This window comes from Carassius auratus, chromosome 24, assembly GCF_003368295.1.
Source record: "Carassius auratus strain Wakin chromosome 24, ASM336829v1, whole genome shotgun sequence".
NCBI lineage: Eukaryota > Metazoa > Chordata > Actinopteri > Cypriniformes > Cyprinidae > Carassius > Carassius auratus.
In genome coordinates this window covers 18154816-18298994 of record NC_039266.1, presented here as the reverse complement: position 1 = coordinate 18298994, position 144179 = coordinate 18154816, and the positions used below count along the sequence as shown (strand labels likewise).

Sequence of the window (144179 nt, the reverse complement as noted above, 5' to 3'; positions counted from 1 at the left end):
TTGGATATCACTCTTCGTCAAAGCTTCTGAGAAGTAGCTAGGTTCTCGCTTTACGTCGGAACGGCAAGTCTGAGAGCGATCAGTTCAAGAATTAGCCATGACAGACCATTTCTGCTCTCGAGGAGAGGGGAAGTGATGAGGGCACCCCCATTTTCTCCCTCCTTGAAAAGGTGGCAATGGGACTCAAACACAATGTTCTGGCCCATGCTGAATCTAAAATGCCTTCTTAAACTTGACTAATGTTTGTGTTTTATAGCTTGCCAGATTGATGAAGGGTTTCATGATGTGACTCAAAATAAGGTCTGATCTGCACTGTGCCTGCTGTTACCCAAACACAGCGACCGCAGGGCAATCAGCAACTCCCCGTTTACATTTAAAAATGCGCAGAGAGGATTAGCAAGCAATGCTAATTGTTTTCCACGTCTCTGCTGAGTAATACTCTGTGGTTTAAGACAGCACATCTTAACAGAGAACTGACTAATTCCTCTTGTCCTGGCAGGATTAAACTGTGCAAATGAAACTTCAAATCAGCCCGGTCTGGCCTTGTAAATTACTTGCGATCAAAGCACTTAAAGAGAGAGATGTGTCCCGACACTGTTTCAGTAAAGGTTTTTATCGCTCCTCATTGACCTCAGCTTCAGTCCGCGAGGATAAAAGCTGAACATGATATAAGCTTTTATGTGACTTATTGATTTTACAGCTTTTTACCATTTAATTATTTGGATACAAAATTCCAGTCGGCATACAACAGGAGCCATGAAAATCATGCTTGAGCGAGATCCACCAGAGGAGGAGATTCATAATACCTCATTTACTTCCGTTCAGCCTAGCTAGAGAAGACAGCCCAGCACATCTGGTGATGACAGTCGCAATGAGAGTAAATTATTATCAACAGTGCCGTAGTGTACGACTGATGGCTGGTTTTGTTTTTTAATTAGTATACATAAGTAAGGGGCTAACAGATGTCAGTGTGTTTGCCTGCCGTTGTTTGGCGTCCTTGAATCTAACGGTTCATTCCTGGGCTGAAACTATAACAGCTGTACCCTTCCTCCCCCACCTGCCATCCTCAGACAGGCAAACTTTCTTATAGAAAGAACATACACTCAGAGAGGAAGCTGATTGCAGCCGTGTTCCGTCCTGTAGAAGGTGTTTGCCTTTCTTGTTGTGTAGCATGAATGATCTTGAAGTGTAATTAAGCGTGTCCTCAGTCCTCGTTCCACTGCCGTACGGATGCTCTAATTAGTGCTATCTGAAGGGCCAGGTGGCCATCTTGTCTTCTCCCAGAAGAGGAAAGTTATTTTGTACCGTTTTTGTTATCTAATTATTCATTTTAACATCTCCACCCTGGCTGCATATGCTCCACAACCCCCACGGTTTCCTTTTCCATCTTGACTCTCGTAGTGTCAGCTCCGAAAGCATATTACGTTCGCTCCCTCTATCTGATTTTTCCTCTTTCTTTGTTTTGTGTTATGTTCTCCTTATTCCCCCATGAGACCTGGTTTGTTTACTCTGCCTTTTCCACATCTTTCTCTGTGCTGCCGCAACGGTAATCTCTCTTTCAAATATTTGTTTCTTCCATCACAGGATTTTCTGCCATGCGTCGCATTCCCAGAATCTTAACTGTGACTCATCGCAGGCACTTTTTCATACTTGCCATCTCCCGTGCAAATCTATTCACTCTGCCCTTTAAGACGTTCAGATGGAGGCACCGATACTGTAGCAGAGGTTGGACAACAAGTTCCACTGGTGTGGATTGTTACATTTCTGTTTTGAGGCACATGGTTGCTTGTGCATGTCACGGCTCACATCCGGATGGAAAATGGATGATGGATGGCCAGGAGATGTAAGCGGCAAGGGAAAGTAATTACAAACTTTGCCTAGGGTAGAAATTTTGTAGATAAGCGTTACCGGAATGTCCAGGTGGACAGAAAAAGCAAACAGATGAGACTCTGTGAAGGTCAGGATGTTGCGCTACCAGAACAACAATAATGAGGCCACGAGCAATTCAGCTAGCTCTGTTTCCAACATGAAACATGAAATAAAGCATCACAGAAGGTTTTGTCCTTTCGCTGGCGAAGAAAGTGGGCGGTTAAGGGACAGATTGGCTTTCAAATTGGAAAAAAGGAAAGTCGTCACAATTTTCGTGCGGTCCAGCGGGAATCCCTCAAGCTGGATGACTTGGCAGGCGAGTGAGTGTGTTATGTAGGGCAGGACAGATCTGGTATCTTGCCCAGGTTGGGTTAATTACGTCCCGTCAACCTCTGGGAGGAAGCCTGAAAAATTAACTGTCAGTATAACATGTGTTTAGGTGTGTGTGGGTGGATTTGTCCCCCAAGAGACTGTCTATTCTTTTGAATTGCTTGATTATGAAAAAAGGGTCTTATTAATTTATGGAAAGGTGGATTCGCACAAAATCAAGGAAGAATTTGTTTAAATAGAAGAAACATATAATAAGTACAGTATATACAGGCATATTTATAATATATATGCAATCTGAAAAAATTAGTCAAAGTTGTGACTTTCAGGCATTGTTGCGCGCCTGCATGCACAACCGAACATGCAAAATAAGGAACGTTTCCAGGGTGTGTATTCATTTAGCACACACACTCCTGCCCATCAATGGTTGATCCTGGAGACTCAAATAGCCCCAGAGTGCAAATGGTAAAAATCAATGGAGTATGCAATAAACATAAGCAGCCTAATGTGTTTCTGCATCAGGCTTCACAATTTGATTCCTGCTCCCCGACATAATGGAGAGTTCCAGCAGGTGAGGGGGGTTGAAAACCACTGTGATTGAAAGGTAATCTAATAATGTGACACATGATAGTTTGCGTCCGTCTCAGGCGGACGACTGTCCAACTCAAAAGAGGAGAGATGAATAAATAAATACATTAAAAAAAGAGTTTGAATTGCACTTACATGAATCGTGAGGATGAATGCGCAACATGACTAAAAGCCTGACTGTATTTAAAGCAAAGACAGCGGACTGTGTGCTATGAGAGGTGCTGTGTTACACTGTTGATGCTGTTTAGTGTGTATCCAGACGTCTGTATGTGTTTCTGTGGTGTCAGATGCAGCATCAACATGAGCAATTTTTCCACCGTGACTTGCAAGTAAAAACAAATAAAAATAACTAAATGCATAGACTTACACTGAAAGAGGGAGCCAAGTGTCATCGAAGTAAATAAATAAATAAATCTCCCAGAATTTTTTCCAAAGGTACGGAAAGTGTGAAATGGAATTAAAGCTCCCATGTGCCATATTTTGCATTTAAGATTCAAGTCAGAGAAGTGTGCAGGATTTTTCACTTAGCTTCTTAAATGATAATCGAGCAGGATTTCTTCAAGGAGAGAAATGGCGGATCTAAATATCAAGTCATGATGTCAGAGTTTATATTTCCCTGTGCAGGTTGACCTCTCCACTTTCCTCTCCCTCTTGCTATATTTCTGACTCAGTCTTCACACGTGTTCAACGGAGGTGACTGAAGATTTATTTTCTTAGCCATTTCTCAGCCCTCCTTCCAAACGTCATAAATTTGGCTCTTAACTGTCCCTGTGAAGCAGAGATCAGGGAAGGAAATTAGATGGCACACACTAGATCTATGGCACATGGCAGGGGCGTGAGTTCTCTTTCTGCATCCAGGACATTGTCTCCAAGAGTTCTCCTCCATTCACTGTTTTCCAAATGGTCCTCTTGATTGAGAAACATAGCACCTCCCCCTTTTATTTATTTTTAATTTAAGATGATAGAACACTACAAGTTCTTCCTTTTAAAAAAAAAATGCAAAGATGTGCTCTGTTATAAATTATTTCACGCACAAAAAAAAAACTAAATTACATTGTATGTGCATTTCAGATGTTTTTATTAATATTTATTTGTATATAAATAATATTATAATAGATAGAATTATTATTATTTTGTTTATTATTATTGCTTTTTATTAAATTGATTAAAATTGGAAATTGTTGTGTCCCTAATATTAATTGCTGGTGCTAATATAATCTTTTTTTCTCTCATCTCTCTTCCAGGTGTGCCAAATAGTGTTGGTCCAGTTAGTAAGTAAACAAACTTATAGACCTATATCAACAGGAAGTGCAAGATGAACAGCTTTGCTTCTCACTTCACCTCAGGTCCACTTCTGGTTAAACATTTATTTCTGATTTTCCTTATATCTATCGGATATAAACAGTGCAACCTAATCTGATTGGTTTGGAAGTTAATTAGAATAGGGTTAAGTTAAACTATTTCAAGAAAACAGAAGTTTTCTGTAGTAAAGTTTATGGATGGACTAATTCAGATCCTGACTTTGCATGCATTACATGTATTATAAATGCTACAGGGGCTGTAAAACCGTTCAGGATCTCGTCCGATCATTTTAATAGGAGAAATACAGGTCTGTGTGGTATTATCTGGTCCGGCCAGGGGCCTCATATGCCATCAGACAGATAGAGTTACAGACGCAGGGAGGCTGAATGTGAAAACTGGAGCCACAGAGGTATTGAACAAGTCAGAATGCATGTAGAGCCCTGAAAATTTCCACACGCTTCACTTCTCCTGGGTCCAGGACAAATATACACATTTCCTCTTTGGATAGATTGGTATAATATATCACAGTTGTATGGAATAGCATTACACAAATCAAATATTCAATAATGAACACTGGAATTATTACAAGAGTAAATGGAGTCTGATCTATACATAAATTACAGTTTGATGTTACCAGTGACCATATGAAATTGTTGAACACAGAAAAAAAAATCTTGCACTAAAAGTTCTTGCACTTTTAATCAGAAATGTATGTCAAACCAAGTGGACACTTCTTCTCCTCTCCTCAAGTGTGTTTTGTATTTGCCCGTATAGCATGGCCTGTGCTGTGCCATTTTTGCATGGGCTCACTCCATTATTTCTTATTCAAGCGCCATGCCATGAACATTCACTCCCTGTCCTCATGATGAATTAACACACCTCCATCCAGAAAGACACAAAGAGGTGACACTCTCGCAATGCAACCAGGGTCCCAAAAACAGCTTGATGTTACTTTAGCACCAAAACCGTCCTCTGACCATCACTATAACAATTATAAACAGCATTCTCTCTACCTTCACAAAACTATAGAGAGCGCTTGTAAAGAGTGTCCTTGAGGACGGAGATGTTATTCCCGAGACTGAAAAAGAAAACACTGCAGTTTCCTCAGAGTTGCTTGAGGGTAATTGAATTCTTTATTGACTTTTTCCAATTCTATTTCAAGTTTATTAAGCCTGCCAAAATTGCCTAATGCAGGCATTAGAGCAAAATTAATATTTTAAGATGAGATTTTGAAAGTACAGGATTGCATTTCATTACTGGGATGGCATTGATTAAAATCTGTCACTTTTCATTTATCCAATTTTTATCCAAATTTTCACTAACAAAAACATTAATGAAGAGCAGATGTGATGAGCATCGCTCCTAATCGCTTGCTAATACGGAACACATTTTATATCAATAATAAAGGTCTCAGCATGGTCCCATGGGTATCACGACGGAGGCTTCTGTGTGTACGAGTGTCATGGAATGTGATAAGAGAGGACAGCTGGATTAGTCCATCACTCAGAGGTCAGATCTGTTCCAAACTGATAGTGACTCCAACGGTTGTCCATTGCTGTTTGCTCACTCTTTGTGTCTCGCTGGATTCAAAAATTAAGAGAGAACTTCCGTTAAAAAGGGTTGCGGAAAAAAGTGTTTCTCCAAATATTGGATTAGTTTGATGGAGCCAAATGTGCATTTATGTTTTTTTTAGTTTACAAATGAAAGCTAAAGGCTAAGAATGGTTTGAAATAGTTGTAATTGTTTTTAATGAGACTGAGTAACAAACAAAGCAAATTTATTGCGAGATGATGCTGACAAATCAAGTACTAATCTAAAGAACGAGAAGCACTTTATGATGTTGACACACCCTGAACTCACATTATCTTATTAATCTTAAAGAAATTATTTGCTTTTCATCTTTAATTTCTTTCATAAAATATTACTGGAGCTTGAACTGAAAACTCATAGTGAAGTTCACGGAATTCCCCAAATCACATGAAAAAAAGAGTCCTATCTCCCAATGTGATTGGGAATAGAGGCCATTTCATAATGGGTCTTCAAGATGGGTTTCCTCTGTCAGTAACCTGCAAGTGCATGCTCTCCGAGTCCCCAGGTGAAAAAAGAAAAGCAGAGAAAAATAATTCGTAGATGTGTCCTCGCTGGAATTCCTGCACCCTGTCCTCGTTTCATGTGCCCACACACTGCGGTCAACCATGAAGCAGCACATAAGGGACCTAACCATGTTTGTGTTGGATGGATGGTTTGGTTTGGTCCTCTCACGTTAGTGCTGCCTCTGAGATTGACACGAGACCAGCTCCATTCCCAGCCCTAATATTTCCTCCTCTAAGGAAATTAATTGTATGTAATTATGAGGATTTTCTCATCAAATCGTCATTTCAATTGTTAGCTATTTTTATCATACAGAACCACACTTCAAATTAATCAATTCGATAACTTGAACAAGCATCGCAAGCAACCATGAATACACATGCGCACAATCCAGTCTTACACCCGAAAGACTGATACAATTTCCCTTCATCACTGTCAGCCATCATTCCGATGTACAGTATTTATATAGAGTAAGCCACAAAACACAGCTCAATTACATACAATCTCTAGAGATGATCTGTGATTGGTCTATTGGTTGCTTGTTCTCATCGAGCCTATTAGCTCTACTTTATGAATGACCCATCTGGAGATGTTTGTAGCTGTTTATGTGTACATGAGTCCAAACTGGACCCGTCCTAGTGCATCTGACATCCGACTGCCAGTGCATTCAATTAACACCTGATTTCTCCTGTATGCATGCAGTTCGGCAGAACATTTCATCCCTAGGTGTCGCTAACCGAAATCAAGGTAGGGTACATTTTTGACTTGGATACAATTTCCTTTGATCTGCCTCACAGAACAATTTTTAGCCTGATGTAAGAGTGAAACAGATTCAGCAGAAGTTTGCTGACAGCTAGTCTTTTTGTATATTTGTCATACTGAATCATTCCAGATGGACAAACATCTTCTTTTTGCCTTTTCTCTTTTACGTACCAGTTTTTTCGATATGTATAAAAGCTGTGAGATTTTTGAGCAATCAGCATTTCTAAGAAACAAGCCGAACAGCCATAAAGACACAAATAAAGACATGATAGCGTTATGCCCTCCATTTTAATTAGACATGGCGCTTTCTCTTGGGCCGTCTCAGTATTTCCTAACCCCACTGGGGAGTTTTCATGGCTGTTTTAGGTAGACTGATTCAAGGTAATCCATTGCCAGATGTCCAAAAAGAAGCATCACGCAAACAACGGCCCTGAGTAAACAGCGTTTTTGATTGAATTGGCGGTTGGAGGTTAGTAAAGGGCATAATTCTCATTGCCCCTCGTTTGTTTTGTGACTGCACGATGAGCTGATAACTTTGGGATTGTTCTGAGCCCTGTTGTTCTGCTGCTGTGTCAGACTGGCAGCGGGATGTGGGGATCTAAGCCTTACGCACTCTCACACAAGAAGCCTGGGAAGCTCAACTACACTAATGCCAGCTGAGCAGTTTCTGCCAGCGATGCAGGCTTTCTCTTTTCTAAAGCCATCAAAAAACTTCCAAACCACAGCAGCTGCAGAGAATGAATTGTGCGCTGTGCAAATTTTTGTTCTTTTTGTATCTTTTTTATCATTTATAGCAGAGTAACACAGGATAAGTCTAAATTCTCGTTTTATTGTCAATTACGTGCTTTTGGTACAGACAGATTGTAATGTTTATATCATCATTCGGGTTTTTGTTGATGCAATATGTTTTATTTGATTTATTTTGTCTTTATTTTGTCTTTATTTTGTCTAGTAGCTCCTCAAGTTGCTTTGGCAACTGTTCCTTCTGTACAAGTTTCAAACAGTAAGAGAGGTAGGAGGACTTGATTCATATACTCTCACTATTCTGTGTCAGTGTATGTTGTCCGAATTACCCCCTTCACCATGCCCTGAATGAATCCAGAGTGAGTCCTGTACCTCCTGTACTTGCAGAACACCTACCCCTGACCCTACTATTCCCACTTTGCATATTATCAAGGAAAAATAAGTAGATTTTAGTGCAATTGTTTATTTTGTTTTAGCTCCATCCTGAATCATCATGGAATCTCTGTACCGAATGCTTCAGAGACCCACGTCTTTGCATATTGGGGAGATTTTTACTTTATGAATCTGTAGGGAAGTGTTCAAATCATGTTGACTGTCAGATTAATGGGTTATATACAGTCAGTGTTGCTGATCCGAGTGTGGATGAGAACACTGAATCTGATATAATTCCGCAGTGGCTCACAGACGAGAAGCCCGTCAGTTTTTTGTTAAAGTGGGCCCTCTAAAACATTTTCCAGAAAGAATGATTGACACATCCAGGCAGCTTTAGAGATCGCTTTACAGGAGATATGTCTGTCTCAACTCCTCCAGTCGGGGGACAGGGGAAAAGGCTGCAGAGGAGGCCTGACCTCAATCCAGATCTCGATAATGAGAAGCCCTCCATTTCTCCCGAAAGCCTTAGAAATCATCTCAGGAAGGAGGGACGTGGAGGCTTTATGAGCGTAACTCATATTTGTCAGACCCATTGGGTTGAAGGTGCTGGCTAGTTGGTTGACCAAGCAACCCTGGCAGGTCAGAGTAATGCCATCAGTTTGTTATGCTATGCCAAGAGCAGCATTTGAGCATCGAGATTTAACTTCACTTTGAAAGTAGGACACACTCCTTGCGGGTCCTGGATAAACGTTGTTTGGTTTCTTTGGAGGCTATGGGGAAATAGATAGGAAGTTATTTCTGATTTGCTTGTGCTATTTCTCATTTTGGAGCTGACAGAATCAATACTGAAAAAAATGCTTTGTCTTTCATTTTTATGGCAGTAGTTCTGTGGAGAGGATACAGTTTGTGTACCCGTTTTCGACCTGAGAGGCTTTGTTATTTCGGGGGAATAGAAAATAGAAGCCATTGTTTTATTCCCGTGTTTGAAAGTTCCAGCTCCTTCACTACACCCTTCCATCATTTCTGTGAGACAACTCTCCATGAGCAATAGAATATGAATACAGCAGATGTAAATTTCAAATCGCACATGCACTCGCATCCTGCCGAGGTTGAAAATTACATCTGCTCGTGTTTGATTTCCATGTAACATTCCTGCTCTTATTTTCCTCTCCATCGCTGTGGTTTGCTCAAGGCCAACTCTCTAATAACAACACCGCTTCTCCATTCATCTTTAGGTGATCTTACATCTAACACTGCTTCTGCTGGTTCAAACCATCCAAACCTTGCATGCCATGGTGCCCCTCATTTGCAGCGCCGCCGCGACTCGCACACACTTACCCTAAACACAGCCACATCTCTTTCCCCTTTTTGCAAGACTGCGAATGTTTCAGTCACTCCAATCGCTGCAGTTACATCGAGGTGCTAAACACCGTCATTTGCGTGAGCTGTAAGCACAACACTAGAGGGCAGCACTGCCAGCTGTGCAAGCTTGGATACTACCGCAATGCCTCAGCAGAGCTGGACGATGAGAATGTTTGCATAGGTCAGTCCTCCAGCACTCCCATCCACCAACACGGCTTATCGCACATCACACTCCCCCCAAATCCACCATCTGGCCTTCTGTTTCTATTGCTCCATCATCCTCCCATCTCCTCACTCCCTTCTTTGTGTCTGTCCATCACTCTGTCGTCACCCGAGTCTCTTCACGCATGCTTGTGTGCGTCAGCAAAGTCACTTTGATCCACATCCCTCCAGTCTTTGACTACAAAACCAGCATGACGTGATGATCCACAGCAAATTAGATACTGTAGGGGAAAAATAGGGGTATTTCTTCATGTTTGTTACAAGGCCAATGAAATAAAAAGAAAAAGTTAGAGCGAGAACAAAAAAAAAACAAAGGCCAGACAGGTGTCATTGTGAGACAGAAGTGATGTCTGCCATCACACTTCCCCAGTGAGGTGTCTGGGAGGGCTCACACCCACAGAAAAAGGTGCTGCGTGTTGCATATGTCACTGTCGGAAAGAAGAAGCAAGAGAAAGAAGAGAGCGAGAGAGGTGTCTCGGAGCAGGTCACGACTGTGTGACTTACACACACATCTTTAGGTGTTACAGGTCACAGACTCTGACCTCCACTTCAACTGAGCAACCACAGAACTGTCAAAATATGTGAAAAGTGCATCTTGGGAGAGGTTTATGTTAGTGTTTTAGCAATGCATTAATAATTAATAAGCATTAATGTCTTTACTTAGAAATGAAACACGTATCTGCTCTGTAGCAAAACCTTGAGGCTATGTTCACACTTGTAAAAGGTTCTGTTGTGCTAGGCATCTGAAAACACTGATGAATTTATAAAGAAAAGAAGTAGGAGAGTTTTAAAAGGAATTATTTGTTTCATCAAAAACGAAATAAAAATAAAAAGAGAAATGTTTCAGATCATGATCAGAAATGCCATTGCACACATCAAAGTTGCATGGTTACACGTCCAAGTTCTCTTCTGAGAAAGCACAAGAGAATTAATCAGATTCTCTTTTGAATTGATAATATTAAAACTGTTGCATATTTAATACCCCTCAGTAGCTCAACATCTGCTCAAATTGTGTCATCTTTGTAAATATCTAAGTAATGCAGGTCTTGAATGGCACTTCAGCACCATAAGCAGACCTCAGTTAATTGGCCAGATGTCTTTGGGTGATCCATGACCTGGAGAGTTACTGACATTGGCAAAAACTTATAGTCAACGTGAAATCAAAATTGACTGTGTATTTGGGTAAAATAAAGTCACTTTTTTTTTCTTTTTTTTTTAGGTTGGTATCTTTGGTCAGAAATACGCCATTATCTCTTTCCCCGCCAGCATTTTTGAAAAAAGTTGCCAGCCACCGCTAGCGATTTTGATGATTTTTACTCAAATTTGATGGCCTCCAGTATATTTTTTTTAATATGCATGAATATTTGAATATGCCATACACCAAAATAGATAAGAGACTTATAAAAAAAAAAAAAAAACATTTGAATATAAATAGGTTTCATAAAAATTTATAGTTTTGAGCAAAAAGCTAAGAAAATCACATTTTTTATTCAAAAACTATATCTGTATAATATTCAGTATGATTATCAAAGCATTAATCCAGGAAATCACTTCCATCAACACCTCCGAAGCTACCACAGATATATACCTTTTCCAGGATCAACATTTTACTCTGTAACATTATGAAGTTTTTATTTATTTCCTGTATATTGCTGATGATTATTTTAAATATCTGTTGACATAAGAGATCACTAATTTCTCTGTCCCGTTCACGTGTGTTTTGGAGGTTTTGTACTCGTTCAGAAGATGTGTAATAGCGCCCCAGAGTGTATAACAGTGAAAACACAAAAAGCCGTAAAAACGAGATAACTTGTCAATGGCGGGGAAAAAGTTTAAATTAATGCAGACTTTTTATGTAGACTTCAAGGACATTTTCTGTAGTATCAAAGGATTTAATTATGATTATCAGTGTTATCAGTATTTAAGTTGAATGCACTTATGGGCAGCAAGTGAACTAGCTAATCAGGAAACCATGTGACTGCCTTTGTTTCTCTTTTGTATGTTCCCTTCCTTCATGCCACTCATTTTTGATGCTAAACTACATATAGAAATATGTTTTCAGAAAATTATTCAGAACACACATTGCAGTCACTCAGTAATGGTCTACGCTTTTGCATTATGGGACTTCCAAGGTGTTGAACATTCACAAAACATTTGTTTTCCTTACTTAACCAAATGCCATCGTTGCCATTTTCCACCTTCACTCACCTTCCCCAGCTGATGCTTCTCATTTTATTCCTTTGAAATGGTAGATGTGAGGTAAATATTCAGATATGGGGTTATAAATCTGTCCTTTGTAGACTAGCAATGTGCATGAAGGAGGCAGCAGAGGCCCATTTTGAGCGAAAATGCTTTTTGTGTTGAAAACAGAGGGACTTATTCATGAGCTGATCTGAGGCTGAAGACCGCAGACCCCATCTCTCCACTGTGTGTATGTGTGTGTCTTGTTTCTACAGACTGTAATTGTAATCCCTTTGGCTCAGACACTGATCGCTGTAATGGCACAGGATATTGTAAATGTAAGGAGGGAGCAACAGGGGCTAAGTGCCATGAGTGTCTGCCAGGATATTTGTGGGACAATGGCTGCAAATGTAAGTAGAACCTCCACCCAACCTGCAGCTTCAGTCCCCTGCTCTCGTTTGCCTCTGTCCCCCTGTCCCCCTCTACCCCTCCCTCCCTTCTTCTTTCCCTCTTTCTATTTTCTCTGTTTGTTGCTTCTTTTTGGCTTATCCGAGAATGAGCAGCTTGGTTTGCTTACAGCACTTGGACTGACTTCCATCCGAGGCTCAGTCACACCTGTTATGCTGCCTTGTTAGTGGTTTAACTGCAGAATTCATTTTGAGAGAATTATTCGAATCATTTATTAGCATTGTTTTTATTAATAGTATTATTGTAGAATTTTTCTCAAGCACAGAGATAAACCATGCAAACAATCCCCGGGCACAATCCCATGCACGTGCATTTGCGCAGATGAACACAGGCAGCTGAGTTAATATTTGGAGTGAGCAGAACATTTGACGCCTGCATTGTTTTCTCTGGCTGTGTGCTGTTATGGCCACACTGTGATGGCTGGTTCTTCTCTCTTGGCTCCAAGCTCTGTGGTTGAAACGATCTGTAGGTCAAGCATTGATTTGTATTCTTCAATAGGCTTCCAGCATCAAAGGTCAACATTTACCAAAGCCTCAGATATCACAAAGGGACTTTGGCTGTAATAATGTGAGACGGACAGTCCTGTAAATTTGTGCATATTGAGTTCTGTGTAGCTTTAGACCCAACACTACAAGGCTGGTTTTGTTTAGAAGCAGAATTTCACAACATCACACGTCATAAGATTAAAGTAAACCAGAGCGTTTGGTACAAATAGTGACATGTGACAAATGCACTCCCATTACTGTCTGTTCTGGGAAACATATTGGAGAGAAATAAAGAGACATGACTCTTTATACACATCCATCATTCACCAGCATGAGGATGCATTACCATGTGTCTGTTTCAGCCAATGGTATGCACTAAGGTAAAGCACCATAACCATTTTAATTTGATGTTGTCATCAGCAAAGACACTTTTCGTTAGACGTCCTAAACAAGAGATTTAAAATTGTTGCATTTGTCTCATTCAAAGTCCCAAAGGCCATAATGTGTGTGATAAATGCAATCTAAGGCTCATTTTCCTGACTCCGTCCATCTGTATGCAGATTTTCGGTATGCAATTAAAGTTAAACTCTTTCTTCAAATAAGCCTTTTCTTCCCAGCGCACCATGCAATCTACTGCTATTCTCGCTAAATATTATCCCTCTTATCAAAAGCAAACCCAATAAATCGCTCAATTTATTCTCTTATTACCGTTTATTTACATGCAAGCAAATTGCAAATGCAGAACTGGAGGTTTAGCATGTTTTTCCTGCTTGTTACTGCACATGCTTTAAACATACAGAGCTTCTGTTGCTCTCTTAAAATAGGTGCTTATATTTATTAGATGTCCATGGGCTCTAGAGAGCATGGCGTAGGCTATAGAGGTTAAACTGTTTGTAGGACCAACAACAGAGTAAATAGTTTCCATGCCCCTCTCTATTGGAAGGTAAAGGTGTTTGTTAGCACCCATAACAACTATAAATCACTGACGCGGCTCTTCTTGCCTCAGCACCTTTTCCTGGTCATCAGGGGATATCAAACTGAGGAGACAGAAAGAGTTGAACTCACAGGGTAAAGCAAAAAGACCCAAACTCTTGAGAGATACATTACCTGCAAAACTGTGCCTCTTTTAAGTCTTTCTTCAGATGAAGCACAAGAACACTCTTGCCAAAGGCCACAGTTGTGGAAAAGGCAATCGATCAATTTGCTCTCTTTCCCTCAAAGAGGAGGTGTTCTGAAACTCTTTCTACAGACACAATCCACTCATTACCTTACTTCTTTTTGTGCAATCTCCTTTTCATGAACAGTTTGGTAAAAGGCAACATTGATGTCTCAATTGCAAAAAGTCAATATGTCGTACACTTGTGAAGAATCAATTCATTTATAATAGGAAACATCTACAGTAGTTTAAACATGCTTTGGGCAGTTTGGGAGTTTAAAAATCTCCTATCCAGAACACTGAATCAATAAAGAATCTCTATTTTTTGATTCATCATTTCTTTATTGTTTCTTAAAGGGCAGACAAGACAGGTTAAAATGTGCTCAGGTCATGACTGCACCAAAACAGGAAAACAGGCACTGTTAAAATAAAAATAAAATAAATTGTAAATACAGCAAAGATTATTAGAGTACATTTTACAAGGAAATACTGTTTCAATGTTTATACAAAATTTTTGCATGATATGACATTTCTTTGGAATTCTTTGAAATTTACTAGCAATTTCTGAGGGAATGTAGTTTTTTTTTTTTTTTTTTTTTTTTTTTTTTAGATTATATAAACTAATCTAATCTAGATTCTCTAATCTACATCAAATTTAGACACATATATCTTAATGAGGGAAACTATAATTATTTGTTTTTTAACGCACATATGTTTCTTTACATTTTGACTCTGATTTAAGAAGTCTTACAAGATCGGACAGAAAAGACTGAAACAAGTGAAGTGTTACATTAGGTAGAACCCCCTATTTTGGCTTAATGTAAAAACTAATTTAATACATTTTAATTTACTGTAAATTATTATTATTATTATTTATACAAAATTGTGTCAGTCTGTTCCAAACATTAAGAAATGTATGATTTGCCTACAAAAACTAATGAGACTGATCGTAATTGAACCCAATCAATCTTTATGCGTGTTAATCGCCGATAATTCAAATAGCTTGTTCATCTTGCAGGTACAATTTCTGGGTCTTGTTTTGTGGTACGAGTGTGGGTTTTCACTAGGGAACGATTGATCTGCATCGTAAAAAGACTCGGCAGTGATGAAAAGAGGGAATTATGGACACAAACGGGCTCATTTTTCCCTGACTCAACCATAAAGCCTGTATCCACACAGAAGATGGAGAGAGAGAAGCTGGAGACCATGTAGTTTTGCCAGCTCCCTAATCAGCCTGTTATGACTGGGAGAGTTACACCTCTTCTCTCTATCCTCCAGCTCTTCCTGTCTGCTCAGTCCAGCCCAAAATAGCTCAGTAACAGCCATTAAACAGATGCTGCGATGCACAAGACCTCTCAGAACCATTCCTCGCAAACTGATAGAGGTCAGCGCTTGCCGCTTGTGTGTTATGATTATTTTCCAATCAGCAGGATTACAGTGCTTTGATGAAGACGCGAGAGGCATGGCTTGTTCATCCGTTTTTATTTGTCTCTGTTGGTTTTGCTAGTTTACGCTGGAATTTGTTTGCCTGAAGCTTGCTCGACAGCTTACGTCCGAGGTCTGGCATTGGTGTCCCTGTTGTTAAATGCACCTGATACACCTGAGGGCAATGCAAGTCATTGTCTGGGATTTGGAGAATGGTTTGGGTTAATGGCAGGCCTCTTGAGAGACATTTTCTTTATTTCGAGGTGGCCGTTGAGCAGGGATGCTTTTTGGATCATTTTTAATAAAATCTCAGGAGTTCAATTTTCTGTAAGAAAAAAGAAGTATATTAATGTTTTTCACTTATGAATTTCTATTAATAATGATATTAAGTTTTCTACTTGTGATTCATTTCAATCAATACTTTGCCTGCACTTTGTATTGACTATTTTTGTCTATTTTCAGCAATAGATGAATATATGATATCTCAGGATAGAGCTCTATGTAATCATAGAAGTGTTCATACTTGTTTGGGTTTAGCCTATATATGTGTGTGGGGGGGTTTTTGTCTTCTGCTTACCCTTTTCCTCTGAATGCCACAGCCCGAGTGTGTGACAACGAACTTCTGCGTTGCCAAAACGGTGGCGTGTGTGTGAACAACGTCCGTTGTCAGTGTCCTCCAGCGTACACCGGCCTGCTGTGCGAGAAACCACGGTGCGAGAACGAGCCGGGCGGCTGCGGAGGGTCGGACTCGGGCCAGGCTTCCCTCCGTCCCCCTGGGCTGATCCTGCTTTCGCTGCTGTCCGTCCTGGGTCCCGTTTTCCTGGGGGAGATCTGCTGGATCCTTTGAGAGGCAGATCTCCGACTTGTCCAGCTTCTTCTGTATAAGCAGCGCACCAGACCCACCGACACTCGGCCGGCCATGTGGAATGTGCCCAAATATCAAAGCAAAATTTCTGAGGATGACAGACAAAATACAATAACTAATACATCAATAAAAATAGTATTTATAAAAAATTTATTCAATATAAAAATCTAAAATTAAAAAAAAAAAAAACATCAAGGTGTTATTTATAGAATTTACCTGAGCATATGCTTCATGAAGCAAAATAAGAGGAAGTAGTGATGTGAACTAAGCCATAATAGATACTCCCCTAACAGAACGAGAGAGCGACAGGGATTGGAGCGGACAAGACTCATCCCTTTCCTCCCTTTATCACCAAGGCAACGGGAGCTGCGTTCAGCCAGAGGCATGTACAAGTCAAGCCAGCTGCCGCCCTTCACCTGAGCCATTCTGGGTATCATGTTGGCTGTAGACTGCTTTTGGCTATTGTGACACGGAGCGATGGAAAACTGTCCGGATTGTGTCCGAACTGGCAATTGCGAGAAAAAAAAAAAATATGTGAAGAAAGACTCAAGAAAAGAAAAGAAACACGCATTCTTTGCTGTCAGTGCATTGTGGATATAAGGAAATCTATTCAGACTGTCACATTTGATCCGCTTTCAAATTGAGCTCGTCCCGCCGACACGTCCCACTCCACCTTCAAAAATAAACTTTAGAGTGTCCTTTGTGTCAAAAGCCCCGTCCTTCCTCCACTCTGTGCTTTTGTGAATGTTATTCTGTAACCCTTGATATTTTTTTTTTTTAGTACAGTATATATAATTTTTGGGTTTTCCTTTCAGTCTGTGTGATGTTAGTCACACTCATGTGGCACACCCCCTTATCCTCCAAAAAATATGACTGAACAACCCATGACTTCGAAATGTGACGGACTGTTTGCTGAGGCCACGGTCAAAGATGTATGTTTTCACCCAAACAGATGAAATGCTTAGACAGTCATCAGTGTATTTAATTTTTGTATTAATACAGAAGTTATTTTCTTGACAGAGTACAGATAATGTAGAACATATACTTTTTTGTATTATTGCTGAAATGTGTTTAAGGGCAACATTTAAGTGCGTTCAATCAAGGTGCATAATTAAATATCTGATTAAGTTGGTCTGGAATTTATTTTATTTCATTTACACTTTTCTTTTTCTCCTTAAGTTGGATTGTGAAGTTTTCCTAAAGTATATTGGCAACGTGCTGGCATCAAAGAATATCAGTTTACATACAGTATATATACAGTACTGACGTGTAAAAAAAAAGAAAATCACACCAAAGGACATTCTAAATGTTTTCTTGTTGCTTTAACACTGAGAAATTTAAGTGAATAAAAGTTTAAAAGGACTTTATGTAGCCGTGTTGTACTGTTTTATGTGTCTTTTATTGCATTATGAAGAATCTAAATTGTCCCTGCGATGAAAGCGTGATAAAAAATCACATATGTCTTTTTATATAACACATGCATATAAATTGCATACTTTGCAGAAGAGTGGAAAATGCTTTAAGCCTCAGAATTTTCTAAACACCATTTATCTCAAATTCAATACAGTAATGATTTGTTTCAGTGAAACGCATTATCGGATGGGCAGAATTAAATATTAACAGCTATTGATGTCTGTTTGAGAGCCTGTTTTATGGAGTTGCTCTTGCCTGTGAGTAAACTGCCCATCTATCGCATGGGTTTGTTTTAAGCAGAAAGTTTTACAGCCTTTTTCACCATTATAAAGTGTGTGACATTACAGGCCTTGCTAAATGATTAATTTTGAAGGAGATGCTCCACAAACATTTGTCTTTATCTGCAGTGGCTCTTAGTAACTGGGCACTAATGAATGAATCTTGTGTCTGTGTGTGTTTCGATGTGTTTGTGTGTCTGCTTTGAAAACAAAAGAAAGGTTGATGAAGTATTATTGCACTTTCATGTTAGTTATAAACCAGTCCCCATCATATTTCATTCTGGAAATTCAACATAAGCAACCAAAAAATGAGACTTTGTCAGCTGTTTCTTTACATTAGAATGGCACTTTGAGAAATGGATGACAGTAATACTTACCAAAATTGCAATTGTTTTGAAAGAATCACTTGTTAAACTTTTAGTAAAAACTGAAGGGATGTGGCCCGACCCAATATTTTACATCTTTATGGCAGAGCCATTATTGGCAATCCCTGCAGCAGTCTTTGTGTTATCACGTTACACTGATAAATTACACAACATGCTGTGAACTATTATTTCCTACAACTCTATGATGAACAGTAATAATTTTCAAAATTGCAGTTCAGTTACAATACCATGGGTGTGTGTGTGTTTATATATATATATATATATATATACCCTAACTCTAACCCTAACCCTCACAGGAAACTTTGAAACTGTGCATTTTTACTTTCTCAAAAAAACCTCATTCTGTATGATTTATAAGCGTTTTGAAAAATGGGGACATGGGTTATGTCCTCATAAGTCACCCTCTCCTTGTAATACCTGTGTCATACACGTCATCATACAGAGTTGTGTCCTGATATGTCACAAAAACAAGAGCACACACACACACACACACACACACACACACATATATATATATATATATATATATATATATATATATATATAAACATTTAGTTAACCATACACCCTAAAAAAGATCAACTAGTCCAGAGATGCTCTTATAGTTATTCAATGGCTAAGAAGAGTTCACCATCTGTACATTTGTGTAATGTTGGTTCAGAAATGCAACGTTCTCTTTATCAAGGCCAACATGTGCAACACTGACAAAGAGAATAAACGATTCAGTGCATGTATATACTCATCAGATCCACTGTGTATTCAACAAATTCTGTGTACCAAGCCAGCAAACATTCTCAGCCAAATTCACCTACATCATTCCAGTTGTTCACTCCTATTTAAAGGAGGAATGATACTGTAGATTTTTTTTTTTTTAAAGATCAAGTGAGTTTCTTTAAATATTATTATTTCTGCATATTTGATTACATTTATTTCCATTATTCTTAAAGCGATATGTCAAACTTTTTCTTGCATCCGGAGTTAATCTGCCCTTGAACAAGGCAGCCTATTGATTTTTAAATCGGCTTTTCCATTTGTTAAGAAGTTTAGCTTCAGTAAACATGATGCTTTTTTACTTCAGGCACATTCAACTTTTTCATTGATAACAGGAATGAAAAACTGAGGATTCATTTAACGTTGACCGTTTCAGGGTTTTGATTTATGGTTTCCTATTCAGGGTAAGACTAACAATGCTATACACATTTATCAGCTTATATCACAATAACACACATGGAATATGTTTCTGGAATGACCCATTTGATATGACAATGTCACAAAAACACAGAGGAAAAGTGAACTAAGGTTACCCGAAGAACTGCTAAACTCAGATGACCGACTGGCTTCGGTAAGATCATTATCCACTATTCAGCATCTCGCTTTTCTTTTCCCAGAACAAAAGCCCAACTTTGGCTCGGCATCTAAGTCCTTCTCTTGGAGGAGTAATGGTGATATTGTTCCCTCTACTGCTAATGGGGATATCTCTAAAAAAAGAAAAACACAGGCTTTCTAAAGGGAGACCACGCTGCATTTTGTATTTGGCTGCAAGAAGACATTCATTTGTCAGATTTGATGGAATGGAGAAGCTCAGCTCATTGTGTGAAGAGCAAAACATGGTGGATGGGTTCATGTTTGCACGCTAACGGTAGAATACATGAATGAAGTATAGCACTAGAGAAGGTGTGAGCACTGGAGAATCCTGAAGGTCATACCATTGTGGAAATGTAAAAGGTCTTCAAGATTGTTTGGCATGAATTCATTTCAATAACAAGAAAAAGTCATACGAATGTAGGTAAAACCACCAGCACAAAGAATAATATGAAAGAACATTTGAATAGAACATTTATGGATGTTCAATAATCCCTACAGACCACAAGCTTGTATTGAATATGAATAACCAAAACTTCATTACTCTTAACCTTCAATGTTTTTAAACATATAGGTGAGAAAAAAAATTAAAGCATATCTGAATTCATTTAAAGTCTATAACATCAATCAAGTGCTCGCAATAAGAAATCTTTCTAGTGGCAATATACATGTCGAAAAGCTATTCAACTATATGAGATGATCAAAACACAGTGAACACTCTAATACACTAAACACTAATACCCTGAACACTAAAATATTACGGTAATTTAATACTTGAGTTTGTTCACTGCAGTAAATGGGTGTCATCAGATGAGAGTCCAAACAGCAGATAAAAACACCACAATACATCACAATACAACATGTTTGTAATAAACAAATCCATCAAGACATTTAACTTCAAACCATTGCTTCATTCTCAACTGAATCAGGAAAGAAATATGCACAGCTTCAGCACCATTAAAAATGAAAATAGTTTAAAAGTTGTAAATGTTAATGGTGGATTTGTTTCTTAAAAAAAAGACAGCTTTACAATTAATAAGATGTTTATTGATGGACTGGAGTGATGTGGATTACTTGTGGATTTTTGTAATGTTTTTAACAGCCTTTTGGACTCTTATTCTGACGGCACCCATTCACTGCAGAGAGGATCCACTGGTGAGCAAGTGATATCATGCTGAATTTCTTAATCTGTTCTGATGAAGAAAAAATGACCTACACTATAGCCTAAGGGTGAGTAAATTACAGCAAATTAGTTTTGTCGTAACCATTTTTTAACACTTTAGTCTACGATAATGACAACTGCGCAAGACAACACCACTTGTTTTAATACAACAAAATATGTAATATAAGAGACATTATACTAGTGCCGATAAAGTAGTTACTCAGATGAGTGGACTGATATACAGTGTTGAAATGGAAAAAGGTACACTAAGTAACTTTATTATTTCCATGATTTCATGCATATTTAAATAGTGTTTTCATTAGAGAAGAATTGTGGGCCAAACTGTTTCTACACTTGATCAGCTAAAATAGCCCAGATTACTCCAGCACAACTTCATTAAGCCACCTAGCCTCATGTGACAGATGCATACAAGTAAAAATAAAAATATTTCCTGGCATGGACGAGTCCCCGGGGCAGAGGCAGGTGTATGACTGAAGATTATTCTTGCCATTTTCCAAGTTAGTTTTACACACCTCTCCAGAATACAAAACTCTGAGATCCAAATATACAAGAAGTATATTGCTGTGTATCGCTCTCTCTCTCTCTCAGTGTCTCAGAGGTACACACACACACTGACACCTTAGCAGCACTGCAAGCATATTTTCTCCGGCAGAGGGGAAATAGACTTCTTTTGCAGTATAGCCAAGATAAACTAAAGATGTAATGCATTATTTAGACCCACGGCATGCCCTTTCCAGTGGTAGATAAGCAAGAAGTGTGAACACCAGACATTGTGGATGTAATTTCAATGGATGGATGTGCACACACACACACACACACACACACATTGGAAGCCATGTTTAAAGAAAGAGGTTTACAAAAACACTGGCTCTGTTGTATGTTATGTGGGTCATTTCTGTCATGTAGTGCCTTATGAAATTTAACTTTAAAATCTGAAATCGCTTGTAATTGTAAGTATTTCTAAATATCTTGCTTTTTATGATGATAAAAGATAAGTGTGCTCTAGTCAGGCTCAATCATAAATCTAAATTAAATTCATTAAATCCATTGCTAATATGTGTATATAGTGTAATGTCTTAGGGCATTAAAAAAGTCTAAAAGGCTTTGGATGAATCTATGATGAATCAGCATTTCAAAAGTTTACAAATATTTTAATATGATTAATAGAAAACCTCTAAAACCAAATGAATCCTCTAAAATATATATTTTTTATTTGATTAATTTAATTTTAATTCCTAAAATATTTAATATTTTGGGTTAATGGGATATGTCTTTGGGCCAGTGTTAATTTAAAATACTTTATATATTATTAGAATGTATTTGTAATACATTTATTATTATTATTAATATTATTATTATTATTATTATTATTATTATTATTATCTTTCATTAACTATTGACTATCATATTCAATTTATTTATTTTATTAACCCCTTTTTTTAATTGTTTTATTTTTATGTAAAGATAACAGCAGTGTATGGGGACATAACATTTTACTGCAGAATGACCCTTTAAATATCCATGCATCAAACATTCATAATTACAATATAAATTTTGTCTTTCAGCTTTGCTGAAAAAATAAATAAATAAACATAAATGTATATATATATATATATATATATATATATATATATATATATATATATATATATATTAGGGGTGTAACGGTTCACAAAATTCACGGTTCGGTTCGATACGATACACTGATGTCACGGTTCGGTTCGGTTCGGTTCGATACGTTTTAAGGCGGTCGCACACCGGACGAGACGCGCCGCGTCGCGTCGCGCCACATGTAGGACAACTCGAGGTATCGCACACTGGACGCGCACATTCTGCGTGAGCTCAATTTCGCAGCAAGATGGGAGAGTTTTAACTTCATCTATTATTATTATTTTAAATATATGATTTTAATTGATAAAAGCTGAGTTTTGAACGTTAATTAATGAAAAGAATCTGTGTTATTATAATAAGTCTGTTATTGTTTTGTTGTATCTGTTGTCTAGGCAACTGTGCTGCTGAAAACGTAACCAAACACTTTGTAATGTTTTATTTGAATGAAACAAGTGTGCTGTACTTTAATTTCAGTTTCAGTTTATAGCATCTGGGTTTTTTAATATAAAACTATGCGGATGGCGCTCTGTGGCGCGGCAGAAATTTGAACAGCGTTCTGAGTCGTAGCTGGGCGCCGCGGACAGACGCCGAATGGCGCCGCCGGTGTGTGTACTCACATAGAGAATAATGTGTTCGAATTTAAAGACGTGGCGCGACGCGACGCGACGCGACGCGGCGCTGCGCTTCTCGTCCGGTGTGCGACCCCCTTAAGATACAGCAAAATGTAAAAACATCTCAACTTTTCAGAATGCCGCAAGCGCACCGCGGGTCATGTGACAAGAACCAACCAATCAGCTTCATCCTTTCCCGTAACAACGTTGAGAGCTCAGCCAAGATGAAGGAACAGCTGATCATAGTTGTATATGGATTGCAATTTTGAAATAAATTCAGTAGCAGAGCTACTGCAAGCGATTTTTAGAGCTGCAAATCCATTTATCCTTCGCTGAAATTTCCGCGTCTCATGGAGAGAGCACGTCATTGTTGCTTAGCAAAGACAGACGCCTCATGAGCGCTTCTGCCCGAGCGCTTTGGAAAGGAGGAGAAAGACGCGCTTAGCGTTTTCCATGCGTTTTTAGGCGCGATATGTGAACGGCCCCTAAGGCGCTCGCTCACTCAGCACGCGCTGAAGGCTCGTTGCAAAATGTCTAATGCATTTAACAGACCAGAAATATAAGATCCTAAAATAACCAACAGGTCTGGTGTTTGGGTTGGATTCCCTGTAAGCTATAGTGTCTAAATGCTGCAGGGATAGTTTGCTGCGTGCATTTTTCTCCTTTTTTTCGTCTTTTCCCAGATAGTACTGACGCATATATCCCAGATATTCCCGCTGTTTTTTTTTTTTTTTTTTTTTTGTAATCCCGCTGGTGTACCCTGTCATGTTGCAGATGCGACATACCGTTGTTTTTTTATCCACCACTCTCTTGCCATCACCATTATAGCTTAAAGGGAATCCAAAGTGCACCCAAACACCAGACCTGTTGGTTATTGGAGGATCTTCTCATTTCTAGTCTGTTAAACGCATTGGCTATTTTGCAACGAGCCTTCAGCGCGTACTGAGTGAGCGAGCGCCTGCTGAGTAGCCTAACATAAACATATAAGATGGTGTTTTTTTCTTCTTCGGGAGTGTCAGGGGCATTGCCTGTTACGTTGTTTGGGTTATTGGGCTACCTTGTTGAACGCATATCATTATATTTCTTTCTCTCTCTTTTTTTTTTTTTTCAAATATAATTAATTACTCCAACGAACCGTTCGGTATACATAATGCGTACCGCGTACCGAACCGAAAGCGTCGTACCGAACGGTTCAATACGAATACGCGTATCGTTACACCCCTAATATATATATATATATAAAGAACAAGAGTATGAATCTCTTTTAAATGGTACATTATTGTGGATTTCAGTGCTTTTATCATCTCTATGTTACTATAAATTAGTCAGACAGTCTCTGACCATGCTCAAGGCCAAAGCAATCCTACACAACTAAAGAACGTGCTTCTATAGAAAAGAAGCATGGGTTGTTTGAGTCCATAAGAACCATTATTTTGTCCGAACTCTATGACCCACCCACAGCATGTAGACAACTACCTAGAAATTTGGGTTTTGTACATGCAAGCACCACTGATAATTTTATTTATAAATATCTTTATTCTTTTATCTTTTTATTTATTTTTAAAATTACTTTTATAATTATGGTTAAATATGACTTTCAGCAGGTTTATGTGGGACAGAGCAGTCCTTTTCATAAAGCTGATTGTCTTAAGAGCAGTTAATCAAAAAGTAAAGGTCCTGTGTTGCACAAGCACAAAATCCCCTTGGTTAATCAGAGCCCCATCCGAGATCAGAGCCTCTCATCCTTCCACCTGTCCATCTCTGATCTTCTAAGACGTCCCACGACAGGGATCCACTCAGCTAATGAACATCTCACCACCGTCCCTGTAAAGCTTCCCTCTTCTCCGGTAGATTTGACCAAAGTTGGATCTTTACAAAGTGAAAAATGACATTCCAGGTCGAGGACATCAAGGATGGTCAAGGTAATGAATGACCACCAGATGTCCGTTATTAGGCTAATGCAGTCCTCCCTGCTTCTCTCAGGGGGAATGGCAGCTCTCACTAGAGGAGCACACGCAGAGATACGACTAAAACTAAATGAGCTGCTGCTGCAGGCCTGTGAAAACCACCAGTCCAAATTTTATTACATATACTATCACATTATTATCAGTTTTATTTTAAAACGATTTATATTGATATGTTAATTTAGCTTTTATTTGTAAATTTGTTGTTTTATTTTTAGTCATTTTATTTTTTAATTATATATATATATATATATATATATATATATATATATATATATATATATATATATATATATATATATATATATATATATATTTTTTTTTTTTTTTTTTTTTTTTTTTTTTATTAATTTGCTGATTTGTTGCTCAAAAAACATTTCTTATTAGTATCAACGTTGAAAACCGTTTTGCTGCTCAATAGTTTTGTGGAAACTCTCTTTTTTTTTTTTGGGAGTCTTAGCAGGTCTGAACACATATTGAGACATTGATGAGATCACTTCTGAGTTAGCAAAAGTCTCAATTTGCTTTCCATTTAATCACTTCTGTCTGTGATAGCACCAATGCCAGATTTGCCAGCAGAACTGGCAAGAAACTTGTATTTGCTATCAGAAACTGGCTTCAGCCTTCAGAACAAGTTGAAAAGATACAGATCTTACCTTTAGTCACGTTTGGCAACGTGAGGTTTTTGGCTAATACACCAGCTCTTGGCACTAAATACGAGCCATGGGGAATACAAACAGTGTAATTTCATGTGCTTCTCGTCCGCCTGCCAACACTCCCGACTGTGCAGTTGTTCTCGATGGATTTTGCATTATGCACACAGACTGATATTCAAAAGTGACAAGAAAAAAGGGAAGTGGGTTTAGTGTTTTATTCTGGGAACAACATATGGTGCAACCCGGGACATTATTATAAAAGCACGTTTTTCTCACAAATGTTGCTACTCAATGCAACCAAAAAAAAATCCAAAGGTCACAGAATCTGAGCTGCAGACTTTAGCATAATCTCGTGAATATTCAATTTCAAATTTTAAAGTCTACCACCACCATGCCTAGACATTTTGAGAGGACAGCATGAACCCAGCTGTGTTCTTGTGTGTGTTGTGAAATGAAAAGAATATTTGAGGAAAAATTAACCCCAAAATCATTATTCATTATTTTCCTTACCTCATTTCTGTGTCATTCCTTTCTTTTCTGCAACACAAAAGATTATTTTTTGAGGAACATTCGCGCTCTGCTTTTCAGTATAATAAAAGTGAATGAGAACTGAAGCTGTCAAGCTACAAAAAATGACAAAAGCACCATAAAACATGATCTTTTGAATAATAAACACAATTAAAGACTCACAGGAGCTCATACAGCAAAATAAAATGCAACCAGTTCTTTAGAATTGTATTGTTTTGTAACTCAGTTTAAAAACGTTTATAAACCTTACTCAATACAATAAAACCTTAAAATGAACTAAATTTAACTAAAAGTGCTCCTCATATGCAACACCCTTCATAAACAAAAGCAAGGGAACATATTTTTTCCTGGATGTAAACCAGTCGAACGTGAGGTTTTATTTTGAATCAAGTATTTCATTAAAAACCTCCAAATGTAAGCCTGCTTACCCGAGGCCGCGATGACTTCACAGGTCTCCAGAAGTGATTGGTTGGTTTTTTATTGTCAATGTCTTGCAGCAGTGTTATGAAAAACTCTCTCTGTGGAGTTGAAGAGAATAGCTGATGCCATCATATTTCTGGATGACAAATGAAAGTGGAATACACCTGGAGGCATTCGGGAAGTGCGCGAGGGATTTGACACAGCCAGAGCGTCTGGTTCTTCAGGAACCAAATAGAAACGAGCATCTTTCCCTTCTCGTAATCGTCCTGAAAGTATAGAACTTGATCGAAATGCCTAGGAACGACAACCTCAGGGTTAAAAGCAGTATTATCACTACTTATAGATGTTTAGCTAATGATTAAAGATGGGGGATCAACATAGAACCGTTGTGTTTTGAATCATAAAACAGCCTATTTTAATTTCAAAATGTGAGGCATTTCTGGTTGAAAATGTATTAAACAAGAAAAAAAAATGACAATTCATCCTGACTTTAGAAATGCCTGTAAATGTTATTACCAGTCAATACTAGGTTTTGTATCCGATTTCCAGGACTCTGCAGAGCAACACATGTCAGGATCCGGTAGCAGAACAGACTGAAAGCATCTCTTTTCTCACATGCCGATACGTGAAAACTAGACATTGTAAAAGGCAGGGTGAGAGATGGCACATCCCTCCACTGAGAGCTTCAGCAGATCACTGGCAAGATTCTGCTCGCTGCAGACAGCAGTTTCCTTTTAAAAAAAACGCGGAGATGGTCTTATCTTATCGGGTTCAAGTGCCAGATAGACGCGAGACTCTGTCGGTGTGTGATACACAGAGATCTGCTTTTGATGGAGTCTGATGAATTCTATCATGCTGGAAGTCCACGTTGGTGTTGCTCAGCTCAGAGGATGCAGTATTAAATGTGTCCCGGGGACCTCGGGGTTTATTACAGTCCAATGCAGTTATATTTGTTCTCAGGTCATGCTGAAATACAGTAAATCTTGAGACAGACTGCAGAGCGTCACACCTGTAAAGCCTGGCAATGGAACAGTTTAATGATCCCTAGGTCTTCTGTTTTTTTTTTAAATTTTTATTATTATTACCATATATGATACAGGAAAAATTCAGGAAAATACAGAGCTCATACTTAAGGAGAAGCAAGCTCTTCAGTTTTATTTAGAGGCCCAAACTAAGCAAAAATAGTTGCTGATTTTAAAAAAATGTATGCAAGTTCATGGAACTTTAACTTTAGCCCATTCTCCATAAATAAAATAAAATAAAATAATGACATTTTTTTATTTTAATTTTTTTTTAGAGTTTGTATTTTTTACTGATGAATAACAATTAATAAAACCGACTAAACTTTTTTTTTTTTTTTTTTTTTTTAGTAGGCCTACAGTATATTGTTTTGTTATTGTCTATTTATTAGCGGGGATATATGAAAATATGAAATGTCACTTATTCGAGTTCACAATAAATATCATACCATTTCTTCATATTCATCCAAACAAGTGTGACTGCTTCATTCATATACTTATTCCCAAAAAGTTTGAACATAAGAAAGTTGTGAATGTTGCAGTGAGTTCAAAGAGCACACACCATACCATATAAGGAAAAAAGGCGGAGAATAAACAACCACGAACAACCTCATTGGTTCTCACAGCTTTTGTTGATGCAGTGCTGAACTCAAATAAAAAAAGCATACAATGATAATGTCCTAACCACTCTATGAGAAAATAATTATCATAAAATAACAAAATATGAGCTCTGTGATCTTTTGTAGCGGTAGTGATAGTAGCACACTTATAAACAACACAAATAAAACTGATTATTGGAGTGTATTTTACAAGAAAATAATATTTAAGTCTTTATTCTCCAAGATTCTGTTTATTGTGCATCTTTGTAATTACTTGTGAAACTGTCTTGCCATTTCTGATTGAAAATTGCTTCAAAGGAAATCCTATACCTCATATTTTTCCAGCTATGGTGGTAAACGTATGTAATTAAGAAGTTATTGTATTTTTCTGAAGTGGCTCACAGGAAGGAAGAAAGCATTCAGATCAGTGACGTTGCTGTTAATGCATCAGGGAACTGTATGCGTGTGTGTGGATGTGGGGTGCAGGGCTTGATATTTACACATCGGCTATGCCTTTTCCTCTGACGGCTCCCAGATGGCCACTGCTGCAAACGCTGCCCAACATGGATCTTTACCGAGACGTCTACCAGCCACTGTGGGCAAAAAGCAAATACTATGAGCTTTTACCGGCGCTCCATTATTAAAAACAATATTCTCTGCAGATCGTTGTATAATAATCAAAATACCAAGAAGGGCAAAGGTACGACTCACTCGATATGAGAAAAACACAAAAACAGGAGTGTTTCGTTAAATGTCATAGATGGTTTCATCTCGATGGAGGTGGGTATAGAAAAGCAGTTTGTTTTGTGGATAGATGTCACTTTTGATGTGGTTTAACTTGTCTTGATCTAGTTCTAGGCTTTCACAGATGAGTCTGGTTTCTGTACATTTATACCAGCAAATGAGTGTTTACCTCAGGAGCCGAGAGCGGGGGAAAAGGGGCTCGTTCATGACTATTCTGTAAATCAATCCTCATCTGCAGCTTTCTTCTGCAGGTGGGACATTGCTTTGAGGCGATAGATTGAGTCTCAGCAGACACCTCGAGTGCCTCATCACCAGCAGAATGACCCCATAGTCTTCTTCAGATCGTGTTCTCCTCATAAGCTCAAACAGATGGGGACTGCCACTGTTTTAATCTCTGTTTTACACGTACACTCTTCTAGACGCTCACTCACGTACACTCTATAAATGTTGACAGCAACTTAGTTCTCTTTTTAGCCGCATACATGAAAGTCTGCCAACCTTGAGGACTGATGCATATGAAATACAGAGGTCTCAGGAAACTTTGCATTGTGCATTAAAGATTTAGTGATTTGATGATGCACTACCTAAAACTAGAAACTCAGGTTTAATTCAACACATTTAACTGTTAATTGAAATAAGACAAAATAAAATAAAATTTAAATTTAAGATATATATATAAAAAAAAATGAGAACTTGATGCAGGAACTAACTTAAAAAATGACAAACATACATAAATAAATCTGAAAAAAAAAAAAATAAGCATGTTAATGAAATAAATAATAACATGAAATTAAATATATATATATATATATATATATATATATATTTAATAAAAAAAAAAAAATATATATATATATATATATATATAATGAAAACCAAAATCCATGTTAATTAAAAATATTAAACTAGGATAGTTTATAAGCAATACACTAAGACCAGAAAATCAATTTATTGTTTAATAAAACTATTACTATTAATAATGTTTTTTATTTATTGATTTATTTATTCATTGATTTATTATTTTTTGCTGAATTAATAAAATAAAAAAGTATATTACATAAAACCTAAACTAAAATAAAAGTTTATGTTCCCATTGCACATAATAAAAAAAGTTATAATAAATAACTTAAAGTTAAATAAATAACAATTTAAACAAATTGACTGAAATGAAAAGTAAATTAAACCTAAATAGTAAGATTTAAAAACAACTCAACAAATATTTTTTTTTTACATTTAAATGAACAAATGTAAAAAAAAAAGAAAAGAAAAATTAAACTAAAATTTCGCAAAACTAATTAACCAGCCCTGACACCAACCATTTGTACGGTATCTCACTCCAAATTGTTCTACACAAAAGACTGCGAGACAAGTTTCCAAAAGAAGCAATATACATTTTATTGTAACTTCTGTACATATATACAGTTGAAGTGCGATACAGCTGCTAGGTGGCGCTGCAGGACACTCGGATTGCACTGCTACAGGTTAGGCCACTGCGGCCAGGCTTGTCTTTGGCTTAAGTGGACAACAGATCATTACCCATGAGCCCTCAGAGTACCGGCTTACTGTTACTCAAGGTCGCTTTCGTACAGTAAATATGGCTTTTTGCTAATTTAATAGCCCCAGAAATTGTTGCAAAATGCCACAAATGCAATTATTACACACACACACACAAAAAAAAAAATACTAAAACGACAGTAATGTTTAAGCATGAGACTTTTAGAGACTCTCAACACTGCAAACATTTGTTGACTTAATTGTATGCCCCTCAGTAGGACACCCTCAGCATTACACACAAAGGTTTGAAAGACATCTCGATAAAGAGTGGAGAATATGGTTATGAAGGTATGAGTGGAGAAAACATTGTGAGAGACGAAATCGAGGCAGAAACCCTTCGAGGTTAGAGATCGCTGGGTGATTAGTGGCCCACAACTCTGTGTTGAAACAGACTCTGCCTTATATAAATATATAACGATGTGTGGAAGCCTGTTAAATCCGTCCTGTCAGGCTTCATCTCTGGGGAGAGAGGAGTGGGAACAGATTACCGGTGAGAAAGCTTAGAAAACCAATTCTACCGCTCGCAGTTGGAGTGTAGGGAACTGTGCACCCAGGAGAAGACCATAATCTGCCTCGGGCACGGATTTCGCCCCAGATTTCAGTGCCAGACCAAAAATCCTCTTGAAAAAAAAAAAAAGGCAATGCTAAAGCTGACCTTTAACCTTTATAAATAAAGGGAGGGAGAGGTAGAGCCGATTTCTGACTGTGCCGTAAACAGCTGGTAAATGTGATTTTCCTAACGAGAAGTTAATCTATCTGAATCCTCTGTGACATAACAGAGCTTCCTCTCGGAGAGGAAAGAACTGATACGGCATCACAGGAAAATACTGAATCTTTAAATATCACCGGGCCTTATGCTGCCTTTAAATTGTGTCAGGATGATCGTATTTATGAGTTGAGAGTACATCAAAGTTCTTAGGTGGGAAACTTTGAGCACAGAACTGCTGATTGATAATTAATGGAACATGGTGAAAGCTACCGTAGTATTGTATTGAGCATGTTGAACGCTGACTGATTTTGTATGCATTTTAAGATAAAACTAAAACAATGAAATAATAATAATTTTAATCAGGTTTTCAAAAAAACAAAAAAGTACACACACACACAGACACAGACATTAGCAGTCATTAATTGGAGGTTTAAAAATTCATAAATACAAATGTTCCTGGATTTGAAGGCAGCATTATGATAACTGGGAAAATGCAATGATAAAAAAGGAAGCATAAGCTCGCTCATAAGATGAAGATGAGAATGAAGAGAGAGAAGCACCTGGTAATGATGCTGCCACTTAGTGGTGTTCCACTGTTCTACATTGAGACAGAGTTCACACAATGAGACGACTGATCAATACCTTATTCACATTATAAATTCATTTTAACACAGATAAAAACCTATAAATCAATAAATATTAAACTTTTTACTCTACATATAGTTTCTCATTTTTCAGAAAAAAAAAAATAAAATCTTGAATCCTGAAGATTTTGCAATACATTATAGCTCTTTGGGAAGACGAAAAAGTAAAACAATAAAAAAGATCCATCTTTATGTTCAATCGAAGCATAACGTGAAGAAAGAACAGCCAGTTATACATGGAGACGCTTTACATTGGACTGCTTTGTAGGCACATAGGAGTGTATTTCTGTTCTCTACTGGCTTGGAGCTTTTCAGTCATTTGTTGGTATTCCTTTGAATGTCTTTCCCTGTCAAAGTCTCTTCTTGGATCACAAATAAATAAATATTCCTTTGTGAGTGCACTTTAATCTAACCATTTGAGACAAACCAGCGCTTTGACTGTTTCCTGATCCTAGAGTCTGTCACCTCAACAGTGTAAACACGCTGCAAACTTCATTTCATCACAGTTTAGAGCCAGTTCAGATTGCACACAGATCTACATGTAGCTGCAGACAGGGCTAGTGCGCTACAGCACTGAAACATCTTGAAGAATGAGTCCCAAAGGGGAAAGAAGCAGGGTGTGAAAACAGCCAATATCCCATCCAACAGCACAGGGCAATACCATATTTTGATGCAATGAAGAAATGACTTACAAACTCATGGCCAAAAATTTGGTCGGTGAGCTAATCGACTTATATCTGAAACTTTGTGTCAATTTCCCTGAATTTAATTAAATTTTGAATGGAAATAAGCATTTAATTTCAGTTGTCAATTTCATAATTTAATAAAAATAATAATTTAATTATATATATATATATATATATATATATATATATATATATATATATATATATATATATATATCCCAAGGTTTCTGATCCCCTGGGGATTTCAAACAGAATTATCTGGCTCATTGTTTTGCAATGTGTCAATTCTTCTTGCAAATGTGTATAAATCCCCTCATTTGTTGATTGAGAAGGCACTGTCTGCGCTATCTCGCAGGATTCCTTCTGGATGGGGTGGCACAATGCTTTCGGGGCCGTGGGCCCCTGCTGAAAAAGCTGTTTACAGGCCTGTCACCGCGATCCCTTTTGTTTCCTGTCAACGTCTCGCTGCGATCTCCCCGGACGATGCGGTAGCGTGCAAATCAGATAAACAGGGCATGACAATCCCACTATGTATCTCTGGAGATAAGCGTGCAACACACAAAACAACCGGTCCTTCCTTTAAAGTGGAAATCTGAAAATAAGAGAGATTTCATCGGATAGCATCAGGGAAGAGACTGCAATCAATTACCGCAGCATACATGGCAGGGAGCTATGATCTTAATCGGAGATGAGTAGCTGGGTGGGATTGTGGGTGGGTGTGTGAGAACACCTCCGGGGCAGTGCAGACACAGGGAGGGGCGTCATCAATAATAGTGCAGGTAAGGAGGACTCAGGCAAGGTCAGGACAAATATGTTTCCCCATGAGCAGACAAACTGCCACACGCACACAGAAATAGCTCGCGGCGTAACCTCAGTCCGATTCTGGCATTCCGTCTCAGGCCCAGATTCATCCGCGACGCTCCATCCAGGCACCCGGAAGGGTCTTTTAAAATGCGGTCTGGGGTTGTGTTGGATAATCTGCTCCCTGAGAGACAGTCGTTCATCTATCAAACCCCATGCACGTCCTCCAGGATAGACAAACAAGACACAGAGAGAGCGGCCGATCGCTTGCCCTTTTTCTGACTCAGTCTGTCTGCTTTTTTCCCCTCTGTTTCCTATCTCTCGTGCGCAATCGCTGAGCCGTTCATTCCTCGCCTTCTTCTACGTACGTGGAGGGGAACCAGCCCACCTGTGGATGAGACAGAACAGAAGGAATGAGTGATTAGAGGAGAAGGTTGCGGGGGGTATTACAGGGGATTTGCGTCACTTCATTGCCTGGATAACCTTGAGGATGCGCCTGCTGCAAGAGGATGGGAGGAGGGTCGGCACTGGATTGTTTAAGCGTTTCCAGTGGCTGCACACTGGCCTGAGCAATAATATCCAGCAGGACAGTATGACAGAGCTGTTTTTCTTTGATTGGCCAAATCAAGGAGGGAGAGAGAGGAAGATGGAGCGAAGGAAACTATGTTATAGATTCTTGTCCTGTTCCTGCTATGGTCTATGTCAGCCTAAATAGGTGTCATGCTAAATTTCTCACTTAAAATGAAAAACTCACAATGATATATATATATAAAGATATAGACACACACACACATACACATATATACACATATATATATATATATATATATATATATATATATATATATATATATATATATATATATATATATATATATATATATATATATATATATATATATATGTATGTATGTATGTATGTATGTATATGAAGTATGAGTTTATTTGCAAAAGGAGATAACATTTTAAAAATCATGTTTTTTGTTATGTTATCATGTTTTTATAATGTTTAATTTTGTTGTTTACTGATTTGAATGAGAATTGGAATACACAATGAAAAAATTTGATTTTTGAAAATTGTTAAAAAGGGAGTTATCGGTTTCTGCAAACTAACTCTAAATATAATATATATATTAAATAATATTACTTGCTAAAAACAATATTATTAATAATACAGAGAAATTGTTTAAGTCATATCAACAATATATATATATATATATATATATATATATATATATATATATATATATATATATATATATATATATATATATATATATATATATTATTATTTTTTTTTTTTTTAATTGTTAGATACAATTTTAACTGCTTTTATTGTATTATTATTTACTTTTGAAATATTATTAAAATATTATTAAAATGTAATATATATATATATATATCATTATTTATATATAAATGCACCTAAAAATATTCCAAGACTATCATTGGTCATTTTGCCAAATCAGCTAAATCTATATTAGTAGCTGGATTAGTAACAATAGCATATTATAAAATATAAAGTCAGCATAATTAGCTAAACAATGTAGAATACTGTACAACAAACCAAACATATATTAAATCAACTAATGGGTCCATTCTTATTGTTGAGCCCTGCATTTGATATTCAAAATACTATATATGTGAAGCTGGAATTTGAACCTATTAGATTTTACTTTAGGTTGGACCGTCCATCACCAGGCAACAAAAATAGAAACCAAGCATCCATCAAAACATAATTTCAAACACCACTCTTGACAATCACAGCTGGTTAGGACAAAACGCAGATTAACAAGGGAGAGATGTGATTTATTGGTTGACGTTTTATCGTGTCACACCTCGCTCACGCACACGGAGGCATCACATGAATACAAAAGCCACAAAAGGCAGTTCTGTCCATTTCTGAAGGAGGCAGGGGAACCGTTCAAAGCACTGATCCCAAAATCTATTACTGGCATCCATAAAACAGCCCTGAACGTTTTATTCACTAAATTACACTTACAGCCTCCCTGATGAAACCATTATAAGACGGCTCAAGAGGCTCAAAAAAACATTTGACAGTCCGATGCGCTTTGAGTACAAATAAGATTTTGGGCTCAGTATGAAATAATGCAGCTTAATTTCATAGCGATGCCACATTCTCTGTGCGCTTTCAGTTTTCTGTCATTCTTAGCAGGACGTCTGTCTTCTCAAATCAGAGAAGAGAAGCATGATATGAACAGACAGTACTTTTTACATTTATTTACAGTAAGCAGCTGTTCTGTGACTGTGCACTGAAAGCACTTTCTATTTTAAAATAGACATTATACATTATATTGTATTTACATATTTAAAAACATTTAAATATACCTTCATTAAATATTAAATCTGTTGAATTAATATTGTAAAGCTAATTATATTTAGCAATTCACAAGATGTACCGAAATGTGAAATATTGTATCCCTGACCTTCTGTTTCCAATGTGACAAATGAATTGGAAGTAAAACATTTATCATTTTAACCATTAAAAACAATTGTGGGTGGTAAGATTTTTGATATTTTTTTCAAAGTAGTCTCTTATGCTTTAATCGTTTATTTGATATTTGTTCAAACATAAGTAAGAATTGTAATATTGTAAATATTATTACAGTTGAAATGTTCTTTTTTATATATCTTTTATAATGTAATTTATTCCTGTGATACAACGCAGAATTTTCTGCAAAATTACTCCAGTCTTCAGTCACATGATTATTGAGGAATCATTCTAATATGCTGATTGCTGCTCAAGTAACATTTCTTATTATTATTCATGTTGAAAAGAGTTGTGCTGCTTAGTATTTTTGAGGAAACTGGATAGATGATAACTAGCTTGAGCACATTAACAAATAGAAAGTTTCAAAGAACAGCTTTTATTTGCTATAAAAAATATTTTGTGACATTATAAAATGTCTTTACTGTCAATTTTAGTCAATTTAATGCATCCATGCTGAATAAAAGCATTAATTTCTTAAAAAAAAAAAAAAAAATCTGTAGTGTATTACCTAACAAATAAGGAGTACCGTATTTTCCGGACTATAAGTTGCACTTTTTTTCATAGTTTAGCTGGTCCTGCGACTTATTCATCAAAATTAATTTGACATGAACCAAGAGAAATGAACCGAAAGAAATTAACTAAAAAAATAAAATTATATTTTTAATTAGAAATTAAAAAACATTACCGTCTACAGCCACCAGAGGGCGCTGAAAACAGAGCGCCCTCTCGCAGCTGTAAACAGTAATGTTTTCTCTTGGTGCTTGGTTCTAAATAAATCCGACTTGTAGTCCGGTGCGACTTGTATATGTTTTTTCCTCGTCATGACGTATTTTTGGACTGATGCGACTTATACTCAGGTGTGACTTATAGTCCGAAAAATACAGTATTTTATTTTTAGATTTTATTTTTTTATTTTTTTTATTTACTTTAAAATGCAAAAAGCTTTGGCAACACTTTAGTATAGGGTCCAATTCTCACTAACAAATAGTTGCTTATTAGCATGCCTATTATTAACATAATACCAGTATATAAGTGCTTATAAAGTACATATAATGCATGACATCCATAATCCTACCCAATACCCTAAACTTAACAACTACCTTATAAACTAATAAAAAGCAGCAAATTAGGAGTTAATTGAGACAAAAGTCATAGTTAATGGTTAGTTAATAGTGAGAATTGGACCTTAAAAAAAAACGTGACCAAAGCTTTTTTTTTTCAGTGACGATGTTATACGACACGATCAACTAAAAATGCCATAACATAACACATCTATGATTGTTTAATATGCGTCACATACTATTTATGCAGTGTATAATATGCAGTATGCAGTAAGCTAGTATGCATCCTATTAGAAACACACTCACCCGTCCACTGACTTCACCCTTCCACCAGCCTTTGGCTCCAGTTTTGCTGTAGATCTTCACCACATCACCCTCCTGCAGAGACAGTTCCCGCATGTCCCGAGAGCAGAAGTCGTAGCGGGCGATCGCCACACCCATCACCTTAGGAGCGAACACTGTAGAGACAAGAAAAAAAGAGTGAAGCAAACATCACAGGACATAAAAAGGAAGATGAGAATCGGACGAAATTAACCAGACAAACAAAGAGAGGATGGATGCAGTGGAGTCAGGCTGCACTGTCTCCCTAAGGACTCTTGTAATCACCGCACTCCTTCATGTGTTTGCCTGCCTTAGCACATCCACTCTAAATAAATGATTCTCGTGAATCTGGGACGGGTCCAATCACAGCTGAAGTGGCTGTTTTGATTATGTCTTGAGATGTGTCAACAGCATAATCTGCTGGGTTAATTACATTTCAGACGACTTTTCCCTCAAAAACACATCATGTTCCTTCTAGCAGCTCACTGACGTTTTGTTGGACCCGTTTGACGGGTTTCTTTCTAAATGCGGTGGGCTGAGGGAAATACGTGGTGGCGGATTCAAATGAGCCTTTGTTTTATCGGACTTCAGAGGCTCTGAGGACTTTGTGAACGGCAGCCAGAGAAGCTAGGCCTCCCGCCAGACGTGTGTTGATGAGATCCGCCTCGGTGCCAGGACGCTTTCTCTTCAGCTGTTTTAAAATGAGCAAGACTTGTACAGACAGAGAACTGACTGCCAGTTAGCTTCCGTCATGCTCAAAGTGAGAAGTTTGTAAAGGAGAGAGAGAGATGTCACAAAGTTAGCCAGACTTCTTCCTTTTCATCACGGCTCCCCTCACAAAAAAACGCCCGTAATGACGGATCTAATAAGCTAACTGCCTGAAATGAGATAATGATGAGTCCTACTGTCATTCAGTCAGTATCGTGTGGCTGACAAAGGACATATGCGTTAGAGAAGATGATAGCGGCTGTGAGATGATCTATAAACAGACACGCACAATGAGATGGGAGGCGGGGTTAAATGCAGGGGGTGGTGTATATACATGGCAGCCTCAGATCTCCTGCGACCTTGACAAAACGACACCAATGGACAAAGAAAACGTGTACCTGTACCTGACCAGAATGGGGCGGTAGAGGGGGGGACAAAGCTGTAGCCGGCGGGAGTTAGAAAAGACAGCCCGCAGAGCAACGGGGCTGAGGTGGGCGGAGGCATGGGCGTGGTGGGGCGAGGTGGAGTGAGGTAAGGGTGGGGGCAAGGGGTAAAGAGAAGAAAAGCAAAAGAAAAAGCATGTTTAAGTCAAATGCCACATTTGCAAGCAAACAGAGCATATTGTAAACAAATGCTAACTTCTTGCACCAGCACTTGCCCTTGCCTTGTTTAGACTGTCAGTCCAAATCAGATCGTACTTGTTTTTTTTGTTTTTTATTTGAGCGTAAAGATGCATGATTAATTGTTAAAAGATGGCAATCTTGATTCGAACTACCACACAATATTATTCCAAAATACAAACATTCAAAGAAGTACTTGAAGGAAGGTGTATAGTTTATAGATTAAAAAAAATTTTCAATCAACAGTTGATGCTTTAAATAAAGATTATATTGATACGCTATTGCACCAGTAGGTGGACTGTTAAAAAATGCATTTGTCATTAAATCATTCGTCCAGTAATGACACAAGTGAAGTGTTTATGTCTGAGTCATTGAATCTTTCATCCAATCATGTTTTTTAATAATGCATTCAAATGAATTACCGTATTTTCCGCACTATAAGGCGCACCGGATTATAAGGCGCATAGAATAGAAGATACTGCAGTCAAATGTTTGACTGGGTTTGCGTAATGCATCCACTAGATGGAGCTGTGCTGAAGTGAAAGTCAACATTTTGACAGGCGCACTGTAATTTTTTTTTGAAAATTAAAGGCTTTTATGTGTGCCTTATAGTGCAGAAAACACGGTATATATTACCGACAACAGAACAAAATAACTTACTAATAATTTACTAGAGGGTTTGGCAAAATGTTAATTGCTGCAGTCTGTTTAAAAAAAAAAAAAAAAAAACAGACTGCAGCAATTAACATTTTGCCAAACCTTCTAGTAAATTATTAGTAAGTTATTTTGTTCTGTTGTCTATTCAGAATCATGGGAGAATCAAGATTTATCTACTGTAAATAAAAAATAACATGAAACCTCTTTGAATATTGAGACTGATGGCCAGAGCGGAGAATAAAGCAGCACCAAATCTGTTCTAAACACTTGCAATACACAATGTGGGCATTCAATTATTTAAATCAGATCCCAATTGGAAACAGAAATAATCAGATTTTAAATGACAGTGTGAACATCTTCAACATTTGTGCCGTTGTCTAATAAGGCACTGCAGTTTAGCGAGGTGGCTGCATACTATCATGCTGTAAGACAATATCTGTATTGCTATGATGCTGTTGTTGTTGTTTTTTGGTGTGGGCACTGGGCATACCAACACAACGTAATTTTCCTAGAAACCATTGCAGACGTTTCAGAAAACGAAAGAGCACCACAAATCAGTTGCGATACACAATGTAGATATTTCATTATTTTGATCAGATTCCGATCAGATACTGAAATATACAGATCTGGAAAGACGTTGTGAACACAGCCTAAGAGATTCCCACCAGTAGAACACAAATGTCAGCTCTGGAATATGTCTATTCATATCCCGTTCCGCAGAGAACTATCGGTAAGGTTGGTGTTTACTAAAACTCCAGGAGCGTCTGTGCTCGACTGTGGCAGTGAAGCGAGTTCCCCTTGCCATCTGATGCTCCATCTGACCGGCTCGGCCCAGAGCGTCATGGACCTCCAGTGTGTCAGGAACACAATATGTTTGGAGGCAGTGTAACTCAGTATAACTAACAACACGTCAATGAACATTGAACAATATGATAATTAGGAGTGTATATGGAGCGTCAGGCTTAACTCATGTTTTAGCATGTGTTCCTGGCCTACTTTTTAAAAGGTTCCACATTTTTGGAGCATAATGACTAAAAAATAGCACCTCTAGAGCAATTTTAATTTAATAAAAATAGCGCAAAAATAATAATAATTTCATAGGTGGAGCTTCCTTAAACAATGACTGTTGTTTTTTCTTTGAAATAATGTGGACTATGGAACATCCAAAGTAAGATATAAAAACATATTAAGAATTTTAATTGGGTCAATTTTAAATTCATGATTGATTTTCCTATTCCTGTAATTTTCCTCTTGACTCGTCTGTTTGTTCTCTAGCAAGCGGTTCAACTCTGACTGGGTTCAGAAGCATCTCATGTCTTTCTTAAACACCTGTTCAAAGTTTTGAAGGGACAACCCAAGCTGAGGCTAACCGAGCTCATGAATTTATGCAGGAGCACATGCTGTGTGTCTCCAAAAGGCCTCGTCTCTGACCACTACCCAACCTGTGATGTCCGAGCCGCTAACGCGCACTTGAGATTCCACCCACGTCACTCCGGGAGAACCAAACACCCATCCGCCCACTACCCTGCAAACTCTGCCAGACTCAAACCTCCTGTCTACAGCACATCGTTATCCATAACGTAAATATTCAAGGTTATGGATTTGCCGTCCAAGCCGCGTGCCTCGCTTCACATTCGATGGAATATAAGTAGAAACGCATCAGAGCTGACAGCATCTCCAGCGCTGGCTGGATATAAATAAAAATGAGGAAGGAAGGGGCAACCATCAAGCAATTTGTTCTCCCTTCACCTGCGAATTAAACCCACGGTTATTTCTGTGTCCAACAGGAACATTTGAGGTCACACTGTACAGACTGCTTCCGTTCTGCAATGCTGATTTTTTTCTCTTGCTATACGCTGCCTACGCAGGTTCAAGTTTACACTTAAGAGTAGATGCCCCTGATGCTCTGTATGTGGTGTTCCCCGTCTGCTAGCATGGTTTAAAGGTCTCGTGCAGAGGTTTACATGAAAGACTTGTGTGCCTCTGGCAGTCTTCTCAAAAACAATTCCATGGAATTTGCATTTATTGGCATATAAGCAGACACTGAGATGTAAAAAGAAATTAACAGAAGCTGTGCTGCATGGAAATGGACCTTGGAGAAACAAGGAGAAAAAACAGCAGCAATGCATAATGGGAGATCCATTCATTGGTTAGAGTTGCTTTGTTAAAGCAGTGAAGTGTTTGAGTGACGTCCCCCCAGCTTCTCAATCTGCCAACATTTCCCAATTGCGACGGGACCCTCGCTGTGACATATGGAGCTACAATAAAATCTCATCTAAGCACTGATTGTAATGCGCCATAAACTCTCAGATCAGGCTGTAAGCACAGCTCAGTAGTTCAGGGTTTTACTAATAGCCCATGTTTTTTAACCAGGTTTTTAACTCTTTCCCATAACTGGAGAACAACAGAGGTTTCTAAGGAGCTTTTTATTATCACAAAGCCATGAACAGACAGAAGATGTCTTAAACTTCTTTGGACAGAATCCACTGACGTGAATGTTTAGCTAACGGTGCAAGCATATAAATACAGTTTTTAACTCAAAAATGAGTCCTACAGACTTTTCATTTATGCTTATGTATATAAACAATGTATAATTCACTAAAATAAATTCACCTCTTCAAATCTCATCACATGGGGAAGGCAATTATTTCAAATAAAAATTAAGAAAATAATCAAAAAGTATGGGGTAGGGTTAGGGTTGGTGTAGAGAGGGCTTATACTGTCCCAATATGGTAGCATCCATTTAATTATTTGAATTAAATTTGTAATTTACACTCAATACCTTATTTTTACATACTGTTTTATAATGTACTACAATACTGAGGTGCATATAATTGCCTCTATTTGCGATAAGAAGCATAAATAGCAAAAAGTACCGCTATTTTAGTGTAAATAGAATCGTGCTATTTGCACTTAAATAGCATTACTAAAAGAATAATGCAATTTGCACTTAGTGTAAATATTGCTTATTGCAACAGCCACTACCATATTATAGATAGATAGATAGATAGATAGATAGATAGATAGATAGATAGATAGATAGATAGATAGATAGATAGATAGATAGATAGATAGATAGATAGATAGATAGATAGATAGATAGATAGATAGATAGATGGCATAAATAGGGCATAGAAATCTCATTTGTTATGACCTCAAGATTGAGAAACTCTGCTATTTCCTTGTGACATTTATGTTACAACACGTATTTGCATTCTGACATCTCTGAAACATAAAATGTGAAATCAAAGCAGGAATCAAGCATACTTAGAAGTATTTGTGCTCATACTAGTTCATGTTCAATTCATGAATTGTACCTTCTGGTTAGGAAAAACACTAAGAGAAATCATATTGCTAAACATCAAGACACCTGAGAACACGAGTGAAGATCTTGTCTCAAATCCGCATCAAAGAGCTCAAAGACTTTCAGTGAAGAAACACTGCTACCATAGCAACTGCCCTGGTGACCATAGCTACTGTCCATCACAACAATATCACGTGTTTTGAACTATTGAACACAAAATCAAGAACATCATAAATCACTGTTTATACTCGAACTGAGATTAAACAAACACCCTGAGGCTTTTGTGATAAATATAACCAGCGCATGTTTTGTTATTTCGGAGTTGTTCGTGTGAATCTGCAACTAGCAATCTCTGTTTTTGTGAGCAGGGTACGTACTGTTGGCTCCATTCTCCGGCTCTCGGTAGGCGAACTGCAGCGTGGTATCAAGTGTCCTGAATCCTTCCCGCAGAGAGTTATGTTTGTAATACTCGATCAGCTCCTGCATTAAACAAACCCATACGCTCAACATTTTGTCAGTTCGCATAAAAGGGTAAATATCTACAGCCATTAAAAGGGAAAATAAAAAATAAATATATGAACGGATTCAATATGACTCCAGCATTCGCAATCCAATAATGTTATTTAACTGGCATTTGCGAGATCGAATCTAAAAGCGCTTTCAAAAAGAAGCTGACAAAAGACATTTGATTTTTCTGCAGAATAGAGACATTAAGCAGCGTGGTTTCCTAATGCCCTTTAGAAGGCAAACAGATGACAAAACAAAAGGCATCATAGAAATGATACAAAGAGATTCCAAACCTAATAAGCCGGTATAATGCAAACATTTATCTTTATTGCGCTGACCTTAAAAACATATGAGCGTAACATTTACTTTTCACTCTATATGATAAAGACGTTTTAATAATATTCTGGCACAAAACATTAGCACTTACTAAAATGCTTCTGAACTTCCTGTTTTCTGCAATGTGGAAGAGTCCGTCCTTTGTTAAGATCTTGATGTGTTTCACGTCGTTGTTGTACCTGTGGGCCATGAATAAATGATGAGAGTAATTTTCTGGTGATCATTGCGATCGATGCAGCCTATCCCCTATGGGGAGCTGCCATAGTAATGCATGGGGCAAAGAGCTATTCATGCAGGGAGAAGGGGTCGATAGCGAGGGGTGGGGCGTCTCCATTAGTCCTTGGATTAAAAGTTACGAGCTCACATTTTTTAGAGAGAAAGAGCACAGGACCATCTAAAATCACTGGGGGAAAAAAATGCAATCTCACGTAGCAGCTTTTTACTTTAGGCCTTGCGCTTGAACACACACCCCATAGAGTTGTTCTACTGTCGTCTGGCTTTTGTTGTTGTTGTTAATTATTAATATTGTCGCGGGCGGAATATTGCTCTTATGAAACTTTTTCTCAAATCACCCATACTACTTTTTACTAATTATTTGTTGTTTCTAATTACATGGTGACATAACCAAGTATGCAGTTCTAACTCACTTGATGCTGATGGCATATTCGTTAAACTCTCGGCTTCTGTGACGGACCAGGTACGTGCTGCTCGTCCTGTTGAGCAGTGCTTCCTCTGCCTGCAGCCTCTCCATCGGGCCTGCAAACCTGAACGAAAGGTCAGAGGTCAGAGGTCAGAGGTCAGAAGTGAAGACGTGATGGGCAATATATGAGGTTAATAGCTAACGCAATTATAGTGCTGACCTGAGGTTGCACCCAAAATGTCACATGTATTCACATTAAAAGAGAATGGGTATTTTTCACATAAGAGCAATATATATATATATATATATATATATATATATATATATATATATATATATATATATATATATATTTTTTTTTTTTTTTTTTTTTTTTTTTTTATGGGGTAAGTGTGAAAATACAGTTTACAAATTTTATGGTAGTAGAAATCCTTTATGGATTTAATTTATATTAATATTATTTGTGTTATGAATTTAATTTATATTAAAATTTATAGCAAGACATTTGTATATTTGGTGAGATTCTCAGTTTTATTGAATTATAATTATATACTGTATTTAATTACATATATAACATACAGAAATGCAATGTATTTATATTATAATGAAGTATTAGATTAATATTAGAAAAAATAAATAAATAAATAAAAAAAAGGTAGATGGCAATAGTATTCTGGTAGTGAGAATAAAGATCATACCAAGGCTGAGAAGAGTAGTCAACAGGTTTGGGCACCTAAAAAATAAAAAGGGGATAAATAAAGAGGTGAGAAATGGGATTAAATAAAGAAAGTAGAGCACACATATGTGCGCTTTTGTTCTTGAAATTTCACTCAACCTGATTTTCATTCAGTATTTTTAACTCACATCTCGACAATGCAGCTCATATTAGCGCTAAAATCTGCCCCAGTTACTGTATCTTTTTACAACCACAACTTTCTCATAAAGATAACCTTGCATATTTTTTTTCTTAAAATGACTTGAACATAATTATGATTGTAAATCTTCTTGCAGATAATAGCAGGGCATGTGGACAGAATGTGATAACACGCTATTCACCACATAGACCAGTGTTGCAGTAAATAAACACACAATCACCCACAATACATCTGTCATTCAAACACAGCCCTGAAGTCGTGCTTGCATTCCTAAACCATTTGAAAACAACATGCACACAAGGACATGTCTACCTTGCCTTGATCATATTTGTTTTGTTTGGCAGAGAATAGAGAATCGTTTTAGCATTATAATATAATCTTGTATTTGTACTCACACATGGGCATGGCTTCACTGCGTCGCTTGGAAAGAAGCCAACCTCCTTAGTTGCCAGGACTCTACCCTGAAACCATGGCAGATAATTACATTACGTTCAGCTGGGCAACTCCTCCTCAATAATTCAGTAACAATTAGTACTTAACACGACACGCAACAAATTTACAGCCGAGAGTTCATCAGAGCTGAAAAAGTCTTAGGAGAATACACCAGGAATACCAGAAGAATGAGGAAACAATATGATGCATCCAGCAGTCAGTTTTTAATGATTTATTATTTAGTTTAAAAAATAAAAAGATGAAGAGAATCCTAATTTGAATACTATCCATTCTAAATAGTATATAAATAGTATTGTTTTGGATGTTTGTTTTTCTTTGTTTTGTTTTTTTAATTGCATTTGTAAGGAACGTTATGCTGTCGCTGAATAATTGTATCAAAAATGAACATTTGCTGAAAATTTACTCCGACTTTAGATGTAGATGAATTTGTTTCTTCATTAGAACAGCATTTTATCATTTGTTCAAAAAATTTATCCTGCAGTGAATGGGTGCCGTCAGAGTGAGAGTCTGAACAGCTGATAAAAACATCACAATAATCCACATGACTCCAGTACATAAATTAACATCTTGCTTACAGATTATTGTGTTGTTTTTATCAGCAGTTTAAACTCTCATTCTGATGGCACCCATTCACTGCAGAGGACCCACTTTGATGTGATGTAATGCTACATTTCTCCAAATCTGCTCTGATGAAGAAACAAATTCATCTACAACTTAAATTATTCCATTAGATAATTGAAATGTAAGGTGATAGATTTAGAAGGTAGATGTTAACCTGCAAAAAGCATGTCAAAATTCAATTTATTAAATCGATAGTACATTGAAAATCAGATACACTTAATGCAATCTGCATGTTTATCTAATTGACAAATAATTTATATACAGCTACTTCTAAAAATAAAATGATCGTCCCGTCACCGATAAAACAACAATTGATGGTTCTCCAGCCCATGGTGCCAGTAAATTTCAGATCTTTCTCCTCCTCCTCAGACGTTCTTTCAGGGAGACGTAGAAAGTGCATTTCTCTCTCATCTACCTTTTCCTTAAACAAATTTGATTTGTAAGTGGATCCTTAAGCAAACCCTCCCACCCCCAACCCCAATGCATTTAGTGCATTGACATTTTATGAGCACCACACGATGCCGCCCCACTATTGGTTGTTGCTCAGATAAGGGCCTAATAATGATTAAACTCATAACCCTGTTAGATCAAACAGATGGCAACCAAAGGCCTAAATGAAATTACATTGAGTGATTGCGTTTGTCTAGGCACCAGAGCGGTAATAATTGTCTCCGGGTTACCAGGGCTCTGATCGTCCTTTGCTCCGTCCAGAGCTGCCGCGGGACGCCAGATATTATGAGGTCTCAGGTGACACGAGCGGGTGTAATTTTGCATGAGTTCAAATTGAATAAATCCATTTCCGGGTGCATGGGACAGCTGGGCGTTCAGAGCCTGCAGCGGACGGCGGTCTTAGAATGAGGCAGAACGAGATTAACATGTTAAAACAGGGATGTGGAGAAGCGTCCTGGACAGCTGGACTCGTATGATGGAGAGGGATGTAGGGGCATTCGAGTGTGTGCCAGGCTCTGCCAATTCTCTTGGTCTCTGGACAATCATTGGCTGCTTTCCTCATTTCCTTGGCGCGTAAATAACCAGAGCAAGAGGAGTGGGCATTAAGATGGACTGCATTGGCTTTTGTGTCCCATCCCAGAAGGACATTTGATTGCTCAAAAGTTGCACTTTTCATAGTTCAAGAAAGATAATCCCTCAATTGTTTCAACTTTGTCTCAGGTGTGCCTCCTTAAGAGTATTAAATGTTGACTCATACAAATGAGACAGAGATGAAACTATTTGTAGAATTTGATAGGACGTGCTCAATTAATTTATTTTGTTCTTGTAAATCTGTGCAATAGTTTGTGACACTGGAGACTTGTCTTATATATATATATATATATATATATATATATATATATATATATATATATATATATATATATATATATATATATATATATATATATATATATATAGGTTAATTTACCAGGAAGAGAAGAACTGTAAACTAAATGCATATCTGCTAAAGGTTAAGGAGCACAATAGGACAAAAAGACACTTACGTATATGTTGTGGTTTACAGGAAAAAGATTAGCATTGTTCTCCAAGAAAGAGTTAATCATTACTCTGAATCTACTTCTGTGATTTTCTTTAGTGTGGCTCATGCCAGAGAACTGCATGTGCACCAACACCTCCGATCAAATGACAATGTGACAAATGAAATCTGTCATCAAGCGCGTGTCTGCTCTCTGGGCGTTGTGCTGGTCCGTGTTGTTTTTGTATGGCTATGAAACCTAGCTCACATGAGCTTTCTTGTGTTGACAAAGGGTTGGATTAGTTAGCATTTCACAGCGAGTCACGCTTAGCAAAGCATAACAACACAGCCGCTCGGCCTTTGCCACAAACACGAGAGGCAATCAATTAGCAGCTGAATGCATGCTAGCGTTATTCCTGCAGGGCTGTATGAATCGAAATGTTTATGAGGAGCGAGTTTAAGATGTAAAACTCTCTCACCTTCCACCAACTGCTACGGATGTTTGCCTCCATCACCTCGATGACATCACCAACCTGGATGTTGAGAGGTGGGCCACAGAGGGGGCTTGGAACCCCATAGTAATTACGGATGACCGTCATCTTAGGGAGACCTAAAAAAGGTAAAAAGGTTAAAATAGTGTGTGTGTGTGTGTGTGTGTATTTGTGTGTTCAACTATATCGCCAACAAGCATGCTGAACTTTGACAGAGTGTCATTACTGCATGTTTTGACACTCTGCCACATAAAGAACAGGTTTATGTACTGTACGTGACGCTGTGATCATAAATCACAGGTGACAGCAGAATCACGTCAATCCATCATAAAAATGTCAGCAAGCTCATGTTTTGTCTCGAAAGTTCATGCAGTCATGCATGCAGGGCATTCATGCAGACATACTGCTCCACAACCTCCTGAACCTAGCATTCAAATCACTGCTGGCCTTGTTTGCACCATTACTTGATCATTTTAATGAATGAAATTTAATTGTTTAATATATATAAACAATTAAATAGATTAAGCTTATATCTAGCATATAAAGTTAATTAAATATAAAACAAAAATATTTGTGTTTATAAAATAATCAAAATGTATGCTATCAAATAGCATATAAAGTAAGTTTACTCAAATAAAACAAAAGAATAAACTAGAATTAAAAGTTAGTGAACTAACTTTGATGTTGGCTTGGCCATCTTGGCCATGGAGCAAAAGAGCCAAAGTACTTGTGTGCCCAACATTGAGTTGCCCCGATGCAAAATTAATACACATAATAATGCCATAAAAAAATACACCTGCAACAGTCTTTTTCCATGCTCCCTTGCTGTTTTCTTTTTTTAATAAAAAGCCTGGGCTATGATAACAGCTATGACAGGGTTGTCTAGCTGGATGTGAAATAAGTCATGCCTATTTTTCTCGTGTATGTATTTCACAGTCCTGCCACCGTCGCGTTGTGGGCAACGACACACAAGATTACTGAAACAATGCATTTTAAATCAAGGAGATCATAAGGGGTCCAAGCACAATGGTTTGTATAGATGATGCAGTTACACACTGTTTAAAATTGTTTAATTTGTACTGTATGTTCATTCTATTTATTTATTTGTGCTATTTACATAATGTTTACTTTTTTTAAGTTTGTTTTTGTTAATGTAAAATAGCACTGCATAGTCTTCACTGTAAGATAAAATACACAATCAAACCAAAATGTATTCAGACACCTTCAACATTTCTCACATAATCACAGTTTATTTGCTGTAGTTTAGAAAGTGGTAATAATATATGACAATAACTCAGAACAAATTCATCTTGATAATTTCGGATAACTTTGATAAAAAGATATGTAATGGAATCAACCAAAACTTCAGACTGTCAGTATGACAATATTTACACAACTATCAATACTTTGTTGAACAGTTACCAAGCAAGAAATGCTTCATTTGGTTCAGTCTGTGGTGTGAAAAGGTTGCATTAACAATTAAAGAAAGAAACACTTAAGCAAAACATGGGCAGGTCCTTAATTATTATTTTTTTAAATAAATTTCACTGGTAGCCTACTGTATGAAGAATTAGTGGGTATAATATTTCACAGATCACTATTTTGCCATACTCACTTACATAAATGAACTAGTGGCCTGCACCCACTAGTAAAACAATTCTATCTGATTTTTGGATTGACTTTGGATAAATTCTTGTACTACAAGGTAATTAGTCAAGAGCAGTGAGTGATTTACTTTCATTTTCATACATTAAAGACTCTGACAGCAGAGCTAGTAAATTAGGCGCGGTCCCTTTAAGAGACAAACGCATCCATTATGATGATACACATCCGATTTTTTTTTTTGCAAATCTTTACTTTCACTTAAGACATAACCACATATTTATTCGAACACACTTTCCAACACGGGTATTTCGACATATTTTGTATGTATTTGTTGTCGGTACAAAAGCAAGAAGACTTTGAGACGCGTCTCTGCTTGCTCCCTGAACACCAGAACACCGCGCTGCTGAATTGAGCTCTTTTGCTTTTCGCTCTTTTTTCTGTTTATTTAAACTGCGATTTGAATTTGTTCGTTCAGGTCCAGGAGGAAGTGAACGTCCTGAACGGCAGCTCTGTTCAGTGTTGCTGTCCCTGTCCGCGATACGCGCGGCTCTCTCTCGTGCACACGCGCCATCAGCTGCTCAGTTGTTTCCCGCAGCGCGGGGCTGAAGCGCGAGCTCACTGTGACGTTCCGCCTGATGATTCAGTTAGAAACCAGCTAAGACCAGCGTGACAGTGGGCAAAACTACTTTAAAAACCATTTAATATATTATTCAAATTGTTTTGTGCCGTTTCGCTGCAGTGTTTTAATGTGAAAGGCTGTAAATGTGTACTTCAAGTGTTCAGAGAAATACATGGCGAGCTCGCTGTGATGTTCAGCCTGATGATTCAGTTAGAAACCAGCTAAGACCAGCGTGACAGTGGCCAACACTACTTTAAAACCATTTAATATATTATTCTAATTGTTTTGTGCCGTTTCGCTGCAGTGTTTTAATGTGAAAGGCTGTAAATTCTCTGTGGACTTCAAGTGTTCAGAGAAATACATTGCCAGCTCGCGAGCAGTTGGCTGCCGCGAATATATAATGTTATTACTTTAAACAGTTCAGAAACATCTGAATTTAGCTCTTGGTGTGTTCTAACGTGTGGATTGCGTGTAATCGCGTTTTTAAAAGGTCTTAAATAAGAATGAATTCGCTAGGTCTCGGCTCCGTGTAGACAGCCTGGGCTGAGCAGCAGTATTTTTAACCAGTTTAAAAGTGAAACGAAACCCGACTCCGCCCCTAAATGTCATTGCAACTGTAGGGGCGCAATTTTTTTATTTTTTTTTTACATTTAAAAATTAATAAAAAAAAAACTTTAAGTCTGATCACTCTGAAAAGATATAGCACACACCACCCCTCTATCCCGCAGGTGTCTGCCGAGTTTGGGGCTTGTGGCTTTAAAGCCCTAGGAGGAGTAGCGTTCAGAATTTTTTTCTCAGAAGAATAATAATAACTAGAATTAAAAGTTAGTGAACTAACTTTGATGTTGGCTTGGCCATCTTGGCCATGGAGCAAAAGAGCCAAAGTACTTGTGTGCCCAACATTGAGTTGCCCCGCTGCAAAATTAATACAAATAATAATGCCATAAAAAAAATACACCTGCAACAGTCTTTTTCCATGCTCCCTTGCTGTTTTCTTTTTTTAATAAAAAGCCTGGGCTATGATAACAGCTATGACAGGGTTGTCTAGCTGGATGTGAAATAAGTCATGCCTATTTTTCTCGTGTATGTATTTCACAGTCCTGCCACCGTCACGTTGTGGGCAACGACACACAAGATAACTGAAACAATGCATTTTAAATCAAGGAGATCATAAGGGGTCCAAGCACAATGGTTTGTATAGATGATGCAGTTACACACTGTTTAAAATTGCTTAATTTGTACTGTATGTTCATTCTATTTATTTATTTGTGCTATTTACATAATGTTTACATTTTTTTAAGTTTGTTTATGTTAATTTAAAATAGCACTGCATAGTCTTCACTGTAAGATAAAATACACAATCAAACCAAAATGTATTCAGACACCTTCAACATTTCTCACATAATCACAGTTTATTTGCTGTAGTTTAGAAACTGGTAATAAAATATGACAATAACTCAGAACAAATTCATATTGATAATTTCGGATAACTTTGATAAAAAGATATGTAATGGAATCAACCAAAACTTCAGACAGCTGTCAGTATGACAATATTTACACAACTATCAATACTTTGTTGAACAGTTACCAAGCAAGAAATGCTTAATTTGGTTCAGTCTGTGGTGTGAAAAGGTTGCATTAACAATTAAAGAAAGAAACACTTAAGCAAAACATGGGCAGGTCCTTAATTATTATTTTTTTAATCAATTTCACTGGTAGCCTACAGTATTAAGAATTTGTGGGTATAATATTTCACAGATCACTATTTTGCCATACTCACTTACATAAATGAACTAGTGGCCTGCACCCACTAGTAAAACAATTCTATCTGATTTTTGGATTGACTTTGGATAAATTCTTGTACTACAAGGTAAATCAGTCAAGAGCAGTGAGTGATTTACTTTCATTTTCATACATTAAAGACTCTGACAGCAGAGCTAGTAAATTAGGCGCGGTCCCTTTAAGAGACAAACGCATCCATTATGATCATACACATCCGATTTTTTTTTGCAACTCTTTACTTTCACTTAAGACATAACCACATACTTATTCGAACACACTTTCCAACACGGGTATTTCGACATATTTTGTATGTATTTGTTGTCGGTACAAAAGCAAGAAGACTTTGAGACGCGTCTCTGCTTGCCCTGAACAACACCGCGCTGCTGAATTGAGCTCTTTCGCTTTTCGCTCTTTTTTCTGTTTATTTAAACTGCGATTTGAATTTGTTCGTTCAGGTCCAGGAGGAAGTGAACGTCCTGAACGAGAGCTCGGTTCAGTGTTGACGCGCGGCTCTCTCTCGTGCACACGCGCCATCAGCTGCTCAGTCCAGTTTCCCGCAGTGCGGGGCTGAAGCGCGAGTTTACTGTGACGTTCCGCCTGATGATTCAGTTAGAAACCAGCTAAGACCAGCGTGACAGTGGACAAAACTACTTTAAAACCATTTAATATATTATTCAAATTGTTTTGTGCCGTTTCGCTGCAGTGTTTTAATGTGAAAGGCTGTAAATGTGTACTTCAAGTGTTCAGAGGAATACGTCGCGAGCTCGCTGTGATGTTCAGCCTGATGATTCAGTTAGAAACCAGCTAAGACCAGCGTGACAGTGGACAAAACGACTTTAAAACCATTTAATATATTATTCTAATTGTTTTGTGCCGTTTCGCTGCAGTGTTTTAATGTGAAAGGCTGTAAATGTGTACTTCAAGTGTTCAGAGGAATACGTCGCGAGCTCGCTGTGATGTTCAGCCTGATGATTCAGTTAGAAACCAGCTAAGACCAGCGTGACAGTGGCCAAAACTACTTTAAAACCATTTAATATATTATTCTAATTGTTTTGTGCCGTTTCGCTGCAGTGTTTTAATGTGAAAGGCTGTAAATTCTCTGTGGACTTCAAGTGTTCAGAGAAATACATTGCCAGCTCGCGAGCAGTTGGCTGCCGCGAATATATCATGTTATTACTTTAAACAGTTCAGAAACATCTCAATTTAGCTCTTGGTGTGTTCTAACGTGTGGATTGCGTGCAATAGTGTTTTTAAAATGTCTTAAATAGGAATGAATTCGCTTGTTGTCGGCTCCGTGTAGACAGCCTGAGCTGAGCAGCAGTGATTCTTCTCTCGTCTGAATGCGCCCCTCCCCTAAATGTCATTGCAACTGTAGGGGCGCAATTTTTCTCAGACAATGTAAGTCTATGGGTAATGAATTTTGACATTTAAAAATTAATAAAAAAAAAACTTTAAGTCTGATCAGTCTGAAAAGATATAGCACACACCACCGCTCTATCCCACAGGTGTCTGCCGAGTTTGGGGCTTGTGGCTTTAAAGCCCTAGGAGGAGTAGCGTTCAGAATTTCTGTCAGAAAAATAATAATAAGAAAAAGAAGAAGTTTAAATAGCATTACAGTATGTTGGCTTGTTGCCAAGCCAACATAACTAGAATTAAAAGTTAGTGAACTAACTTTGATGTTGGCTTGGCCATCTTGGCCATGGGGCAAAAGAGCCACAGTACTTGTGTGCCCAACATTCTTGAGTTGCCCGGCTGCAAAAAAATAAAAATAATAATACCATAAAAAAATACACCTGCAACAGTCTTTTTCCATGGTCCCTTGCTGTTTTCTTTTTTTAATAAAAAGCCTAGGCTATGATAACAGCTACGACAGGGTTGTCTAGCAGAATGCGAAATAAGTCATGCAAAAACCATAATCTCCTAAATACCATTCAATGTAATCTTATTTTAATAGTACTGACAACATATTTTAAGTTATCACACATTACTGAAAAATTAAAGAAGGGACACTATATATAGAATACTTTGGCGAGTCAAGAGCTAAACAAAAAGTCCTGTTTCATTACAAAATACTGTAACTTTTATAAACTTTATACTATCACCACAAAATTTTAATTAATATTTATTATAAAATAAATATTTCATGAAACTTAAATATATTATTTCTATAGGCTATACTAAACAGAAAAGAAAAAAGACTAAATAATAAGGCTGAATAAGCTGATCTATAGCATGTTAAATGGTGGTTGCCTGTCTATGAATGGTACACCCCTCTAAGCTCACAGAAGTGGTTTGACCCAAGTCCTCAGCAGCCAATGACATTGACCTCTTCAAACTGATTTTTAACGTGTACTTCAAGTGTATTTCACGTGTATTTCAACGTGAAATACACGTTAAATACCCGCTGATTTTTCACGTGTAAACAACACGTATTTAACCGTTAAACAATATTGGATATAATATCGGAGTAATATAGTATTTTAAGAAGCTATTTAAAAAATATATAAATGACTTTACCATGTTGAGCAGCGCCGATAAATAAATAATATTAAATACGTGTTGTCTACGCATTAAATACACGTATTTAACGTGTTGTTGACGCGTTAAAATTCACGTGTATTTGACCCTGTTGGCCTTCCATACACATTAAACGTGAAAAAAGGACATCGCGTTGTTTTGATATGGATTACTTTATCACAGAATATATGTTTTCGGCGGCACTTGTTTAGTTTAAAAGTAGACATGTCAAGTTTTCTATAGATATATCTCTCATGTCTCTTCGTTGAGTATTCATGGAGTTACAGTTCATTTTAATGACGTGTTTGTAAATGAAGATCAGCGCAGACCAAGGCTGCACTTTGTTTGTTATCTTTATTTTATAAGTGCACAAAGTTTTGTTTTTATTATGTTTGTATCCAAAAAAAAGTAGACCCTTTACAGATTCGATTGATGTATTGCTCTTATCTGTATGATTAAAACTGAAAGTGTAATTTAAGTAAATTTCGGGGTTATCAGGAGAAAATGACTCAAAACGTGTATATGCGTTAATTGACTCCAGAGTTAAAAGGCTGTCGTGACTTTTTTTCCTTCCAGTATTCATAAGCTGTATCACTCTGTCAAATTACATTTCATTTTGCACACATAAACAGTTCAAAAACACCTGAATTCTGCTCTTGTTGTGTTCTAATGGGTGGATTAGTGAAATTCGCTGTGATATTATTTTTGGAAGCGCTCATTTCTCTCTTGTCTTTCTCTCTGTTCTTTGGCCAGAGACATAATTTATAAATGAGATCTGACCCGGTAATAATAACATATGTTGGTTTAGCTTGTCAGTGTGAATGAAATGTGTAGCCTATTTATTTGTCCGATCTCGCCCCGAAACGCGGCTGTCATGTGGACTTCAAGTGTTCAGAGAAATCGCGAGCTCGCGGACATTTGGCTGCCGCGAATATATCATGTTATTACTTTAAACAGTTCAGAAACATCTGAATTTAGCTCTTGGTGTGCTCTAACGTGTGGATTGCGTGCAATCGCCGTTTTAAAAGGTTTTAAATAAGAATAAATTCGCTCGTTGTGAGCTCCGTAAGAGACAATGCCTCCAGCAGCTGACCAGCCGTGATTCTGCTCTCGTCTGACTGGTCTCTGCCCAGAAATAAATTATTAATGAGCCCTGACCCCTGTAAATAATCAGATATTTTGGTTTAGCTTGTCAGTTTGAGGGAAATTGTATTATTTACTTGTATTTTTAACCAATGTAAAAGTGAAAGTAAACAAAACTCCGGGTATTGCAACCAGTAGGGGCGCGATTTTTCTCAGACAATGGAAGTCTATGGGTAATGACTTTTTACATTTAAAAATTAATAAAAAAAAAACTTTAAGTCTGATCAGTCTGAAAAGATATAGCAACCAGCACCGCTCTATCCCGCAGGTGTCTGCCGAGTTTGGGGCTCGTGGCTTTAAAGCCCTAGGAGGAGTAGCGTACAGAATTTCTGTCAGAAAAATAATAATAAGAAAAAAAAGAAGAAGTTTAAATAGCATAACAGTATGTTGGCTTGTTGCCAAGCCAACATAAAAAGAGGAAAAAGAAGAAGTTTAAATAGCATAACAGTATGTTGGCTTGTTGCCATAAAAAAATACACCTGCAACAGTCTTTTTCCATGCTCCCTTGCTGTTTTCTTTTTTAAATAAAAAGCCTGGGCTATGATAACAGCTATGACAGGGTTGTCTAGCTGGATGTGAAATAAGTCATGCCTATTTTTCTCGTGTATGTATTTCACAGTCCTGCCACCGTCACGTTGTGGGCAACGACACACAAGATAACTGAAACAATGCATTTTAAATCAAGGAGATCATAAGGGGTCCAAGCACAATGGTTTGTATAGATGATGCAGTTACACACTGTTTAAAATTGTTTAATTTGTACTGTATGTTCATTCTATTTATTTATTTGTGCTATTTACATAATGTTTAAATTTTTTTAAGTTTGTTTATGTTAATTTAAAATAGCACTGGATAGTCTTCACTGTAAGATAAAATACACAATCAAACCAAAATGTATTCAGACACCTTCAACATTTCTCACATAATCACAGTTTATTTGCTGTAGTTTAGAAACTGGTAATAATATATGACAATAACTCAGAACAAATTCATATTGATAATTTCGGATAACTTTGATAAAAAGATATGTAATGGAATCAACCAAAACTTCAGACACCTGTCAGTATGACAATATTTACACAACTATCAATACTTTGTTGAACAGTTACCAAGCAAGAAATGCTTAATTTGGTTCAGTCTGTGGTGTGAAAAGGTTGCATTAACAATTAAAGAAAGAAACACTTAAGCAAAACATGGGCAGGTCCTTAATTATTATTTTTTTAATCAATTTCACTGGTAGCCTACAGTATTAAGAATTTGTGGGTATAATATTTCACAGATCACTATTTTGCCATACTCACTTACATAAATGAACTAGTGGCCTGCACCCACTAGTAAAACAATTCTATCTGATTTTTGGATTGACTTTGGATAAATTCTTGTACTACAAGGTAAATCAGTCAAGAGCAGTGAGTGATTTACTTTCATTTTCATACATTAAAGACTCTGACAGCAGAGCTAGTAAATTAGGCGCGGTCCCTTTAAGAGACAAACGCATCCATTATGATGATACACATCCGATTTTTTTTTGCAACTCTTTACTTTCACTTAAGACATAACCACATACTTATTCGAACACACTTTCCAACACGGGTATTTCGACATATTTTGTATGTATTTGTTGTCGGTACAAAAGCAAGAAGACTTTGAGACGCGTCTCTGCTTGCCCTGAACAACACCGCGCTGCTGAATTGAGCTCTTTCGCTTTTCGCTCTTTTTTCTGTTTATTTAAACTGCGATTTGAATTTGTTCGTTCAGGTCCAGGAGGAAGTGAACGTCCTGAACGAGAGCTCGGTTCAGTGTTGACGCGCGGCTCTCTCTCGTGCACACGCGCCATCAGCTGCTCAGTCCAGTTTCCCGCAGTGCGGGGCTGAACCGCGAGTTTACTGTGACGTTCCGCCTGATGATTCAGTTAGAAACCAGCTAAGACCAGCGTGACAGTGGCCAAAACTACTTTAAAACCATTTAATATATTATTCAAATTGTTTTGTGCCGTTTCGCTGCAGTGTTTTAATGTGAAAGGCTGTAAATGTGTACTTCAAGTGTTCAGAGGAATACGTCGCGAGCTCGCTGTGATGTTCAGCCTGATGATTCAGTTAGAAACCAGCTAAGACCAGCGTGACAGTGGCCAAAACTACTTTATAACCATTTAATATATTATTCTAATTGTTTTGTGCCGTTTCGCAGTGTTTTAATGTGAAAGGCTGTAAATTCTCTGTGGACTTCAAGTGTTCAGAGAAATACATTGCCAGCTCGCGAGCAGTTGGCTGCCGCGAATATATCATGTTATTACTTTAAACAGTTCAGAAACATCTCAATTTAGCTCTTGGTGTGTTCTAACGTGTGGATTGCGTGCAATAGCGTTTTTAAAATGTCTTAAATAGGAATTAATTCGCTTGTTGTCGGCTCCGTGTAGACAGCCTGAGCTGAGCAGCAGTGATTCTTCTCTCGTCTGACTGCTCCCCTCCCCTAAATGTCATTGCAACTGTAGGGGCGCAATTTTTCTCAGACAATGTAAGTCTATGGGTAATGAATTTTGACATTTAAAAATTAATAAAAAAAAAAACTTTAAGTCTGATCTGTCTGAAAAGATATAGCACACACCACCGCTCTATCCCGCAGGTGTCTGCCGAGTTTGGGGCTTGTGGCTTTAAAGCCCTAGGAGGAGTAGCGTTCAGAATTTCTGTCAGAAAAATAATAATAAGAAAAAGAAGAAGAAGAAGTTTAAATAGCATAACAGTATGTTGGCTTGTTGCCAAGCCAACATAATAAAAATAAAAATAAGTTTAAATAGCATAACAGTATGTTGGCTTGTTGCCAAGCCAACATAATTATAAATTGAAGCTAAATAGAAAAATAATAAACTAAGAAATAACAAAAGCACACAATAGAATTACTCAAATTTAAACTAAAATTAAATATTAAATAGGAATATTAAATATATTAAAATAACATTTGAAAATAAGTTACAAGCTATGTAAGAAATAGGTTCAAGCTGTACTACAAGTACTACAATTTGTAAAGTTAAACTGAAAGAAATATAAATTCAAGCTAAATAAATATATTAAACAAGCAAAATATAATAAAAAGCAGCACAGAATTACTAATAACTTTAACTAAAATTCTAAATAAGAATTAAAATAATTAAAATTAGAGCTAATTCAAATTATTAATAAAAAGTCAATAATATTAACAGGTATGCAGCATCAAACTTGCATTCAAAACCCTTGCTTTTGCTATTTAGTGTCTACGTCTTTGTGAATCATATACTAAAAACAAAATAAATTCAAGTTAAGGTAATACAATTATTTAATTAAAACTGAAAAATAAACACAAGTTGAAAGTAACCAGATTTTTTTTTTAAATAAAATAAAAAAAATAAAAAACTGAATATATATATATATATATATATATATATATATACAGTATAAAAGCACATTCAAAAAATGTATAAAATCTGTAATGTTAGAAGGCAGGCAGTTGCATCCTGCTAAAAACTATAGCTGGCCTTGTTATATAAGTCCTTGATCATTTTAGCAAATTAATACTAAACCAAAATCTAAAATAACCCATGCCTCCGCGGACACAATTCATTCTTAGCAAATTCCCCCCAGAGTTTTTAAAAAGACCAGCTGACCACAAACATCAGCTGTTCAGTCTGGCGATTACCCTAATTAGTATGAAGACCATTTTTTATTCATTCAAGTAACTGGATGCGCAGGTCTCGCGCTTCGGGCAGAACTGTGTGGAGCGGACAGTTGTTCAGACGCTCCAGTGAGCTATGAATGAGTGTGTTTGTGTGCGCGGGGCTGCTTTGCTGAAGGGTCAATCGTGATGGTCTCAGCTGGTTGCTGCAGCTCTATATATTCTGCCGTTCTGATGATGAGAGGCGAGTGTAGACTCTCTTAACGCAACCAGCTGTGGCTGAAGCCTTCCAGCCCAGCAGATCACCCAGGCCCTGGGCCTTCGAGCACAGCTGGCTGTCTTTGAAGACGCTTTATAAACAGTGTGAGCGTGTGCTTCTCTGTAGGGAGGCGTCTCACTGGCATGCCATGCTAAGACCCTTTGTGCACAAGGGCAAAGAGTCAGCACCAATAAACACTAAAATGCACTTTTGCAACAAAACAGCTCATGAAAAGGTCATAAAAGTGCTAAAAGAAAAACAAAACAGCAGGTTTTGAAGTTTACAATACAAAAGAGCTCACTCCTCTCCTCGAAAAACAGCACTATTTCTGGTATCATTCATGCATAAATATAAAGCTATTGCAGATGAAATAAAAATAAAAAATCAGCTGAATGAACAAGCACTGTTTTGCAGTAAGGCTGTTTTTTGATGAAGACAAATCTAGCGGCTCTGAACAGGCAGGATGGATTCCCATGACAGCAAACACTACACAGAGGCCTTCTCTCACCATAACTTTAATGAATCTACCGACCCCAATATTGTGTGGGATCAGGAGGCCCCTCGTGGCTCCATGTGCACAGGGTGACTTAACTGAGCCATAATGAACTCAGGAGTGGGCGTATTGTGATGGGAGGCGGTTGCAATTTAGCTTGATTCACACATTCATTTATTTCAAATATTCATGATGCTATTAATAACAAGGGCGAGGGAGGCGTGAGCGTGACGCTCCATCGACACACAGACGTGCCGTCACTGAACCTGTATCCCAGGTAGACCTCATGGGTATCGATCAACTCATCAATGGCATTGTGAAAACATAATTACAGATCATGTGGCACTCTTTACAGATGGGTGGAACGACTAGTGCTGAACGCTATCACTGATGGAGACTGAGCATTTAGTGGAGCTGCAAATACAATGATTCTCAGCAGAGTTGACTTTTTAAAAGGAATAATATGAAATGTACTGTTTGCAAGACAAATTAATATTAATATATAGGGATATACATATAACATACCAAAAGAAAGAAAGAAAGAAAATTATATATATATATATATATATATATATATATATATATATATATATATATATATATATATATATATATATTATTATTATTATTATTATTATTATTATTATTATTATTATTATTAATAGAATTATATATTTTTTCTGAATTTTTGATAAAATAAATGCAGCCTTGATAAAACTTATTTAAAAAAAAAATCTTACTGATCCCAAATTTTTGAACAGCAGTGTATATATATTAAATTGTCATTACTTAAGAAAAAAAAGTTAGTAGTGCTTGTTTTTTTTTTCAGGAAAAGGTGAACTACCTTCCAACAAACCAAATAAATAAATAAATAATATTTAATACTAAATATGAGAATTAAGTCCTAAACATGAGACAATAATTTATTTATTTTTTAATTTAATTTATTTTTATTGAGATTCGACTGGGAGGAGAGAGGGGAGTGGGATCTGCAAAGGACCTCGAGAAAGGAATCAGACTCTGATCACCATGAGCACAGCTGCACTATAAGCGCCGACAAGACTGAACTTTTTAAAAACTGCCTGTACTAATAGTTTAAACTTAGGGTCAGGAAAGCTTTCCACAGCTTAAGACAGCCACATAATACAATTAGACTGCGTGAACATACACTGGAAGAAGTGGGTTAAGTCATTGGCACCGATGGGTTGTGGGAATTCTAGACTGGATTGTCTGATATGGTCCTATCTTTGCAGGCAAAGCTAAACAACAGAGCTACATGGGTTAAATGTTTTCCCGCTCATATCTGATTTACATCTGAATCCAAGTCCTAGTAACATGCATGAGCTTGCCTTCACAGCAAACAACACCACTACGGCTCAATGACTCCAGACTAAAAATACGCAATCTAGCTCAGATCAGAGAAGTATGTAATGTACAACACTATGCATGTGTTTTGTAACCATGAAACTCTACAGCCAAGGAAATGACGAACTTAAACATTTCAAAATCATCCTTTTCTGATCCACTGACAAAAACAACCGCAAGCTGGTTTGTAACAATGTGAGTGAATAAATAATGACAGAATTGTCATGTTTGGGTGAGCTGGCCCTTTAAGAATGCAAAATGTGACTAACTGTGTCTCTGTGATTTACCTGTGTCTCCTCCACGACAGGGTGTTTTTCCAACCTGTAATCAAAATAAATAAATCCCATGATTCATACTGTTGCCAAACACAGACATTGTAATGCATTAATAATTTGATGATTAAGTAAAACTTTGCGCAAACACGCAATTAGTCTCATCATTAATTTTTGACAAGTAAACACTGTTTGTCACACCACTGTGCAAAAACACGTTCATCCTTTAGCATACGAACAAAGATGAAGAATTTCCTCCATGCAATTTACCATCAGTGTTGAACTACACTCCGGGCAAATTACATGTCAATATCCTTATTACATGCTATATAAATTACAATGGGTTTGTTATTGCAAAATGATGACCGTGCAATTAATAAAACTGGTGTGCAATTAAATAAATGCACAACCCATAACATATATATCACTCTAAACTGCAATGAACTCTGGGCTAGAAACAATCTCATAATGTTTCCCCATAACCAGACAATCAAACTTTAATAAAGTAATATTTCTTCAGTAACAATTCCACGATTGAAGCCACAGCAACTTTGAAATGCATTATAAAAGAGAATTTTCTATTTTAAATGGTAATCAATAGGAGTAAATGAGACCCTGAAGGGGCAGATCTAGATTCACAGATTCGCTGGAAAAGAAACAAAACCTCACCTGGGATCCGAAAGAGCTGGAATCTGCAAGCATGTTGAAGACAGGCATAGTTAGAGTCAATCTACACTGTCAGACGAACACACTGTACAGACACTGGCATTAGAGTGTGGGGAACACGTTGTGCTGTGAACTTTTTTCGATTTGTTTTGCTGTGCTGCAGGTACTTTACAGCCATGTGAGCTAAATTGACATGAGGGGCCGGACTAGATGAAGTTATGTACCAGGAGCCAGTCTCATTGGCTCCCGAGGGGAGAGGCCGGACCTGTGCTTGGAGCGTACACTGTGAACTTTGTCCTGTTGCACTAGTGTACATAGACACAGGCGTGCACATATACACACAGAGTGGAACCTTCAGTACAAAACAACAAAGAGACCTGATTTGACAAGCACACACCCTAGCTTTTCACACTTCCTTCATTTGCAGTTTCTTGAAACTACCAGTGAAAACATCCTCATTTGTATTTAAGTTTTATTACTGTGTTCTCAAGAATCCTAGGGATTTTATAGGGTGTTATTGGAGTACAGTATGTTGGCATATCCACACATTTCCTAAAACTATTTGGGAAAGGGAACTTAATATTCAAGTAGCAGATCAAGATTGGATATAGTTTAAAAAAAAAAAAAACGCAAAGAGTCTGAGTATATGTAATAAAGTAAGAGCTATTCAGCTCCAGATTCTTCACAGGGCTCATGTTTTCCCTTCCTAGTGCAGTAGATTTACGGCTGATTTAACTCATTTTTGTCCCTAATGTAAGAGCGAAATATGAAGACTTACTCATTGTCTGTGATTCTGTAACAAGATACAGAGGTTTTGGTGGAGGGTTTCTGAAGAACTGAAAACATTTTGGGGTGTTTCTTTGGTTCTAGATCCAGTGTCTTATTTACTTGGAATCTTTCCTGTAGGTCTGGATAAGTGCAAAATACAGGCTTTTTCAGTGCTAAAAAAATGTATACTTTTACAATGGATCTCAGATAAAGCTCCTTCTGTTAGGACGTGGTATCGAACTATTCTTGAATATGTGTCATGTGTCAACCTTTTTTGACAAATGTTGATCTTGACATTGCTTCCATCCTGACAAGTGGATCTATGGGTGTCATGATTTATACTATTAGTTGTGCTATAATCTTTACTCATTGTCAGCAGTTCAATATTCTTTTATTTTCCCTGACTTTGTTTGTTTTTTTGTTAACCTGTTGTTGTCATTATGTGAAAACTAATAAAAACATTTTTTTAAAAAAATCCAATAGATTTATTATTGTTCAGTGAAAAAAATAAACTGTATATATACATATATATCTACCAAATATATTTGACTTTCGAACTTTGGAACGAGGAAATTCTACGGCATCCCTGACTAATGCCTAGAACAATAAGAGCTGGCACTGTTGGCAGGCACGCACACACATGCATACATCATGGGTTCAGAAAGCCAACCAAGCCTGTTTTTCTGTTTGTCATCACACATCACGCTTATCTATGTGGCCTAGGTTGTTATTAGGAATCTCTGCATGTTGACAGCTTTTATTGCCCTGTCTGTTACACTACAGTGTAGGTCAATCATTAGTTTGCAGCAGGGTAAGACATCATATAATGCTGAAACATGAGCCAGAGGCTCCAGCGCAGCTCTGTAAATAAATGCTTCATAATGTGTATGCACAGATATTGCTAGATAGCTTTTGCTGTGTTGAATGCGAGGCTCACCGACACTGCTGACACAAACTTCCACCCTACCAAGACACTCCTTATGGGCACCAGCACCACATTTAGAGCAGCGGTAGCCTTGATAGAAGACACCTCTGAGAACAAAAGGAACAAAAAAATAGAATAAAACAATAGATAAAATATAGATAGTGCCTACCTGTAGATATACTCAGACAGACAGACAGAGAGACAGAGAGACAGACAGATAGATAGATAGATAGACAGATAGATAGATAGATAGATAGATAGATAGATAGATAGATAGATAGATAGATAGATAGATAGATAGATAGATAGATAGATAGATAGATAGATAGATAGATAGATAGATAGACAGATAGATAGATAGATAGGCATAATGCCTTTACAGTGAGCTCACCTCAGCAGCATTTTACACGAGCTGCAGGATGTGGTTGTCTCAAAGGTGTGCATGCGGAACTCATGGGAATTACTTTTCCCGCTCTCTGGACAGATGTTCGATCTGTTGAGAGAGAAAGAGAGAGGAAGTGGGTGTTAAAAACAAGTCTGAAGACCATTTTGCATAACCGTAACACACAAACACAGGACTGCTCATTTCCATCTGTCGTCTGCTCCCACCACCCAATCAGCTGTGATTTTCTCTTAAGACACATAAGGGTAACTAGACATTAGCATTTTCTGGAAAAAAAATGGCAGACGACCCTGTACCACAGTACCACAAATCTAGGATGCTACTTATGAATCCCTGAATATACAGCACATATTATAAACATTTGCATTTTATATTCTACATAATGATTTATAGTTTATGTAATAATGTAGTTCTTGATCTTGTAATAAAATGATTTATAAACTGTTACTAAAGACAAGTCTGTTTTAAATAGACTCAATGATCACGTGACGCTGAAGACTAGAATAATGGCTGCTGAAAAACATCACAGAAATAAATTACATTTGAAAATAATTCAAAATAAAAAGCCATAGTGATGCTGCTTTAGTGTGCACTACTAATTACAGCATGAGCAGAAGTCATGATGTCGTCTATAGCACTATTACTTTTTTATAGTCCAAGACCCTCCAACCCCTTTCTGTGTCTCTCTCTTGATTAATCTCGAATAACCCTTGAGTGGCGAGTGCCCTCATAATAAAGGCATTAACAAATGATAGACAGATAAGAGAGCTGTGTGTGTGTGCTGATGTCATGTCATTAACACTCAGAGCGTGTAACAGCACTGATATCCAATCAGCTTTCAGCTGCAGACTGATCTGATGACACATGACAGAGAGAAAGAGAGCACTGACTCACCACTGTTCTCCAGAATTAATGAGCCCTTCAGATAAATCTGCTAAAAACATGTTATCTAATTAATCAGAGACCTGTCTCCTGTCTTTAGTGCATTGCACTTTTTTCTTCCTCCAGTCTTATTCTGAGTATTTATTTTTTTTGTGGATGTGCCCTTTTTGGCTATGCATGACATCTGAAATTTGGTATATTACTTGTCTGATGGTTTATTGCGTTTTTCATCTGAATTTCACTGATTGTTGCTGTCATCAGTCAGGAATTATAAGTATCTTTTCTCACTTTTCTTCTCATAGCTACGCTGTGGGATCACTTATTGCCTTAGTATTTCATAATACAAAGATTTACTTGAATCTGACTCTCCTAAGAATAGTAAATGGAATAAAATTAACGTGAGGGAAGATAAAAAGCCTCTGGATGTGTATAAATTAAAAGAGAAATAACACAGAAGACAGGATTTTTTTTTAAACACTTTTTTTTGATGTACAATGTAGAAATAATATATTCGAATGTGCAATATCAGAAACTACCCAAGTTTAAATATCAAAACATATTCATTATTTTCATTGTAAGTGGAAATCTTAGTTCTTCAACAAAATCAGCTTGTTTAAAACTCACCCTCAAGTTGTTCCAAATCCATACAACTTTAGTCACTCTTTTTCACACCGTTACAACTAATAAAGCTTAAAAAATTAAAGCACCATCAAATTAACATAACAGTGATGTGCGATATGCTACAGTATATTCCTATAGTCTTCTGAAGTCATATGATAGCTTGAAGTGGGGAACAAGCAAAAATCTAAAACTATTTTCAATTGGGATACACTGACTCTCCTGACTTATGTCCAATTTGTAACCAAACCTTTTTATTCTGAGTCCATTCTTTTTTTATGACTCAGTCGATACATTTTACAAACTGAATGATGCATTCAGAAAGTTCAACTTAATGACTCAATGATCCAGTCCCAGTGATTCTTGAGTTCTTAAGGCAAAGATTATCAATGGATAACATCTTGTTTTGACTGAAAATGGCATCTGTTTGTCACACAAAGCAATCATATAGTTTTATGAGACTTGAAATATAGTGCACGAGTCGTATGGGCCACTTTTATTGTAATACTTTTCCAGTGAAATATTTTCGGTCCCTGTTCATTTTATCTGCAAGAGGAAACTCAGTCATTCTTTATTTGTGTTCTACTGAAGGAAGAAAGTCATGCAGGTAACTCATAATTCATAACTAAATTTAGTGTGCTATTCCTATAAAGATCAAAGAGAGAGTCAAAAATGGTCATATAACACTAAATTACTATTTAGTTTTGGTGCAAGAAACATAATAAGTGGAATTTAGACATTCCTAAATACCTGCTGGAAAAGCACAGAGCATATCCTCTTTAAAACAACCAAACTAACTAAGACTTGTGTTATTCTAGTCTATCTGCAAAACTGAACCAACCACTCTGATGGAATGAAAACCCTTTGGGTCACATCATGTTTTATAAGGGACACCACTGCAAAAATGTGTGGCTCAGCAAGTCTTTCCTCATTACTGTGTTTGTTCTGTAGTAAAAATAAACGCTAATTATGTTTAGGCTTGAATCAGGGCCAAGGACATACCATCATAGCTAAATCACGCGTTTGTGTCTATTGTCAAGACAGATAACAAACCTAAAAATGAAGACAGTACAGACCTGTGTAGACCTTCAGAGACAACAAAACACTCACAATGCCATGCCAAACTGCTCCAGCCATTTCTTCTTCACCTCCTTGGTTTTAAAAAAGAACTCGAAGCCGCTCTGACCCTGATTGTGTGTGAGGTAGAATCCGTGGCACCACTGGAAGAAAGAGAGAAAGCAGGAACATCCGTGTTATAAATGCAGAACACACACACATGCACGGATAAAGCAAAGACAAACACCGTTTTAAAGTCGTTTGATTCGAAATATCAAAGACACTCTAACAAAGCCCCAGACCACACAACGGTGCAAGGGGGACACTGTTGTTTATGCAAGACTGACGAAATGCTATTATCAAATCTTGGAGGGTCATCCTGTTATCGTCTGTTAGCACTGTGTTGACGTTTACATCATGTTGCAACTGATGGAGATATTGACTGCACTGAACAAAAGGATCAGATTTCATCATTTGCGAGATATGATAGTGTGGACAGTCAGATAAAAAAGAAAAAAAAAAGGCATAGAGAATGCAAGGCAACATGCAGTCTGTCTGAAATTATTAAATTAATTAACAGTAAGGGATCTGGTTGGAAATTTTTTGATTTTATGGCCTGCCGTTAACATGCACTACCATAAAAATCTAGGCTCCTTCTTTCTTATTTCTGAAAGAAAGTTTAAATCAGTGCAATACTGACTTTGCAACTTGCAATAGCGAATTTACATAATGCAATTCTGAGGGAAAAAGTCAGAATTGTACGTTTATATCTAGTTATGTTGGTTTACAAATCGAAATTTGGAGATTATATCGCAATTCTGAGAAGAAGAAAAAAGTTTGAATTGCAAGATGCAAACTCTCAATTGCAAGATTTTTTTTTTTTTTTTTGTTGAATTGTGAGATAAAAAGTCGCAATTAACATTTACCTGCAGTTTTTAATTTTTTCACTCATTATTATTATTATTATTAGCCAAGACTCTGACAAACAAAAACACTTTCCCTCAACAAATTTTGAGGCATCTTCATTCACAAAAGAACCCTAGAGGAACCCTAATAATAATAGTGATGTTAACATTGCATGTGTTTACCAGTATAATTTCTCTATCTTGCACACACCCTCTCTGTCTTGAACATGTAATATTTACAGCATTATCTAACGAATAATCATCCTGGCACAGCAGCACGTAATGTAATATAACAAACGACATCATGTTTTCTAATTTAGCCGTGTCTGGTGTCGGCTGCGTTCGTTAGCAGTCGCTAGACGGTTTTTAATAGGAAACACCATCTGTGCGAAGGAAAGCTGCTCTTCTGCAGTAACTGATTATGGCACGACAGCATAACAGAACATTTGCTGCCCTCGGCTTCGGTGCAGCGAACTTTGGTGGCAATTAGGAGACTGTCTGCACACCTTGCGGTTTTCTCTCTCTGAGGTTGGGTTGTTGGTGATCTTGAAGGAGTGGAGGTCAATCACCTCCTTCATCTCGTAGTTATCTCCTCGCCGTTTGCATACGATCACGGCGGCGTCGAACAGAAAGATGTGCCTGCAGCAGAAGAACGGCGTAGATCAAACGACAAGAAGAAAACACAAGAGGAGCACTTGAGGGTGACACCTTCATAACCCTTAGGCCTTAGTAAAGACCTGCGGAGTTTCAGGCTGAGCAGTATTCCACACTTTAATCATCTCACCTGTCTTGTTTGGCTCGTTTGTCGACTGAAGCTACTCGCACTTCGCTGTCACCTTTCGGTCTCCCGTAGATACGTAGAGACTGATTCTGCAGAACATAAAAATTGGTGCACATTTAATGCAGGCATGCTTGTATGCTACTAGGGGTCAATGCTCTTAAGTTAGACTCAAGTTCCACAAAACTGTCCAAAGGTTCATACTGTCTCAACTTAACTACTTTGAGCAGTGTTGGGGGAAAACTAACTAAAAGTAGGCATGCAAATCAGTGCACTGTGCAGTAGTCTGACACTATCTTGGGTGTTTTTTTCAAATAGTTCAGTTTTTCCAGGAACATACTGTACAGTAGCATTTTTTTTTTTAGCAAGTGTAGCATGAAACACATTCTTTTAACAAAACAAGCTGAGTTTGCACTGTGAAGAGAATTCATTTTAGTAAACTAAAATGGTTAATGATTCACTAATTTATTTGAATGATCTTAATGTTTTGATTGCAGTGAAATAGCTATTTAGTTAAATACTCACGTTTTAACAAATTCCTTTTTTGTATAGTTTTATAGGATGTTTAAAATAATTGAAATTGTATATACAGTAGCACAGTATATAGTTTCTATATGTAGTTTATAACATTTACTTTCAATGTATGTTTTTATATGTAATTAGATTTATATATATATATGATGTTTTATAATGTATTTATGAACAATTAATCATTTATAATTAATAATAAAATTAGATTTTTATAGGTAAATATAAAGCTTATATATTCTATAATGTATATGTGTAATGTTTTATAATGTGTGTGTGTTCAAGGTTCTTAAAATCAATCCTTGATTAAGCAGAATCCAGATCTTTATTTATTTAGTAATGTATTTATTTTAATGTATTATTCGTTTTATTTGTATTTATTTTTTTTTGTTAAGGGACAAATGAAACAATTAATGGCATAAAACATGATTTTGCTCACGAGGTTTTCTATAGATTTCTGGTACTGGTCGATGTCTCGGAGAGTCTCGATGTCTCTCTTCACCTCGTTGACATACTGAGCCAGATCCTATAAAGATGGAAACACAAACACAACACTAAACATTCAACACCCTGAGACTTTGACCTCACGACACACAAGAAAGTCTTTCTAGTCTTTCTAGCTGTGTGCTAAAAATAACAATACTTCCTCTCTAGCTTCCTTATTGACAATCTCGGCCCATGTGATGTTTTCAAGGGACTCATTCCCTTCTAAAAATGCCAAATAAGATTTAGCGTCTGAAAAGCGAGGCTTATTTGACAAATCTGATTCTGAACACTCTGCCCGCCGTTCCCGTGAGTGGAGTTTAGCGACTCATTCATCATCACGTATCTAGAATAATCAGAGAGTGGGGGGCTGGATCGCCCACCGTGAGGATCTTTAAAGGGGAGCACTTGAGGAGGTTAACCGCGTTAGCCCGATACCCCAATCAATGCTAAGTGGCTAATTTATCCAAATGAAATCATCACAGCCCTCGGTGCAATCTGCACAATCTTCTCAGCTTGATTTGCCTCAATTAGCAAACGGTTACCTGTCAAGATGCATTCGGCACCATCTTGATCATGTCTGAGTCAAGAGGGCCACATTGATTTTCAACGAAAGCTCTTCTTATGAAAAAGTTGATGCATGCGCACCCCAAAAAAACTAAAAGAGAAATTTGACACTGTTGTAATTTCAACTTGAACTTGATGTGTTGCTGTAGCTCAATTGGTAGAGGACTGCGATATCAAGCGCAAGGTTGTGGGTTCGATTCCCTGGGAACACATGATGTGTAAAAATTGATAGCCTGAATGCACTGTAAGTCGCTTTGGATAAAAGTGTCTGCTAAATGCGTTAATTTAAATTTAACTTGCGCAATGTGTTATTTTATGCGCTCACACTGGCCAAGACGTCTGCCCAGGAGTCCCTGCAACAGACAGCTTATGAAAAGGACGTTCAAATGCTCAACTCACCTTCATGGCATCCAGCGCTTGCCGTAAATTACTTTTGTCTGTGGCATCATGGGTGTGTTTCACCAGTTCCTGTCGGGAAGAAAGCGGGATATGAGTTTCTACGGGCCGCGTCTCAGTGTCTTATTATCACCAGATGATGATGAACGCAGCAGACAGTCAGATGTACAGGAGCGAAGCTGTGCCGGAGGACATCTGTCACTCTCGCACGCTCTCATAACTCCTACTCATCACCGTGCAGATTGTTTACCAACAAAATAGAGAGCACATTTAGATAGCGGAAATGCAACGTCATGCTCTAGTGTTTTAATTAAGTTCACACAACTATTAGCACTTTATTATTCAATTCTATTATTTATTTATTTCTCAATGAATTCATTTTTTTTTTTTCATTTGATTAGAAAAGAAAAACAGCTCAATTATTGCCCTGAGATTTTTTTATTTTTTATGCTTGCATATTTTCTACCTACACACCTATTATAAATAAAATTGCAATTTCACTTGACAGAAAAATATAATGAAGTCAAATAAATTAATAAATATACTAACCAAGGAATTGGACCCAGGAGGAATTGTTTTTATGGGATTTCCAATATTTAATATTAGCTGAGGAGGATGGTGCATTAATAAAGTGTTGATTTTTACTTGATTTCACATGTGTATTCATCAACCCTGCTCTGAAAACAAGAGGTGGCTCTGATAGAATTCAAAGAGTAAGCCAAGAATAATATAATAAACAAGGTGATTATGTGGCAACTGTATTACAATACACTGAAAATAAAAACATACACAGTATCGCATGTATTCTATCTTACTTTCTCTTTTGGGCACACACACACACACACACACACCCAAGCTGAAATAATATCCCAACCTGCATCGCAGGTTCAAGAATTGAAATGAGAAGCAAAAGGTATTTGTGGGGTTGAAATTGCCTTCCTGCTCCGGGATGAAGTAAACAAGACATCTGGGCCAGTCTGTAGGATAAGGGAGGGTGCTATGAATGTCCTTTACTGGGTCTGATAAATGGCTTCCTTTTGGCCTAAGAGATATATTGCCATCCAGCACAAGCCAAATCCCCTGCGTCAGTCAAGCTGAACCTGCGCATTATTATCAGCAGAAAGACGGACATCACCTTATTTTTCATTCTCACTTCCTTCTGCCCTCACACAGCGAGAGAGAGAGATAGAGAGAGACAGAAAGGAGGTATGACACGAACACAGAGATTACCGCAGAAATAAAATGCAGCCAATCTCTTATCCAAACGTTTGCAGAAGTCCAGGAGAATATTGTCCGGATGTGATTTCACAGGCCTGCATCACAGTATTGTACAATAATGTCACTTTGCACATTTTAATGTCTAATAACTAACCAACTGTACAAATTCTGCTCAAAATTCGTCACTCGATGTAAAAAATATTACCACTTTAAACTGATATTTATCGGCTAAGAACATTTTCCTTAAAGGCATATTTTTGTTATTTCTGTAAGTTTTACAATTATTACTTTTACAACCCCTTCTTTGTACGGTTACAGTAAAAATATAATTTTCTAAATATGGACATACTGTACACTATCATACTGCACTCTTCAGTGTCACATGATACATGGCTATTTTTGTAACCTATAACTAAAACTTTTACTATTAATAACACTGTTGTTGAAAATTGAACTATTCAAAAATATTCAAAACGTGATGCCTGAAATAAGGTTAAGGCACAAAATAAATAGACTTAATAAAAATAACTTCAACCTATACATTAGTATAAAAAAAATCCTATTTTAAAATATAAAAAAATATATATATTATAAATAATATTACAGTAACACTAAATCCTTCAGAAATCATTCGAATAGGCCGGTTTGGTGCTCAGGAATCATGTCGTATTATTATCAAAGTTGAAACTATTTTTAATTTTTCAGAAACTTCTGAAGAATAGAAAGTTCAAAGAAAAGCATATATTTGAAATAGCAATCTAAAGGTTTAATAAAAGTATTGGTTTCTTGCACCCCATAAATAATAAATAAATACATATTTATCTAGTACAAAGACTAGATAAGATTTACAAATATTTAATTTAATTAATTTCATTTCATTATATAAATACTAGCATCCCTTATATTAGATTATTAATGAATTTTGATTATGACTCATTATGTAAAGCTGGCTTACTCTTTTTCTCACTGGCCAAGGCTTCCTCCAGCAGAGCAAAGAGCAGAGAAAGACAGTCTGTCACACGCTAGCCTGCTCTCCAGAGGGGCAGCAGACAGACAGACGCTCTATCTGCAGCGCCTGCCTCTCACACACACACACACACATTCCCTAAACCCACAGCTGGCCAGATGGGCAGGGAGGTGAACTGAGCTGTGGACAGCCTTGCAGGCATGCTAAGTAGACACATACACACACACACACACACAGAGAAAACACCTTCGCTGTTCTGTCCGCTGAGAGCCGAAAGGTTCCTGCAACAGCAGGAGGATCGCGGTGGCTTCGGTTCACACACGCTATGCACATCTCATCTCCTTCTCTCTGCTTTTCTATTTCTCTCTCATCTTCGTTCACATTTATTTCTAAATCCCCTCATAGCTGGGTCATGCAGTAGACCTAACATGTGATGGACAGAGACACACTATGAAATATTCATGCCAGTCTGCGTGAGATGTTTGTGGAATAGGGCCAGACCAAACATACAGGACTGGATAAAGCATGCTGCTCGCTCATTTTGTGAATTATACTGCCCCTACTGGAGGTATCTGGGATATATCACACTTCCACCTACTGGTGGATTTCAAACATGCATTATGCTGCTTCTCAGTGGAAGAGTAAAACATGGACTCCACTGCCCCTAGTGGATATCAGCAGTAAAGCAGTCATTTAAAGACAACATCAAGAACTGACCCTCTTTTTTTCAGTTTTTTACATTAGGGCACGTTAATCAGTGCATATCATTAAAGAGATAATAGATTTAGTTAGTCTAAATCTAAAAAATAAAATAGATAGAAATAATTAAATACATATACATACATATTTTTCACAAAAAAACTAATATAGATGAAAACAAAAACACAATAAAATGTAATTTTTACTAAAACTTTAACTAAATTAAAACCGAAAACAAAACAAAAGAATTCTTAAAAGTATACTCATAATAAATTAAAATGACTATATAAATGTATATATTTTTAGTTAAAATAGTATCTCTAATTCTAAAATAAATCTGCTTTTTTCAGTAATCAATGCTCAGGTAAAAAAATAAATATATATATATATATATATATATATATATATATATATATATATATATATATATATATATATATATATATATATATATATATATTATAATATATATATATATATATTATGAGCAGGAATACAGCAAAATGATGTCAGACCTGTAGAAGTAGATGATACTTCAGAACTCTCTGCATTGGAACCACCAGAAGATCTCTCAGAGTAAACTTCCCGTTATTGGCTCGTTTGGAACATAGCTGAAATTAATAATAATAATAAAAAGATTATAAAAGTAAAACACATATGTGACTGTGACATGACTGTTCTGCAAATAGATGAAGAGAGCAAAACGTTGAAATAAATGTTCACAAATGTTCTGCACCGTTCTTAACCACCAGGTGGCACTGTCTAACAGCAAATAAATAGTTCCACTTCAGTTTCAGCAGTGAAACATATAACTACTTTCATAAATAATGTCATAACAAATTAATTTATGCTGTACAAAGGGTCAAAATAATGTCACTTGCTCTGTGTCATGTTCTTTAGAAATGCTACATTCTTTTTATAATGAGGGGAGACAAAATCACATAACAAAATGCAGAGTACATCCAAACCTACAATTAATTGAATGCCAATTAGATAAGCTGTATGGTTTAAATGACACCTTTTATTAAAATATTAGATCGTAAACTTTATGTTAGATAATTATTCCAGTTTCTCACAAAAAATATTTCTGCCTCTGATGCAAAAAAAAAGTATTCATGGAAAACGCACTTGTGACCCGAGATGTTTCATGAATATAGTCTGACAATGTCTTACCTCTAACATCTGCCTGACGTCCTCTCTGTTCTTACAGATGTCATCCAAAAACGCAATGGCTAATTCTACTTGACTGCAGTACTTCCCATACAGGACTAATCTATCACACAGGAAAACAGACACATGTGAGAAGGGGAAGGAGGGCTTCATTCTTTTAATCGCTGAAAGGATAAATCAGTCACCTTTCTTTGTATTTTATAAAGATCTGAAACAGGTTGCTGGCGTTATGCATGATCACTGAATCCTGGACCTCTCTCAGAAGACTCATGTGCACCTTCACAAGCTCCTGGTACAATACATAACATCAAAATATTAGGCAAAAGATAAATGACACTGTGATTCATGCTAAAAATAGAGGTTAGAGGTGTTTGTGACTCACTGGTATATTGATGAACACTTTTTCAATCTCCACACTGGACAGTGACTGTCCCAGAGGCTTCATAAAGAACTGTGGGTGGAGGAAATAAAAACAGTTGCTATGGATAAGCTGATGCACACAATAAAGTCATATTGCAATATAATCAATCTTTGTGGAATTTTCCCTTGTTTTGATCATAGGAACTATAATAAAAAAGTAATATATTCATACTAAGATTTCAAATAAATGAACACATTTAATGATGATTTTTGAACATTTAATAATGAATATTATTATAACAAATAAATAAATAAACTACAATAAAGCTTTATTACATATATATAAAATGTAAAATATAATGATTATTTAATCCACTATGTAAATGACCATGGTTTTATTATAGCTACTACAATAAACATGTTGTATATTCATACTAATATAAAAAATCCAACTAATAAAATGTTGATAATATTATTATTAATACATAAATTGTACTACTACTGCTACTACTAATAATAATAATATGTAAATAAATAAATAAATTAACAATGGTATTTCCATTGTATATTGCCAGCAGCAATGGATATCATTGTAAAATATTGCACAGTAAGTTAAATCTAAACATGGTATGATTGATTTGACGAATGATTCATCCATGATTTGACCTGTGGTTACTGTGTTTTTTTTACAAATGATGTGTTCATTACATCTAGCAGATCTCATACACTGAACTAATGCTTTAATATTACAGCAGGTCTGACTGTGCAGCTCTAAAGAGGCCTCACCTTCTCTATGGAGTCCAGCGTCTCTGTGTATTTCTCCTCAGTCTGCTTGATTTCCATCAGACAGCAGCTTCTGATGTCCGTCTCGACCTGTTTCTGTAGTTACAGCAGCACGAGAGTGAAACAGAGAGCGTTTTAGGACTTGAAACCTAAAGCACGGTTATATACGCTAGATAAAGCCTTTCAGTGAACTCACCTGCGGTTGTACCAGCTCGACCTTCATCAGGTCTTCATACACCTCTCCTCCCTCATCATCATCATACACACAGTCATAGAGATCTTCCTCATCCTCAACACCATTCTCACTGAGACACACAGACCAACGACATTCAGAACTTCTCCAAAGGTTTTAGTTTAGTATATACAATTACTATCTGGCTACAGTTAGTTTACAGTAAGCAGAAAGAAATAGATGGACGCTGAAACACAAAACCCCGAGAGGACATCAAGACATGTTCAAATGCTTCAGCATATTCAATATGCTGGAGAAAAAAAACAGACTTCTTCTAGAAACTGCTTTTAAAGGATAATGTTTCCCTCTTCTAAATGAAACGCACGGTTTTCAGCTACAGCACAAGCATGAGCCAAGAGACTTTCTAGCTGAGTCAGGCCTTAAAATCACTCAGATATGTTCTCCAGATGGGTGTAAAAGAGAACGACAGAGAGACAAACTGTGTTGATTTCTTTTCCTAACCATGTCTGCAGTTCGAATCTATTACAAAAGGCCTTGAAGGAAAAAGTCTCTCTCTGACAGGGATAGAATCGTACAGGCACACCACCCTCCAGGGAAAAGCACTCAACAAACACGTTTCATATGAACAAACCATCACATCTGCTAGAGGGCCTTGTTTGTGTGTGGCTAAGAAACAGATGTGATGAGGTCAAACCAACACATAGTGACAGCAGCATCCATATTTGTGAAGCATAATATCAAATCCTCTAGCTTGTCATATGAGGAGAACAGACATTTATGCTGATGCTACTTTTTGGCCTACTCGACGGCCTGTTACGTCGCTGTTATTGCTCAGAAGCAGTAGTTATCGGTGACTAGATATAGATTTTTAACTGAAAATAAGAAAGGAATAAAATCAAATATAAATCTGTGATCTCATATGTAAGAGTGAAATGTAGTGCACTCATAATCGAGAGATTAAGAAAGTATTACAGTTCTTAAATTCAACTTAAGAGTGCCACTTTCTGACATTTAAAGAGACAGTATATTATAAAGACAAAGTATTTTTTAACACATATGTAAGTGCGTGACATGTTAACCTCAGCCTGAGGCCCCTATATCTAACAGAGAGACTGCAGTGAGCCAAAGGTTAAACGATCAGGAGGAAGAGAAACACTGGAAGCAGAAAAATGACTCACTCTATCAGATCCTCTAGATGGTTATAAATGTCTTCGTCCTCAACACTCTCTTCTGTGGGAAACGGCCTAGAATAGAAAGAGAGAGAGGCAGAGAGAGCGATAAAATATGAATTTTTTATCCCCTGCGCTCTTAAAAGAGGTATAATTATTCATTTCTTCTTTTTCAAATACCTTATTCCAGTCTGCTGTGCAATGTGTGTATGAGAGAGTTTGGACAGTGTGTCCATAACCTTAGAGAAAAATAGAAGAAAGATAATGATTATTTATTAAGTAAGGGATTGTATTATAATCAGACAGTTAGTATTGTTAACTACACTGCTACTTACTAAATAAATGGATGTGAAATATTGTTTAAAGCGGAAAATATATTACATGAGAAGAATGAGACAATATGAAACTGCCACAGATTTGCAAGATATTCACCGACTGGGACTGTAATATTATTATGCAGTTTATACAAAATTATCTGACCACAAAATTTCAAGATTATCAATCAGAATTAAGCCATGTAAAAATTAATATTATATATATATAGCATGAACATAAAATGCGATGCATCAGTAACACAGTCAATTACAGTACAATCATTTAAATAGGAATAGGCCTATTTATTTTCATTATAAAATACCCATCAAGTATTATAAATTAAATTTGTTTGTAAATGTTAATGGTGAAAGACATGATATACAAAGATTTAAACTCATGGTCTTTGGTTTAAAAAAAAAAAGCACCTCAACGTTAGTACCAGTAGAGGTCACTGTGCATCAATGAAATTTATATTGTATGCTGTTATCACCAAGAGTGTTCAAGCTAATAAGCAACTCTTCATATCATTAAAATCAACACTTCCTGATCAGGTCATTCACAGGTGTGCATTCAAATGCAAACAGACCCAAACCTTGTCAAACAATTATATGTAGCTACAATTATAGCACAGTCAGAAATCACCAGCTGACACTAAAACATCAAATCTGTGCCTTTCTAGACTGCATAATTTTCAGCTGTATTCAGATTTCCATATCTATGATGAGCACATGGGTAATTTGTGCATTTGAACTCGTAGCGCCTGGGGAAGATGTGTTCAGAAATCAATTGCAATCACACTGGCTTAGCTGAACTCTGCCGTGTGTGCATGCCACGGCAACTGAATCACAGTATGAATACAGAGCACAGACTGAGACTTTCTAGATTCAGTCTTTCAAAGAGATCTGATCCAACTCATTTGAGCTTTTATGCAGCCAGCCTGGCACGTTAAGGGGAAATAACTTATTATAATCAATCTGCATTGTTGGGGAACCATGCAGACATCACAATAATCCACACAAGTCCAGAAGCCATGGTTTAAAGTTGAATTGCCTTAATGATGGATTTGTTTATTACAAACAAAAAACATAAACTGATGGAGTCTTGTGAATTACTTTTGGATTATTATTGTGATGTTTTCATCAGCTGTTTGGACTCTCAACCTGACGGCACCCATTCACTGCAGAGGAGCCATAGGTGAAAAAATGATGCTAAATTTCTCAAAATCTGTCTAAACAAGAAAACAAACTGTACATATAAATATTGGATTGTCATCTAAATTTAAAAAAATGTTCACAATGTTCTTTTGCAATGAAATCTAATGGTGACCTGGGGCTTTCAAGTTCCAAAAATGACAAAAAGTACTACAAAAGTGGCATAAAAGTGGTTCATATGTCCAATACACTACTTTCCAAGTCTTCTGAAGTTACACAATAGATTTTAAGCGATGTGGACTATTTTTTATGGTTTTTAATGGTGTTTTTTTTTTTTTTTTTTTGATTGACAGCCTACATTCAGTTTTATTGAATGCACAAGAGCAGCACAAACATTCCGTTTAACATTTCTTTTTGTGCTTTACAAGAAAATAAAATCATATAAGCTTGTAAGAAAATAATGGTGTTTTTCTTCCTGTCACTTCACCCAAAAACGCACGTTGGCGGCATATGAAACTGTCTGTCTATCTGTTCGTTCATGTCATATACGTTCTGTTTGGGAAATCTCGGCTGGGATTTCCACCCTCCCACCCTCATATCTGCACCTCGCTATATTGTAACACTTATGCTTCAGAAAGTAAATTACGCGATTTGTATTCAAGCCTATCACGGTATGTTCCAACAGGTCTGACAGTAAACACACTGAAAATGTAGTGTTACGCTTTTCACAAATACTGGATGCAGACAGATAAGCGCTGATAGAAGACACACAGGAAATTATAATACAGTTAAAAGAGATGGATGGCTTGTCTGGAACTCCTGTTCAGGCGAGGAGCTGTACACTTTAGCTAAAACAAACTGAGAAAACCTCAAAGGTGCAAGTGTTCATTCTGGATAACAACCTTTCACTGTGTTTCTCATTAACAGCACACAACAGGAAGACCGAAAATGGAGCTGGTGTAAACTAAGCAATGGTTACTTTCACTTTCAAGAGACAATAGACCATCAGGCCATCTCTCGTCGTTGCAAAAAAATAGCACAGAGCATTTTTTGACCATAAATTGAAACCTTTCGAAGTGTGCTAGGGAAAAGTGCCTGACATGCTACTTTTAGAAAAGAGAAGATGCATTGAGAATTTAAGGCGGACGGACCATCAAAATAGAACAAATGGATAAAACACAGAGGGAAAAGCCCCTTTATTTCCAGGATCTAATTGCATAAGGGCTTACATAACACGACGAAGAAGAGGAAAAGGATGGAACTGTTGCTAACAGGTGGTGTGTGCTTCAAAGAGCACATGTAAACCCAGCAAAAGTGAGTCAGGGTTATCCTCAGACTGTTTCCTGAGGATAACAATAACTGTGGGAATGTTTCCCTCTGCGAATATTCAAGCGGTTGTCTCTGAAATACAATTGCTCTGTTTCTTTAAAAAGTGTAAATGAAAGGTTTTTTTTTTTTAGGTTGGTTTGCAGATGCAGATTCACTGAAGTGACAGAAAAAAGATTTCGGTATGACTCTTTAAGTGTGCTAAGTGAGTCTGTTGGAGTCCAGTTTCATATTCTAAAAAACATTGTGGCTTTTCTCCTATTTATAATTCAGCACACAAAGATTTCGTGAGAACAGAGAAATGAGAGAGCGCAAATGTATTCAGTCATTCTTCGCAGAAATTTTTAATCAGATTAAATTAGATCACAAGTTCCTTAAAAACATGTTAATATTAAAACCTATTTAGCATTTATGGGTCTTAACAATGAAAATCTAATATATAAAATATATAAAACATTTTCATGTATTATTAGACCAGATTAGATATTTATTCATGTCTTAAGCCATGTTTTATTAGTCTTTAATTATTACATTAATTTAATATTAAATGAAAATAAGAATATATGAACTGATGTGTAGCGGCTACACAATAAATGGCATGAAATATTTATTAGAGGAATATTCATAGTACATGAGAAGAAAGCAAGAAAGAGACAAGAAGAATCTACTACAGATTTTTGCAGACTAGGTCAATGGTCAATTATACAATTCAGTGGTCATTACACAAAAATCTATTTAGTAAGTAGCAGTATTCACTTTTTAAGTCCTATAAATGGCTTTTAATAATAAATTAAGTTGTTTTCTACTCCCCTTTTTTACTTTAAATATATGTATATGTATCAGGCAGTGTGAACGTATAATACAAATCATTTGGACAGTCAATGGAAAATCTGCCTCACAATGCCAGATTTCCTGACGTCAGCTGAACTAAGTGGGCTGCAAGTTGAAGTTCAAGTAATTAACACACATTAAGGTACCACCGTCTCCGTTATTGAATCAAAGGCAACAGGTCCAGGGACTTTTACCGATGTGTTTAAACACCATCTGATTAAAACAAATACGTCAACCTCTAGTCAGTGAAAGAAGGTGTTTTAGCTAGAAAATATAGACCTAGACTGTCAGCATTAGAGGGTTAGACTAAATGCTATATTATTATATTAAGACATTATGTGAAACATGTCTAAACACAGATTGATTTAGAGGGTTTAAAACTAGACTAGGTCATTTTAAAAGCAAATGATACCATATTTGTGAAAAGTGCCACCCATACATCATCTCCCATCTATCATCAAAGTGCAAGTGCATGTTTCCTGTCTGTCTCTTGTCTTGTCTTTATCTGTCTCAAGTACAGAGCTTGACACAGATCAGATAGTCCTTGTCTGGCATCAGCAGCCTACAAGGTCACTGGCAAGATCCTTGCAGGTGTACAGACACACAAATGCACGCACGGATGCACAAGTACAAACACTTTCATATTTACTGGAAAGCCAATTAATATGCAAATATTAGGCAAGTATTTAAAGCTATGTAAAGCATAAGAAGCACCCACACATGGAGTGTGTGTGTAACAGGCAGTGGGAGGAATATTTGGATGCTTTCCTTCTACAATAGTCCTGTCTGGGTAAGACAATTAATATGCAAAAAGTAACAAACAGTAAAGTTTATTTGCAATAAATAAAATAATGTGCATCATTTTTGAATCACTCTTGTACTTTGCAACCAGTTAATTAAAAAATACACATGCTCATGTTTCAACTTATTGATTTATCAAGATCAATATTTCAGGTTAAAATGTAGATATGAATGCAAATGGGAAGAGTGGAGCAAGGCCCTAGCAACACTAAATTGTTCTGACTTATTTTAAATGTATTTTAAATTGTTAAATACAATTTAGAAGGAATTAATTTAAATTATAAAACAAACAACAAAAATATGTTTTTAGGGGCTTTGAAATATGTTTTATTATTTTACATTGTATTTTATTTTTCATACAATTTGTGGTTTTGTTTCGATTTTTCAGGATTCAATCAAAAAGCATGAATAGTCAATTCATGAGACTACAGCGACTTAATAATTCCTAATTCCTAAAAATTCAATAATAGTCCCTATGTATTAATAATTTTTTTGTGCTCTCTGCATTCTGATTCAAAATAAAATCATGCATAAAATAATGCACTTTTTTTTCAGATTGAAACTTCTTGAATCTAATCTTGAAACTTGTTTATATTTTGCCATATACTTCAGCCATTTCATAACAGTTTTATCTTTCACATAAAACACAGACCTCAGAGAAAGTTTACATACTGTGTAAAATCTTAAATTTGACTGTAAAAAATGGTGCACATCTCCCTGAAACTGTTATCCATATTGACACTGTACTGTACTGTACTGTAAGAGTGAATGTTTAATTATGAGCCTCAATCAGATGTTAAAGTCCCCCAGCAGCCTTTGTGGTCTATTTCTGTGTCTCTGTCTAAAAGCAGACATGCATTGTTTCATATAGACTCAACTAAGAGACCATTATGGCTCACAGACTTTTATAGCCACTCTTTTATCTCTCCCTCTTTGCGGTTTTCCTGAAGCCACGTTCCTAAAGTGTTCCTTACTTTTAGTTTCCAGAACAGTGCTTATGGATCACTGGAGCTTAATATAATGCCATCCAGAGATCTCAGAGGAACTCTGACTGACACTGGTATGGAAGCTGTTTATTGGGTCCCGTGACTATCAAGGTGATATATAACATGACAATGAAATGAATTTTTAATCCAGTTATATTTTTTAAAATTTTTATGCAGATTAATTATTAATTTTACTCATCAGTGCTTTCATGGCTGTACCGTAATTAAAGCAGAGCTCAGACAGAGTACAATACAGCCTTATGAATAAATCCACAGCAGCTGAAAGCAGAATACACTTACAGATGTTTTAACCTGAGGAATGGCATGACCAGCCAGAAAGAGGGGTCTGTAGTGACTGAAAATTATTGGCAGTCATTTGCATATTTAAAACACTCATTTGTTTAACTCCATTTATAGATATTCGGCCATAAACAGAGAGACAGCTTTCTTCAACACTCATTGTCCACAGCCCTCAAAGCTCACACTGAAAGTTCCCATTCAAAATGTGTGCTTTCAACAAAAAAACTTACTAATGGAATATATATAACACTAAAATTACTTTCTGACTTAATGATCAAGTCAGATTTGTTCATATTTACAGCATTTCATCACTTGCACTCTAACTCTGCAGTGAATGGGTGCCGTCAGAATGAGAGTCCAAACAGCACAATAAACTTGACAAGCAAAATGCTGCGTGTTTGTAACAAATTCAAACCGTTGCTTCTGACAAACCAAATACAAACCCTCTACATAATATTGCCTTCTTTAGTGAAAAAAAGTCATCTTGACTGACTCAGGAGAGAAATATGCACAGATCAAACACAGTTATAATATAAATTAAAATGATATCATTCGAAACAGTGGGTTTTGATGTGAGAGGACAACAGGGGATTGACTTTTTCACTTAAGGAAGCATCATTATGGATTATGGTGTTTTGCCCAACAGTTATGCCGGAATGATAGATTTGTTTCTTACAAACACACATATTTTCACTTCATTAACTGATGGCCTGGATGTTATTGTGATGTTTTTATCAGCTGTTTGGACTCTAATTCTGACGGCACCCATTCACTACAGAGGATTAATTGGTAAGTAAGTGATAATACTAAATTCCTTCAAATCTGTTCCGATAACCTCATCTACATCTTGGATGGCTTAAGAGTGTGCACATTTTGAGTGATCTATTCCTTTAAAGGAGGGCTACAATGGTATTTTATGTATTCAGAGTTGTTCACAGTGTTAAAGAGATGGATTCTCATGCTAAACATGGCCAAAGTTGTAAAAAATCAATTTGGACGAATGACGGAGAATTTCTGTGCTGAAAATCTTACTTCTGGGTTGGTACAAGTAAGCACGACTGCATCAGATTTCTGTATTTTGTTGGAAATCAGCACATAAGTGAATATGTGTTAATGTAAACAACACGAAACATCAGTATTATAGCTCCGCCCATGGCACGCCTCCAGGAGCTCAGCTTTTTCCAGAGAGAATCGGAAAGCTGTATTTTTCTTTTATAAATATGATAAAATAGACATTTTGAATATATGAAGGATGCAGTGCTACTCTATAGGTACTCAAGATTAACATGAGATTAGGTGAAACTGTGTATGTTATATACCCTTTAAGATTGATCATTTTATATAACCTTTTGTTCCACAAAAGAAATAAAAACTTCTGGCTTTTTAACACTGATCCTATTCCCAACAGTTCATCTGAACATCTGCAGATCGATTCCTTAGCAAGACAAAAACATAAACTTCACGAACAGGATGAAATTTACTTTCTGGCCTTTAAGACTGTGTATGCAATACCACAGTTTTTGGCCAGTTCATCCCAATCTCTACGCCAATCTTCTAGGAGATAAAAACAACACTGCACAGGAAGAACCGGCACTCATGAACCATATTCACAACAAGTCCTGAGTTATATTGTGCTGAAAACCCCAACGCTAACACTGATCTAAGCCAGGTGGATCCCACTTGAGAGGAAACAGCTGCTTTTATGACCTACTTAATGATCTCAGCTCATTGCTGTACTTCTTATGAAAAATTCTAATTTTCTTGTAACGTGAATCAGATTTAAACAGTATTTCATATCAGACAGCACACGTTAGTCATAATAGGGAACCTCACGAACTCAAGATCTTTATCAGAACGTGAAAATGATAACTTGGAAACAGTATTTCTCAGTGTTTCACATCCAACCGAAACTCCTCTGTAATTCCTCAACCGTGAAGAAAACATACAGCTTCTCCAACACTCACACACTGCCCACACATCCGAGAGGATTAGTCCTCCTGCGCCCCGAGAGCCGGCATCCTTCAGCTTCGACAAAAATAGGAACCTTATTTAAAATATTCAAAGCAAGTGGAATCTCAACTGAATGTCACCTGATGACGAAATGGAATCAAAGGAGTTGTGTATAACCTGTATTGTGTTCGCTTCTGCTTTGATGACATCACTGTGCTTTTGATAAAAATGAGACGCATTCGTTCTAAATTTCTTCAGACAGTGTGGACCCTGGATGACTAGCCCATGGTCATTGATTGTAATACATTGCATAGTGTTGTGTTTTAGGGTTGAAGGAAATGTCCATAAACTTTAAGTTTACATACTTCTTCAATGTACTAGTAATTTTATGTCATGGCATTATCTGGTTATTTATGGATTATTGTTATTTATTTATTTTTTACAGTGTGATGCTAATTATATGCATTTAATTTCAACTTATCAATAGGATAAACAAAAGTTTTGCAGTTGATTTAAACAAAGTGAAGACTTAAGCCCCGTTCACACCAAGAACGATAATTATAAAGATAACTATAAAGATAACGATATTAGCATCCGCCCCAGCGAACGATATCGTCTGTTTATTCTGAGCGCATGTGCATCTGCCGCTTTAAATCCTCGAGCTCGTTTATAGCAGGGCGGATTCTGATTGGATGTCAATGTTTGTATCGTTCATCAGCTGGAAAAAAATCGTTCTGAAAATGATCCCAACCATACCGTTTCTCTATGCCTTTATCGTTATAGTTGTAGTGTGGAATCTGCTATTCTTTAATATTAAGAACGATTTTTAGAACTATATCTTTATTGTTATCTTTATAGTTATCGTGCTTGGTGTGAACGGGCCTTTACATGTTTCACTGAATTATGTAACAAACAATCACATATATCAATATTTGGAGCCCATAAACAATTGTATTGTAAAGCATATTATGTGGTTAATAAACAATATCACACGTATTTGAAAAATTCACAAATGATTTTTTTTTTTTTTAAACACGTTGACGAGTGTGATATTAATTTTAAACAACTTTAAAATTGAGTAACCTAAATTTAAATTTTAAGTTTACTTTGTTTTGAGAAAATGATTCTTCCTGAATAAATCAGTGTTTTTGAACAAATTGTTTCAGTTGAGCAAATGATGCAATGACTAACTAATCACTCAATGATAAAGGCACAGAGAAATGATATCGTTGGAATCACTTTCAGAACGATTTTTTTCAGCTGATGAAAGATAAAAACATTGGCAGCTAATCAGAATCCATCCTGCTATCATGAGATGGAGTTATGAAGTTATGCTGAAATATTGCGTGCATGTATTATCATCCATGTACTGTAGACTCAAAACTAAAGATCCTAAAAAAATCTGTTCTTGGCTCGAGTGCTTATGAAAGTTTTACTGGAGGACTCTTTAAAAGGCCTTGGGAGGACATCTTTTCTAAAGCACACAGCTTTGAGCTCCACTGAAGCTGGTGGGATTCAAACAGATGGCTCGGGGTGCACAGGAAAAGGAAAATCTCTACAAACAAAAATATCTCTAATTGGCTTTAAAAATGACACCTTCAGTATAAAAGCCTCTCAATGCCATGCTTCCAAAGATCAAACATCTCATAACAGCTCCAAGCACAATTCGGCTTTTGTGTTTTCATACCAAGCGCCCACTACAGACTGAAAAAATCAGTCGTTGCAGCCCACTAGAAGAGATATAAGAGTGTGCAGCTTGAACATTATGTGTAAATAGGACACTACAGTGCTACAAAGTGTTTGATGTTTGCAGATCTCTACACAGGACCCTCAGCGGTTATGAGGAGAATGTTAGACACGCTCTGCAAAAAGCCCCATCTGTTACAGCGCTGACCACAGCAAGGAACCCAGCACACCAAAACACACACCTGCCTTTCATCTTCACCGTGAGAACCACCGGAGGGAAAACAAGCAGATTTAGCCATTCTGGTTTTCAGGATGTTTCTGAAACATTAATCATGAAAAGAAAAAAAAGGATTGCAAGATTTAAACTCAGAGAAAAAAGAAAAAAATGATGATATGCAATCTTAGAATTCTGAGAAAAAAATGGAGAATTATAAAATAAAAAATAGTTATTACCTTTTTTATTTTTTATTTCATGGTGGGAAAAATCTTAGAATTATAAGACAGAAAGTCTGAATTGTGAGAAAAACATCAATTCTGATTTTAAATCTTGCAACTCTGTTCATATCTTGTGGTTCAGACTTTTTTCACAGAATTGCAAAAAATTGTGAGATAAAAAGTCACAATTAACTTTTTTTTATTTTAATTTTTTTTCATTAGGAAGTGGAAACAGAGAAATATTGAGTAAAACATATGTTTTTCATTACATTAAAGGCAGTGTGACAGTAATCGAGTCCAATTTTTCAAGAGCCATTTTCATCCAATGACAGTAGATGTGTTAAAGGGTCTTGGTCTCAGGAAGGGTTTGGTGTTTAAACACACACCCTCCCCCTCCATCATGGGGCCTCAGGAGTCGACCACAGGAAGCAAGAGTAAGCTCGCAACTCAACCTTCAGGGAACGCCACGTAGTAAAAGGTCGACGAGTCAGGAAAGAGGAAGTGTGAATGCTTTCCAGCAGTTAACAGCTCTCTGTTCGAGGGCATGTGACTCTGTGAATGGGGTTAGACAGCCAAGCAGACAGAAACACAGACAGACAGACAGAGACAACCAAACAACCAGGAGAGTAGCTTCTACCAGAGGCCTGATGAAACCACTGCATTTGTGGACTCTTCTGCAAACATAGATTTGCACAATTATATAAGAATAAAGTTTGTGTGTGTGTGTGTGTGTGTGTGTGTGTTTGCACTTTTGATTTTTGTTTCCACATATACACATATTAGTATTTGGTTGCACTTTCATACAGTATCTCCCCTATGAGATCCAAATACAATACAATATGTGCTGCTAGAATTGCCCTATTCTCGGCACAGTTCAGGGAGAGTGTGGAGATCATCAATGCGTGTCTTTCTAAAGACCCTCGAGGAGAGTCAGAGCACTTGACACACGCCTCCTCGTATGGTGTGTGTGTGTGCTGTGTTCTCATTCTGAGAGCCCAACACTTCACATCACTGCATACTCTCGACTAACAGCAGATGTCAGATGCTGTAGTTCCTCTCAAAGAGCTCTGACACATCCCAACATTACACCCCTCAGGCCTGAACTGCTTCTAACACCCAACTAAACAATGATTCCTGGGTATCATCATTCAGAGTAACATATCTTACACTCTGTGGTGTGATTGCATGGCCTGTAGCACCTGCTAACACCTGCACTTGTTTCCAGTACAGTCTGTTGTTAGCATATGTTGCTAAGCTAACATTTTACTCTGACAGGCACGAACTATCAACTTCAATTAGACAGAACTAGTTTTCTGACATATTTATAATAACAACTTATCTTATTTTTTTTTCACAGAGTTTGTTCAGTCTGCAAAGGTTACAACCTTTTATTTGCTAATAATTTTAGTGTCAACTTCTGAAGCATCTTACACATCAGAAGTGTGCCGGGGTTACCTTAAAATAGGCAGTACACTAGGTTTTGACGGACAGACAGACCACCACCACCCCCCTCACATTCTGCTACAACATCCACTTAGCATCCATTATTGAAAAACCTTGTCACTCGATACTCGATAAAAGCCACATCCGCTCATAAACAAGAGCCTTGAAGGGCACTTCATCTTACACACGCTTGCATGTCTATATTTATAGGCTTAATTGTGCATTCATTGTTCATATAATGATAAAATGTAGTAAAGACAGAGACAAATAAAGAGAGAGAGACAAGCTGGCAAAGTGAGAGCAGCTATTGATTTCTGTCTTTATCCTTATCCAGTGATATATTTAACTATGGAAATCCAATAGCAGGAGAGATGCTCTGCACTTTGTCTCCTACTGAGTGACTTTCTGGCCTTCTGATCTTCTTCTATATCCTTCAAAGCCCACATGCACTTGACATTTGTACAACTCATAGATCTAATCATGTTATTAATCAATTATGGTGCTAAATATGATCCATCTTCACTTTAGTAACAGTGACAATTTATAAGCAACAACGCTTACAAGAACCCATGAGATGACCTGATGACTCTTCCGACACAGTTTCTTAGGAATTTCTGTGACTTCACCACACCAGCTCAAGGTTTTACTGAACTAAGTAACTAACATTTAGGAGAACTTCACCCATCTGTATTCAGTGGGTCTGAGATGACAAGTCAGCCTGCATGTGCACTAAAATGCAGAAGCAAATTTCTAATATGTCACATTTGAACTTATTTCCATTGTCAGCAGAATTTGGTTCAGAATAGAACATACATGCTGATTATAGAATCACAGGACTGATGTATCAATAACATCATGGGACATGTCACATCGAGTGTAATGACGTATGCAAATTCTCAGCTATAACATCAAATTTAAGTACCTAAAAATCTAATCTCGTCCAAATAACTTTCTTCATGAAACAAATACTAACTTTCAATGTTTTTGAGCTAGATTAGAAGCAGCAAAACATTTTTTTTTTCTATAATAACTACTATTAATTTAGCATTTAATCATTTATATGTGATATATAATTGCCCATGAATGCCATAAACTCCTTATATTCAGATACAATGAACCAAAAAAAAAAAAAAAATGCTTAACTGAAAAGTCAAAATTATTAAATCCTCATGAGAAATATTGAAAACTAATGCAATACAGAAATTGCTAAGTTAAGAGATGAACACTGACAGCAAAATGCCCACTGGGATAGGAGGTACTATATATATATATATATATATATATATATATATATATATATATATATATATATATATATATATATATATATATATATATTGCTGAAATAATATGTCCTAATTAACCATTTAGTAAAGATTTCTGCTCTGATTGGTAGATAAGAAGCATCAGATGAATAGATGAGACAGGAAGCGATAGACTAGAGATAGGTTTATGAATGGATTGATTTAGTTGAGATGTCACTGTGGCTGTAAACATACAGACACATCGGTCAAGCTAACAGCCCTGCAGCTCAAAAGCTTATTACTGGAGAGCAATCGTTACCATCCATCAGTCAGTGAGAAATACGTCATCACAACAGGCAACCCCAACACCACCGTACCAACACCACAAAGAAACAGACATGGACATAATCAGAAATCATTTTATTTTTCACATTTTAAATGCTATTCATTAGAATGCAAATGCAATTAATTTTATATTAAAGACACATATTTTTATATTAATATTCGTACTGAAGAACCATTTAAATCCATAATATTTAAAATGCACTAAACACACACACAAATGTTTTCGAGCCTATTTTAAATATATATTTATATTATTTTACACATTATGTTTTTTATTAAATATGATTCCATTTATACATTTATAAATACATTTAATAAAAAATAATAATAAAATAAATAAATTGTGACATACTATAGCTGTGCTACGTTATTCCAAATGTCCCTTTTAAAATGCTTTCAGAACATTTGCATCCTTGTGATAAAACAAGTGTTGGCAGAGTTGCCTGTAGCGAGTGTCAGATAAATGAAACAGATGTTTTGCCAGTCATGTGGAAAAAATTGGTGATGTCTTCTCTGTGTGTTCTACAGAGGGCCGAGTGTATGCCATTGTCTAAATCTGCGTGTGAACACTTTCCCCTTCTGTGCTTATGAATAAATTCATAGAGACTGTATGAGATAAGAGAATCAACAGATGTGTGAGTACAGCAGACAGCTGTGGACAAATCACACGACATGAGCTCTGATACATGTCTGACAGTGAACTAAACCGTCTAAAACCCAATAAACACTGCACTTTATAAGAGAAGGGTCAAGGGCACAGGAGCCCTCTCCATGCACGAAAAAGACACACAACATGTATTTCACTTTTTTTAAAAGCATACTAAGATAAATGGGGAGGTGTAACATCTAAAACGAGTGACAGTATACTCAAATGGTTGAATTTGTCGCTCCATTAGCAGTCTGCGCTCAGTAGGACACAGCACTAGCTGCAATTTATGGTGCAGCAAACACTTAAAAAAAGAAAGAAACCTTTTTCAGAAAGGTTTATATCTGAGTGAGATTTTTTTAGATATGAATATTTATTAATTCATTAATGAAATTAATTAAATAATTAATAATACACACACATATGTGTGTACTGCGTATATTTATTTTATATATATATATATATATATATATATATATATATATATATATATATATATATATACAAACACATGCATGTATATATTTATGAAAAATATATATTCAATATAATTTTATTTATATACAGTACATATATGAATGTATATACATATATTTTTTTCAAAATATATACTGTATATATATATATATATATATATATATATATATATATATATATATATACTTAAATATTTTCATATATTATATACATATTATTATAATACTGTTTTTGTGGACAGCTACAAAATATGAGATAGTATTAAATCTAGATTTATTCTGTCTTTTTCCATTTTGTTTGGCAAGAATCACATCAAAAGCCGCTACAGTAAAGCTGATGGCATGCTGTTTACTTGTTTGCTTCCCATGGGAGGAATATTACATGATCTCTCACAGCATCATTTACTGTCTACCGCTCACATTTCACAGCAGGTGAGAGAGGACTGACAGGTCGCTGAGTTTGCATTAGGACAACCTTTGGGGTTTAGGGGCTCTTGACTGTATTGATCAGTATCAGGCCTGGGGCAAACATCTGCCTGGAATAATACGCTGACAAATTCACAACTCAAAGTTAAAAAAACAGACAAATTTGAATTTTAAACACATATGACTGCATGCAATCAGTCCAACAAGCATGTAACTAATTTGAAGATGTAATACATCTAGAAAATCGCGCTACACCCTCACAGAGGGCGGCCGTTTCCCCTGCTGTCTTCCACTGATCTTTAATTAAACATACCGAAAAGTGGATTAAATTACCAGCAGGATGAGACACAGACACTGAGACTTTATTACAGCAGACAGCCAACAAAGAGCTCAGCATCTCTGAACATAATCAACTGAGACACAACACCATAAAAAACACAGCTAGCTCACAGGCTACACCATAAACTCTGAAGGATGACTGTGGCACATGAACAATTCAAATGATGCCAGCTTGAGTGTGCTTGCAAAAAGAGCAAGTAAATATGTCAGTGGGTTATAGGATAGGTGCAAAGTTAATGTGTTTCAAACCAGAGAGTTAAAAGTCAAATTTTATCTTACCTTTCCGAAATCTCGAACGTCAAACAAATCGAAAGCCTCAAACAGCTCGCTCTTCTTCATGCCGAATATCTCCGAGCAGGCGTGCAAAAATGTCCTGATGTTCTTCAAGCAGAGAAACTAAACAGAAATAAAAGGCATATTTTATATTAAAGAAGAATATATATATATATATATATATATATATATATATATATATATATATATTTTATTATTATTATTATTATTATTATTATTATTATTATTATTATTATATTAATATTAATAAGTATCATTAGTGTTAACAGCACTTGAAAATAAAAATAATTATAAACTTAATCTAACAAAAATATTATTGAGATTTATATACATATTTACATGATCGTATAAGGTTCACACAGTCATTTAAATGCTCATGAAAACTATTTTGTAACAGAAAATAATTTAAAAAAATGGTTTGATTTTTTACAACACCAAATGTCATGATAAGATAAAGTCATACAGTATATCCCGTTTACAATATATTAATACAAAGACATTAGTTCACATTAAAACTGGATTCTTCCCCATCTTAGAAATTATTTCAACAATAAAACATAATATGTCTTTAAATAAAGTAAGGAAGAGAAAGGGACATCACTTGAGGTTTGAGAAGCCACGTTTGCAAGTTAGCAAAACTTCTACATTCTTTGAAAAACTCATTAGCATATAGTTTTATACTGATTGCATAATGTAATATAATCATATAATACTACATAGACCTATTCTTTTTTAAACATTCCTATATTCAATTAAACATGAAGGCATATGGGACCTATACCTAAAAAATCATATTGAAAACCATACTAAAATGCAGACAAGCTTGCATTATTCTTTTAGCGAATCTTGACTAATGAGTTAACCAAAGAGCAAAAGATTGGCACACATCCAAACATGGAGTGAAATGAGACGAGTCTCCAACACGAGCTGTCGTATTAAACAGACACCTGTGTTGACTCATGACCGCAGCTCTGTTACAAAACAGATACTTTATCAGAACTCTAGATCCAGAATCTCATCAGCAGAGCATGCTGTTCAACCACAAAACTCCACGGTAACTGCAAGCTACCAAAAAAAAAAACATAATATAACCAAATGATTCTAAAGATTTGAGTCCTTGTGGTTATTTGAGTGAAAGTCGGTAATAGTCCGTAATAGCAGTGAAATTAAAGCAGTACTGTTTTGCATTATGCTTGCAATATTGTTGTTAACATTGCTTAAAATATGGTCAGATTAAACCAACCAAAAGAAAACAGACACAAACCACATCAGCTAACTTCAATCAATATTATATAAAGAGTTCATTTGCAAAAACAGATAACTCTGTTTTTAACCATTTTCAAAAAATCATGCTTTTTCATTGTGCATTCCAATTAATATTGGATAGTTAAAAAATACAGCAAACAAAATAAAAACATAGAAACAATAAAAAACATGATTTTGAGTGAGTTATCTGTTAAACTCTTCATATATATATATATATATATATATATATATATATATATATATATATATATATATATATATATATATATAATTCAGAATTAATCATTCTTATTTTACAATTATTAAAATTATCAATTACTATACTTTTTTTAATGATTAAAAATTATAACAAAAATAAATTAATATTTTAAAATTAATAACAATAATTAAAAATTGTAATTTCATTAGAAATCATATTTAAAAAATCATTAATCACTTCAATAAATTATTAATAATTATTCATTTTGTTTGTAAAAACAAATAAAAACATGATAACAATAAAAAACATGATTTTGAGTGAGTTATCTATAAAACGTTTATATATATTAACAATTATAACAAAAATAAATTAATATTTCACAATTAATAACAATAATTCAAAAACTTACATGTCATTAGAAATCATAAAAAAATCATTAACAAGAACATTAATAATTTCAATAAAATAAACATAATTATTCATTTTGTTTGCAAAATTTATATTTCTATTCTGTTTTGTTAATAAATCAACACATTAATCAGTCCAATAGTTAGAAGCCTGCACTTAATTTTTTTTTTTTTCTTTACTGGAAATGAATTTTGCACCTTTCCGATAAAATAAGAAAAAAATTGACAGTTTGGTAAAGTTATGATCTGTAATTTCCTTTTCCAGTATGTGCAAAATGCCAAAGTGACAACAGACACAGGAAATTTGCATCAACAGTGCAGCGATGTGTTCACACAACAACCCAGAAAACAACGATCTGAATCTGTCCTGTTATGGTCCACAGATCAGCACCTTTGCCCTCTCGCCGGGCACGCTCACAAGAATGTGTCTGTTTCTACCAGTTCTATTGTGACCCTCCGTCTATCGGTGGCCGTACGTCTCCTGTCAAGCTCTTGAAAAAGACTTGCTGCAATGCCATGTTTCTATCTTAAGCATCAAGAGGAAGTGAATTATATCAAGAGTCTCTGTTTTATGCGGCAGCTGCACCTGTGATTTTCTTGAAACAGAAAGTGCTCGTGTTCTAATGTGAAACTGTAACCTCCGTGAACCCTCAATCTGAAATCAGACTCGTCCTTTGGCATACTGATGTGTAGAAAACATAAGCCAGGCAAATTCATAAGGACAGCTTTTTCTCACAAACAAACTAATAAGTCTTATCTGTGAGAAGCCTGCAGATCAAAAGCACCTCTCGGTTCCCATTCCCTCTCTACAAATGACTCCACCAGAGGCCTAGGGCCGCACTTATGCACAGATAAGACGTGCAAATGTTTAGCGAGCAACTGTTTTCAACACATTATTGGAAAGGCACATCTCGAGCTTGCCCTGGAGTCTTTAGGAGTCCTGCAGGGTCTGGAGGAAGCTAGACAGAAACAGAGAGGAAGACGAGGAGAGGCGAATGTTTTGCACATGATGTGTCTGTAGATACTTTCAGTGCTGTTTTGTGCATCACAGCCGCTTCAGACCCGGTGGGTTTTATTGGAGAGAAGCCCTGCTTAACCAAACACGGCTTTGGAGGAAAACTGCTTCCATTCACTACTGCACAGCTGGATCTCTGCAGGAGACTCACAAATGTCTTTTCCTACTTCTCCTGAAGGGCGTACTGAGACTAAGCAGGAACATAGTAATACTGAATGTATAGCATTTTTATTCATAATAAATAGCTTGTGTGAAACAGATAGCGAGATACTGACTCTGGTTTAAAGGGGACATGCCATAAAAAATTAATGGATTTATTTCTTGCTGTTTTGAGATATGAAAGTGTCATACTATGTAGATTACGTTTGGGAATTGAGAACCGGTTCTTATTTTGCATTATTATATTGCATGAGTATCAGCTTTCAAGTGCATGTCACATTGTTTTCAGCAAAACTAACTCCTGCCTAATTAAACTCCAAATATTAACAAACATTAAAAAACGAACATTGTTAGATGCAATATGAACACATTTCATCTTTTGTATATGCTTTTGAATATATATATATATATATATATATATATATATATATATATATATATATATATATATATATATATATATACACACATATGATATTTTTCATTAATTGCATCAAGCAAGAATAACATTGAACAACATTTTCTATAAAATAAAATACATTTATAAAAAATTATAGTAAAATGTAATAAAAATTATTTTATAAATATTTAATAAATCAAATAAAAATTATTTACTATGATTTTTTTTTTCATAATATATATATATATATATAAATACTGTGTATATATTTATATATATATATATAGAGAGAGAGAGTTTCCTAGATATTGTATTATTTCTTCTTTAAAATTACCAGAATTACTAGTATTCATATTGAATCATGCGCATAGATCCATTCAGACCATTTATGTACACTAAGCTGAAAAAAAGGAAAACCCAGGTTGGTCAGAAATCTTGAGAGTATTATCACAGCATAACCATTGTATTTCATTTTCAGCAATTAGGCCCAAACTTGAAAGACTGAATTACACTGGAAGCTTCCACATTAAAAGAGGTTTGCTAATCATAATAGATGTCTTCAAAGTACAGTACAGTAGCTTAAAGACTCTGATTAAGCATCAGAAATAGACTGTTACTACAGCACATTACAACTTTTTCAGTGCAAGAAACATGGACTTGTAATAAAAAGCTATACAAAGAGTATATGGCTACTTTAAAGTCCAAATGATTCGTTGAAATTGAGTCCTGATATCCGTCCTGATATAACAGCAGTGTTTCCAGAAGTACCAAAAACCTCATTCAGAAGAAAAAGGAAGTCAAAGGTGTTGTAAATCGATGGCTTCAGACACGTATACAAGCGTTACGTCCTGTGAAGAGCACCAGCCATGAGCCATGTGCAGCTTTTACACTTGGTTTAACAGAGCAGACAGCTAAACAAGCTGACAATGTGCTGGATGAAGCATGGATCTGCAAAGATGCTTTATTAAAACTGCGTGCATGAGAGCACAGAGGGTAGAGGGTGACCCAGAGCATCAACTCGACAGTCAGCAGGGCATGCTAGCACTTAAGCATTCCTCATAAAATATGCTTTGTTCAATGCATTTATGAGCTAGATTTTATCTGACATCTGGTATATATGTTGCGATGGTTTTATGAATTGTAAATGTAGTCCGTAAATGCTCTCCAAAGCCACTTTAAACAGTCGGATGAAATCTCCATTTAGTGCTATCAATGCTAACAACAACAGTGTGGTGTGATGCAGTGGTAGTGAGTTTATGCACCATTTAGACTTTAATCTAAATCAATTTATGTATTTGGGAACAAAACAGATGGGTAATTTAAATTCTAATGTATTCTAATGTATAAAGTATTTTAAATATAGAATCTATGTTTTAAGAACCTGGACATATTGTTAGGATGGATGAATGGAACAAACGAACAACCGATAGATAGATAGATAGATAGATAGATAGATAGATAGATAGATAGATAGATAGATAGATAGATAGATAGATAGACAGATAGACAGACAGAAAGATAGATATTCTATATTATACATGATCAGTCATGCTTAACACTGTCTCATAGCAGTTTGGTGATGAACAAAGAAATATTTTTGAACCCCAAAGAAATCAATGTTGACCTTGGGTACATGCATTCTATTGATTTTCTTAGCATATTTCCCATGCAACAACTGTTTTTTCTTATTAAGGATGGATGCTCATAGCATCACTCTGTGTAAAATGGACAGGAGGGGCAGAGGATAAACACTGGCTGGTGGCTAAATTGTCATCACTAGCAGAACTGTGGTGAATTGACCTTCACAGGGCACTGCACACGGGTTGCTGCACACCACACTGGGAGAAATGAACCGTCAGAACAATGTGAGAGGGGTCTGATGGTCAGACTCAGTATCAAACAGAATGTGCTACTACAAACACGAGGCTATGTGTTTGAGGTAGCATACTACCATACCATTCATGTTCTGCTGCATTGCATTTATACTCTGTGCAGATATTCTGTATCCATAGTAGGCAACTAATAAAACATACTGTGCAGTATATAACAGATTACAGTACAGTGTCTCTCACAATGCAGTCTAATAAGTCTAATAACAAAGTAAACACACACTAATAAGAATTAAACATATTTATACCAATCTTGTAAACAGACTCCGTTGCACATAGCAGACACGTACAAATAGCCAAGATAGTTAAACAGCTCCAAAAGGTTGTCGCGCACAGCGGACAAGAACATCCACAAAAGCAAATATTTTTAACAGCACATATAAGCCTACGTTATTTAAACTTATGGCTCCGTTATTTAGAATTTGTCACTTTATGGTTTCCATGGTGACACGTCATTGCTTGTCACGTGACACACTGCAACAACAACATAGCTGAATGAATCATGATCTGCTTTTATGTCATTTTTCCTTTTTATTCAAAATATTCACAAATTTGTTAGATATGGCATGAAATATCTGATATTCCGATTCACAAATATATGCAAGTGGAAGTGTTTTAAAACACCTTTATAACGATCGCGTTAGTTGAGCTGTATGCACGACGGCATCTTAGTTTGTGCCGCAGACGCAGTTCAGAGAATCGGATCTGTTGGATTTACAACATGTGATAAGTAAACTTTAAAGTTACTTACACAATGTGTATCTGATATGAATAAAACTAAGTATAATGGAAAGGATTATTATTGTCTCTTCCTTTGACATCAGTGTGTATTTTACAAACTCTAAATGTATTGTTTTTTTAGTACTTAGTATATGTCTGAAACCTAAAATAAACATTATGTGGTTGAAAACACTGAAAAGTTGTGATATATGACAGCTCTGAACGCGCCTCTCTCGGGCTCAGCGCCAGCCAACACGTGAAAGCACATTTTAATTTAGCGGTTGATCACGTCATGCACTGGGACCAGCCTAGACTGATCACACCGGTGTGATCGTACGTATGTGCGAAAGGGTCAATAATTATTTAGATGTGCTCAAACCTCCTCGTGCATGAACTTCTTTGGTTAATAACAAACAGGAGGATTTTAAAAAAAATGTTAATACGTTTATGTATTTATTTTTTTGCATCTGTCAGAGAGTGCTGTAATGTCTGCAGCACCCCTACTTCCCACGGCCATGAAAGGGACATTTGCAGTGAATACTTTTGTGCTCTCACATTAATGTGCTCTCACATTAATTGCAATTTTTTTTTTTACAGTGTATCAAATGATTTCTTTCCTCTAGAAGCCAGACTACAAATCTGATCCTTGCTGCAAGGCACATGTCAAGTTGTGTTTGTGTACTTGTGTAATGTACTTCAAAAAGAAGCAGCAGGATTGTTCGATTCAAAATTGTCATCCATGACAATCCATGTGATGTGTCTGAATGCCCTTTAACAGCACTCAGATCATCCGTTCTTTTATTTGATCTCAGGAGCTTCACTTTACAGATGCATCAGCACTTTCAAATGCAATTTGATATTAGTGCTACACTGGCATCCTGGTGAAATTCTACCAGTGCCACCACATTTTTACAGCTACCATTTATGGGCTATTTTTATCCCGACTGAGACAAGATAATGCTCATTTCATTGTGCGCTGTAATGTCATTGCACCAGTGAAGGGCTAAAGTAAAGGCTGCTGCACTGCTGCAGGATGTGTGCATGCATTTACGAGAGCACCACTGATTGATCGTCATCCACGTGTCATCAAAAAGCCCATTTTGCCATGTGAGCACAGGGAAAGATATCACTGTTTTTATTGGCCACTTAAAAGGATGCACAATTGGATGCTACAATTAAATCTCATCATCAATGACCGTCTCTGTTCAGTTTAATGTCATCAGTGCAGACGGTAAATGCTTTTACAATGATCAGAATACAATTCAAATCTCATAAGAGGGGCTGAGTAGGTTTCCAAAACATAATAATCATGGATTTTCTGCAACAAAAGAGCTCTGCCTTAATTTACAAATCCTAATGCATGTGTGTATCCCTTGGTGACCGGCATAATTAGCACATTAATGTGCAAAAATCCATCTGTGCAGTTCAAAAGATGAACTGTAAATGTGTGATTCACACTGTCTTTAGAGAGTATCTTTATTCCTCCTGATTCCCAACCATCTACAGTAGAGCCTGTTACCTTGGTGACAGAAGGAAAGGTCAGTCTCAAAGAGATGCACAGAGAGAGAGAGAGAGAGGGAGAGATTTGGCTGGACTTATTAGACCTTGTAAAGATTAGTGCATCCTGAAAATATGCATTAATATGCATGACATGCTGTTTTTGCATAGGCGTCAGATAGCGAGCTTATGCGCTAACCAGTACATAACCACTCAGAACACCAGAAACTACCAAAAAAATGCCATAAAAGACAGCAACAAAAAATTAGATGCATGATTTGGGGAAATTATGTGGTTTTAAATCATGTTGTTTATGGTAAAAAAAATAAAAAATAAAGTATTTGTAAAATAAATAAAATAATAATAGTGTATTTTTACAGTGCAATTGTGCAATACCAATGATTTTGTTTTCATATCATTAAAATCAAGTTTTCCGTCTGGTGAGAGGGAAACATTTTCAGCTTGTTTATAAGCTCAAATGGTTATTATAAGCTAAAATAACTGCACATGCATGAGATGAGTTTGTGTGGAGCAACATTTACTGTGAACCAAGCACTTTGAAAGACTGAAAACACTAGAGCATGAGCTGCTCATGTGTAAAAGCTTACAGTGCTGCGCTTCCCTGTGAAACATGCAGTGCATATATTTATGTATCGCAGCCTTTGTAATTTGATACTCACACTGAAACATATCGCAGTTTTGGTTTTATTTTGATTAATCGTGCAGCTCACTGACACATCTGAAAGAGCAGAAAGGCCTTGATAAGTATGCTAACATCAACGACTTTTGTATTGAACAACCGCACTCCTATTTCCTTCACAAAATGCAAATGTCTAGTTATTCCTCTTTTACACTACATCAAATCAGTGTATTGCTGCAAACCAGTGCAACCAGTCCCTGTCTGAAATGTACAAATCCACAGTCTGACACAGAGAATTACGAAAACAACCTTAGAGCCCCACCGTAACTAAAACGAATGGGTGTTTCAAATGTTCAAACACAGACATATGCTGCTGTGACCAGTCTCTGACCTCCCAAAAGGAGCTTTTAACAGATAGTCTATGTAATATACAGTATACGCGTATCATTCAAAGACATTCTCCACAGACACTGCATAAAAAATTCAAGTATACACTTGAAAAACAGCCCAGGATCTGTCATGCACATTTTTGTAAATCACATCGTATTAGACAGTGTTCAGACAGGAGCTTGTTACTCGTGGTTCCACTGAAAAAAGAGAGAGATCTGAGCTCCTGGGGGTTCTGATGTTTCACCACGGCACAGTCCAGGGTCTTTAGAGGATGTTTAGTTTCCTTTCTCCATCCCATTTCCTCATTTCTGGCGTTATTTCTCGGAAACTATCTGCACAGAGTGGGAGTCAGCATTTGTGCTTCCCCCTCCAACCTAATGATGAGACAGTGACTGGCATTACAACGATAGTGTGAAATAACCGCTCACCGGTGATTTTGCATCAAACCAGATACACACAACTGGGTAAAACTGAGAGGGCTCAAGTGCACTATATGCATTTTGTAGATAACTTCACTGTTTGATAATGAAACATATTGCATACGTAATTCTAACTGACATCTGTTGATATCTAAATCAAGTTTTGAGGCCCTACCAAACACCTGTTGCCATTTCCTTCCACCCTTGTCAAAAGCACGTGTTTTAAACGGAAGAAACCCATAAACCAACCAAGTCCGATTGATGCAGTGCGTGAGAAAGATGCTTGCCTTTGTGGCTTCCTCAAACTTGCACTTCCACGTTTCATGTTTCAAACCTGCCCAGAAGCTTCTGTGTTCTAAACCTGTACTTATGTAGTTCTAAGAGAATGCACTAAGTGCTGTTTGCATTTTCTATGCTGATTTAGAAATAAAGAAAATTCAGAATTGGATATATCTAGATATATCATTTAAAATATAACTATAGAATATAAATCTACATTTAAAAAAAAACAGTAATTTTACATTGTAATATTGCTATAATATCTTACAAAATTACTGTCTTTAATGTATCTTCATTAAAAATTTTACAGACCAGAAACTTTATCTTTATATATATTTATAGAGAGAGAGAGAGAGAGAGAGAGATAGAGAGACAAAAATACATTCTTTGATGACTAGAAAGTTCAGAAGAACATTGTTTCATATTTGAACATTTCAAATATTTTTAAAACAATTCAAATGCCTTTAATGTCTCTTCAATGCATTATTGATAAATAAAAGTATTATTTCTTTTAAAAAAAATATATATATATATATATAAAAGCATATTTTTATTATTATGTTTTATATCATTATGTTTTATTACTATATTTATATGTATACATTAATTAATTGATATTATTTAATTATTAATTTAATTAAATAAATTGAGAACATCATTTATTTAAAATATATATATTTTTTAAATCAATGTATTTGCCGTTTCTGTTTCTTTTATTTATATTTGCCTGTCGCAAACATCAAACCATTACTGATATTTCAGGGGGTGAATTCAGCATTATATTTTAATTACACGGCTATTTTAGGGTAAAGGGAACCCCAAAGGGCCCATTGGGCCCCTGAAGGTGCCCTGATGAGGTTTTTAGTTTGCTCTCTTCACTGCTTTTGTCTGAGCTGTTGCCCCTGGGACGCCCGTGTCTGTGTCCCATGTGCTGTAATGAGTCTTTGATAAAATAGCTTCCAAAAAGGTCATGAATAATTCAAGGATTCAGATGATGCCCTTAGAGATGGAAATTTCACCTCTGTGCTCAAAACACTGGTTTACACAGACCATTTGCTCATTTTCTGTTCCCTTTTTTTCTTTTTTCTTGCGTATGTAAATTCTCAATGGGTAAAACTGCTTGGTGAATGGAGATGCATCTACGTCAGTGCAGATGAAAATCAAAAACGCAAAAAGAAACTATGATATAACAAACCATATGAAAACAAAGAAGCATATCTGATGTAATCAGAAGCAAGGCGATGCTTCAAAGCCAAAAGGACGTATGATGTAATTCTGATCATATACAGTAACCTTCAACAGAAAATGTCAGCGAACCAAAGAACTAAAAGCTGACACTTTTGACTTACTCTAAATGTTTCTTGGAATCAGCACACTGTGACTACACCACATTGACAAATATAATGCAAAGGTCTATTCTCATCAAAAGGTGCACGCGTGCCTATCTAGACACTAGTTTGCATCCGTTTCCTTAAAAATAAAGGTCAATATTGTGAATACTGTATCTGTCAGTCCTATGAAGCATCATTGGGTTGACAGCAGTTTTCCGCTCATGTGAGAGGGATGTTTAATCAAGTCCAGAATTGGAGCAGATGGTGTTTGACAACCGAGAATGAGAGATATATATCAAAGGCTGTGTTTTCAATAAAGCAGCTTCACACAGACAACTAAACCCGCTCTCACCTGACAGAATACAATGAACGAGACCTGACTTAAAAAGCTTTCGTCTGACCCTGAGCCAGACCGCTGTAGATTTGTGGTTTTGACCAAATTATGTATAAAAAAAGCACTTTGTGCTCTTCAGTCTAAACTCTTGGACTCATTTAACATATGTTTTCTCTCATAGACGGTTATATATACTATGTACAGTAGGAAGTGAAGAATTCTCCTTAAAGGTGTACTCACTAATTTTTTGGATATGTGTTTAGCCAGTTCTTATTTGCGCCATATAGTGGTTTTAGAAGTTATACTTTTGTTTTTATGTTTTGAAAAACATCTTGTGCACTGAAAGGACTAAATAAAATAAACATATTATTATTATTGTCATCAACTCAACTGAATGACCCAGCAGCTAACAGGGAATATTTCCATTGTAGAGAACATTCAGAAATATAATTTTCATTTAAAACTTAATGGAAATGCTAGCAAAACGTTTAGTCGGCTGGGTCATAAAATCTCAATATTTCTCAAAGATTTTTCTAGAATTCTTAATCATCTTTCTGTTTCTTTTCATTTTGATGTATAAAACGTTTAAAACAAACAAACAAAAAATGTCTGAGTGCATCTTTGAACATCTCTCTTGATATTGTAACAGCAGTGCTCATTTAAAGCTACAGGGGGAAGAATTCAGCAGACGCAAATAACGGTACTGGCATATCTGGCGGAATATAAACTTTCTGTTGCAAAACAAATATTGTATATATAAGTAGGTAGGTACACAGCAGTAAAGCAACCTTTATCATACACACAACAACATGTGTTTCTAAAATGCTTTTAACCCTAAATTATTGAGTTTAACGTCTACTGTTACTGAAACAGAACTTCTTGCCTTCGTGTAGGCTATCTCTTACCTGTGACATTTGAGGTCTCAGGTTGATCTCCCTCAGGTTGATGGACTGGGGTCTCAGGTTGTTGAGGAGCTGGCACAGGAGGACCCCATCCCGCAGGGTCTGCGCCAGGTCGAACACCTGAGCGGACTCCCATGTCACCCGATGGTTCGGTGGCAGCACCCTGCAATTGATCAGCCATAACGCACATTGTCTCCAATGCTCCATCCTGTCCAGTGGTGCACAGTAAAAGATTTAACACCAGTCCAAAACCAAAGCGCAAGTGGCGTCTCCTCGTCCGATGCGCATAGCAGAATCGCGGGAGATGTAATGACTGGATGGTGTTTCCAGGGTTGGAGCATCAGCGGAGACACACTCGCTTGCAACTCTTATTTTCACTCTCCCCTCCCCTCCCCACGCCTCTCTCTCTCTCTCTCTCTCTCTCTCTCTCTCTCTCTCTCTCTCTCTCTCTCTCTCTCTCTCTCTCTCTCTCTTCCTGCTTCAGATGTTCCGTATGTTACGCTGCTCTGAGTCTGACACCCGGAACACCCGGAGGACAAAGCCAATAGCCTATACTGTTTAGTAGCCGCTATATGTCGACCCTACGTTTTAAGCGTTTGAAACTATTTCAGTAACCACAGAAATTCGATTTACAAGTTTGCTAACAACGCTTGCAACGCGCAGAAGTCGCTTTCGCCTGACGAAGTCGCCATAGCAACGCAAGTCCTGTCATTATTTACCAAATCATTTACATATGTGACCCTGGACCACAAAACCAGTCACAAGATTTATACATCATCTGAAAGCTGAATAAACATGATGTATGTTTTGTTTAGAACTGTATTTGGCTGAGATGCATGAGAGGGTGCAAAAAAGAGAAAATCGCTTTTAAAGAATGAGGTTGTTAGCAATGCATATTTCTAATCAAAAAGTGCATTTTGATATATATATATATATATATATATATATATATATATATATATATATATATATATATATATATATATATATATATATATATATATATATATATATAGGAACTTTACAGAATATCATCATGGAACATGATACTAATATTTTATTAAAATTACAAGCTTAACCTGTTAAAGTTATTCTCTGACCTCAGCTAACATACACAACTCACAATGGACCGTTTTATTAGTAAAATATTTTATAATGTTAACTTTGTTAATTTTTCGCTAATGCAATACTTTTTTTTCTTGTAAAGTGCTAGTTCTATAAAACGTTTTAGGAAGAAATTACTTAAAAAATATAGCATATGTCACTTTATAATTTATCCAAGGACATTCAAACACAATGTTTAATGTTTGAATACATTCTGTATAATGATTAAATCATCCCATAACCACAGTATCTTTTCAAACTTTGACAATGATAGATTATATTCATTTCATACTCCAAAATGCAGAGCAGATGACTCAGTTTAACCTAAAACTAGGTCTGTTTGTTCACCTCATCTGCAGTTTGTTATTAGCTGAGTTTTTTACATACAAGCACAGAGCGAGAGAATGAGTGTTGGCTGAAGACAGCGTTCTTCAGATAATCAGGAGTGAAATAGGATGATGCCTTGTCATGGGTATCCTGTTCCTGTCTCTCTGCTCCTGCCATGATGAACTCGAGGAGGACTGTATCAACACTGCCAGCTAAGACTGTCTGCATTTTCACTTTAGCACCAGACAATGTGTCTGAAATGAAAATGCATTTTCACACTTTGGCACTGTAGTAAACCCTCCAGTCAGATCAGTTCATAAAATAGTAAATTAGTCATTTTGGGTTTAGAGCTTGCTGAAATAACACTCCGCTTGTGTTTAAGAGACACTCTTTTCACATCCAGCAGGCACCAGCTAAGATGTTTGCATGCTTTAGAAGTCCGCAGTGAGACGGTGGACCAGGGGGTCTTGAGCGTGCCGTGACAGTAAATTAAACCATCTGTCTGTTATAACCAAGGTGTATTAGGAGCCTAATAAGCTCTGTGATGATTTCTTTATTTCTTTTTCTTCTGTTAACTGAGGTTTTCTCGGCTGGTGTGATCCAGGATGCTACAGCAGACCAGATTTCCTCAACCCACACCGCTTCACTCGTCACCCAGGTTGGGTTTCTAGTCCATTTAACACCGGTATGGAAGGACTGGACATTGTCATAAATCACATATCAATCCCCAGAGAGACTATCAGACAGAATAATAGCACGAATCAGCTTTACTGAGACCGATTCCTCCATGGTGGGAGGGGCTTATCTGTAAAACAGTGCTTTGTGATTGGCTGCAGAAGAGAAAGAGGAAGCCTGACAATGCGGGCCATTGCAGGAAGGACGTGGAGAATGCAGGACATTTGGAGCCAATGTCTATCTCTGTTTCCCTTCACAATTTTAGAGACTTGGCAAAAGGCAGATAGCCCCCTCTGAGCTGACAGATGATCAAAGCGTCACACACTTGCCAAATGCTCAGAGAGCATTTTCGCCCTGCTACATTGCTGCCATCCTTGTCATGACCCGCACTGTGTTGGTAATTTATAGCCTGACGCGGCGTGCTAATGACAATGCTTCTGGTGACAATACCTGATGACTTTGCTGGGCTGCACAAGCGTCATGATTATATTTCACAAGCAAAGATCAAGGTTGTGTTGTGTTTTTTTACAAAACATCTATTTTTAAAATAATATTTTTGGTTCCTGTAGAAGTTAAAGGAATCATTCAAGCTAAACAATTTACTCACCCTCAGGGCATCCAAGATATAGATGAGTTTGCTTCTTAATCGGAACAGATGTGGAGAAATTTTGCAGTACTTCATTGCTCACTAATGAATCCTCTGCAGTGAATGGGTGCCATCAGAATGAGAGTTCAAACAGCCGATAAAAACATCATAATAATCCACATGACTCCTGTGCCTCAAATGTCTTATAAGAGATAAGCTTAACAATGAAATAGATCTTTGGAAGTCAGATAATGTCATATTTCAATCAAATCGTTGTCAGACTGAGAGGAAAAAGTAATGGCCCTTTACAAACATCTGGACAAAATAATTTTAGTTATAAACCCTTGTAGGAGTATTGATCCCCATGCACCAAGTCTACTGCAGAAATCAATAACCTGGAGACCCCAGGAGGAACAGAGCCAGACATCTGATCTGTCAGCTGTGCAAGGACGGGGCAGAGCACCGGATGATCAACAAAGAGGAACATAAGATAGAGACAGCTAAAGTCACTAGGGTCACAGGTCTGTAATCGTGAGCCACAAGGCAAGTAACTAAATAACAGAGCTGCACGGAACACACATACATTACTATTAAAATATTTGGTGGCAGAATTTTTTATTTTTTTTTTATGTTTTGAAAATAAGTCTCTCATGCTCAATATGGCTGAATTACTTTGATCTAGAATTAATATAATTACAATTTAAAAATATCTGAATATATTTAAAAATGTAATTTATACCCGTGATCCAAAGCTGATCATTGATTGAGATGTAGATGCTTAATATTTTTGTGGGAACAAAATTTTTTTTAATGATTTGTGATGATTAGTAAGTTGAAAAGAACAATATTTATTTGAACATAATCCTTTTTTTTAACATTATAAATGTCTTTACTGTCACCTTTGACCAATTTGGTGCATCCTCCCTGAATAAAACTGTTATTTATTTATTTATTTATTTATTTATTTTTATTTTTAAATGTCCCCAATCCAATGGTGTATTAATGAATATTGTAGTATTTTTAGTATATAATTATCACTAGTATATAATGACTTACTTAGAAGTGCTCCCTCTATTGGCTGATTAATGTTACTTCGCACAAGCTGAATGTATTATGATTGGCTAACCACATACAGTACATACATAAGAAAACATTATTGGAGGTTGTGATATATTATGAACATAGTAATGATTAAAGGTTGTTGTTAGGTACCTCATGCACCAGAGTAATTAGAGATCATAATTGTGGCCTTGAGTATCTTATAAAACGGTCTATAAAATAAAATAACAAATGTTGAAGACATAAATATTCATTATGTTTGCGCCATTTTTCAAATAATAATTCATACAGCACATGGCAATACATGCAAGTCTTGCTATAAACAGTAAGACCACTGCAGATGAGAGTGTGGTTCATGTGACTTGACATAATGTTTACCAACAATGTATCAGGACAACTTGTGAAACAGATGAAAATATAGAGTGAAACGAGAGTGTGAGAGCCCGTAGCGGGGTACAATTGTATATGCATTGAAACACTTTTTTTATTTTATTTTTGTTTTATTTGTGCTCATGAATCATATGTGTTGTGAAAGCTGATGCATCTTATGAATCAGGTCGTGAGAGTCTGTTTTGGTCTTGGTGTCACAGATGGCCTGCACCCTGGAAGACAGTGTGTGTGTGTGTGTGTGTGCTCTTGTTTTTGTGACATATAAGGACACAACTCTGTATAATGACATGGGTATGACACAGGTATTACAAGGAGAGGGGGACTTATGAGGACATAACCCATGTCCCCATTTTTCAAAACACTTATAAATCATACAGAATGAGTTTTTTTGAGAAAGTAAAAATGCACAAAGTTTCCTTTGAGGGTTAGGGTTAGGGGTAGGGTTGGTGAAGAGCGATAGAATATATAGTTTCTACAGTATAAAAACCATTACGCATATGGGATGTCCCCATAGGTTTGTGTGTGTGTGTGTGTGTGTGTGTGTGTGTGTGTGTGTAGCTATAACAGGCAGATAAATCATTACCTTCATTCTGTCATATGCCATATTGCCATATTGCTCTCTATTCACCACAATATTCAAATTTTGTCTTCCTTGATATATTTAATTCTAGTATTCATTAAAAACACTTACAGTCACACCTTTTTCAAGTTTCTGTTTACTGAAAGGTCGCATCAGAGGGCCTGAAGATCACTCTTGGGTGTCCATGGGAATCAGAAGCAGTAAAAAAATCATCACTTTTTTAACTGTGTACTATAAACCTTATTAATCCCATTGTGTCTTCATGTATAGATCTACAGACCATCTGCATCCTCAGTATCTGATGTAGATTGGCACTAAACTGGCTACAGTGGTAGCACTGTACACTGGAAGGCCAGAGATGCTGGACAGAATAGAGGCTGCAGTGTGTGTGGCCATAACTCTCGCTGAAGCCAGGTACCTTCAGAAACATTCAGGCATCATTAACTGACAGAAAATTATTAACTAAAATGCAAACTACAAACAGGCAAAATTTACTTTTTTTTGGTATCAAATGCAAACTGCATTGTATCTTGTTTCCTTTAAAGGAACAGTTCACCCAAAAATGAAGATTTGACGAAAATGTACCCACCTTCAGATCATCCAAGACATAGAAGAGTTTGATTCTTCATCAGAGCAGATTTGGAGACATTTAGATCCTTTGAGTCTGCAGTAAATGGGTGCCGTGAGAATGATACAATCGCCCTGAAGCCAGTCTTCTAGACTGTGTGCTGGAGTAACTATATAACCCCTACATGAAGAACTCACAGAATTTGTACAGAACCTGGTAAATGCCCTTACTTGTCCTCTCCGTGCACATGAACTGAAAATGTATCACTAATGTGCTAAATTATGTGTAAAATATGAAATCAAACAGACGGATGTGCTGAAATGTGTAACAGCTTGTGTGGCATATGCCACCACAGTTTGTTTAGGAGTAAAATACCTCAGAGACGTAAAATCAGAGTCCAACCAAACCATTGTTCAAACCATACTCATTTTCTAAGGCATCCGAACCAGATGAAGCAGAACATAGCCAATACTTTACAGGAGCTGATACCTTCTGTGTCCTCTAACACATGAGGTGGGCCGCAGTGCCATCTCCCCACCACCAGAAGAGCTCCACGCTCTGCCCTGCTCCACCTGCCTCTCTCTCGGTGCAGCCAGATCGGCTCTAGGGAGGATCCCTCATTTTTTAATGCTCTGTTAACTGCTCTGAAGAAGAGAGAAACACAATGAGGCTTGTTTATGTGCAAAACATCTGGCGAAACTAAGGGCTCTACAGAACAGAGGGTTCTACAAATAAATGAGGGGAAACAGTTTACACAATTCTGAAAGACTTTCACAGTCTAGACGTGACTCTAGACAAACAGTATACAAAAATGAATCATAATTTTAATGGTAAAAGACTATAAAAATGCTGAAGTAAAATATGTTAATTGCTTAACATTGTGAGTTTTTTATTCAAATAGCCATTTCTTCTTAGTTTTTCAGTTGTGTACATTAGGTTTAATGTTACATCTTATGTTGGTAAACTAATTTATATTGCATTATTTTAGTGGCATGGGTTTTTCATGGAAAATGCTGAGCTTAGCTTCTACTTGGGGCTTTTCTGTGTGTGAGTCAGTGTATAAAAGAGGTTCAAAACTGATTTTATGACTTCATTTTTTGGGTAAATTTTAAATTAAATTCATAAAACCTACTGTAAATGTTGCTAACATACTTTTTATGGTCAATTTCTGGCAAACACAGCTGCTGTAGTTTTATTGTTAATTTTAAGAGTGTTAAAGTATTTTAAAATTGTGTATGAAATATTATGTAACTATACTATGTAATATGTAACTGTAACTGTATCTAAACATTCCTTTTTCTTTTCTTTTTTTTTTTTAGTATCTGTCTGCTTTATTTAAAATATTTCGTGCTACATGAATATCCAATGACTTTTTTGACCTTTAAATGTTGCTGTCGAACTTCAGTGAACTTCACTGGTGTCCGCTCTATCTTCTCACTCTTTTTCAGATGCGAGTCTTGGAGGAACAGAACCTTTGGCTGTGCCTTATTGCTCAAATTGGGAAAAAACGGTGAATCAGCAGACAGCTTTATTGTACCCGTAAAGCCTCAGCAAATGTAGATCTGGCCGAATTCCCATGGCTTGAGTGCTGAATACTGTTTTATGTGAATATATTTAAAACGGCAACTATCAGGAAACCGTTGACAAGAGACTGATTTGTCTCATCAACAGATAACTTGTTTTGTGTGTGCATTTATTAAAATGAATCAAGGAGAAATTAAGGTATTTTTACCATTGTAAACCGCACATTTTATCTTAACCACACTTATGATCCCTCTGAAGTCAGTGCCAGCTCTAGTTTCGACTGAGCTGTTTTTTGTACGGTTTAGCGATGCAATTTAAATAACTTCATCTCAGTGAGAGGATATGGAGAGATAGCATCAAGTTAAAGGAACAGAAACTTATTTTGTGCAAGAGGAAGTTTCAACATTCATCTCACTTGGCACATAGTTGCTAGGGGGAAAAACAGCCGTGTAATAATTTACAGTTCGGTGTAAAACAAAAGAAATGCTTCCTAGCTGAGCTTCAAAACAGAATTTGCTAGGACTATTGGGCTTGTTTTATAGTCTAAATTGACTAGCAAACTGTATGTATTGTCTATTGTCTATTTTAGTAAAGAAGAAACCAAGTCTTTGAGAGGGGAGTGATTCCTCGGAGAAAGCTTATGTCTATATATCAGCAGTAATGGGAAGACACACCTAATGCTACAGACATTACATCAGAACGAACGGCTCTCACAGAAACCACAGAGAAACTCATACCGACATGGTTTTCAGTAAATGATTCAGTAAAAGATTTTAAATTAACTAAAAGCACATGTAATTTACTGAAAAAAAGTTCAAATGATAATACCCCCCAAAATAAAATTTCTGTCATTGTTGTCGTTCCAAAGCTGTATGATTTTCTTTGGGAAACATAGATTAAATATCAAATAAATCGAATACGTTTTTCAGCAAGCAGCATTTGTGACGAAAGCAAACCACTAAGTCATTTTCCTAAACTACTTCAAACATCTCCTGCTTTGAGAAATGAATCCAGAAAGGCATTCTGTGTAGTGAGCATTTCAGAAATGCTCCGGGCATAGCCAGCCCTGCTTCTGTTCAAGTCCAGGGGCCCCGGGGCAGTTCTGCTGTGGGCATCTCCGGTTCACTGGCCCTTTATGCTAATAAACATCAGTCAGAGTCTCCTATGATTTACGCTGCAGCTCACTGCATCAAGTCGAGCTCAAAGCAGCACAGGGTTCAGATGAGGATTGGGAAACTCTCACAAACCTCTGCGTATAGAAAAACAAATCACTTATAGAAAGCGTGATATTTTACAGTCCTGTTCTACACGCTAAAGTTTCACTCTGGTTTTTCTGTCGGTGTCAGGGTTGTTAATCTTACCTCAGGCTGGGGTGCAATTTCCCAAATATTCCAAACGCCCACTTTGTCTGACTCCTGCCCAGTCTGCTCTTTGAAATCCACCGTGGTTCCAGCGCCCCTGGCCGCCTGCTACCGTTTAATGATTATGTACATTACAAACAAGGGCGTAGAATTTAGGGATGCTAAAGGGACATGTCCCTATATCCAGCAAGCACTAAAATGTCCCTAGCAATAATTTTGAACAATTTTTTTTTTTTTTATATATAACCATTGCTGATATAAATTCGCCCAATGAGTTACATATATATATATATATATATATATATATATATATATATATATATATATATATATATATATATATATATATATATATATATATATATATATATTGTATATATTAATTTATCTATCTATCTATCTATCTATCTATCTATCTATCTATCTATCTATCTATCTATCTATCTATCTATCTATCTATCTATCTATCTATCTATCTATCTATCTATCTATTTATCTATAATACCACTACATAGAGGTCAAATAAGGCACACATACACACACACACACACACACCTATATATATATATATATATATATATATATATATATATATATATATATATATATATATATATATATATATGATAGTATATTAACATTACGAAAATAACACTGGAGTGAATAACTGTATCCAAACTTTGACTAACAAAATTATATTGTCTATTAATATTATTGTATTGTATTAATATATTAAAGCCAAAAATATAACTTCTTGATTTTTAGATGAAACTAACATAAAATGGCAATTTTGAAACACAGAGAAGGTGAACAGTCCGATATATTATAGTTGTGACTCCTCTGATACAAAGTTTGAAAGGATACACAGTTGAAAGGACGGCCCCCGAATCGGGGCACACAGCGGAGTCCTGGTATTGTGCTTTTTTCCTGTCTGTTTCCTCTGTTCTGCCACGACTGCCCTCCACATTTACCAGCCAAACACCAGGAGGCCTGTGCTGAAACAGCAAGAACCGTGAGGCACACCACTGTAAAAGATGAAAGCCAACCAACTGACTTCACACAAGCTGTGAAATCAACACCAGAGTGTTTCAGTCAGGTCCTGAATGAGGAGTGTTCAAGGCTGCATGTGTGGACATTAAATCATATACTGTAGCTAGGAGTTTGATTTCCCTTCTTTTCCTAATGTGAAGGTAAATACTGTTGAAAATTGAATGGGTTTACTGGTTGACACATTTCTCTTCTTAACACAAACAATTCATCCATGCATGTTTTAGTACAATAAATTAATGATTTTGTAATATTTCATCAAAGCTAGTTAAACCTTTTTTTTCTGTATACCATCATACTTGTTACCAATGTATTAGTCCATATTTTACTAGTTTAGCCATTCAGTTTAACTACCATTCATCTGTAGGCTACATCTTGTAGGGTATCCAATTCAGTAATTAATAATCCAAAAGGTAAACAAAATGGTCTATTTATTAATCAATAAAATGTTTGAATACATTTCAGTGGAAGAATTGATTTTGGCCCTTGAATAGTCTGAAAATGTACAATACAAATATTACATGCATAAAAAAACTTTTATTACACTGCCATCTAGTGGCTGAGTGCTGTTGACTTTGATTTAAATTACAATCACAATATAAATGTCTATATATATATATACACACACATATAAAAATAATAATATATATAGAAGTAAAAAAAAAAAAAATTATCATGATTATGTTAATGTTAATCAACAAATCAACACGATATGTTTTAAAATAAAATATGGATAAATAATTTCCTGGCTTCTTTGTTTAAATCCTGAGATTATTTTAACTATTGTTTTTCCATCATGAATAACACATTGTATAGTAACTGTTCCTTGCTCAAAGGCACAGTGGTGAAACTCTAATTGGAAAGAATGCAATATTAACTAAAAATAACAAGCAAAAAAATCATGTTGAGATTCTACTGGACTGAACACTACAGCACAAGAGCCAAAGAGTGGCCTCAAAACCAATGATGAAGGGCCACACAATGTTGGTTATTTAAGTTCTTCCAATTCCAACAAGAAGTGCTATTAAGAAGGCCAGGTTTCCCAATAAATACAGGAGAAGCAGGACTGTTTCAGGTCTCCTCTAACAAAAACAAAGAAAATAGTATTTCAAAACATGAAAATATTGTATATGTGTATCCAAATTATCTATATAATGAGATATATAAAGCTTATTTGACTTCATGTTAGACTTACCGATCCAAAACTGCAAATCTCAGAATCTAAAATAAAAATGACAAGCGTAAAATACACTGTTTATGCATTCAATTATTTAAATAATACATTTTCCAAATAATATTTTCCAAAATCTGAATTCCTAGAAAAAATAAATAACAAATATACACTACTGTTCAAGTTCAGAGTCAATAAGATTTTCTGTTTGATATAAGTTAATACTTGTTCAGTGCGGGTGAGCTGTTACATAATAATTTTATTAAGCAAGTGTGCATTAAATAGATCAACACGTTTATAATGTTACAACAGAGTTCTGTTTTCAAATAAATGCTGTTCTTTTGAACGGTCTATTCATCAAAGAACACCCCCAAAATATTGAGACCCTTCAACACAGATGAAAATATAATAACATTTCACAATGTTACTGTTTTTACTGTATTTTTATAAGTTAAATTAAGTTTTCGTAAGGACTAGATACTTATTTTTTGAACAGTAGTGTAAATAAATAAATAAATAAATAAATATATTTTTCAAAATAACTTCATACCATTTTTCCTGGCCCGCAGGTTCAGATCTTGAAGAATGTATGTCAGGGCCTCCCAGGCAACAAAACCTCCCATGACTTTTAACATCCATTTATCCTCCTCATTTCCTTCAAACAGTGCCAGACCAGTGAAAATCGCAGCCACTGTTTCACAGAATTAAAAGGGATATTGTTATACTTCTGAGGAAATGCACGTTGTTGATGAAGATAATAAAGTTGTTGTTATACCTGCAAGGCCTTTGATAGCTAAAGCAATGAAAGAATGGGCCCAGTTAAAAACAAACCTCCTGCAAAGAAAACCACCACATTAACATCAATGCTTCCACTTCCTTTTTCCATTTATTATTTGGTTAAGAGAAGTTTCTCTCACCGTTCATGACTCGGCTCACAACGGAAAGCAGCAACTATGGGCTGAATAAGACTGAGGATCATCACCAAACAGCCCAGGACCGGATGAGCCCCCTACACACACAGACATTCCACTTTACACATCCGAAATAAACAGTATTTCAATTTAAAACCCTTTATACTTTAGCTTACCCCACTCCAATCCTGGGCATAAGAAAACACCAGTATGAATGCGATGGCTGTGGCGATGACTGACAGGACCATCAGAGACACGTGGGCCTTTCAAACAAGAAATAAACTACATTTAGTTTTTTTTTTTACATTTTAAACAGGTCTTCAACAACATTAGATTCTGCTTTAAAATCAGTCCATGTTAATTCAAATGAAAACTTGAATATACTGTACATTAGCTACATCCAGCCCAATCATTGGTGCTGATATTGTGCTGACATTTTAACTACTCTATATTATCTTAGTATGTATAGAACAGTTATGTTATATAATGCAATAAAGGTTGTTAATGACAAGTGATGTTCATACAACATTACTAGCTTCTTATCTTTCTCACACTAACTGCACATACACTTTTCCCCACAACTTATTATGGTACTGCAAAGCTTTTATCAAAGAAATTTTCCCTCTGTCATGCTGACGAAACAGATACAGTATGTCAACATGACAAACAAGCTGATGAGCTTGATAAAGCGGCCCACATGGGCAGAACAAGGCTTTGTTTAGACAGCATGCTAGCCAACTACCATAATCTGAATCTGATACTTAAATCTGTTTGGTTGTTTATAGTCTAAACAGCAATAATAATAATAATACAGAATCCGCCTATTTACAATCCTGATCCAGAAAAAATCATGTCTGATTTTTAATTCATGATTGCATGAATAAAAACCAAAAAACAAATAAAATAAAAAGCATACTTTGCATGCAACTAAAACATTTGCCAAATGCATACGCGTAAATCTGCATGCAATCTGAATTATGGTTACTAAACCTGACTACCGTATCTACATGAACGAATCAGATGTCTTCATTTGTGCAGTGTGCAATGTCAATTATCATCACTTACCATAAACCAGAAATCTTTACCGAAGCAACCGTGGTCCTTGGCAACTCCCTTTAAATAGCGTGCTATGAGCATCCCAATACTGCCCGTGGTCATCCAGGAGATTAACATCAGGCAACCTGAAGAAGATCAGTATCTTCAGGACCATAACAGCACTGATGTGATGCTTTAATGTGGATCAAGTGGATCCCGTCTGTCATGAAGTACTCACCGTGTGCTTTAACAATCGCTGGGAATTCTTCAGCACTTGTAACAACCTGGCTTGGGTCCTGTAAATTAGCCTTTGTGCTACTGACATATTTATTTGAATGGATCAGGATGTTACCTAAAAATGAAGAAAATCATCAGTTAGACAACCCAAATGAAGATTCTGAAAGGACAGAGTGACTTAGGGGGAGTCAAGCTTAGAAAAAACAAAAAAGTCCATACTTTACAAGTTTTCTGAAGCCAATACTTTGATTAGTATTATTGATTTTTCTTTAATGAGAAAAATCATTGGGATATTAAGTAAAGATCATGTTCCATGAACATTTTGTAAATTTTCTACTGTAAATATATTAAGACTTAATTTTTGATCAGTAATATGCAAGAACTTAATTAGGAAAACTTTAAAGGCGATTTTCAATAATTGTCCTATCCTAACAAACCATACATCATTAGAAAGCTTATTTATTCAGTGATGCATACATTCATGATGTATATATCAGTTTTGTGGTCCAGGGTCACATATTTTATCAATAGGAAATTATACTACAATAACACTTCATTACACTTGACATTTTTTTATCTAATATAGAACCACATACCTTGATTGGAGGATCCGGAAGCAATCATGAGGTAGTACTCGCTAGTGGACAATGCTCTAACACTCGTGCTAATCGCGTTACGGGACGTAAAAGAACAATTGATAGTATTTCCATTCATTAGCGTTGTCTTGATATCAGTCACATTCCCCTGTAAACATGTAGAATAAATATGAGTGACGATATCTTGTCACGAAACAGAAGGGTGGCATAATAGAGGAATATACCAGTGAGAGAATAGTTGGAGCTGTTTTTCCTGTGGAAATAGCATGTTGCACTTGGAGCTTGCCGCTGCTGTCCTTACCACAGATGTAGATGTCGTCATTGCCCTAAAAATGTCCACACACACACACACAAACACAAAAAAAACTTTTAAAACCATATGAACATAATGCTGTCTCATTGTTCCTGGAAACACTAAATCACATGAGATAAGAGATGAGAAATAAGAATATAGTAAGCTGTCTCCAGATAAGACTCGACTCAGTGCAGCAGATTTAATTCTAATGTTTCAGGAAGAATGCATTATGTCCAACACCCACTTGGATGTTTACAGCATATTGGCCCATATCTGCTAGTCTGTAGTACAACATCACTCTCAAAGATCTACACATCGCCCGTTTTACATAGGCTTGTGTATTCAACATTTTTAGACAAATAAAGCAGAAAAGGCCTGCTGATATCTCACCATTGCCTGGTCATCCGAAAACCCAATAGCAATGTATCCATCAGCTTGCCCAAACATTTCAATCCTCATTTCTGATTGATCAGAGGATCTCTGAACTGCCATGAAGTAGCAGCCTGCGTTGGCAGTTGGATCACAGTTGCTGGGCTGACTGTAGCAGACTTTGGTTTTCCCACAATCAGGATTTGATGGAACCTGAAATGAACAGAGCAATTTCTGCTTAAAATATCCAATAAAATAAATAAATAAATAATTTACCTGGTTTTCATGTTTGTTTAGATTTCAAGTAAAAGCTAGACTTACAGTCGGAGTTACTGTTCCTGTATATGCCACGGTAGAGCTCTTGACACCAACCCAAAAAGTATCAGTCGTTTTCACAAATGTTGCTCTAAAACAAACCCAAATGTTCCATAACATATTACAACAAGAAATATAAATAAAAATGAAGAATAAGTATAAGAACCATACAAATGATAAACTTAGTTAACCCAAAAATAACAATTATGTCATTAATGACTCACCCTCATGTCGTAAGATATTTTAGATTTAGTCCGAGAGCTTTATGTCCCTCTGTGTGTACGGTCTACTGCCCATGTCCAGAAAGATAAGAAAAACATAATCAAAGTAGTCCATGTGACATCAGAGGTCAGTTAGAATTTGTTAAGCATCGAAAATACTATTTTGGTCCAAAAAAACACAACAGACCCGGAAGAGAAGACAATGCTGAATAAAGTCGTAATTTTTGTTATTTTCGGACCAAAATTGTATTTTCGATGCTACACCCTCTGATGTCACATGAACTACTTTGATGATGTTTTTCTTACCTTTCTGGACATGAACAGTATACCGTAAACACAGCTTCAATGGAGGGACTGAGAGCTCTTGGACTAAATCTAAAATATCTTAAACTGTGTTCTGAAGATGAACGGAGGTCTCACGGGTTTGGAACGACATGAGGGCGAGTCATTAATCACAGAATTTTTATTTTTGGGTGAACTAACCCTTTAAGACACATTAAAAATGATACCTGAATTCTATATTGCCGATCTGTCCAGACGTAGGCGCGGTCCATTTAGCTTGAACTGAACTTTTTGAAGTGGCTGATGTGTGAGAGACTGCGCTATTCTGAATAAAATAATAATGTAATATAAAAATGATAATCAGGCAATGTTATTTCAATACCATTTCCATAACAAACGATCTTATTAGTAAAATGGATATGAAAGAATATTATATACAATTTTATAAACACTATGAAAATAATGTAGATAAACTCACAGCAGTTCCATCGCAGTTGAGGAGCTGCGTATTATTGTCTACCACATTAAAAGTGCCGATGGAAGTAGTTGATCCGACTTGACTTGCTTGTAACATAAACCCTTTAAATTGATTTCCTGATTGGCTGTTTAGTACCACTGAAAAAGAAGAAACAGTTTAGAGGAACTTCCTTACATAAAGACCGACCCTGATCTAACTTTAAATGTTGTCATATGATGACCAGCTGTAAACAAAATTTGACTAATTATTGCCAATAGTGACTCAACATAACCTGACTAAAACGTATAAATTCATATAGTATAGTTGTGTGTAGTATAGTATAGCATAATTATATATACTTATACTATACCATATTTTAAAAGTAGGCCTACTGCAGTTATATGTGGAGAATGCCAAATGTATTAAACATCATAAACCCGCCTTTTTAGGCAACAACCAGTCATAGGTGTAATTTAGGCTAATAAAATATGTTTAATGCGACTGAATTTCTGAAAAACATCAGAAATTGATAATTAGGCTTTATAACATTTCCTTTCCAGGTTATTCAAACAGCGAATAAATGAGGCTATAGAAAGTGAGATTATTACTAACTTTGATCTATCTCGAGTAAAAAAAAAAAAAAAAAAAAAAAAAAAAAAAAATTATATATATATATATATATATATATATATATATAATGGTAACAATGTATTATTAAGGTCTGATTGATTGTCTCTGAAATACTTAATGATGATTAATCAATCAGATAATTCAGTGGTCAGATATTTTTTGTAGCGACTGTTGACAGCTAATGAATAACTGACCATTCATCTGAGAAAAACTCTGCATTCTATTCATGCAGTAGCTAATACAGTAATTTAGCTTTAAACGCAGGCTAAGTATACTGTACAATTTATTATAGTAAGCTGCATAATATTTTATACTGTAGTGTAGTGGCTACAACTACTAAGTCCCTGCTGACAAGGTAATACTTCTTAAAGGTCCGGAAATTTCGGGGGCGGGACAAAACATGCTGATTGGTTGATTTCACAGCAGTGTGAGTATACACATAATTTATTCGGATAATTTTCGCAATATTACCGTTATCGTGTCATGAAATGTAGTTTTAAAAGCATTTCAGGCGAGAATGTAGTTGTTTAAAACTCAAATACGCAATTTATTTATAAAGACAGCGACTATTTAAAATGTGTTTCACCGATTTCGGAGACGATCAGCACGCGATCAGCGGCAGATCAGTGCTCTTATTTACCGACGAAAGCAGTCTCGACCCTGCTAGTCCTTCTGACATTTGCCGCTGGCCTCTGATGTCTCTTCAGTAGTTAAACATAAAATATGATTCGTTTTGGGTAAATCTAACAGGTAAATCCTTGGTCTTTATTCAGTTTATCAATTAATATGTTAAAATGAAAATTAAAAACAGTCAATATAGCCTACTGTTTGATATAATATTTCGTTTCATTGTAATGTAACGTTAGGCCCACACATTTCCCTGAACTACGGTCATTTCTGCGCCTATTAATATGTTTAAATGAAAACGAAAGGAGTCTGTGGTGTTTAAAATCATATTTCGTCTTATTGTAAATATAAAGTGAGGAAAATTGCAGCAGCCAAGGCGAGCTGATTGGTGTGATCAAGTAGGCTACACTTCTGTTTGCGGAATAATAAAAAAAAAGGTCCAAACTACAGCTACTAGAGCTCTAATTTCATGAGGTATTACAAATTTGTCTTCCCTTAACATCCAAGAAAGCTCTTTTCAAAGCAAAAGTAGCTGCAGTATCAGCCTCACCTGTGATTTGATCTCCCTCTTTAAAGGTAGTTTTGTCAGCAGTGACGGTGAACGGAGCAGTGCTGGTCTGAGCGTTATTAGACCCGTGGCTAGGCATCAAAGATCCACAAGCTGAGCTGACACGTCCATTAGGATAACAGTGCACGACCCCAACACAGCACAGGAGAACAAACAGAAACATCTGTGGAGATTTACAATAATCAGGACAAGCGAAATCAATGAAGAGCGAGATAAGAAATAAAATCTTTAGGATAATTCGGTGGATGCTCCCGCTACTGTTGTGGTTGAAACTATCCGTGTGCGCGCACTCAAGAATCCAGGCACTGCTTCACTGTAAATAGCGTGATTGTGGGCGCGGTTTACCTGAACAGGTAACTGATAGGTATGATAGATCATTAATGTCTTTCTTTCTTTTCTTTTTTTTGAAACAATAAATAACATAGGCTTGCTTTTCAGTAGCTTTTAAAAATTATAAAAAGCAGGCCTGGCAAAATAATAATAATAAAAAATAAAAAAATAAAAAAATAAAAAACAGGGAAGCAGTGTGGAAATTAATCACAATGTAGAGTGGTTAATTTCTCTGATAATTTAATAACATTTTCCAATGCATATTTATACATCTATAGACCTGAAACTCCTTAGAAAACAAATTTAATGGATTTTTATTATTTAATACTGTTCTTTACAGAAGTGCTCAGCTTTGATGTTAGCATTTATTTGTGGCTTTTCCGTCCAACATAGCATCAATTTAATTAAAATACCCGATATTACTTTAAAAAAAAATCATGTGTGAAATTTACATTACCAGTGCAGTGTATATGTATGAAATCTAGTTTTTTCAATTCCAACCATCCTGAATAACTATAAAGGAAGAAAAATCAAGGTATGGCAACACCGTACCATGGGTTAAGTACACTGAACATATGTATTTTTTTATGTTACATGGGTTGTTTTTAAGTTTTTTTTTTTACCTTAGATCTAAATTGTGATTAAAAAAAAAAAAAGATTGTTGTGTAAAGTAGGTTCATTAAGGCAGAACAATGAGTTTTTGTTTACTATTGTCAGACAATGTAGCAACTATGACTTTGCAAAAAGAAAGACTGCCCATATTGTGAATTTAAATTAAGATCGGTTTGTAACAGCTATAAGATTTTGTAATATGAATTTAAAGAATGAAATAAAAGACCAGCTGTATTAGAGGTAGGGAATCAATGTTTTGTCTTGAGGGAACATCATATGTACTTTAATAATCACAAATGGGCATAAATCAGTTTTGTAACCAACAAACTAAATCAGAATATGCTGGTAGTTACTAACAAGAGTGTAAACATGACAGAAAAATCTCTCTAAAAGTTAAAATGTTCAAGTTGAACTTTATTGTCATTCTGCTACATGTGTGGACATGCAGTGGAACGAAATGTTGTGTCTCACAGGACCCAGGTGCTATACATAAATACAGAAGTAAAACAGTATAAACCATACACAACTAACCTACTGACAGATTTTGATTATAAATACTATATATTAATGTTCAACTATGCATAAGATTAAAAATACAGACAATACAAATGTTTCACATAATACTATACCTATACACAACTAACCTACTGACAGACTTTGACTTTAAATACTATCCGTGAGTCAAGCAGCTGGCTGGGGAACAGTCCAGGATGATTTGTAGTGCACGAGCATGTAAACATACACATATTTGAGTCTTTTGTGGGATTACATAGAGGAGAATTGCACAAAAAAAAGAATGTTTCAGATAGTTTTTCTGTGATGTGGTAAGGTTGGGGGGGGGGTAATGTGGGGGGTGGAGGAGGTGAGATGGTCCATGTTTCAGGAGGTATGGGGTTTATGTGGGAACCAGAACCATTTGGTTACTCACATTCTTTAGAGTTCAGAATAAGAAAGAAATCATTACATGTTCGGAACAACTTGAGGGTTAAGAAACAATGAAAAAATGTTAAATGTGGACAAAACTATTCCTTTAATTTATTAAAACATACAGGTCCTTGGTGATAGTTGAATCCTTTCGCACAGTTGTAGCTGTCATTATCCAGGGCGTTGTCATAAACACCGCAGTCCACCAGATCACTATTAAACAAAATACAGATTTCTACATACAAATGACTTCACTGTTGCACAAACTTCCAGTCAGCCAGCCAGAAGAGCGCTTTTAACACAAGCAGCTGCTTAACCTACAGGCAGACAGCAGGTGTTGTTTTCTACTGACTCTGCATCCAGCGTTTTCATTCCCAGAGGACCAAGCACCTTCTTCTCTACTCCCTCTAAAGCCTTCCATGATCTTTGCACTGTAAACAACTCTGGTGCCCAGTGAAACAAAGTACTGTATAACAGAACATCCTCAAAAATTCTTTGAAAGAATCTCTTATAAGCACTTGGACTCACCACCACCATAGCGATGGTGAAGTTAGGTCTGAGTTGGTAGTCACACCGGGGGCTAGAGGCCCGTAACAGTCTTTGTAAATGCATTTCTTGTGGACCAGGTCAGGATGTTGCTCATTTTGGTCTGAAGGGTCTTCTGACACGTAGAAAACCTCCTCCTGGATCCTTTGATTCCACACTTTATAGGACACTGACTGTTCTGTTCCTGAAAAAATGAAACTGTAATGGTCCTGACGAATATTTAAAATGTATGAAAATTGATTAGCATGCTGTCAGCTGAATATACTTTATCATTACACTGAATTACAATACTAAGGACTAAAATGTTTAGACTCAAAAGTGAGTCACTGTAGCAACAATCATATACACATGGCACACCACTAAAATGTTGCTTTGGTAGCTTTAACCCTTTTTTGACGGAATGTAAATAAAGTAAAATAGTACTAAATAAAAACAAAGTAAAATAAGATAAAAAAAACAATACAAAATAAGATAAAATAAAATTGTGGACAACGTAAATAAAATTGAATTACTGGCTTTATTTTGTAATAAAATTAACTAAAACTAAATATTTTTGTATTGACACTTTATCTTGTAATAAAATAAACAAAAAATACTGGCACCTTATTTTCTAAAACTTAACTGAAATAAAACAAAAACAAATATTAATAGAAAATATTAATAAACATTTATATAAAATAACTTTGTAATAAAATTACAATATTTAAAGATGCAATAGGAGATCTTGGAAAATGCTAACATTAGCCTGATAGCACTGAAAGCGAACGTCCAACCCTCCCTGCAATCGCTTTCCAAAGCCACGCCCCCTGCATGACAAAAAATCTGATCATCTATTGCACCTTTAATTACTGGTACCTTATTTTGTAACAAACAAAAATAAGTAATCACTTACTGTTTCATTGAGAATGTGTTAAACAGGATGTACCATCTCTGTGTATTGTGACAGAGGAGTATGGGGAATTTCCATTCTCATTCATCGTCATCAGCCAGCGCACCGCTGACTTACTGAGACCCACAATCTCCACCACAGAGCCATCCCTGCACATAAACACAACTCCACCATACACTTCAAGCTATTTAATCTCAGTGTTTCACATATAAAAGCATTCTTTTATGCTAAATACAGTGGAGCATTATTACATATGTTTAGCATGACAGGTATGTTAGCCGGTAGTTATTTTACTTGGGTGTAGCTGGAACACCTCTATTATGGGCGTTGTTGCTCTCTGCCATTTTATCCATCTATGCCCCACAGTTGAAGCGATTTCCACCATAAACATATCCTGTTGTGGGATTTACTTTGTCCTCCACATCAAAGCCTACGGGACAGGACAATAGGAAAGGTTTTAGTAAATCACTCACCTTCATCTCGCATGTTGTGGTCGATCTGTGGACCTGAGTTTCTCTCTCTGAACTCTATTCCCTACGCTCTATTCATATGACAATGCATAGCCTATATAACAGCTGGTCATGAACCTTACAATTCATAAACAAAAATATTAACCGCCTTCAGTCAAAATGTAATAAGCAACAGGGAAACAAAATCATAAAAATGTAACGTTTATTTATTCCAGTGACTAATATGTTGGATGTTATACTGTTTGTAAGGTAAATAAAGTTGTACCTCCCCTTAATGCATCATATAAGTAGGGCACGGCATTGTGCTGTCAAGCATCATAAGCAGTCATAGATTTTTTTTCCATTCTTCTGAACACTGTCCCCAGGGGCTGTGCCTCAGAATCATCAGTGGGATACATACGTGACACAGGGCACATAATATCTGTACCGTTGGGAACAATATTACAGTAGTCCACTATGAAAGTGTCTCTCCCCCAACAGCAGAAGATTTCAGAGGAGAAATGCGGCAGACCTGTATAGGTGACATTTTGTAATAAGTGCGTAATATGTAGAAGTGTATAAATTGACACATCAATAAAAATTATTTTAATCACAATGCAACTTAAAGGGATAGTTCGCCCAAAAATGAAAATTCTGTTATTAATTACTCACCCTCATGTCAATCCAAACACATCTTCAGAACACAAATTGAGATATTTTTGATGAAACCCGAGAGTTTTCTGGCCCTTCATAAACAGCAACGCAACTACCACATTAAGGTAGTAAATGCATTGTTTGAATTACTGAATAAAGTTGTTATTTATGTTTTCTTTGCCCACAGAAAGTATTCTCATTGCAGTCATGTTACATGTGTATATTGGTACCTTGTAGGCCTCCATCCTTCAGTAGCATCCAGAATGGTATAGCAGCATCCCACCCACCCACCATCTTCCTGTTCCTCCTCGTCACATCGGGATAACAACACTTTCAACTCAGCCAGAGTCGGTTTGGACATTAAACTGCCACATAAAACAACAGGCCTTAGTGAGAGAACTGAAATGAACTGACTCACATCATGAATTAAAATTAACTGTCAAACAGCACATCTTTTGCTTTCTAGACAAATGAATAACTTTCAATGATATTTTGCTTTCTAAACAAATGAATAGCTGGGAATTGTATTTGAAAATGGTTAAGACTCTTAGTCTAAAGCTATTTTCAGAATGAGTTTGCAAGTAGCCAACCTTTTTCTGTGAGTTTGGATCGAGACTCACCCTGTGAGATCAGTTACATGTTGAAATAAATTAAGTTCACTCAAAAGGCAATTATTTATTTGTACTAATGTATTTTTAAACAAACAAATGAATTTTTTTTTATTGAACACACTTCCATAGATTTTTCCATAAATAGAAAAAAGACAAAGTAGCACTATAAAAGAACCATAAATATGGACTATATGATTTGTGCTCTTATTCTTTTTGGAGCTTGAAAGATAAAGCGGCATGAAAAAAATCTGTGTTTCTTAAAAAGATGTGTGTGTGAATGTGTGTGTGTGTGTGTTTTCCATGGGGAAAAAATACTTCATGCAACCCATGGTTTGTTTGTGGTTAAACAAATAGCTATTTTCAGGTTCATAATGTATGTAAATGAATGTAAATAATGAAGTATAAATAAATTACGTGTGTGTATATATATATATATATATATATATATATATATATATATATATATATATATATATATATATATATATATACTGTATGAGATTGAACACATGACAAATAATTAAAGTGAAATCCATTATAAGACAGCATTAAATATTCATTTCATTTGGTGTGTGTTTGTTTACCTGAATGCAATTGCACTACCAGGTGTGAGCTATTCAAACAAAACCTCCTCAACAAAATCACTGTGGCCCTCATGATGTCATCTTCCTGTTTAATGATTTCACTGTCCTTTAACTGAAAACACAAACATGTTCTATTCAGTCCTACATCAGAAAGAACAAGCTCTGCACTAACTACACACTTAGACAATACCAAAATTCCAGTAAATAGAGCATGTTGTCAAATACCCAGAATACCCACAGAACAGGTTCTCTCTCTGTTAGATGCTTCTCTGTCCAATGACAGCCATACAGATATAAATGTGATCCTGACAGCCCTCCCCTTCATGTCACAGAGCAGCTGCCACTGACACTAGTGTATTGTTACCTGTACGTGTTCACTGATCTCAACCATGTAGACCATGAACCTCTCGTCTTTCACATATGACTCAGCGTTTCTCACTGTACGTGCTTCTAACATCACCTCCTCAATTTTGCCTGCGCAATGAGATGGCAGATAGAAAAAGCAATGTTTAGCTGGTTTATGAGTATCGCGGAGTCATAAGGAACTCAGTAAAAATGGCACATAAAATAAGACAAATGAGTTTGATTTCAACAACATAATTGAAAAGCAAAAAGCTTTCAGTGATAAGTTTTTGCATTTGTACCTGGGATGTACAGTACATTGGGGCCAGATGCTCTATGTATTGGTGTGTTTCTGGGTTTTTAAAGGCTAAACGAGACACAGTCACGACAGACTGATGTGCGCTGGGACATTGCCTGGTCACAGCCATGGTGTCGTCATCCAGTTGATCACATAAACCTGTGACATGCATGATGAACATTTATAAAGACACAGAGTCATGTGCACTGATGGTGGTGTAGTCAAGTGGTGAGAGGTGAAGGTTACAGGTTTAAACCTAACAATGGGTCCTAACACCCAAGGAAACATTCTACAGCTCAAATAACACATATTGGAATATGGAAAGAAATAATAATTTTTAAAAAAAAAAGTATTTTGAAAGTGAAAGATGTGTGAATGTCTTTGGATTAGACAGTAAAACTCAGGGCTGTGCATTTAAAGAAATGCAGTACACAACATAAATAAAACCTTTTTTTTATGTTAAACACTGGATATGCTATTCAAAATGAACCCAAATATATCTGAATACTTTATCATTGTCAAATGTTAGTAGAAATGCAAATTGAGTTTATAAAAGGAGAGAAAGGTGATATGTTTGATTGTTTGTTACTGCATATTATATACATTTCATTTATTTATTCATACATTTTTGGTTGGAATGATAAAACAAGGTTTATACACAAATGGTGTATTATCTTAAAAATAAAAATACAAATGAATAAAGAAAATTTGTAGAATTTAATTAGAGATATAATAAAGAGATACAAAAAGTTTAAGTGTCTCTTAAAAGTTCAAATACTTTCTGGGCCACAGTCAGTGCTTTGAATTCACATTTATCATTTTAAACAGACTTTCCATTCTAAACTAATCTCTGTGTAAAAAAAAAAAAATATTTCCAACAGCATGTGTCAACATGTCTAATTTCTTGTATATCTGTTATGAGTAAACATGATCCTGACCTGGGTGAAGCCCTTCTCTGCCAGCTCTTGGTGGAGTTTGAGGTCAAGTTTCCCAGACATTATACCAGTTTGGAGGTTCACCTCCCCAACAGAAGAGGGCAGTGCATCGGGATTCCATTTGGGGTACAGATGCTCTTCCTTTACTACTGAAATCTCAGTTAATGTACCAACACCATTATGTGGAATTTTTGCAGACACATTTGCAACATATTTGCCTGTTTGCTGCAAGAGTGATCAATCACAAAGCTTTTATAGCTCGGATGACTGGCTAAAAATCACTTTCAAAATCTGTCTTTGAAACAAATATGGCAGCATTTGCAATGTTGCATTAACAGTGGAGTTACTCCATTAAGATAAATATCTTTATCCAGGTATATTACAACCCTGGGAAACATTTTGTCCTGAAAAGAAGGAAAACAAATTAATAACAGAAAGGCTTTTATGTATGAATAATGTCCCAGATAGGTAAAAAGGACTCTGGTCGAGTGAGAAAAACAGAAATGATTTGTAGAGGGAGTTTTATAATCAGGTGTTGACTGAACAAATGATTTGTGTCACATAACTGGTAATGAAGTAAAAATGTTTACATAAAATACATGGAAGTCTCAACATTGACTGCCATTCAAAAGTTTGGGGTGAGTCAGATTTTAAAAGAAGTCTTTTTCTATTTAAAAAAATAAATAAATAAATAAAAAATGTAATGCAATTTATTCCTGTGATGCCAAAGCTGAATTTTCAGCATAATTACTCCAGTCCTCAATGTCACACAATCTTCAGAAATGTTTCTGATTTAGTGCTCAAGAAACATATCTTATAATATATAGCCATACAGGCTCTCCTCCGAAACAATAAACCAGTCAACCTTCCTCATGACTGTCCCCTTGCACTTATGGCCTCTGATGGAGACAGAACAAATCTTCTCATAACAAAGGCCAAAGTTTATGACAGTGTCTTGTTTTAGGCTACCGTACATATCTTTTTCGCCGGAAAAAACAATGTTATGGATAAAGGACTCATAATTTTGCAATGGAAGTGATGGTTTAAAGTTAAAATTGTCCTTAACTGTGGATCGTTGTGATGCTTTGGTTCCATTTTGAGCAAGTGATGTAAATCACACTCATCTACATCTTGGATGAATTCAGATTTCCTTACTCCTTTCCTACTACAATATATAAATACAAAACAAGCTGTGGCTGGCCTGTCGGATGATCTCTTCCTGTTTAAGTGGGCAGTTCTTGGCCAGAATATGTTGCAAAGCAGATTAGACTTTAAGCTGCCAGCGTTGCTCTGCAAGACTACATAATACTTGCCTAATCACCAAAGGGTTTGTCCGGGTGACAGGTCCAATCCCTGGGTTGTGTGAGGTGAGCCTTTCATAAAACCAATCCCACTATGCAGTTTATAGCCTTGAAGAAAGAAATGATTGTGATAAAGTAATCAGACAGACATCAAAGCAAAACAGACAGCTCAACTGTGAATCATGCACACAGAAACCAACCTGATCATGATGACTTTGCATTTCCTTATAGCATACCACATTTAGTTGCTCTAAACTAGACTCTTCTTAAACCAGTCACAACACTTTTGAATAGATTTGGGACCTTTACTGTTATTCTGATAAGCACACATAAGCAGAAAGTAACATTTATTAGTTTACAAAGTGCTGCAACTGGCATAATAAGAAGAAAAACATATATAAAATCTAGATTTTATGTAGAAATTGTTCAAAACGAATTAATAAATATAAAACAATTTTGTCAAATGTTTCTGTACGATTACTGGACAATGAAAACTGGAGTAATGGCTGCTAAAAAAGTCAGCTTTGCCATTATAGGAACACATCACATTGAAAAATATATTCTAATAGAAAATTGTTACTTTAATAAGTGTAATTTGTAATGACATTATACAGTAGTCAACATTTGTAGTGGATCAAAAAAAGTCAATCAAAGTTTCAACTTTCACAACGTTCACCTGTAGAAGCTCCCATAGTTTCAGTTGGGAGAAAACCTCCGTCCACAGAAGCCCTCTAAGGATCTGAAACATCAACCCAATTTATTGGTCACCACAAACCATAAAGTATATTTGGAACATAAAAACCTGCGACACCCTCACAGTAATGCGTTTGTCATTCTCAATAAAAAGTTCAGATGAGGTGAGTTTACCAGGTTATAACCACACTCTGGATGGAGTCTGATACACTTACTATTTGCAGCTAACCAAAGAATCAATCATAGAATCATAATCTATCAATTTAGGCCACGCCCACACCGGGTGTTATTCTGATAAGCACACATAAGCAGAAAGTAACATTTATTAGTTTACAAAGTGCTGCAACTGGCATAATAAGAAGAAAAACATATATAAAATCTAGATTTTATGTAGAAATTGATCAAAACGAATTAATAAATATAAAACAATTTTGTCAAATGTTTCTGTACGATTACTGGACAATGAAAACTGGACAATGAGTCATTCCAACACTCTCCACTAGACTTTCTATTGTGGGAAGCTGCCTCCTTGTAATTTCTGACTTATAACAAAAAACTGAGAAATGACTTAAATCTGCTATGTGACAAGATGTACAGTAAACATGCTAAAGAACCCAGAAATACGTTTTAAGCTCGACTGATCTCAAGGGTTACTGAGGTGGCTGTCGTCTGTAAATGCCAATGTTTCATACTTAAAGCATGCTGAAATCTTACCTCAACACCTACAGCTAAAAAGAAAAAAAAAAAAAAAACACTTTTAGCACCCTGCTGAACTACTTCTAAACCCTGCAAAACCACTTTTACAAACTTACATTAACAAAGGTGGTTGGCAGGACATAGTTTTCAGTTTGACATCATATTAACCAATAAAGTGTTCATGTCAGATTTGTTCCAAAGACATACATGCAGCAGAGGACAGCATAAAACATTAGGATGTTACAAACAACAAGGCGCCCAACTTTAATTTTCCTGCAGAACTACTGAAAAGTTAAAAATCTCAGCCATTGTGTAACAGATGTGACCAGCTTTCATCTACACTCTGATGGCTGAAATGTAGTTATAAATAGCATAACCACTTTCGTTCTTGGTCTGAAACATGATGCAGTGCTGGATGTTTCTACTAGCGTTATCCACTACATGCTAAAGACAAAGCAGAAACATACCTTTGTGGTTGTACACCACATCTGTGATGCGAGGCATGTTCCACTCTTACATAATGTTTTCCGTCAGGTTTCCCACATCCATCCAGGTGTAATTCTTGCCAGGTGGGGAGAAATCAGGGTTCAGCTACAGCTGATCAGCTATGGAGTAGCAGGACCGTGATGTGCCTAGTTTCTGAAGAGGCATGAAGTGGATCATATAATTCCATCTTTTTCAAATTAATTGCCTTTTTTTGTACATTTCATGTGTAAATTTGGGCAAATAGCTTGTCAACTTGGTGTGCCTAAGCTAACACAACTAATTATGAAAAAACAGAGTCTGTTTGCAGCTGAAAGGGAAATTAATATCAATTAAATTTTATCAAATTAGAAAACGCTTGTCCAGACTGATAAAAAAAAAAAAAGTGTGATACTGAATTTCTGTGACACTGAAAACTTGTAATAAACCACAGACGGTCAAAGTGAATGAAGTGCAACCTGGTTTTATGTGGAACATGTCTTTGTCTTATATATTATACTCCATAAATCTCAATAGGGGGTAAATACCCATTTTATATCAGTATGTTTGTCATACATGAGTTTCAACACATATTGATTCATACCAGTTTCCTTGGCCACTCTGAGTCTGTCTAGTCATTCATCCATAGGGCCCAAACACCTAGCAAGGTAAGTCTGAACAGTAATACAATCGAGAGGCAGGATCTTCCTCTCAATGCGTAACACTGGAACGACAACAACGAGTCCACCTCCGGTTCTTTCCTAATGCATGCATACACAGTAGGGTAACACCTTTTTTTCTTGGAAGGCAATTAGCTGCTGCCCAAATTCCAAGAAGTAAAAACAATAACACAATTCACTCACACCCAAAGTAATACTGATAAGAGCCTGGTAATCTCCAGGTCCAGTTCCCAATATTTCTCTGAATCATCCTCTCTGTGAAGTGAAATGAGAAAACAGCAGGGGGTGTTGCACATCCAATAGCCCTGTGAGTCTGAAACTTTAGATTAAATAATGTATTATCAGTCAAGATCACATTATTGTTTTTGATAACTTATGCTGCAGTGTTTAGCAACTTTTCTTTCTTTCTTTTCTTTTTTTAAGGCCTTAAATATGTACTTTTCAGGTACTGTGTAATTTTTTTTTCTTTCTTTTTTTTCCGCTCATCGAGGCTTCACACTCCATCCCTGTAGGTGGCGGAAAATCACCTAAGGCTGGTTTGCCAACCGCCAATATATATTATAAAAGAAGAAGAAGAGCATCGTTTTGTAATTTATTTTAGCCACACCCACAAGGCATTCAACCAATCACACCCCATCCTGCAAAGAGACCGCCTTTATGGTTCCGCGTGCCATTTAAACTCAAGTACAGCTGTATGTTTTCGTTTTCTTCAGTGGTCCGATGGTAGTTTATTTTAGATGAATGGAGGTATGTATCATTATTATGTTTATTGTGCTTGTCTGTCTGTTTGGGCCTGCTCGTTTTGTTTTGTTGTGTTTTGTTTTGTTTTGTTTTGTTTTGTTTACACATGCGCAGACGTCTGCTCAACTAGCTGCAGCTGCTACATTATCAGTGTAAAGGTGAAAGTCGCTGCTGGTTGAGTTGATGCCTGTTTTTATGGAAGAGGTAGTATTTCCCCACTTTTTTGCTTCCATTAACACTTTTATTCTTATCTATCTGTATCAGTTTATGTCATCAGTCTAACGCACGAGACAGAAACATGACCTTGACCCGTTTATCTAATTTTACATTAACTAAAGACACCACCAGTATACAGTACGACAACTTGAATTTGAGGATTCATTAGTTCTGCATGCTTTTTATATATATATAGATCAGAGCAGTGACTTTGAGTGTTAAAACTCTCCAATCTTCTAGTGCTGTTCTGGGGTCAGTAACAGTTGCAGCCCCCTCCTTATCTTTATTTGCAGGTTTCTCAGAAAAACATGATTAGACAACAAACATAAAGAAAAAACAAGTAACACAGTTGACTATGTATTTTCATCAATGAATTATTAACATGATGTTAAGTTCTATTTATGCTGCTAACTCAGAAAAGTACAATTGTACAGTATATCAGTGTTAATTTTGACACGAAATTTTAATTTAGTTTTAGTCTTAGTCTTTTGACTATAATTCTTTTTAGTTTTAGTCAAGTTTTAGTCATCTGATTTGTTTTAATTTTAGTCTTATTTTAGTCGACTAAAATTGCTTGGTATTTTAGTCGACTAAAATTGCTTGGTATTTTAGTCGACTAAAATTGCTTGGTATTTTAGTCGACTAAAATTGCTTGGTATTTTAGTCGACTAAAATAAGACTAAAATCAATAACAGATTTACTAGACAATTTTTTACAGCTGGTATAGGAAACAAACTTAACCAAAATATATAAAACACAAATTCAACTTTATTTCAACACAACTGTGTCTTTATTTTGATTCAAAAGCTTTTATGCAGCAACAAACACTGTCATGATAATGTAAACAATAACTAGCTGCCAATTGACCATCAATAAAAGAAAAATAACGTTAGGTCCAGGACCTTAAAGTTTACAGCTGAGCTGAACAATAAGTGCATACATTTAAAGTAAATATTTAATAAGTTGGGTGGATAAAAAAAGTAACAAGATTTTATAAGGTATTCATTTGTCTAGCAATATTGTATGTTTTAAATACTACAATATTGCTAGATTTGTATGTATAATGATAGGATGTGAACATTCATGTTTCACATGACTAATATAGAAATATTTGTGATATTGTCAACAAGTAGAACATTATAAAATATACTAAACATTAGTATTAATCAAATGTATTTATCATGATATTACGTATTAGTATTGTGCTCGCATCTAATTTGAAGAAGGGGCTATTTTACAGTACTTTTCAGTTCGTAAAATTTAATGCTACAACATCTACGCACTGCACTATTCCAATTTTGCTTAGCTCAATAAACAAAAGAACATCGTTGTGAAATTACATTTGAGAAAATGTCCGGGTGGCTCGTCTGTAAATGTCTTTTCAAATTGGTTGTGTTCTTGCCACGAATGAGCGCTCCGCGTACTTTACACTTTGTTTTGTTTTGTTCGTCGTCAAACGTGAAGTGAGCTGTGGACATTTTGTCGCTCTTTTAGACAGTAGGGACTTTAAGCAACAGCTGCGAATGGAACGGCTACAGCGACCGGAAGTTTGCCGTCACACCGCTGTAGCCAAGAACGTAAAAGTCACTAAGCAACGGTAAAACAGAACAGCGCAACGCAGCATTAATTCATTTATTGAGATCCAAAAAAAAATATAATTTAAAAAAGCAAGAGAAGGATTGCTTTTGGCGTTAAATGACAATCTTTTGTCAGAAGAGGAGTTTTTAATATTGTATGATGTAAATAAGTCTAAAAACATAACATTTATTTACCTAACCTCTCACGTTGTAGCGACTCCGGCAAATCAGCTGTTCTCCCGTAGTAGACCGTTAAATTAGAACGTCACAAAGTAGCAGTTAAATTCGCGCAGGCGCAATACAACGCCAGAATGGCGTTGCCGTTCCACCAGAGGCTGTTGCTTAAAGTCCCTATCACCTCTTCGAATGCCGACTTCCCGGGAGCTCATAAAAACTGAAAACCTTCGCTTCACGTCTCAATAAGTCAGGCTCTGATTGGTTCTCTTCTCTCATGCAGTCTGTTCTGTTTTGCCGGTTCTTTTGCTCATTCCTCGCATCTCTCCCGTCTGCTGATTTGATTTTCGTCACAGTCTATTTTCGTCTCGTCCTTTATTCGTTGACGATAATGTCAATCAATTTAGTCATAGTTTTAGTCTCCATCAGTGCCTTCTATTTTAGTTTTCGTTTCGTTTTCGTCGGCAAAAATATATTCGTGACGAAAATAATGACGAAAATATTTAGTCAACGAAATTAACACTGCAGTATATTAATGTTTTTTGGAGATGTAATTTTACTACCATGTTGCTACCAGTTATCCGTGTTACTACCACCTGTTTCAACAACATATTGATTACTTTTCAAAATATAAATGGCTTCGCAATAAATATTGATTCATTTCAGGTTCTGGTGAAAATGTGGATTTTATTGCTGCTGCTCTCAGTGTGTTCAGAGACCGTCATTTGCTACAGTGATGGAAAAGTTGAAGCGGCTTGTGGGGACATGACACCCCAACATGGTCATGATCCCAGAACCAAAAACCCTCCATTTAACCTCACAGCAGACAAATCCCAATTCAGCCCTGGAGATGAAATCAAAGGTAGGAATACTGTAGCGGAATTTTGACGCTTAATAAAATATTGCAAATGTGTATTTAATAATTTATTATATGTTGTTCATATTCACAGTGACATTATCAATGGTGCCTTCTTACGAGGGAAAGAAATACTTCAAAGGATTTCTTATAGAAGCAAGAGATGCTGTCAATCTCGATGAAAAAGTCGGATCGTTTAAGTTAATCAATCCTGGAATATCCCAGCTTCTTACGTGCGACAGTAAAGAGGTCAGTGATTGTAGCATCCTTTTATTGAAAACAAAATATTTACTACAACACTAAATGAATGAGTCACTCATTATAACCGCGATTCTAGTATTTGTTATTGCCTCTATTAAACTGAATACATAAATAAAACAGGAAATTTTACGAACACCCTTTTTCATCAGATAAACCAGATTTTCAATATTCACAGGGCTCTGCTGTGAGTCACACCGATAAGTCCCATAAGACCGAGGTCCAGGTGATCTGGGAAGCACCATCTGACTCTCCTTCCAGTGTGCAGTTTCTGTAAGTTTTTAAAATGCTGTTTTACCCACCTTGTTTGTTGTGAAACTTGATGTACTTTGTCTTTGCTTTCAGGGTAACTGTTGTCCAAGGCTTTAAAGAATACTGGGTGAAGAGTCCAGGTCCCGTGGTGTCCCAAAATGGTTTCACTCCTCCGCCACAAACCAGCGTTGGTGGGTCCATTGGTGCCCAAACCACCCAAACCACAACTTCCTCAATACTATCACGTTCGGTGAGTCCAACAGTGCTAAAGTCACTGGAATTACTCTCTTTTACACACTTGTTGAGTTTGTGACCCTTTCAGCCTCAAAATAATTGGAATATCTAAATAATACTCGTAAATAATACTAATATAACTCCTCTTCAGTTCACTTCTAAGGGCTGTGGAAGCGAGAAGTCCTGTTTGAGAGATCCAGAGGGCTGTGACCCACAAAACGACAACGCGTGTCACTTCCTGTCTTTTAGGGCATTTGAAAGTAGTGTGATGTTTGAGCTCAGTGGACCTGCGGAGGGTTACGTGTCCTTTGCCTTATCAGAGGACAAATGGATGGTAATATACACAGATGCTTATAATAATTTCTTATTTCTCATCTAATTGAGTGTAACATATTACTTATGTTGTCTTATGTATGTAATACAATAAAATAAACTGAAATACAATAAAATGTGAAAAAAATTACACTAAGTACTAAAACAACTAAAACTAAACGGACTTTTATTCAAGAATAAACAAACAAACACAACAAAATATAATTATTATGCTTTTGAATGATATAATAGTTTGTCGTGGCATAAACGATAGCAAATGTGTTGTGCATTTCAGGGGAAAGATGACGTCTACTTGTGTATTAGAGACACCGACCGAGTTGAAATCAAGGCTGCCTATGTTTCTGGACGGACTCACCCAGAATACTCTTCACAGGTATAGTTGGATTGATTGGACAGCGAAAATAACAAACAGTGCTCAGTGGTTTAAAGTTAAATAACTCGACCTAATGTAATTTGAAAACCATGTGACTTAGTAAACACAAAGGATGATTTGCAGAATGTTCATGTTGTTCTTTTTCAAACAAGGTTTTTAATTAACAACAAAATGAATGAACTTCTGCTTCTCCCACAAAGCTATGGCTTTAGAACACTTGGAAAATAAGATGTATTTTTTTTTTTATACATTTTTAGGATTAGACTTGTACTTTTGCACTTTTTTTTTTTTTTGGTACAGATGAAGAGAGAATAAATGGATTTGGCATTATTCAATAAATTCACTTTAAAGTCTGTGCTCAATTTCTAGAACGTTCTGAAAGACACAGCGTGGAGGCTGTCAGATGGAGTGATTCAGTGTAGCTTCCGCAGGGACATAGTCCTCCCACCTGAGAATCTGAACAGGTTCAGTCTGGACCAGATGTACTACCTCTTCATGGCTCATGGTCGAGCTGAAGATGGTGAGATATTGCTTTTTCCTTTCTTCATTGTTGTTTGTTTTCATTGGCAAGTAGTGTCAATAGACTCGTTTCTCTTTCTCCAGGGCAAACCCATCGACATGACCGCCAGCCTCTGATTTCAACCTATCAGAGAGTTTTAACGGGACCTCCTGAGGATCTAACTGGTTCTCGATCACCCCTGCTCATGAAATATCATGGTGAGGCCAAATAATAAAACTATATACTGATTGGGATTTATAGTATGCTATCCAGGGAGCTATACAGTGCATATATGAATTGATTTTCACCTGGATTGCAATAAAAATCCTCTAAATTCACCTTGACATTTATACTGAAGAATTCTGTGGGGTTGGACATATTTGGGTTTGTTATTTTATTTTTAACTAAAACAATTAAGAGTCGTTTATTTGGATCATTATAAGAATCTATAAGAATTGTTAATTGAAACTAAATATTTAATTACTGAAATGAAACTTAGAGAAGAAAAACAAAATGCATGAAAATTAGAAATGTTGACTTTGCAACTTAATGAAATACGTTTTTTGAGGAACCTGAATTAAGTTACTTAACTAAAACAGAAATAACATTTCAGTGCATATTACAAAATATTTCCATTTAAAAAATGTTATGAAAATATAAAAATAAAAGCTAATTGAATATAGGATTTTTATCATTTATTATTATAAAAGTATATAAATAATACCCAAATAAAACTGGTTTAGGCTCTTGGCAGGAAACATCATCCTAGCAAACACCATTTTAATCACATAGTAACACCCATGTGGCAACATTTACTAAAATCGATGGCATTTTTTCTGTAGAATGTTCTGAGTCTGTTTGTAACTATAGGGGCTTTCATGCTGATCGCCTGGACATCGACAGTCAGTGCTGGTGTCATCATGGCACGATACTTCAAATCAGATTGGCCCGAAAGGGATATTTTGGGCCAAAAGGTCTGGTTTCAGGTAAGAGCTCGTTTCATACAATGAGGATTTCATTAGTTTTCAAATGTGAATGATCAAGGCTTCTTGTTTCCACAGTTACATCGAATGCTAATGGCCCTCACAGTTCTACTCACCTTGGGAGGCTTTGTTTTGCCTTTTATGTACAGGGGAGGCTGGAGCAAGGTAACACACACACACACACACATAAATGTCTGAGTAATACTAATGCTTTAACAGTGTGTCATATTTTCACCCCCTTCATCACACACCACTGACTGTTCAATAGCACTGCCAATGTGTCAGACCCACATGCTGTCTGCTCAGAATAAGAAAGCGAGCGAATTAATGTCCCATGTTCATTAGAAGCGACCCACCATGTGGCATCTTTTTGGCCTGTTTTTGGAAAAACGTACCCACTTTTCTTCAGTGATTAATCAAGCACCGTGTTGATTGAGTGTCTTATTAAGTCTGCAAGTGCTGGTTAATTTGAGCCTCAAACCGACACGTGTATCCATCCGTAAGGCTAAGCATGTGGGACACATTTGTGACTCAACAGGGGCATCTGTGACATCCCTCTTGCCAAGTATCTGTCAGAGCTTCTGTGTATGACCAGCAGAGGGCATCGAGTTCCACGCCAAACCCGACCCCATACAAAATAATACCCATCAACCTTTTACTTTGGCAGCCTTCGAAATGCTGTTTCCTGCCATTACTCATTGCTTCAAGAAGTTTGTTGAATCAGAGTTTGTTGACAATATTAGCTTCATGTATACAGTGGATCCTAATCTGTATTGTATTATCCACAGCGGGCAGGAATACACCCCTATTTGGGCTGTGTTGTCATGGCACTTGCTGTCATCCAACCTGTCATGGCACTTTTCAGACCTGCACCAGATGCCTCAAGGTAAAGCTTAGTAACAGTGCAGCACAATACAGCCAGAAAACAAATGTCCAGAAGGAGCTACTAGCATACAAAGCAATATTTACTGTGTACTGCATAATATTTTCTAATATATTTTTTTTATATTAGGTATCAAATGTTATATTTTAATTGTTTTTGCTATAGTTTAATGCATATTGTTACAATAGAATGCCATATTGTTGTCAAATTGGATAAAATGTCTCAATCTGGTTTAATTGTGTGCTGCACATACACTGGCATATGTAGTGATTAGTCTGGGTTTTCTGTATAAAGTGTGTGAGAAATAATATATGTATGGTTTTCTGAACATACACAGAGCACTTAATTTGTTTTATAAGGTTCTGTCTTTTAAACGCCTTTGTGTTTCATTAGGGGTAATATATATATGTGTGTGTGTATGTATGTATGTGTGTATATTAGGAATGTAATGATACACTTATTCGTATTGAACCATTCGGTATGAGGCTTTAGGTAGCCTACGCTTTACAAACTGAACAATACGTTGGACTAATCCTATTACATTTTGGAAAATAAAAGATAATCTTGTATCGACAATAGCCAGAGATAAACATCATTTATTGGCAATAATAAGAGGATTTGGCATCTCCAGTTAATGTAGGCCTATTATTATGTAAATACGTTTATTATCAAATTGAAATTACAGTTAATTTTCCACGCGTTTAACCTACTGCATAACTGACGTGCTGCAAGGATAACCAAAGATCAGGGTATTTACTCCTCAATTAAAATGTAAAAAAAAAAAAGGGTCTTGTCTATCATACAATGAATTATAGGGCTATAATTAAAATATTAACACTGCAGTCATCAATGAAAATCAATGAAATGAAAAGCTTCTATGTTTCTATATATATATGTATGTGTGTGTGTGTGTGTGTGTGTGTGTACGGGTCACAAGAGCAATATTAAGGGAATAAATTAAAATGGTTATCTATAATAGCCTACCATAGAATATGTTGAAGTAAATTAGTCTCTTGTCATCTCTGAGAGAATATGTAGCATCAGATGCCAAAAGCTCTGTCATGACTCCGTCATTCCATTTTTACTTTCACTTTCGTCGTCATGAATTGAGTTTAGGACTTTTTACCATCATAACTCTTACGTAAAGTTTGCAAGTTTGCTTATGTGATATCCATTGGCTCGCCTTCATGGTATAAAACCGAAGTATTTCCAACATTGTGATGCAATTACCACCCGACTACCCCCAAACTGTGACACAGCTGTGTCGTATTAAACCGAACCGTGACTTTAGATATTTGAACCGTGAAAGCATGATGAACCATAGGTTGATACCTGAAAGTATAAAAAGGCACCTGCTGAATACGTCACCTACTCCGATGTCTAAGGAGATGTAAACAGGCTAGCCGAAGGCATGGCGAGGGGCACAGCTTCTCATTCCCTCTAGGGGAACCATGGTTACATTAGTAACCCAAGACGTTCCCCTTCAAGGGATTCAAGCTGCATCCCCTCTAGGGGACACTTTGGGAAACAATATCCAATCATGCCATGCCGAAGCGCATGCCTGTCCACCTGGTGAGAGAGCACCAAGGAGGTGACAGACATGTACTAGAACTTTCCTCAGAAAGGGGCCAAGCCGCTGACGCCTCGCGCTGCTAACTGAATTTGTTGTTCTGTATGTTGTCTATACTATTTTAGAAATCTGTTGTGTAGGACACTGTTTTACAAATATAAATTCATAAGTCATGTTTTTAAATGTCTTTTCTGTATAACCTGCTCTCAGGAGATATATCTTCAACTGGATGCATTTTGGAACAGGAACAGCAGCTCAAGTTGTGGCTGGTAAGAAAAAATGCTGTGAAAAGTCTGGAACAGTTTATAATGCGACTCAGATTCATATTAACAACAGTGCTAACAGAAGAAATCACCTTTGTAAATTCAATAAAAAAGCTGTGTGTTTTCATGATTTAGTTGTCACCATCTTCCTCGGGATCCATCAGCAAGCTCTGTTCCTGCCTGCTCCGTGGTCCACAGGGGTCCTGGCAGCCATTGTGGTGTGGTTTGTACTGGCAGATTTGGTTCTGGATGTCCATCGAAGGGGATATTTCTCTATAGGTCAGTGAACTGCCCTCAGACGTGTGTTCTGTATTCATTTCAGAGCAGTTGTTTATTTTATGTGTAGTGTTTCTTTGCGCCTATGCAGGAAATTTGTGTTGGATGAATCCATTAAATTGTAAAAGGTTTTATACTGCAGTAACAATAGAAATGTTGGGTTGAATGCTAATCAGTCTGAAAGGCCACAGATATGTTTTTATATATTTAATTGCATTCACTATTTTTATACTTGTGTTTTTCAGGTAAATATTTAAAAAATGTCAAAATCTACACTGAACATATTAATTCTGATGACATGGAGATGGTGTTTGTTCCTGATGAGAATGAGACTTCTAGTGCGGTGAGTGAGTTTGTGTGTACTTTCTCATAAGAAGCACATGCATTTCATTGACGATATAACTTGATATGTCCATTGCATTTTCTTTTTCTTTTTTCAGGAATCTTGTTTAAAAACATAGTGCTGGCTATTTATCTTTGTGGAAATCTGGGATTACTAAATGTTCTCCTTTGGACCATCAGTGCATTATGACCCACTCTCAGCAGTCATTTACACATTCACTAATCATGCCTATTTTAAAACAAGCCAAAGAAATATAGAGTAGGATTTAATTACGACAGACAGCCTGTCCATTTACATTGGTTATTAGAATGAAATTGTTTGATTTGTTTTTGGATTACATATGTTCAATATAGCGTACCTTTTTTTTTTTTTCGTAAAGAACAACTTCTGCTCATTTAAATCTCTTCATGATTCACTTTTTTAAACCTTTAGATCTGAAGAACATCTATTTTATTGTGTGATATTTGGTGACCGCATTCAATTTAGTGTTTACAGATCAAGTAATTATTCTTGATGCTGTATTATAATTTTTATTTTATTTTTTTCCTAAATATGAATTAATCATGTTTTAACCACCTTATTCTTGATTCTAGTGCCTAATATTGGTTTAAAGACTACTTTTTAAAATTACTGTTGCCTGAAATGTAAATATTATTAACAATTTGTCTGTTTTGTACAAAGACTGAATGTAGTGTGGATGACATGGATAATTTATTTGAGTTTTCAAATAGATTCAAATCACTTTTTTAAATAAAACTTTTGAAATTAAACCGTGTGACAAGCTTTATCTTCTGAAATATGTGCATACAATTTTTATTTATCTTTATTAATTTTTATTTTAATCCTTTAGGATCATGGGTTTGATTAACCATGTTTTGATCAATTATTTATTTAGACTATGAATATAATGCAGTTGTATGTGTAGTAATTTCCGTGTGTGAAGTTTTTACTCCTGTGAAGTGTTATTTTAATACAAAGGCAACATGGTATGGTTTCGCATCAACATAATTAACTGTTGTAGTAAAAATGGGCAATTGACTTTAATGGACGTTTATTTTTGAATTCGTATTTTGAACACAGGAATGTTCAAATGGTATGCAAAGCTCATTTTCTTGAGACTGACATGGATTCAAAGGTTAGCAAGCAATACTGTTTTATAAGCACGGCGGTTTGACATAAATATGCACATTATCTGTAGACAACAAAACAAGAGGTAATTTTCTTAGATTACTACTAGTATAATTACTAAATAGATTAACGGTTTTAATACTGACTTATTAGAGCAGTCAGATTGATTATAAAAAAAAATGTTCTTTTGATAAAGATACCAATTGATGTGTTTTCAGTGATCTTTAACAAAATACATCCATTTTGTATGCATTTTCACTTAATTTTTATCCTAAAACCCTGTAATACTGCTTCATATTTTCATATAATTTAGGGATATACAAACATGGCGCTACAAGAAAATACAATATGAATATACAATACATATTCTCCTTAGCTTCGTAGACAAAACACTAAAAATATGGTCTATAAGTCTCTCCATATACCTCATTAAAGAGGAATCACAAATATGCATGAAACCCGTACATTCAAATAACATTTAGGCATCTCGGCGTATGCAGATTTTTTTCTGGATCTTTACGAAAGTCACACAAGCAGCAGTAGCAGGTGTATATGCTATCACAATAAACAGACGAGTTTGAGCTTTGAAAATTCTCTTATGTAAAACAGCTGCAAATTGACGTCAGTGTACATTTCTACTCATTGTTCACAAACTCCCCTGCCTCCCAGCGCAGAGCCATGGCACTTTTACGTCGGCCTCCAGTATAGGGTTCAGGAACTAGTGAGAGAACAATAAAGTGAATTAATTTTAAATTTTTTCTTCGATATAAGATGACGATAATTTTAATTCCATGTTGTCGATACAATATCCAACTTTTGCTCTGACACTGAATGTATATTTGCATTTACTTACTCGATGATCACATGACAAAGCTGAACGATCCATTCTGCATGTTTTCATTGGAGATGATGGGGATGATTTACATTTAATTGGCACATCATCTGCAATTAAATTGACAACCAAGAATAAATAGATCTTGCAATGTTTGCAGTCTCAGTGATGGTAGTCGTTAGTTAAGATCAACAGAATGAAAAAAAACTGTAGTTTTTCTCTTGGCATGAAATACCTGTAAACGATGAGCAGTCCAAACGGTTTGGAGACATCAGGAAGTGATCCTTCGAGTAAACACTGGCTCTTTGACGCTTGAGTTCCTCTTCTCGCTGCTTCACCATCTTAATCTCCTCGTCAACTAGAGATATCGCTACTCCTGGACCGCAGCTTACAAATGGGTTGTTAAGGAAC

General features: G+C 36.3%; 4 protein-coding genes and 1 pseudogene across 10 annotated transcripts in view; 2 read left to right on the top strand and 3 right to left on the bottom strand.

Moving 5' to 3' along the window:
• Positions 1-17586, top strand: part of ntng1a (netrin g1a) — an 84812-nt gene extending 67226 nt beyond the window's left edge. For 2 of the 6 annotated variants that reach the window (XM_026201408.1, XM_026201409.1), the window contains exons 5-8: positions 4029-4055; positions 9431-9598; positions 12096-12230; positions 15954-17586. In XM_026201408.1, the coding sequence (XP_026057193.1) occupies positions 4029-4055; positions 9431-9598; positions 12096-12230; positions 15954-16201 (578 nt within the window). In that variant the 3' untranslated portion in view covers positions 16202-17586. Of the gene's footprint in view, positions 1-4028; positions 4056-6879; positions 6925-9430; positions 9599-12009; positions 14513-15953 lie in introns of those variants that run through there. The other 4 variants (XM_026201412.1, XM_026201410.1, XM_026201414.1 and 1 more) reach the window with 4 other exon arrangements.
• Positions 17587-33690: 16104 nt separating this feature from the next.
• LOC113042508 (guanine nucleotide exchange factor VAV3-like) lies at positions 33691-104413 on the bottom strand. The gene is made up of 27 exons (XM_026201407.1): positions 104040-104413; positions 92175-92291; positions 77376-77434; positions 77205-77270; positions 76030-76138; positions 75837-75929; positions 75073-75141; positions 74876-74979; positions 74694-74793; positions 74036-74131; positions 70640-70708; positions 69630-69716; positions 68669-68754; positions 68391-68523; positions 67034-67143; positions 64412-64513; positions 64033-64127; positions 62331-62353; positions 61677-61710; positions 47950-48080; positions 45324-45389; positions 44752-44786; positions 44061-44177; positions 43505-43592; positions 42948-43050; positions 37267-37418; positions 33691-33775 (listed from the first exon to the last, which is right to left on the bottom strand). Exons 1-27 carry the CDS (start codon positions 104241-104243, stop codon positions 33731-33733), a joined length of 2493 nt encoding a protein of 830 aa, XP_026057192.1. The 5' UTR covers positions 104244-104413; the 3' UTR covers positions 33691-33730.
• A 9418-nt stretch (positions 104414-113831) lies between these two features.
• Positions 113832-121233, bottom strand: LOC113042506 (putative ferric-chelate reductase 1). The gene is made up of 15 exons (XM_026201406.1): positions 120954-121233; positions 119168-119304; positions 118917-119014; positions 118193-118277; positions 117893-118084; positions 117432-117533; positions 117208-117355; positions 116613-116726; positions 116405-116520; positions 115516-115602; positions 115346-115437; positions 115204-115262; positions 114979-115119; positions 114453-114478; positions 113832-114339 (listed from the first exon to the last, which is right to left on the bottom strand). Exons 1-15 carry the CDS (start codon positions 121132-121134, stop codon positions 114250-114252), a joined length of 1668 nt encoding a protein of 555 aa, XP_026057191.1. The 5' UTR covers positions 121135-121233; the 3' UTR covers positions 113832-114249.
• Positions 121234-122168: 935 nt separating this feature from the next.
• LOC113042505 (glycogen debranching enzyme-like) lies at positions 122169-128837 on the bottom strand (annotated as a pseudogene).
• Positions 128838-132585: 3748 nt separating this feature from the next.
• LOC113042504 (putative ferric-chelate reductase 1) lies at positions 132586-142578 on the top strand. 2 transcript variants are annotated; one of them, XM_026201405.1, is made up of 16 exons: positions 132586-132724; positions 135352-135547; positions 135636-135790; positions 135978-136072; positions 136145-136301; positions 136437-136619; positions 136893-136991; positions 137361-137511; positions 137595-137708; positions 138361-138476; positions 138552-138638; positions 139262-139359; positions 141137-141195; positions 141325-141468; positions 141711-141808; positions 141906-142578. In XM_026201405.1, the coding sequence occupies exons 1-16, from the start codon at positions 132719-132721 to the stop codon at positions 141924-141926; spliced, it is 1779 nt and encodes a 592-aa protein (XP_026057190.1). In that variant the 5' UTR covers positions 132586-132718; the 3' UTR covers positions 141927-142578. The 2 variants fall into 2 exon arrangements, with proteins under 2 accessions (XP_026057190.1, XP_026057189.1); XM_026201404.1 differs by lacking the exon at positions 132586-132724 and adding an exon at positions 132823-132922.
• The last annotated feature ends 1601 nt before the right edge of the window (positions 142579-144179 follow it).

What these genes read in the sequence shown, in the direction of transcription:
- LOC113042508 (XM_026201407.1), bottom strand. Translation starts at nt 104,243, where the DNA reads ATGGAGCATTGGAGACAATGTGCGTTATGGCTGATCAATTGCAGGGTG. An exon ending in AAGCGCTGGATGCCATGAAG is followed by an intron (nt 69,717 to 70,639) that starts GTGAGTTGAGCA and finishes CCATCTTTATAG; the next exon opens with GATCTGGCTCAGTATGTCAA. An exon ending in CTGTCGTGGAGGAGACACAG is followed by an intron (nt 48,081 to 61,676) that starts GTAAATCACAGA and finishes TACCTTTTTTAG; the next exon opens with GTCTCCCTAAGATGACGGTC.
- LOC113042506 (XM_026201406.1), bottom strand. Translation starts at nt 121,134, where the DNA reads ATGTTTCTGTTTGTTCTCCTGTGCTGTGTTGGGGTCGTGCACTGTTAT. An exon ending in ATGCCCAGGATTGGAGTGGG is followed by an intron (nt 115,438 to 115,515) that starts GTAAGCTAAAGT and finishes CTGTGTGTGTAG; the next exon opens with GGGGCTCATCCGGTCCTGGG. An exon ending in TGTGAGCCGAGTCATGAACG is followed by an intron (nt 115,263 to 115,345) that starts GTGAGAGAAACT and finishes TTTTCTTTGCAG; the next exon opens with GAGGTTTGTTTTTAACTGGG.
- LOC113042504 (XM_026201404.1), top strand. Translation starts at nt 132,902, where the DNA reads ATGCCTGTTTTTATGGAAGAG. An exon ending in CCTTCCAGTGTGCAGTTTCT is followed by an intron (nt 136,073 to 136,144) that starts GTAAGTTTTTAA and finishes CTTTGCTTTCAG; the next exon opens with GGTAACTGTTGTCCAAGGCT. An exon ending in AAGGGGATATTTCTCTATAG is followed by an intron (nt 141,469 to 141,710) that starts GTCAGTGAACTG and finishes TGTGTTTTTCAG; the next exon opens with GTAAATATTTAAAAAATGTC.